Source organism: Meriones unguiculatus, chromosome 14 (assembly GCF_030254825.1).
Source record: "Meriones unguiculatus strain TT.TT164.6M chromosome 14, Bangor_MerUng_6.1, whole genome shotgun sequence".
NCBI lineage: Eukaryota > Metazoa > Chordata > Mammalia > Rodentia > Muridae > Meriones > Meriones unguiculatus.
This window is the reverse complement of record NC_083361.1, coordinates 2,090,260-2,197,551: the sequence shown is the minus strand read 5'-3', so window position 1 is coordinate 2,197,551 and position 107,292 is coordinate 2,090,260. Positions and strand designations below refer to the sequence as shown.

At 42.5% G+C, this 107,292-nt stretch overlaps 1 protein-coding gene, 1 long non-coding RNA gene and 2 pseudogenes across 4 annotated transcripts; 1 reads left to right on the top strand and 3 right to left on the bottom strand.

Moving 5' to 3' along the window:
• Window positions 1-4,875: 4,875 nt before the first annotated feature.
• Window positions 4,876-9,668, top strand: LOC132647096 (uncharacterized). The gene is made up of 3 exons (XR_009585368.1): window positions 4,876-5,137; window positions 7,829-8,405; window positions 8,776-9,668. It is a non-coding gene; the product is annotated as an uncharacterized LOC132647096 (long non-coding RNA).
• A 4,317-nt stretch (window positions 9,669-13,985) lies between these two features.
• LOC110541304 (cytochrome P450 2B1-like) lies at window positions 13,986-36,537 on the bottom strand (annotated as a pseudogene).
• Window positions 36,538-39,499: 2,962 nt separating this feature from the next.
• Window positions 39,500-81,941, bottom strand: LOC110541305 (cytochrome P450 2B1). Of its 3 annotated transcripts, XM_060366459.1 has the most exons (10): window positions 79,791-79,807; window positions 79,093-79,204; window positions 49,247-49,409; window positions 48,948-49,097; window positions 46,495-46,655; window positions 45,384-45,560; window positions 44,772-44,913; window positions 43,215-43,402; window positions 42,909-43,050; window positions 39,500-40,062 (listed from the first exon to the last, which is right to left on the bottom strand). In XM_060366459.1, coding segments are annotated over exons 1-10 (1,419 nt in total). In that variant the 5' UTR covers window positions 79,793-79,807; the 3' UTR covers window positions 39,500-39,880. The 3 variants fall into 3 exon arrangements, with proteins under 3 accessions (XP_060222442.1, XP_060222443.1, XP_060222441.1); XM_060366460.1 differs by lacking the exons at window positions 79,093-79,204; window positions 79,791-79,807 and adding an exon at window positions 81,888-81,941; XM_060366458.1 differs by lacking the exons at window positions 79,093-79,204; window positions 79,791-79,807 and adding an exon at window positions 67,604-67,813.
• Window positions 81,942-81,971: 30 nt separating this feature from the next.
• On the bottom strand, window positions 81,972-99,133 carry LOC132647076 (cytochrome P450 2B1-like; annotated as a pseudogene).
• Window positions 99,134-107,292: the final 8,159 nt, after the last annotated feature.

Below are 107,292 nucleotides of genomic sequence, written 5' to 3'. Positions count from 1 at the left end.
TCCTACTGGATTGCCTCATTTAGCCTTATATAAGTGTTTGTGTCTAGTCTTATTGAATCTTGTTATGCTGTATTTGGTTGATATCCCTGGGAGGCCTGTTCTTTTATGAAGGGAAATAGAGGAGCAGTTTATCTTGGGGAGAGGGGTGGTATGGGAGAAAACTGGGAGGTGTGGAGGGAGGGAAGGCTGCGGTGAGGATGTATTGTATGAGAATAAGTAAAAAAGAAAAAAAAAGAATGTGAAATATTTCCCATGATTCCATGTATTTGGATGCTTGATTTCTAACCAACGGTATTTTTAGGAAGTTCTGAGACTTTTTACATGGAATATTTAGCAGAAAGAAATGGATTACTTCTGGAACATCCTCCCTTCTAGCCCCCTGTCTCTCCTTCCCGATTGCCACATTCTTTCACAGCAAACATAAGGCCCAGCTGCCATGCCTCCCTGCCAAAAACTGATCATAAATTAATCCTTCCTCATACTTGCCTCTGAATAGATATTTAAACACTGTGACAAATAAAGGAACTAATGCAGAAAATCAGTACCAGGAGTGGGGTTTTTATGTGATAAAACTCACCCATTGTTCCTAGGCTGAGATTCTTTAGTAGTTTCAGTTCTGGCATTGAAATGAGAACTGATCAGATGGTAAGTAGCAGATAAAAAAATAGAAATAGGGACAGAGAGACAGACAAACAGAAATAGACATAGAGAAATAGATAGATAAAGATAGAAACACACACGCGTGCGCGCGCGCACACACACACACAGAGAGAGAGAGAGAAAGAGAAGCTGATTTGAAATGGAACCAGGACTAGAAGGAAAAGATTTTTCCCTGACTGCCCACACTCTCACCGACAAATTTTGTCTAACCCATTGCTGTGATTGGTATTAAATCTAAGTTCTTCCTGATTTCAACAGAACTGAAAGTGCCTCTCCAGGTGTCTTCCAGGACTTCAGCACTGAGTGGAACATCTGAGATTTACAGCCTCCTGCATGGACAACTACCAAATTCTCAGCCTTTCCATTATGGAACATGCGTGGCTGCAGTACCCAGCCATAGACTGTACACCAGACTAATACATCTCATAGATAGATGACAGGTAGATAGTTAGATAGGTAGACAGATAAGTAGATAGATACAGACATACATAAACATATACATGATAGCCACATAGATAGATGATAGGTAGATAGATGATAGATACATACATACACACATATAATAGAAACATAGACAACAGATAGATAGATGATAGATAGATAGATAGATAGATAGATAGATGATAAATAGATAGATAGGTTGAGTAATATATAGATAGATAGGCAGGCACAGAAACAGACTGATTGATTCTGTCACTGTTGTTCCTTAAGAAAACCCCGACTAATGCAGGCATTGGTGTGATTCTTGGGTGATTTAAAAAGAAACATTGGAACCCACATGCTGGAAGGAAAGAACCAGCTCCCATAAGCATATGTCCTCTGACATAAACCCTTACACACACTGCAGTTCATGTGTGTGCATGCAAACACTTCTACATTAAATACATCATAAAGTGAAGGACAAATTGTTGGTAGATGTGTCATGGTCACTTTTGGCAGATTTGTAACTTTTGTTAGGTTACCAGAGTTCTTGCTCCAGAACCCACTTAGAGCAGGTATGAAGTGTACACATTTAGAGTGCAGCATCTTTAGTGTCTGTCATTTACACTGACCTGTCCCACGGGCTAGTCGAACAGGGTCCACCTGAAAGCGGGAGTGGAAATTGGGGGAAAGAGACACGAAGAATGGAGACAAGACAGATTCCTGATCAAGTCTCAATTTACTGAATGTGCAAACAACACTTATAAAGCAAAGGGTACAAGCAAATTTTTTTCACAGTAGCAACACATTTGTGCCACCTGGCAAGGCATGCAGGAATTCACCCAAGGTTACACAAAGTCTGCTGTCTGGTTCCCGAGGTTGCAGGGAGCTTGCAATCTACTCCTCAGGCTCAGAGCACCCCGCCTGCAGAGACCGCCAAGGACAGTATCCGAGAAATGAAACTATGGATAAGACCCGCATCTGCCAAGGCCAGGAGGCAGAATTCCAATTACCAGACTCCTTCACTGTATGATGAGATTGATGCCCATTTCATAGGGCTGCCCTGAGAATAAAGGTGCTGTTGGAAAGATTCTCATATAAGCCTGACATGGAGGCACAAGCCTGTAATTGCAGCACTTGGAAGACTGGGGCAGGAAGATGATCAGAGCAGAGTTCAGAACAGATGGGCTGCATAACAATACCTCTTCTCCCTCTTCCTCCTCCCCTTCCCTTTCCCTCTTCCTTCCCTCCTCTCTCTCTGTGACTTCTGTTTCTCCACCTCTGTCCACTCTTATCACTCATCCCACTTTCTTTTTCTCTCTGGCCCCTTATCTTCTTAAGCTTGAGATGAATGAGCTTGAACAAGTTCCCAATCACAATGGTTCATACAATTGAGAATGGGCAGGTTTATTTGACAAGGGGTCCATGGCACTCACAGGGTTCTCAGAGAAATGAGGAGGTCCTTTCTGGTTTGTAACATCAGGTATGGAACACCACAGAGCAATGGGAGCTTGATGTTCCATGCACAGGCAGCACTGCCTGCCCTGTTCCTCAGTGAATCTCAGTCTGCAACCTACTGCCTGGGGCCTCCAGGTGCAGGAGGAATTTCCCAGATATCCCTGTGGACTCTGGGTTGTTGGGAAATGGTGCTTGTGTGGGAGTACTTAAAGAAAGCACCCCATCCCTTTGGGCCTCTCCTTTCCAGAATTTAGGTGACATGAGCTTGGATATTTGTGGATTGGCACTCTGAGATGGTTCTCCTAGAACTGGTTCTGTGACCCAGATTTTTCCAGAACAGCTTAATGACTTATCTCACTCCCAACACAATGTCCCCATGCCTGGATCTGGCAATTTTGACACTTCATATCACTTTGGCTCTAACACTTTTTTGGTTGTCTCTCCTCTCTCTCCCTCTCTTTCCACCCAAGATAGTCTCCCTGAACCTGTGTCTGTACCTATCATCACTATGTGTCTTTTAATCGTTTCTCTTTGCTTGTGTCTTTCTAAATTCCCTAGATACCATCCTAACCGCCACCTTTGTCTGTCTAAAGACAGTTTGTCACCCTTTCTTCTGTGTTCTCGCTCATGTTCCTTTGTCTATTTGTAGTTGTGACCTTCTCCAAATTCCATTTCCTTGCTTCCTCTCTTACTCTTCTAGTTCATCACCTTTTTTTCCTGTCTAATTTTTACTCTCTGTTTCTTACAAAATATCTCCTCTTATTGTAGCTCCCCTGCCTCTGTGTTCCTCTCATTGTTTGGATCTGTTTCAATGTCCTTACCTCTCTATTGTTTATTTCTCTCTGTCCCTTTTCTCCACATGCCTGCCTTTAAAAACTTGGAACTGAACAAATCATTTTCTACCTCACTACCCCATGAGACTCCAACTCTAAAGATAACATATGAAAGGAGGCCATTATATTAGAAAGAGCCAGGAGCAGGGCTGAGCCCAGGGTTACTAAAGTCACGTGGACACTCAAGAGCAGACAATTCTTAGCTGAGCCCTTACTCAGCAGGAGAACACTTGTTTAAAATCCCTCAGTGAGGGGATGAGGGCAGAGAGACTCAGCAGGAGGGAACCTTCTAGAATATACCAGGGAGGGGCGGGAGGTGTAAGCTTTTCGGTAGAAAACTTGCTTAATATACACACAGCCCTGGATTCCATCCCTGGGATAAGAGTGTGCAGAGAGTTGGTGCTGGGACAACTAAAGGCTAAGGGACTGTTTCCACAACATCCCTTCTGTTAGTATTTTGGAACACAACCTGCTCCTGGGTTACCCAGAAACCTATGTCGTCATCATGTGTCGCCAGCCAGGTGGCCACACCTGGAAGGCATGGTTATCATGCCCCTTAAAAGGGCCGATACCGACACGTGGTCTCTCTCTTATTTTCTCTCTCTTACTTTCTCTTCTCTCTCTTACACTCTCTTTCTCTCTCTCTCTCAGGGCGCCCAATTCCCCTTCCCATTTCTTTCTCTCTCCCCACCATGTCCTGCTTCCCACTCCCTCCTTATCCTCCTAATAAATCTCTCGCAGAGAATATCGGTTGCCTCCTGCTTCTTTTTAATTTTTAACATTGGTGTGTTGGACCGGGACAGGACGGTTACAACAGATTTTCTCTGCTCTATCCCCAAAAGCCGAGCCCCAGCTTAAAGCATCAGTTTGCTCAGGTGCTTGAAACCCCTGGGGCTGTGGTCGCACAGCCGCCCTAGGTCCTCTCTGGTTCCCGGGGCTGCTTCCACTCTCCCCAGGCTTGGGTCCCTGTCCTGCAGTGGGTTCCCACGATCCAATCTGGTGTGTGGCCCAGGCTGAGAGTCTCGGCTATGTGGTCCAGCTCCCGCCGCAGTAGCTCCGGTGGTGAAGGCCAGCCCCGCCCCAGCTTGGATCCATGTGCTGTCTGCAGCGGGGCAGTTTGGTAAGAGGGTAGCCACTCTACCCAGGTCCCCTGGGAGGAGGAGAGCCAAAAAGGACCGTGTGTGTTTGCTACTCCGGTGCTGAGCCTGGGACATTCACGCCGCGCTAAAATCAACCTTAAAAGCTTGGCGCACTACTCTGGGTAGGACAGTTCCAAAAAGACCCAGCACAGCTTTTAAATTTCCCACGGGATCCCTGGCCGCAAGCCATCTTGGCTTGGGGAGGAAGTGGGGCGTAACTATTGCCAAATCATTCACTTAACATAGCACACCACCATCTTAGGTTCGGGCAAAGAGGCCCCGCCTCCCGCACGTCATTCCCTGCAGCCAGTTCCATGTGCTTCCCCGCCCCCACCAAGCTGCTTTTTCGTTTTGCTGCATGCTTCTAAGGCTTTTCCCAAGCTGCTTTCCTTTTGCTTCTAGCCCAGTGCTTTCTTCTTTTAGCTTTCTTTTCCCAAGCTTTAATAAAAAAATAAAATAAAATCTTTTCTCCCTGATTTCTGTACACTTTACTCTTTTGCTTTGCATTCCTTATCTAATGCTTTATATAATTTTCTCATTGGGTTTGCATTTGTAAGTCTTAATCATAATTAACTGTTTATCTTATCTTTTAGACTAGGCCACAGCAACGAGCCTCATTTCAAGTTGGTATGGATTTTTATAAAAATTCAAAGTTGCATTTTACTATCTTATGATTCAACCCTGCTTCAAATAAATTTTATATAATAATAAAATTTCAAAGTTATAAATATCTATTCAGATTAAGTTGGTTTAAAATATAAGACTGTTACTGTCTCCTACTATGCGTTGATCAAAAATAATTTTAAAATTGCTTTATACTGTTCTGCTCAGGGGTTCATTATTACATACAAATTGTTTATCAGTATTTTAAATTAAGATCTATTGATTTTACAGGTATTTATTTATGTTAAAACGGTGACAATTTGCTACATCTCTACTATCAAAAGGTTAAAAATATACTTGGTTAATTTTAAATTTGGTTTATGCTGTTCTGCTAAATTGTTGATTTTAAACTTGGGTTCATTATTATGTACAAGTTGTTTACCAATATTCTAAATTAAGATCTAGTAATTTTTAAAAATATATTTATATTAAAACTGGGTCAGTTTACTGTATCTCTGCTATCAAAAAGTTAATGTAAGCTTGGTCTTGTTCTCTTAAAATGATGTTATTAATCTGTAGTATAGTCTTAGACTATTATAAGCTATAAACTTATATATATTGAATCATACAAAAACTCTTGTGCTCTCACTTTAATAAATTATATTCATGACTTTTAAGATTCTAACTTAGCAAAGACAAAACCTAAGGTCCTAATATTTAATGGTTAACAGATGCAGATTAATAATCATTTCATAAGATACATATTTATAGTCCTGCAGATATTATTATATAATAACAACATTTTAAAGTTATAAATCTTGTGGAGAACTGTTTGTTTGTTAAGCTGCTTTGTTTATCAAAAAACCTGTTTCCACCCTGGGCTTTACCTTGAGACTAAAAAGAGGAAGTTTCACCAAGTTCCTTAAAACTTGTTCTAAGTTCCTTAGAGTTTGTTTATGTGACCTTGGACCACCAAGTCTGCTACAGGGAATTTTAGAAAAAAAATTTGGCAGTTTCAGAACTTCTTTTTATATTAATGTAACTTGTCCTTGTTTAGGTCTATCAGTTATGTTCAGGCACTCTGATTAGTGCTAAGTGCAAAGCTTTTGCTGTTAAATTTTAATGCAAAGTGGTAGGATCAGCAAGATTTGCTAGCCTCTCTATAAACTGTATCTGATTAAAAGGTTTGCTTTGATTTTAGTTCAGAAAGAGCAGATTTAAAGTTATGCTAAATACTACAGTTGAGCCTTACCTAGTATCTTTGTTTAGGTTTTTTTTTTAAGATTAAGCCTAGGCTACTTAAAATATAGTTCTAAAACATGCATCTTAGAAATATGCCAGAATTAGAGATTATAGCATTCTGTTTTATAGGACACGGTTTAGAGCAGATGATAAACACAGACAAAGTAACTCATATATGCTGGCCCTCAAGCTTGTCAGAGATCTGATGAACATGGTCTCACTGCAATTTTTAATAAACAGCTGAGGATGGTCATTGAGTCACCATATAGGAGTTGGTAAAAGTAGTAAGAGCCATCCCAGCAGGCTCTAGACCTTAGATGCGTTCAGAAGCTGCTGGTGTTCCTGTAAGTTTGCATAGCCAAAAGTCCATTCTGCCAGGTGATGTGTTCAAATGCAGCCAAATGGATGCTGATCCTGTTGCTGACACGCCAAAGCTGGCTGCTGGCAAACTGGCCTCTGGAAGTCAAAATGCTCCCAAGCAGGCTTGTCCTCTGTGCCCAGTCATGGAAGTTCAACCAGCACAAGAGCACAGACACTTCCAGCCTTCCAGCTCCTTGGCCTGGCGGAGGGTGGGTGGCTCCTCGACTTAGCAACCTCCACAGCTCTCACACAGGTCTGCTTTTGACCTCAGAATGAGGTCCCACAGACATATTGCCAACTTCTGTGTTGGGACACTTCAGGTGCCTTCCCAGCTCTCTTTATATGCAGGAGACCAGGCCTTAAGCCTAAGTCCTAGAGCTGCTATTTTCAGGCCTAGACACAGTCCAGACTCAAGAAACAGGCCTAAATGAAACCTTTTACTCTCCCTTTAGCTAAAGGACAATAAATGTTCATAGCAGTTTCAACTATGTCTCCTGGTAAATAACTAAATACAAAGGTCCCTCTCAAGAAACATATGTGAGAGATGTCTTAAGGTTAATAAATACAAGTTATATATGTTTGAGTCTAAAAATGTGTCTTAAGGTTGGTAATGCAACTTATAAATGTTTGAGGGTCTAAAAAATGTTTTAAGGTTGATAAATGCAAATTATAAAGGATACAAGGTCTAAGGTGATTTAAGGTATCTTAAATAGGTAAAAAGGTTTAATATTTCTTCCTATTGTTATGCTACTGTTGTATTGACTGTCCAGAGTTTTGACCTTTATTAATAGGGCTCTAATTTACTAATCTCTGATACAAAAACATTCCACTATACCACTATTCCACTATTATGGTCCTAAGCTCAAGATTGCAAGCCTCCATAATGTGTATGCTTATACTAAAGGTTAAGATCAAGTGAGTTAGTTTCCCTTTTACTTCATAAAAGGCTTTTGCCTTTTCAGAGTTCACCTTAAAAAATACTTATGCCATTAACACAAATATGCATGTCTACTGCCTTTTCTACAATGTATATTTCAATGCAGAGTTCAATTGTGATACTAACATGTCTAAAGTTTTGTCTCCTTCTCAAAACTTAAAAGTAATTCTTGTAAGCTGCAGAAAGTCCACCTACATCCACCTCTCAGGACAACTGGACTCCAGATAAGTACTGCACTTACTGCCTATCTCAAAAGGTGGGACTCCTCCCCTTTCCCTGGTTTTGGGACTTCCTTTCCTGGCTACCAGACTGCTGTTTACTGCATGCAACCACTGGCTGGATTGGTGAGTCCACTCCATTTTCTCAGCATACACTCCTCTCTTGGTAGGGGAAGCTTGACCGCAGAGCTCTGACAACTTCCTACTGTCTTTTGTGACAGAGGGACCCCCCCTCAGCCGTAGCCTTAACCCTCTATGCTGACCTCCATTTTAGGACCACACTCTCCCTTGGGCAGTACGTCCCCTCTCGCGCACGGTTCCTTCTCCCCCTCGCTCGCTCGCTTGCTTGCTTGATCGCTCACTCACTCATGGAAAGGTCCATGCTTCCTTCTCCTGCTAGCTCGCTCACTCATGTGCCCCCTCTCTCGATCGCTAGTGGGAAGACCTAGTGCTAGGCCAACCGTCGTGCTCCGGCCGTGCCTCACTGGGCACTGCGCCCAGGTCCCTGGCTGAGATCTGATGAGCTATCGGACAGGTAACACCCCTCTTGCTCGGAGGACGTCCCTTGGGATGCCACTGGAAGGTCTTGACTTCTCTGCCCCCAATGGGAGACGCCCAGATGCCCGTCCTTCCAGATAGGATCTCCTCTGGAGAATTTCAGGTTTCTAACCTAGTGCCAGCTGGCACCAGGGCCTCTGAGTTTACATGCTTCTGTAACCAAACCTCACCTCAATGACAGATCAAAAACAGCCTTCTTTAAACATTGCCAGTGACTGGGTAAATAAAGGTCCCCCAGGTAGACAGAGGTTCCCATGCACAAGCCTCATCGATCCAAACCTTTCGATGTATACCTACAGGATTTTCTCCCTACTCAACTTTATCTTTTGCCTATATATGTGTTTCAGTGTCCTGCCAGACACAGATGTTTCCTATAGCCACAACAGCACCAAAGCAGCTACAGGCATTCAACTCTGACCTCACGGACTTCCAACAAGCTACAGGTGTTCAGCTCTGACCTCACAGACTTCCAACAAGCTGGACCTGCACCTTCCCTCCCAGCCACTGGTGTTCTCACAGACCTGGGAAAGCATCAAAGCAGCCTATTCTTCCTGGACTTGGCCAACATTTCAGCATTTTGACCTCCCTACAGCGCCCTCAGTGTCAGCAGGAAGTAGCTAGAAGAGAATCTACACCTGTTATTCACTTGTTGTTAACAAAAGGCTGGAATGGTGTGCTTCAGGACCAGGACAGGCGGCTCCAGGTTCTCCCAGCGTTCCCCAGTCCCTACCTGCTGCCTTGCATGGCTGGCAACTCTATTGACAACCCTCTACCCTAAATTTTCCAGGGCAGAGGCTTCCCCTACTCTTGACCTTGCAATGTGACCATTTTGTTGCTATAATTCTTCTCTCTCAACCTCTTGCATGACAACCAAGAGCTGCTTCCAATGAGCCTAAATTTATATACTTTAACTTACCTTATAAAAAGCAGCCCAAGCTCCCCATCTTTTAATTATAGAAAAAGGGAGGAATGTTAGTATTTTGGAACACAACCTGCTCCTGGGTTACCCAACAACCTATGTCGTCATCATGTGTCGCCAGCCAGGTGGCCACACCTGGAAGGCATGGTTATCATGCCCCTTAAAAGGGCCGATACCGACAAGTGGTCTCTCTCTTATTTTCTCTTCTCTCTCTTACACTCTCTTCTCTCTCTCTCTCGGAGCACCCCTTCCCCTTCCCTTTTCTTTCTCTCTCCCCACCATGTCCTGCTTCCCACTCCCTCCTTACCCTCCTAATAAATCTCTCGCATAGAATATCGGTTGCCTCCTGCTTCTTTTTAATTTTTAACACCTTTCCCCAGAAGGTAAGTAAGATAAGAATATAAGAAACCTGAACACAAAGTTTCTATGTTGACCTCCTACAGCGTCCATTAAACTGACTGAATCTGCCTGAAGGCAGCTTCTGTGTGTAACAAATGAACCAAGCACAGTAGGCAATTAAACTAAGTGTGACCTGAGATTATATTCTTCCAATGAAGAACATGTCTCAGTGACTCAGAAGTGACTCATAGATCCTTGGCTGCCAACTACTCCAGCATGGCCAAGTAAGGCAAAAGTGGAGCTCTGTGTACATGATAAGCTCCCTCTCTTATTTATGGATACCACCTGCTGACACTGATGGGTGCTGTGACTCTGGACTTCCAGAGTTTGGGGTATTAGCCATCATGAATGGTTTCTTTGCTTAAATGAATGCTAGAAATTTTGATTTCTCTTGCAATCTAAGAAGCAAAGAGTACTTAATACCAACAGGGACAAGTGTGTGAAGACATGCACCATCTATCTCTTAGTGCTCACCCATAAACGCCTCCCCAGCCACTAGACCCTCACCAGCTCATGGCAGTGTCAACAGACGATGCCGATGGCAATGCCTATTAATATTGTTTCTTAAGGAAATGAATTTGCATTCTCTGATTCCCAGTGGCAGTAACTCCTGCCAGGGAACCAGGCAGGTTGACTACAGATCTTCATCTCTCCCTCTGTTCCCCCAGACTCAAACCCCTGTCTCACCCCCAGCTCTGCAACGAAATACCTGTTGTAGCCTTTTCTGCCCCTCTGCCTCTATCACCTTTGGATCCCACAGATCCCCTTTTAGCCCCCCTTCTAGCCTCCCTCAACCTAGCAGACACCTCTGTTAACGCAAAAGCCATTCCTGCCAAGAAAGCAGGCAGGCTGACAATAAATTCCCACCTCTCCTTCTACTCCTCCAGATCCAGCCCCTCAATCTCACCTCCAGCTCTGCAGCAGAACACCTGCTGTGCTCTTCCTTTCCTCCCTGACCCCATTCCCAAGGGATTACAAAGATCTCCTCAGACTTCCCCCATTGTATTACCCAATATAAGGAGACATTCCCTGGAAACACACCAGGTGAGCAGGCCACAGAAAGGATTCCACAGAAAATATCCTTAGAGGCAACTGCAGCCATCACACTCACCTAAAACCCAGAGAGGAAACAAAAACAAACAAAAAACAAAACCCCCACCCAACAAAGACAAAACCAGACATCAACACCTAGATCTATAATCATCCCAATCATACATACCTAGATCCAGCATAAGAATACAAAACAAACAAACAAAAAAAAAAAAAAAACACCAAAACTAAAAATAATAGGAATGGAGGAAGGAGAAGAACCCCAGCTGAAAGGACCAGAAAATATTTTCAGCAAAATCACAAAAGAAAACTTTCCTAACCTAAAAAGATGTCTATAAAGGTACAACAAGCAGACAGCACACCAAATAGATTGAACCAGAAAAGAAAGTTCCTTTCGTACATAATAATCAAAACACTAAATGCACAGAACAGAAAGATAATATTAAAACTTGCAAGTTAAAAAAGAACAAGTAACGTAAAAAGGCAGGCTTGTTAGAACTACACCAGACTTTTCAGTGGAGACTCTTAAGCCAGAAGGACCCAGCCGGCTGTGCTGCAGGCACAGAGACCACAGATGGCAGCCCAGACTACTACATGCAGCAAAACTTTCCATGGCCATAGATAGAGAAAACAAGACACTCCGAGACAAACTCAAATTTAAACAATATTTGTCTAAACACCCATTCCTACAGAAAGCGCTGGAAGACAAACTCCAACCTGAAGAGATTAGCTACATACAAGAAAACGCAGGGAACAAGTAATCCGGACCAGCAAAACGAACACACACACGCACACACACACACACACGCACATGCACACACACTAGCACTACTACCACCAAGCAATAATAACAATAACAACAACAAAATAACAGTAATTCAACAATCATTAGTCATTTTTATTTCTCAATATCAATAATCTCAATTTCCCAATTAAAACCACAGAAAAAGAGAAGAAATGCAAAAGCAGGATCCATCCTTCTATTGCATCTCAACATCATGGCTAAACAATACCTTAGGATAAAGGAATAGAAAAAAATATTCCAAGGAAAACCTAATAAGCAAGCCATTGTAGCCATTTTAATATTTAACAAAATAACTTTAATCGGAAAACAAAGGGAAAGATGTTATATATTTATCAAAGAAAAATCTACCAAGAGAACATTTCAATTCTTAACATCTATTCCCCAAACACAAGGACACCGAGGTTTTTGAAAAAACAAACAAACAAACAAACAAACCAATACTACAGCTTCAATCATGTATTGACCTGTCACACCCCAATAGAGGGAGACATCTACAACCCACTCTCAGCAACAGACAGGTCATCCAGACAAAAACTAAACAGAAATGCTGGAGCTAACAGATGTTATAAACCAAATGGACCAAACAGAGATTTACAGAACATTTCACCCAAATCGGAAAGAATATGTCTTCTCTTCTGTACTTGATGAAGCTTATTCCAAAACTGACAGTGTACTCACACGCAAAGCAATTCTCAACATATAAAAAAATCGAAATAACGTTATGCATCTCAGCATGGGTGGACTAGGCAGTAGAGGAGACAAGAATAGGAGGATCAAGTGAGGAGGGGAGATGGGTTTGAGGGATAAAATGTGGCAAGAGAGAGCTAGATTTGAGGGGTGGTAGGGAACCCAGTGCAGTGGAAACTTCCTAAAGTATATGAAGGCGATCCTATTGAAGTCTCCAAATAATGAGGGAGAAACATTCCAAAATGGCCATCTCTTGTCACTAAATGAGTCTTCCATTTACATCCAATTGAGCTGTCAACCAAAAGGGTCCCATGGAAATATCCCCTTCCCAAACCCAGGTTGTTGCCAAAGCAATACATTGTTCCACAAAGTACAACAAGGCCCCATTGCTGAAGGCAACGCCCACACAACTCAGTGAGCATGGAGTTGTCAGGCTGGGACCTACACAGAGCTTTAACTACCATGTTGGAGTGAGTACCTTTGATGTGGAAGGTATTCTGCAGGCTACTAAAATGAAATGTATACACCAACCCAGCCATGAAACCTTTGCTGTACAAGGCTGTCCTGCCTGCAAAATGTGCTAGGGAATCAAAGGTGACACAGGGGTTATGCCACCAATGTCTGGTTTGCATACCTGACACTGCTTGGGTGATCAAGAGCCAGCGAAGAGATATTCCAGAGACATAGGATAAAACTAAATGGTCCTGGTAAAAAAAAAAAAAAAAGTAAGATGAACCTTAAAGATATTCTGCTACACTCATAGATTTTGCCTCATTCAGACCTCATCACAGAAGAATCTCCCTGCAGCAGATGGGAACAAGACCCACACCCAGACGTTACCTGGAGAGAGACCTTGGAACACTCAGATATAAGGGATGTCTCCATCAAATCCCTCCCCTCAGAGCTCAGGGAACTCTGTGGAAGGTGAGGCTGAAAGAGTGTAACAGCCAGAGGGGGTGGAGGACACCAGGAGAACAAGGCCTCTAACTCATCCTGATCACAGCTCACAGGAGCTCGCAGACTGAAGCAGCTTGCACAGGGCCAGCACAGGTCTGCATCAAGTCTTCTGTGTATATTTTACAGCTTTCAGTTTGGTATTTTTATGGGATTCCAGAGTGTGTGAATGACTGGGTCTCTGATTATCATGCCTCCTCTTCAGCTCTTTTTCTTCGGTTGTTTTGTCTAACTTTGATGTGGTGAGTTTTGTCTTATATTTTCTTTTGTTATGGCTTGTTGTTATCCCTTAGAAGCCTGTTCTTTTCTAATGAGCAACAGAGAGGGAGACAGATGGGAGAGGAGGTGAGCAGGAACTGGTAGGAGTAGAGAGAGGGAAAGCATAACCAGGAAATATGGTGTGAGAAAATAATCTATTAAAAATAAAAGGGGAAAAAAGAGAACGTAAACCTAAGTGTAAGAGGAAAAGTAACATGATTAATGGATTTGGTACAACTAAAAAGAATTGATGGATCACTCAGGTCATTACAGCTTCTAAAGTGAAGAAGCATTTTAGGACTTTGCACAGGAACCACTGTGTTGGCTTAACGACGTCTTGAGCTTCCTGACTAGGGAATACTCTGTGCTCTCATCTGTTCTATGAATCTGTTATTTATTTTTGGAGCAGTGGTAGAAACCTGTCTTTACACTGAGCTCAGTTTGTTCCCAGTAAAGATTCTGTTTTTCCAGGCATTTAATCACAATTAAAGACGTGTTTTCACTTGTTCAAAAATATTTCCTCCTAATTATAAAAGAAAAACGGAAAAGGAATTTGCTCAGGTTTTGCTCCTTTATTTCAAGAGTCCCCTCATTGGGCTGTAGGCACAGTGAATGGGATGGTTCAGGAAAAGCACCTGAAATACTCAGTAAACACAGACCTATTTCTGTTTGTGTCCTGGAGGCTGGGCCTGCCCTCTGGTGTCTAGAAAAGGAATCACAGGTCTGTCTCACCTGTGGAGAAGGGCAGAAAAGCTTCATTTTTCTTCAGTGCCCCATTGGCATCCAGGAAGTGGTCAGGATTGAAGGTGTCTGGCTGTTCAAAGTACCGTGGATCACGGAGAGCTAAACTCAGGATGGGGTACACTTCAGTGTTCTAGGAGGAGTTACAAAATTCAGAGATAACATACCCAGACCCCCATATGCAAACAGTCAATCAATCAATAAGACAGAGGGAAATCTGGGAAGCCACAAACAGTCTGTTTCTAGGATTGAAGGGAATGCAGGACACTCATGAAGTAGAGATGAGGAATCACAGCTGCTCTCACCTTGGGGAGCAGGTACCCTCGAAACTCTGTGTCTTTGGTGACTTTGTGTGGCAGACCAAGTGGAATAATGTCTGAAAATCTCTGAATCTCGTGGATGACTGCCTCGGTGTATGGCATTTTGATGCGGTCGTCAAGGGTTGGTAGGCGGTGTGAGCCGATCACCTGATCGATCTCCTTTTGGACTTTCTTTGCACAGAAAAGGAGACAATAGACAATGTCTCCTTTCCTGGGACAATGCACAATGGGCCTGTTTTCTGGGAGGCAATGACCCAGGAAGAGCACGTAGCGAGGAGACAGCAAGAAAGAGCAATGCGAGCTGCTGTGCACACCTGTGCTCCTCTCCAGCCCCGTCTCTCCAGCTGCACTTAGAGCACTATAGAGTCTCTCTCAACACACTCCCACCTTGCTTGTAAACAGAGAGAAAGGAAAAATGTACAGCAAAGGCCATTCAACTGTCAATCTGGAGTGAGGGTGGGTGAGGAAATGGCAAGAATGTAATAACTTGTATTCCTGTATGCACAGGTCACACACACACACAAATACACACACATCATTGCATAGAATAAAATTGTAAAATCTAGAGGACTTGAGAGATGGTACAATGGTTAAGAGCACTGGCTTCTCTTCCAGAGGACCTAGGTTCAATTCCCAGCACCCACATGGCAGCTCACACTTTAAAGAAGATCTGACCCCTTCACGTACATAGATGCAGACAAAACACCAATGCACATTTAATTAAAACAAAATTTAAAGTCCAGCCTCATAATCTGGAGCTATGATCTCAGGAATGAAAGGGAAGTAAATTAATCTATGTTTAATTGCAATCAAAAATAGGAATACATTGGCTGATGAAATGCCTCATCCAGTAAATAAATGCACTTGACTTGCAAGCCTGTCTTCCTGACTTTGAAACCCAGAGCCCATGTGCAGATGGAAAGAGAGAATCAAACACACAAAGTTGTCCTCGCATTTGTACAAATGAGCTGTGGCATGTGTACAATAAAGTCAACTCGCTTGTACATTTTTAAAATGTGAGTGTGTAAGTCACCCAAGAAATGGATGAGCCAGTTAAGAAAAGGAAACATTAATGAGTGAATGAAATAAGCTAACTAAAAACTGGATCTATAATTTTCACTTATTACTCATTATATTAATCAACTAATTAATAAATCAGTTAATGGTGCATAAACAAATAAATTAATGCACACAACTAATCTATAATCAAGTGAATGTTGGTTTGATAGAGAAATATGTGACTGAATAAAACAATAAATACAAAAATTAACAGATAGGTGCACTGAATAATAAATAAATCACAAATAAAGTACTCAGTTATTAAATGGATACATGGAGGAATGGGTGGACACATGAAAGTTGAATTCAAAGACCAGTTGTAAGGGTTAAGGAATGAAAATTTTCCTTTATGAAAGAACAAATGAATCAATGACAAGCTCACTCAGCTCTCTCTGATCAAAGAGCAAAACTCAGGAGATGATGAATCCAAATGAATGAATGAAATATATGTCCTTGATGAATTAAAGAAGAAAGAACCAAGGATTAGTAATCTATGGATGGAGAGAAGATGGGCAGATGACCATATGTGTGGGTGAACAGGCATATAGCTGGATGGATTGAAAGCAGACAAATAGATTGAATAGACCACTGGGTACATGAAAGAAATGGGTAAATTATGAAGAGATAGAAGGACAGAGAAATGGGTGAATGGATGGATATAAAGACAGAAGGAATGAAGGAAGAAGGATGGATAGAGGGAGGGAAGGATGGATGGATGGATGTAAAGACAAGGAAAGAAGGAAGAAGGAAGGATGGACGGATGCATCTATCAACCATTAAGTGACTGGAAAAAACAACAGAAAAAATGGGTCAGCCCCCAAAGGAGTGTCATGCTGCTGGTCTCAGTGCCAGCAAAGAGAGAGAGCACAGAGATCAGGAGGTTCTGGTGGTGGAACTTCGTATGTTGGTTAGACTTCTCCTGGTTCCAGATGGAGAGAGAAGGGAGGATCAGAGGTGACTAGAATCTTGCAGGGTGAAGCCTAAGCATTTCTGGTCACTGTCTTTCTGTCTGTGTGTCTCACATTATCTGGACAGCTTGGCATTTCTTAGCCTTCAATGATATACCTTGTTTTCTTCTGTCTTTTTCTTAATTAATTTTTATTTTATTTAAGTTTATTTACTCTACATCCTAAAAGTGTCTCCATCCTCCTATCCTCCCAGTCCCCTCTTCTCCCTTTCCCTCTCCCCATATCAACCCTCCCCATCACATCAAGTCACATCCAGGAGTGAGCAAATCTTCATTTTCTGAGGCCAGGACAGGCAGCCCTGCCAAGGAGAAGTGATCCAAAAGCAGGCAATGGAGTTCCCTCCAATTAGCAGGTGACCCTCATGAAGACCAAGTGACCCATCGGCCACATATGTGCAGGGAGCCTAGGTCCCAACAGTGTAAGCTCCTTAGTTGATGTCTCAGTCTCTTTAAGCCCAGCAGGTCTTGCTTAGTTTTCACTTTTGGTCCTCTTCTGGTCCTCCCATTCTTCCCTCAACACTTACCCAAGCTCTGCCCAAGCATAGGGCTTCTTCTGTCTTCTTTACTCCCTACTTCGTTCTTGGGTAATTTATCATGATTTCTCCCACAGGCTCACTCTTCCTCTGGTCTTTTCTGCTTTTTGCCCCTTTTCACGTGCTACTTCCCCAGCCATGCTCTTTCCCTATTTCGTTTTCTCCTCTCTTTCTCTACTTCATTTTCCAGAAGCTTCTGTATCTCTTTCACTCTGTTTCCTACCTATCCCATCATCCTCTATTCCCCCTCCCATCTTTTCCTCTGATCACACTCTCATCCTTCACTTTCATCATCTCCTCTCTCAATAATGCAGGACTTAACTTCTCCATGGGTAGAAGGTAGGTATTGATGAAGTTTCATGGAGCACTGAGGTCCAAGGTTGCCCTGTGCTGCTCCACACTGTGGTCTACATAGTCAAGAATTTAGTGCATAGTTTTGCAGATTTGTCTGTGGGTCCCAGGAAAGCACTTCAGGAAGCCAAAGAGCTCAAACACCTGCAAGAAAGAAGGACCCAAGGGGTCACCTGAAGCTATCAGGTCTCAAGAAGTAGATACTGCTCCATCTTAGTCACTGGTCTAATGCTATGAGAGACACCATGACCAAGGCAACTCTTAAAAAAAAAAAAAACATTTAATTGGGATTTGCCTATGGTTTCAGAGGTTATTCCATTATCAGGATGGCAGGAAACACACAAGCAGGCAGGTAGGCATGGGACTGAAAGTTTACATCCTGAAAATCAGGTAAGCAGGAAGAACAAGAGGGAACACTGGGCCTGTCATGAACTTCTGAAACCTCAAAGGCCACACTTTGCAACACACTTCCTCCAACAAGGACAACTCCTAATACTTCCAAAGAGCTCTTCAGTTGGGGCCCAAGTATACACATATACTAGGCCATGGGGTCCAATCTAATTCAAACTACCACATGCTCCTAGAAGGATTCTCAACACCTGACACTGAGAGGTTTTGCTTTTTACCCTTCTCCCCATTGCTAAACCATTAGATTATCTTTCTAAAGCTATTCCCCAAGGTCAACTCCTTATTTGGCACTCACTCATTCTTTTCTTAATGATTGCTTATTTATTTATTATGTATGCATTGTTCTGCCGGCATGTACACCTGCACACCAGAAAAGAGCACCAGATCTCATTACAGATGGTTGTGAGCAACCATTTGGTTGCTGGGAATTGAACTCAGGACCTTTAGAAGAGCAGCCAGTGCTCTTAACCTCTGAGCTATCTCTCCAGTCCTACTCACACATTCTTGAGACTAAACACCAAGGTACAACAATCAAAATTTTGTGGACTAGTTTGAGGAGTATTGATTGGTTTTAGCTTTCTTTGAAAGTCTGGTACAATTGTGCTTTGACAGCGTCTGTTCTGGGGCTTTTGTTGTTGCTGTTGGGAGGATTATGATGACTGTTTCTATTTTCTTAAGGGTTATAGGTTTATTTATATTGTTTAGCTGATCTTGATTTAAAGTTGGTAGGTGATACCAATCAAGAAAATCACCCATTTCATTTAGATTTTAGAATGATATGGAGTACAAGTTTTTAAAGTAAGACCTAATGTATCTTTGGATTTTGTTATGTCTCCCTTTTCATTTCTGATTTTCATAATTTGGATACTGACTCTCTGTCTTTTGGTTAGTTTGGCTAAAGGTTTGTCTGTCCTGTTGATTTTCTCAGAGAACCAGCTCTTGGTTTTGTTTATTCTTTCTATTGTACTCTTTGTCTCTATTGATTTCAGCCCTGAGTTTATTTCCTGCCATATACTCCTCTTGGGTGCATTTGATTCTTTTCTTCTAGAACTTTCAGGGGTGCTTTTAAATTGCTAGTATGAGATCTCTCCAATTCCATTAAAAAGACAGTGTCATGAACTTTCTTTTGAGCACTGCTTTCATTGTGTCCCATAAGTTTGGGCATGTTGTACCTTCATTTTCATTGAATTCTAGAAAGTTTTTAATTTCTTCCTTTGCTTCCTCCCTAAACCAGTGGCCATTGGGTAGACAGTTGTTCAATTTCTATGAGTCTGTAGGCTTTCTGTTGTTTCTGTTGTTATTGAGCTCCAGCTTTAATCTGTCCCGACCTGCAGGAGTTCAATGGAGTCCTATATGGGAGATGAAAAGGATAGTGGGACAAAGAGACATGAAGAAGGAGGCCAAGTCTGTTTGTCTGATAGAAACCTAATTTATTAGAAATTTTTACCCAACTTATATAGGGAGAAGGCAGGACAGGGGGAAGGCTTAATTATTGCTGCAGGAGATAGCAAGAGTGCTTTCATGGCTTGAATTTTGTACCTGCAAGATACCATGAGGATGTTTTCTTAAGCTATCTCACGGATGCTCTAAAACTAACAGACGGATGTCCTCACAAATCTATCACCCATGATTTAGGATCCTAGATAACTCTTTCACTAAATAGCTTTAGGTCTCCACTAAATGACCTTTCCTCACAATTTGGCTTTGATTTCAGTAAATAGCTTTGTTTCCACTGAATAGCTTTGGCTCACTATTTGGCTTTGGCTTCAGTAAATAGCTTTGGCTCGTGGCATTAATCCATAGTGGTCTGTTGAAATACAAGGTGTTATTTCAATTTTCTTGTATCTGTTGAGGTTTGCTTTGTGACCAACTGTGTGGTCAATTTTGGAGAAGGTTCTGTGAGGTTCTGAGCAGACAGTGTATTCTTTTGTGTTTGGATGGAATGTGAGTCCATTTGATTGATAATATCAGTTAGTTTCATTACTTATCCATTTAGTTTTTGTCTCAACGGTCTGTCCATTGGTGAGACAGGGGTATTGAAGTCTCCTACTATTAATGTGTGGCTTTCGATGTGTGATTTAAGCTTTAGTAATGTTTCTTTTACAAATAGAGGTGCCTTTGCATTTGGGGCATATATACTCAGAATCGAGATGTCATCTTGGTACGCTTTTCCTTTGATGAGTATGAAGTGTCCATCCACATCTCTTTTGATTAATTTTGGTTGAAAGTCTATTTTATTAGTTATTACAATGACCAGTGCAGCTTGCTTCTTGGGTCTATTTCCTTAGAAAACCTTTTTCCAGCCCTTTACTCTGAAATAATGTCTACCTTTGTTGCTGAGGTGTGTTTTTTGAATGCTGCAGAGTGATGGATCCTGATTCCACATTCATTCTGTTAGCCTGTGTCTTTTGATTAAAAAATTGAGTCCATTGATGTTGAGAGATATCAATGACCAATTATTGTTAATTCCTGTTATTTTGATTTTGGTGGTATTGGTGTGTATGTTTGTGTATGCTTCCCTTTCCTTTATTTTTGTTTGTTTGTTGCTGTGGAATTATTTATTTCCTCTGTTATCTTGGGTGTAGTTAACCTCTTTGGGTTGGAGTTTTGCCTCTAGTATTTTCTGTAAGGCTGGATTTGTGGATAGATATTGTTTGAATTTGGTTTTGTCTTGGAATATCTTGTTTTCTTTATCTATGGTGATTGAAAGTTTTGCTGTATATAATAGTCTGGGATGACATCTCTGATCTCTTATGGCATCTGTGCAGGCCCTTCTAACTTTTATAGTCTCTGTTGAGAAGTGAGGTATGATTCAGATAGGCCTGCCTTCATTTGTTCCTTGGCTTTTCCCCCTTCCAGCTTTTAATGTTTTTACTTCTATGCATTTAGTATTCTGATTATTAAGTGGCAGGAGGATTTTTCTTGTCTAATATATTTGGTGTTCTATAGGACAGTTGTATATTTATAGGCACCTTTTCTCTTTTCTAGGTTGGGAACATTTCTTCTATGATTTTATTAAAGCTATTTTCTTGGCCTTGACGTCAGGAGAATCTTCTCTTTCTTCTATTCCTATTATTCTTTCCTTTGTCTTTTCATAGTGTCCTTAATCTCTGGATGTTTTGTGTCAGGAATAGTTTGGATTTAATATGATCTTTGACAAATGTATAGTTCTTCAATTGTGTCTTCTATGCTTAGGTTCCTTCCTCCATCCCTTTGTATTCTGTTGGTGGTGCTTTCCTCTGTAGTTTTGTCACCTAGTTTTCCATATCCAGGATTTCCTTGGTCTGTTTTTTTTTCTTTATTGTTATTACTTCTATTTTCAGGTCTTGAACAGTTTCATTGATTTCCTTCACCTGTTTAATTGTGTTTTCCTGCATTTTCTTAAGGGATTTATTCATTTCCTCTTCAACATCCTCTATCATCTTTATAAGGTTATATTTAAGGTCATCCTCTTGAGCTTCAGCAGTATAAGAATATCCAGGGCTTGCTGTGGTAGGATAGCTGGGCTCTGGTTGTGCCGTATTGCCCTGGCCTTTGTTGATTGTGTTCTTATGTTGGCCTTTAGCCATCTGGCTGGCCTTAGTGTTAGCTCTGGTAGCTGTGCCTCAGATAAACCTCAATGTTTCTAGGGTCCCAAAGACCTCTGCTGGCTATGCTGGGGTGTGCCTCTCTGCTAGCAGTGGTGACTCTGGTGGCTCTGAAACCTGTGCCCCAGGTGGGTCAGGAAGATAGAGAGTAGGTGAAGAGCACTTGAAACTGACTGCTGCTTGGATGCTCCAGAAGCCTCCTTGGGATGGCAGATGATGGGAGCTGGAGCCCTCTGCTGGTTGAGTCTCAGGTGGTTCAGGCAGGTCAGGAGTCAAGTACAGAGAGCTCTAAGTTGAATGTTGCTCAGGGGCCCACCGCAGGTCTCCTTGGGATGGCAAACTCCGGGAGATGGGCCCAAGTACAGCTCCCTACTGCTGGTTCTTCTGGTTGCTTCCCTCTGCTAGCTCTGCTGGTTGTGTCCCTCTGCTGGCTCTTCTGGCTGTGTCCCTCAGCTGGCTCTGCTTGTGGTGTTCCAGATGGATCAGGAAGGTTAGAAGTCAAGTTCAGAGGGCACTAAGCTGAATGCTGCTCAGGACCCTAATAGGCATGCTAAGGATGGCAATGGGGTTTGGGCCCATGTACAGCTCCCCTCTGCTGACTCTGCTGCCTGTGGCCCAGGTGGGTCAAGCAGATCAGGAGTTGATGGAGAGGACAATAAGCTGAATGTTCCTTGGGCCCCCAACAGACCTTTGTGGAATGGTAAACAATGGGCCCATCTCATCTTCTTATAAAAAAATTTTCCCCTTGCATTCTATTTTCACTATTCTTTCTGTCTCTGTCTGTCTGTCTGTCTGTCTGTGTCTCAACTTCTAGCTTACAGAGGACTCCAGTCCCTTCCATCATCTTGGATTCTATCCCTCCAAACTTCTCTTACAACACCCCACACACACACACACACAACTTAAATTTCTTACCTCGAAAGACAATAATTTCACTGACATGGCAGGCCAAAGACAATAATTGAGTTTTGACATAGCAGGATGCCAGTGGCCTTCTCATCTCTTACAACTCATCCCATGTCCTTCCCAGCTACCCTACAACATGGCACGCATAACAACAAACATGACCCTCATTTAATACAGGCCATTATTTGCTATTAACATCAAATATTTCACTCTAATACTAAATCCTAAGTCTCTCTTTTCTCCCAACCCATCTTATTGTCACCCCAGCTGATAAAATGTTTGTGTAAAACTGAACCCAAATCTACAATGTAATCATTAAGCTAAATCTACCTGTACTATACAAACCCCAATTTTTCCCACTCACCAAGTTCTACGAGTCTGAAGTTCTGAGAGTCAAGAAAATGTTTTAAGGTATGGAAATACACATTGTAATGGTCCAAGTATATAGAAGCTTAAATAAGGTGTGAAAGTTATAAGAAAGTGTTTTAAGGTCTGGGGATATAAAAGTTTAATTGAGTTGTGAGTATCTGAGAAAGTACTTTATGTGTCTGAGAAAGTAATTGGAGGTATATAAAAAGTTGTGCTTCAGCTTTCTTTCCTTGTCTGTATGCTTTCATTTGGGTCACCAAATGTTTACTATTGACTCATACACATGAATCTACTGCCTGTTCTACAACATGGATTTCAAACAATGATATTACAAACAATGATAATCCTCACATATATAACATGGTCTAGCCTCACAGACTGCTCCAATGTTCCCTGCACTTTCCTAGCCTCAGATGGCCCTGCAGAGCCTGGACAACAAATAAAACAGCCTGTTTCTCATGACGTTGACCAAAAGTCCTGCCTACTTAGGTCCCTAACAATGAAGCCCCAGTATCAGCAGGAAGTAACCACAGAGAGTGACACCCACTTTCCTGATACCCAGTGACCCAATTATAAAATAAAAAGGTGGGAATGAAGGGCTTTAACAGGCCCAAGCATGGCAAATACAGGCCAGAGAATGCCAACATGAAACCAACAAGTTTTGCCTTTTACCCTTCTCCCACATGTTAAGACATTAGATTATATTCCTAAAACTAGTCCAGAAGACCTATTCCCTTATTTGACCACTGACTCATTTTTGAAACAAAACACCAAATTCCAACAATTAAAAATCATTACATGGGTAACATGTCCAATGAAGATTTACCAACTCACCCTAGCACAGACTCCACCCTTTCTCCTTTAAAAACCCACTTATGCAGAAACACTTCCTTCTTTCCTTGCTGGCTACTTGTTGCTTCTATTGATGCTGCTGCTGCTACTTGCTGTTTGCCTTTGCAGTCTCCCCTCCTGCTTGCCCCTCCTAGGTAATAAATATCCTTTGTGCCCAGAACTTGTTGTCTGGGTGTGTCCTGTACCAAATCTGAGGGGACCACCCTCCCTTTCACTAGGTCCCCATATTTCATGAAGAAACACACAAAACAGACACACTCACAGACACACACACACACACACACACACACACAACCCTCATATATGTACACTATACACATGCAAGCTTTGGAACTGTATCTCTAAATGTGTCTCTAACCTTTGTCATGAATTCTCTGTATCTCTCCTTTCCTCTGCTCTGTTCTCTCTTCCAATCCTCATTGCTGAATTGTCTTTGTTTGTTTTAATTTCTGGGGTTTGGGTTTGTGGACACAGGGTCTCATGTATGCCAGACTGGCCTCAAACTCAATATGTAACCAAAGATCACTCTGAATTCCTCTTGTGTCTGCCTCCATGTGCTGGATTGCATGTTCTGGGTACCATCACACACAGGATATACAATGCTGGGCCTCGTGCATAAAAACCAAGGATTCTACCCTCTGAGCTAAGCTGCATCACCCTCTTCATTGTTGTATGTGCGTGGATGGCTCTGTATTTCTTTATTCAGGTCTCTCCATCATGTTAATAATCCCTTCCTCCCTCCTGGTCTCAGCTCTTTTCCCTCTCCATGTTGTCTCAGCCTATCTTCAAACCCAAAGACACTCCCTTCTTCATCCACAAAGCACTCTCTTGTTTATACTCTGTCCTAGATTCTCATCTCTTCCCATCCACTGACCTGGCTGGAGAATGAGCTTGCAAGTGCAAAGGTCTGATACAACAGGTCCAGCGGGTGCAGGACAGGGTTCTCTTTGTAGTCAAAGTGCTCTCCAAAGACAATAGAGCAGATGATGTTGGCTGTGATGCACTGGAAGAGGAAGGTGGGGTCCAGAAAGGTTCCTGGGGATGAGGGTACAGAATAAGAGACATGATGCCAAAGTGCTGGGAAACGCCTAGCTTGAGCCCCATCCCCGTGAGGCTTCCCCATTCACTCACTATCCAAACACCAACTACCCCATTTGCACGCATGATGTGCTAGGCCCCATACTTAGTGATGCGTGTAGCACTTACTTCAACTTCCCTTCAGACTACACAGAAGATGTGATGCTTTTCATATAAAGAGACAGTTAGGCTAACTTCACTAAAGGAACTCAACCAATCATGGCTGGGACTAGGATTCCGGAACCCAGAGGTAGAGTCTGTGTAGTTAGTCTTTAGCCTGCATCCTCAAGCCTTTACCATTCTGACTGAGCTGACAGTTAACTCCTACTGGCAGGAATGGTAAAGAGAACAACTCAGGGATTGCTTTTGTGGATTTTCAAGCCCTGAACCTTCCACTCTCATCTGCCAGTCTTCCTACAACCCTTCTCCAATTTCTGGGCCCTGTGGTGTCCCAGAAGCCACCAGCATCTGGTGTCTTCTGTCTTTGCATGTCAAGTTCAGCCATGGACCCTGGTAGCTGGGGGTAGTTGTAGGTGCAACTATATTGGGCCCCTGTTGACCCTCTCCCTGGGGATGGTGTCTATAGTCTCTGATTCCCTTGCAGATCCTTCCCTGAGGTTGGTCGGTTGCCCTCTCAGCCATGTAGCTTCTCAACTTTGAATCCCTCCATCACGTCATGACATGCTTCTCCAGGCTTTCGGCCCATACTCTGCATCAACATCTCAGCTATTCTAAGAAATATTAATAAGAGATAGCAAATGCCTGGTATAATGAAATGGGAGCTGCAAAAAAAAGGTCCATGTCCCTGAGATGCCCTTGTTATAAAGAATATTGAAGCACCCAGAAGTGCCTCTGAATTCTACCAATGTCCAACTCCCCATCCATGTCTGTGCTCACTGCTGCTCATCAGGACAACCACAAGAGAGAAACCACAGTCCCTGATTAGAACCTGTCTGCAGTTCTTCCTGCTTCCTTTGCTTTCATTTACCTAAGCTCTGGCATTTGCCTCTGACTGAGATCATTGGTATTTGGGGAGCATAGCAAAGGTTATAAACCAAGGTGGTCTTGAACTCTATATGTAGTAGAAGATGACCTTAAAATCTCAGCCTCCTGCCTCCACCTCTGGATGCTGAGATTACAACCACACATCCACATGCTCACTGAATATGGTCCTGAAAACATGCTACAACTCACCTACAGCCACACACACTTTTTTGAGACAGGACCTCACAATAGGGGCAGGAACTGGCCTTGAATTCATGACCATCTTCCCTCAGACTTCTGAGATCTATGACAAGTGTGCACCAATCATACCCACCTGACAAATAAAAGTAATTCAAAGATTGATTTTTCTGAATAAAGTGACCACTATAGTAAGCGCATATTTCTGAGTTGTTTTGGACACAATAGAGTTCACATTTTCTTCCCTTCCTTCTCTCTCTCTCCCTACACCCCCACTCTGTCCATATCTCAAACTCTTCACACTGTGTGTTGTGTGTGTTTTCTACTCTTGTGTGTTTCTTTCTCTTTCTTTGTCTCATGTTTTTTTCTTTATGCCAATTCTTCAAGACTCACCCTGAGATTTCTGTAGTTCCTCTACCAGACACTGGGCTTCCTCCTTTTTCTGCTCCTTCACACTCCGCTTTCCCATCACAAAGTCCCTCATGGTGGTCAGAGAGAATCACACAGGGTCTTCCAATGTTCCCCATTGGCAAAGATCAAACCCTAGAAGGGGAAGCATGGGTGGGGTATATTGAAAGTTGAGAGAATCCTGAGTTTCCCTACAGCTTGGGATCCACCCCTCAGACTCATTTTCCTGGGCCACATCCTCCACTCCACCCTGTACCATATCTTGCCATTCCTCTCACAATTGGCTCAATTACAGCAACTGTCCCCCAGCCAGAGAAAGCCTCAGCGTGGTTCACCAGAGCTTCCCTAATGGCCTCTTTCCTGCACAACATGACCACAGGCCTTGGTCCCAGGTGCACTGTGATCACATCTCCATATTTTTCATGAAGCCAAATGTAAGGATATTAAATTCATGGTTATTACAGCACAGACGTTGTTGTTAAATGCTTAGTACAATTAGATACAGGTTGGCAAATAGGCATGTCCTCCCCTGGCTACCCTTTCCAGTCTGAGGACCTAGAGTTGAAGGGTTATTTCAACACAGGGTCTGTACTGATTGGTTGGATATGCTAAATTAATACACCAGTATTGTAGAGTGGGCGAAGGAGCCCAACACATGCTTATAATCCTGGCACTGGGGAGGAAGAGGCCAGAGAATCAATAGTCATCCTTGGCTATACATCCAGTTGGAGACCAGCCTGGGCCACATATAACCCTATCTCAAAAAGCAGATCCAGGTATAGATGTGGATATTGATACACGTTTTGATCAGGCCAAAACCCTTCAGTCTGGCCAGATCTTTTTGGCATCTCACCCAAGAACCATCCTTCCTGTGACCCAGGTTCAAACTGTTCAATGCCTCCTACCACAGTCAGAGAGCATGGCCCTGACCCACCCACTGGGCTACCTGGGGGTGGGGTGGGGTGTGATGATCCCCGCTGATGGCCCTGGGTGTGAATCATGACTATAGTACTGACAATTGGCAGCACAACCATCTCAAGGTAGTTGCATGGAACTGGTCTCAGAAACATCAAAACCCTCCGTTGCTGAAGGCCCTTGAATAGACTGGAGCATGTTTGTGAATAATCCATCCTCACCCTTCTGTAAGTTTTAGCAAAGTCTAGATTTCAATGCAGCCCGGTGTTGTCTAGGGGATAATGTTTTGAAAATAACAAAAGAAACTCTACACATGTCTGATCTAGATGTATTGATGCTTTTGAGCGGGGGTCACACTACTGAAACTTATACAACAATGCAATAAAAAACCACACGGATCCAATGATATAAATGAAACTTAACAACTTAATGTCAACACAAAAGCAAGTTCTATTTACACCTGCTGCATCTAAAGTTCAAGCACAGGTACCTCCGATGGAGGGAAGGTGGTGCCTACAACAAGATTAGACAGGGACTGGTCTTGATATTAACTGACCTTCACCTGGATGATAAGAATGTATTCATTATGAAAATCCACTGAGCAGTGCTTCTAGGGTGATGACCCACTTCAACAACATCTTATCTCAAAACATAAAGTTGGGGCTAGAGAAGCAGCTCAGTGGCTAGGAGCACTGCTGGTATTGGAGAGGACATGAGTTTAGTCCTGCCTTTCATGTTAAATGGCTAACCACTGCCTGTAATACCAGCTTCATGGGATGTGATGTGTTTTTTTTTTTTACTTCTTTGGTACCAGGTATATATAATATGGTCTTACACACAGAGAGAGAATGATGACGTTTATATGATAGACACATACATACACACTAAAATGCATACATACATACATACATACATAATGGATACACATGTAGATGACAGATGCCACATAGATAATGGATAGATAGATAGATAGATAGATAGATAGATAGATAGATAACCAATGGATGATAGGTGAGAGATTATTGACTGATTGATATAGATACATAGATGATAGATAATATTTATAGATAAATGATAGTCAGATATATGATAGTCAGATGATAGATAATAGATAGAAAGATGGTAGATAGATGATGGATAACAGATAGACGGATGGATGATACAGACCATTTTAAAATGTTATACTTGGGGCTTTTCAGCTAAGAGAACTTGCTGCACTGTCACGCTAACAGACTTTGGATCTCAGCACCAATATAACAAACTATGGGGGTCATGATTGCCTATTGCCCCAGATTAACATATTGGGGGTGAAGACAGAAGTATTGCGGGGATTTGCTGACTTCCAGACTCAGCTTCAGAGACAGACTCTGCCTCAAAGGATAGGCAGAGAAATAGTGGAGGAAACCCAGTGCCTTCCTTTGGACTCTGCCCCATGAGTGAGTGTGTGCACACAATTAGAAATATAGTCACACACAGTCTCATAAATAAACATGCTTTAAAAGGTATAGTTAAGGTGACTGTAAAATGGTATGCACTGCCCTTTCCATCCTTTTGTTCTTACATCTGTAAAAATACTTTCACCACAACTCAAATCAGAGTATTGATTGAAACATGTATTATTTAATACCCTTAAAATTCCCCAAGCTCTGAAGTGTACTCATGTTGCTGAAAATAAGGTCAAATTCTCCACCAGTATCCACACATCCCTCCCTGATCTAATCCCATCAGTCTTCCTGCTTCTCTATTCCTCTCTTGTTCCTCACTGAAGAGAGGCCCATGTTGTTCCCTAACACTGTTGTTCTTTTTTTTAAAGATTATTTATTTATTTATTACACCAGAAGAGGGAACCAGATTTCATGTTTAGATGGTTGTGAGCCACCATGTGGTTGCTGGGAATTGAACTCAGGACCTTTGGGAAGAGCAATCAGTGTTCTTATCCTCTGAGCCATCTCTCCAGCCCCCAACACTGTTGTTCTTAAGGTTCTGTCAACTACACTGTATCTCTCTGCTAACAGCCCCTAAATCTCTCAGAGTCTTTGTTTACAAACAAACCAAGACACTCTGTCCCCAACTCCCACCACTTTCTAAGATATCACACTGCTTTGTTTTATTCACCACTCTTTTCAATCTGCTTGTGTCTATCTGTCACACCTAGGGCAATGTTCCACTGGCATGGACACTTCATATGCCTCTGAGATGTCACATCTAGAATGATCTCCAAGACACAGGAGCCAAATAAATGATCACTGAGTTGGTGAATAAGTGAATTTTTGAATGAAGAAATTTTGAATCAAACATCAAGAATTTTTGAATCATTTAATAAACATAAATTGCCACACCCTTAGGAGCATGCATCCTTGTCACCAGAAGAGAAAAGCAATGCTCAAGAAGACTTGAAACCTAGGCACAATCTCACATGCCTCTGACTTTGAAAAGATAGAGAAATACTGGTGCCAACCCTCCTCCCCATCGTCAGGACATGCACGTTTGTCCATTCTCTGTAAGCTGTCAAAACACACGTGGGATCCAGGGTGACTAGATGGCCATAAAAGACCTGGAAGAAGGCTGTAAGTTCTGAAAACAATTCTGTAAGTTTTTTAGACAGAATCTCTTGTACTCTAGGATCTCAAGTTCTATATGTAGGAAAAAAAAAAAAAAAGAAGAAGACCTTGAACTCTATACCCTCCTGTCTCCACCTCCCACATGCTGGGATTACTTTGTGTGGCACTACACGGGGCAGATGCTCAAAGGTTTGTGTCAGTTTCTACATGCCTATTGACAAAAGAACTGACCTGCCTTTTAACCAAAGTCTGAAAATATTTAGTGATATCTATGCCATTATGCAGCTTTATCCCAGGAGCATTTCCAAGACTCAAGGCCTCCAGACCGGAATACTGGATCTCAGCCTCCCTCTCACTATCAGTGAACCTGGGCATGTGACCCTTCCACATGCCATTTCCTATCTCAGTTTCCTTTCCAAATTGCCTGAGAAGGGACAATTTATGTGAACACAGCTTTGTTTCTTATGCTTTTTCAAACCTGGGATTTTGAGGACATTATGGCATGCATCTAGAAGGACATTCTTTTTATGCCATCTGTGTCAAGAGAAAGGGCAACAAAGAATGCATCTGAGGAGAAGGGGAGCTGACTTTGAGAGCAAATCCACTCTGGTGGGTTTGTTAATCCATTTGTGAGATATGTTAATCCATTTGGGGGGCAGATCTCAGAAGAAAGGATTCTATAGTGATGGCCAAGAGGAAGAAGAAGAACAGAGGAGAACAAGAAGCTAGGGGAATACATTCTATAGATGAATACATTCTATTCTAGGGGTTGAGGATGTGTTCAGTTAGCAGGTTGCTTGTCTGGCATGCATGAAGCCTGAGTTAACTCCTAGGAAGGAATAAACAGGGTGCGATGCTCCACCATATTTTTCAAATGATACTGAAATAATTCCTCCTCCTTATAATAGCATTGCAACAGAATTTATTTATTTAACAAATTAAAATGTTATTATGAAACTGTAGAATGTGGTGACCTTTAGTCCCAATACTGGCAAGTGGGGCTCCAGTTTGCATTTGTTTCTCTGCCACTGGCCAAAAGAATGTCATCATTAAGTCCTCAAACTTTGTAACAGACACAGCATGATGAAGGCCCACACAACCATCTAAGAACAACACAGTTGGCGAAAATAGTAGACCTCAGCTTCTTGAGCCACCATGGAAGCTTCCAGAACACATGCCAGAGGATTTTTCAGCAACCTCAGGTACAGCAACACATGGGTTTGAAACTGACCTGAAACTCATGGCCTTCAGCAGCTGTGACTGAGTCAGGCTCCAGGCTGATCCACAACACTCCTGGGGCTCAACATGGGATATCACCTCTTGGAAACCAGAGCCCTCTTTATCTGGACCAGCTGCCCTTTCCTTCTGGCCTGTTCCATGTGCTTTGCCTTGAACATGGTTTAAGTGTCCTCTGAGGGTTCCCATGATGGAGGCTTGCCCAAAGTGGTTGTGTTGAGAGGTGGTAGAACCTTTTAGTGCTGAAGCTTAGAGAGAAGCATTGGGTCTTCAGGGCTGATCCACATAAGAGCTTAATAGTGACCTTTCAGGAAGGCTGCAATCTTGGAGAATTGACTACAAAATGAGGCCACCCTGCATGGTTAGCTTGTTCTGCATGTGACAGATTTTCCTTTCCTCTACTGTGCTGTGACACAAGGGGCCCTCACCAGAACCTGTTTAAAAAAACTGTACTGCTTGATCTTAGACTGTCAAACTCCATAATTATGAGATGGACAAACCTTTAACTTCTTTATAACTTAGACTCTGGACTTCTGTGATAGCAACAGAAAACAGATAAAGACACCAGGATACATTCTGCTGCCTGCTGACTTGAACCACTTCACTTCCTATCATTCTTGACTTCAGACAAAGCAGCTCATCCCCATGACCTGAAATTTTAACAGCTGTCTCCCCTGTCACACCATGTTGTCATGCACCTGGGTGCATTCTTGACATAGCACCAATTGTTGCTCTTGAATGGCTTTTTTTTCATACTTGTCATCATTCTAGAAAGTCTTTATGGTTCTGTTCAAGTCTTGTCTCTTAAATCTGTATGAATTCTCAAGCAATCTCAAAATTTCTGTTGCTTTGCTTACATCCAATATAAACCAGATAAGGAAGTAATTTGCCTATGTTATGTTGTTGATTGATACTTACTATTGATCTACCTTTGTGGTAGGTGGTTATTAATATTTACTATTGGTTTATCTTCTAATAAACCTGCTGTTAATCCTCAGCAGCTGTATAACCAAATCACCACACAGAGACTGGGTTTTTAGTTAACCTACAACACAAGGCTGGGCAATATTTACTCCCTCCTAAACCTCCAAGCCCTCAGTTTCCTAACATTTAGATTTCCCACATTATACTTGCTTTTTGTGAAATCTTAGGTCTGATTCATGCTCCACGTCCTCCAAGATCTCTCCTCCAGTTCTGCTCTCCCAGCTCCTCTCTTGCCCCTTCTCCTCCCACTCATCTCCTGCCTTCTAGCTCCTCCCCTCTTTCCTGTCCTCTAGCTTCTCCCTGCTCAACATTGTGTCTAGTTGCTTTATTTTTGTCCTGTTTACACAAGAGTTGAGACAGGATGCTTAGAATGAGTATCACAATGCAATATCAGGATTGAAAACAGACAGTTGGGGGTGGGGTGGGTGAGAAATTAGTATTTGAATGAACAAGGGTAAGGTGTATACATTAAAAAAAAAAAAAACAATATACCAACATACCTTTTAGTAATGTTGCTGTTAATCCTAAACCAGCTGTATACCCAAATCACCACACAGAGACAGGGTTTATTTCGTTAACCTAGAACAAAATGCTCGGCAGTAGTTACTCCATCCTAAAACTCCAAGCCCTCATAGTTTCCTAACATTTAGATTTTACCCATTATATTTGCTTTTTTTGTGAAATCTTAGGTCTGGTTCATCTTCCACAACATTCCAAGATCTCTCCTTCAGCATCTGCTCTCCCAGCTTCTGCCTCTCTTCTCCTCTCCTCCCACTCCTTCCTGTCCTCTGGTTCCTCCCCTCTCCCGCCTACTCCTTCCTCTCCATTGCTCAATATTGTGGCTGATTGTTTTATTTTCACATGTGTACACAAAGTTGAGACAGATGATGCTTAGAATAAGTATCACAATGCAATGTCCGGATTGAAACCACAGAGTGGGAGGGAGAAATCAGCATTTGAATGAACAAGGCTAAGGCGTATGCATTCCAAAAGAACATTATACCAACATTTCGCCCTTTAAGTCCAATAAAAGGCTCCTTTTCTTTCAATACAATAATAATTATGAAATTATGAAAACTGTTAGGTAAAATCTACATGTGCAATGTCCAGTCTGTGTGTATTTAGCAACTTAAGAGAAAGTGTCTGATTATCTTATCTATCTTGACAAATTTAGAGTTCTATACTTAAATTAACTTTTACCCTTCTTGTTATTACCTATAAGAAAGCATTTCTTAACTTCTAAACAACTTAAGCTTAAATGTGGCACTATAATGATTTGGTCTTCAGCCTCATCAGAGACTTGAGAAGGAATAAAATTAGTTATTAGAGTAAATAGGAAGTGCATGTTAGCAACTTCCAAAAATTAAAATTGACAGAGACAGTTTGCTGCCTGAACAGTCACACCTAACTCTTTATAATGTTGGAGCATTATCTTCATCCTTCTGGCTCAGAATATTTGACAGACATAAATGTGAAGCAGGAACTATTTAAACTATTTGTTTACCCTGTCTTGGCAGAGTTTGGCAGTCGACTTGTCCTGCATTTAAGCTTGCCCATTTTTGGCAGAATTTGTCTGTCATGAAGCGAGAGTATTTTCTTTACCTGAGTGGCTAATTTGCCACATTTGAAGCCATCTCCATACGGAGGTTCTTCGATTCTCATCATCTTCTTTGAGGTAGGCAGGGTGCTACGAGGAGATGACCTGTCTAGTTGTCAAAGAATCTTTAAAATAATAAAAACATTTTAAATGCCACATTCTGTAGGTCTCTGAAGTTTTTGAAGACTATCTTTGTGTAATTGATCTGTCCACAAAATCATATCTATCTGTTAAACCTAGAATGTATATTCCTGTGATAAATTAGACTAGTGTCTGACATGACTATGAGTTGATTAACTAGCCATTAACTTGCATTACCTAATACCCAAACCAGTTTTTAATACCAGTTTAAAGTATTGGAAGTAACCTTGAATTTGTATCAATATACTGAAGCTTATACCAATGTATCAAAAATAGTCTTATTTTTGCATCAATGTACAAAATCCTATACTGCAGTTAAAATTAACCTTATTTAAGAATAACAAATAAAACCCTAAGATGAGTAGATTCAACAATCTACCTTTTGTCTTATTCCTATAAGATATTCCTGAATACTCCTTTATTTCTTTTTAAGCCCTTTTCTCCTTATCTAAGAAAGAATGGTAGAAAAAAGAAAAGAGAAAAAAATCCCTCAGTCTAACCTTGATTCACTCTGAATAAGATCATTAATAATTTATAAACATCTCCCAATGACAATAAAAATCCGTAGCCATAGAAAACAACCAAAAACATACCCAACCCCTTAAAGGAAAATTGGACATTGTTCTCATGGATTTCTCTCATGGATTTTGGACATGCAGAAATCCTGTTGGGGGCCCAAAGAAAATTGGGAAAATTTGGTTAATTAAGCAAGCAATAACATTTGTGGTCCAGTCTGAATGTTGAGAAATTTCAGGCTTAATAAATGTCCTGTTTGAAACAGTCTAAAATGCTGGACCAATTACCATTAGTAGCTTTCTTCAAAGATCTCTTAGGAGCAGGCTTTGATAAGAAACAGTAATTGAAGCAGTCGATGCAGGAACAAGCAGAATGCTGGAACATTCAAGATGCTGGAACAGAAGTCACTTTCTCAGCATGCTGAAGAATGAATCCTGTCAGGTTTAATCCAGCATCTCCAGTGTCCAGTCCTTTTGTTCTGCAAACATATAATTTCTCACAAGCATTATAGAGTTCTAAAATTATAAATGTATGAGATGTGCAGGATGACACTAAACTGTAAGCCACTTTAATCTATGCTAATTAAAAAGATATTATAGTCAAAGATTTATTGACCAAGAATTGTTGGAGTTCTGGCTGGAGACATTTTTTATGTCTCAGTCAGTTTCACATTTGTTTATGTAAAAGGATTATCAACTTATGTTGCCTGTTCTGTTTGATCTTCTTGATTTCTCTCTTCCTGTGAGTGGTCAAGGTCTTCAGGTGGCCTTCCTCTGTCATATCTGATTTTTATTACTTTTGAAGGAACCCATAATTTCTCTTCTCCTGCATGAACATAAGCAAAACCTCATACCCAGCATAATACATTATCTACTCTCCATTGTGAATGCCTAATAAATTTTATGAGTTTATTTATATATCTGTAACCAGACTCTCAGCTCCCTACTAACTGCAGCTTAGCTGTCTGAAATTGTCACGTACTGTGGATCATGGATTTCATCAATTGTTTGAAACATCCTATAGTTGGTAGTAATTTCCTGCCCACTGCCCATTGTCTAACCCCTGGAAACCTTCTTTTCTTATAAAATTGACTGTCCGTACATGAAAAAGATGCAACATATCATGCTACCATGGCATGATGGCACCAGCCATCATTGTGAGTCTCTGGGCAATTAGAGTTCTGAGGTCCCACTTTCCTCAGTGTAGTGCCTGTTCATAAGTTGTTTGTGTTCCAGAAAATAGTACCCTCATCCATAACTCATTCAACCAACAATAATTACCTCCAAGTGTGGAGGAGCTTCACAGAAAATGGGGGAGATGAGATTGAGAAAGTAAGGAATTAGATTTTCAAAGAATAAAAATAATGGCAAATAGGATGTTAACTTGACATTTCCACCATATAAAAAGCATATTTTTGAAACACTTTTGGCCAGATGTGCCATACATCTGTCATCCCAGCACAGGAAATGTTATGTCAGGTGGACATTTAGCCTGGAAAAAGCAGAGTGGCCTTGTCTGAAAAACTAATTAAAAAATAAATACACAATTGACCTAGGTGTGTGATCAATTAAAAACTAAGGGGTAGCAGGAGACTGAGATTTCTGCCACTATATCACTTCTCTTAATGGAAAATAGGGTCATGAATGTTACTGATTAACAAACAAGTGTTAGTTAAACATGAAATCCCACTTGTGGAGACTGGAAAGATGGTGCCAGGATCAGCTGCTTGGATGGTGCATTGAGTTTATAGATGATTAGTCATACCTACCTATCTACCTGTTTCACCTCTCCTCCCTTTGTCCTGGAACACATCAGGATAAACTTCTTTGGCAAAAGCAAACATTACTTGTTGATGCCTATTATATTTTACTTCCTCTTCTGGACTGAACAAGCCTCAAGGAGTGAAATCACCACGATTACACCTCAACACCTCAACACCTTTCCCACTCTGAGCACAATGCCCCACACAATTCCAACAGAGGAAGACTTGCCTGCCATTCTGAGCACCATCCATCACAAGTCAGCATCTTACCTGACACTCAGCAATCTTCCCACCTGAACCTACAGCTTGGGAGGAGGCCTTACTCTTTCTTCTGAGTGATCTTCAAAGTCAAAAGTAGGGAAAACCCCACACTAGTTCCCCATATAGGCCTCACCTGAATGAACGATTTGAGCTGGGTTTCTCTGTCCATTTGCAGAAGGTTCTCCAAGAGAGGCAAGGGATGGGGTCCTGGTAGAAGATGGCCACAGGCCTCTGAGAGCCCCCTAAGCAGAAGTAGCAAGAAGCTCCCAGGGAGAGCAAGAAGAATCAGGACACTGGGAACCATGGTCCTAGTCTAACCAAAATTGACTTTACTGCACTCTCAAGAAGGACCATTTCTGCTGAACTTACTTTTCCACTCAGCTGTGCAACTTCACCTGTTTCCAACTCCACCTCCTGTGTTTCATTGTCCAGGAGTGTGAGCACAAAAACTTTCTGCTTGGGCTGCTGGTGACCTGCTCACTCCCTATGCCCCCACCTCCACCCGAAATGCTGGGAAGGACATGAAACAAGACCGTAGGTTGTTGCTCACATCTTTCTACTCTTTGTGGCTTCTCCAAAGATCCAAGGTGAACAACACTTGAGAAGGCAATCAAGTACATTTTTTGATATGTGAACAAAGATTTCTGGAGGCCTCAACACTCAGTTAAACCACTCCTGGTCACATACTCAAAAGAAGCTCCACATACAACAAGAACATTTGCTCAACTACGTTCATTGCAGCTTTATTCATCATGGCCAGAAGCTGGAAACAACCCAGATGTCCCTCAACTGATGAACAGAAAAAAAATATGGTACAATTCACATAATGGAATACTACTCAGCTATTAAAAACAAGAAAATAATGAAATTTGAAAGGCAAGTGAATGCAACTAGAAAGGATCACTCTGAGTGAGGTAACCCATACTGAGAAAGGCAGAAATGGTATATACTCACTTATAAGCAGATATATATTATATTACAGATATATATTATAGTATATATATGTACATATATTACAGATATATAGTGTAGTAGACTATAGTACAGGATAACTATACTATAATTTACTGACCCAAAGAAGATAAGCAACAACAAGGGCCCAAGGAAGGATACTTAAGTTTCACTCAAAAGGGGAAGTAGAATGGGTGTCAGAAGCAGTTGAAGAGAGGGAACAGAGTAGGAGAGTGAGCATGGAGAGAAATGAGGGTGGAAATCAGACCTGGGAAAGGGGGTGGGAGGGTAGAAGTCTTGTATCAAGAAGAGAAACTGTGGGAGGGGGCATCTCTGAGTCAAGCTGGAGATCCTCAACAGGGCAGGCTCTGGGAGGATATGGGGATGACTCTAGTTGAGACTCCTAATAGCAGGGGTCAATGGAGATGGAAGCGGCCATGCTCTAACTAGACAGTACTCCTAGCAAAGGGAAGGAAACACCAACCCAACCACAAAAACATCAATCCAAAATTGACCTTTCCTACAAGATGGGCAGGAGTAAAGATAGATCAGAGATTGAAAGAATGTCTAACTGTTGTTCCTTGTCCAGCAGTAGTCAGAGATGTGGTTGTCAGCTTCTAGACAAAGCAAAGAACAGAGCAACCCTAAGATCAGATATTCTGTTTCTCTTAGGAATGGCTAGATGGATTTAGGGCAAGACATGTTTGATTGGCAAAACTTCTTGTCTCACTGGGGGAAGTGGAAATGAGTTTTCCAATGGGTGTTAGTTAGCTCATTTAAATGAAATTGTCAGTATCAGATGAAAACAAAGTGTTACAGCCCTTTTGCTAAGCCTCTGTATTAATGGCAGAGGAGTGGATGAAAGCTTGTACCTGGTCAGAATGAAGCCAAAACACATCCCTGACAAGGCTCAGGCACAGCAGGCCAGAAGGCAGATGTAGGGAGACTCAAACCCAGTAAGCCAGAAAAAAGGTCCAGGCACAGTGGGTGCTGCACCAGAAGTCAACACCAAGCTCATGGAGTGTCAAGCAGGCTCAAGCCAGTCTGCCTGACAGCCAAGCCCTGTGAGTGCAGCAGGGAATCTCCAGGGAGGAAAGGAGACCACCCTTCTCCAGGAGAAATGACATTTCTCAGTCAGCCATGGTGGAGAAATAGAATGAGAGTGAGATTTCTTTCATGAATCAAGGACTTATAAACCTTGAGCACTGGGAGGGGTTCTCAGGGTGAATATGTTTTATTCACTGGGGCTAGAGGTGCTAGGGTTACTTGATTTACAAGCAGTATCACCGTCCACTCACAAAAAGAAGAACACAGTACTTAATTATGCTATAAGTGAAGGAAATCTCCAGGTACAATCAAAGGTCCTTTGCTGAAAGCTAAGTTCTCACTAACACAGGGTGAGGTATTTCCAAGAATCCCCAAGTGTTTGCTCAGCAGGTTTCTTATTAGGAAAGCGTCAGGCCTATAATCTTCTCTGAGGGCTATGTGATGTTCCTTATGGGATCTGGGCTTCCCCAGATCAGTTGAAGAGAGAACCTTGCTGAGAAATGGAGTTCTGCAAAATAGACTGAGCTTAAAGGCTATCTGGAAACATCAGACTTTGACTATATGAATCAATTACCAGAAGAGCCCTACATCCAAGCAATGCCTGGCCGAACCTGCCCTCCCCATAGAAGAAAGCCAACCCCTAACACTATTAACAATACTCTGCTATGCTTTCAAATAGGAGCAATAGCATAGCTGTCCTTTCAGAGGCTCCACCCAGCAGGGGATGGAAACAGATGCTGAGATTCATAGTCAAACATTGGGTGGAGCACAGGTAGTCTTGTGGAAAAGTGTGGGGAAGAATAGAAGGACGCAGAGGAGACAGGAGCTCCACAAGACCAACAGAGCCAACCAATGTGGGCACAGGGGGGCTCACAGAGACTGATCCACCAACCAGGGACCATGAATGAACTCAACCAAACTAGGCCCCTTACACACCCAATGGGTAGCTTGGCCCTCATGTGGGTGCCCTAGAAAGAGGAGAGGAAGCTGTCTCTGACATAGACTCTGTTGCCTGCTTTTTGACCACTTTACCCTGGCTGGGATGCCTTGCCAGGCCACTAGGAAAGATGATTCGCTCAGTCCTGATAGTAGTTAAAGTAGTGGTGAGAGTGGGTGGGGAGTCTCAAAATTGTTTAAAGAGTAGGGGAGGGCCAATAGGGGAAAGAGGAAGGGAGGGTGGTAATGGGAGAAAAAGAGGGAGAGCCTAAAGTCAGAATACAAAGGGAATAAATATTTAAAAAGAAAAAAAAGACACAAGACACCAAATATCACACAATATGTGATTCTATTTACATGAACCATACATATTAGGCAAGTCTGTGGATACAGAATTGGGACCATGTACAGAGTCCATTAGCACAGATCATGAAGCACAGCAAGTTGATAAATGGGGACTGCAGCTGTTGGGAGAAACCAAGAAGTAACTCAGCATGTGACGTGGTCTCCAGAAATTTCTGCTCACACAACTAGAAATTCACTGGATTGATTTCTCAAGTGCAATTCACACAGAAACGCACACCTTGGAGCTTTGGAGAAGCCACAGGGGGTAGAAGGATATGAGCAATGCACTAGGGTCTGGTTTCCTGCAGGTCTCTCAGAGGCAGAAAGATGGCGCCATTCTCTACAGAAGTTAGGACACCTGCCCACAATCAGCGGGCCAAGAAGCTGATTTGGTATGTTGGGGGTATTCTGCCAATGCCACACTCCTTGGGAGTGAGGTCAATGTCCTTAGGAGCCATGGTGCTGGACACAGAGAAGTTCTGGAGGATGGTCGTAAAGAACAGGAACAATTCATTGCGGGCAATGCCTTCGCCAAGACAAATGCGCTTTCCTGTGGGCACAGATGAACCATGTGAGTCTCAGGTCCATATTCAACCTTTAGACTGTCCCATCCCTAAACCCATTTAGACACATTTGATCATTACAATGAATAAGAATAAGTTTCTCTAAGATGGGGTTGATATCCATCTCAGCGCTGTCCTGAGCATAAAGGTGCTGTTTAGAAAGATTCCTATACAGGCAAGACATGGAACCACATGCCTGTAATCTCAATGGAAGACTGAGGTAGGAAAGTGAGGGGTTCAGAACACCATGGGCTACATAGCAAGATCTCTCTCTCTCTCTCTCTCTCTCTCTCTCTCTCTCTCCCTCCCTCCCTCCCTTCCTCCCTCCATTCCTTCCATGCTTCTCTTTCTCTCCCTCTTCCTGTCTCTCCTTCCTTCCCTCTCCCTCTCTTTCTCTCATTCTCCACTCTCTCCATCTCTACTTCTCTCTATTCCCCCCTCCACTCCCCTGCACTTTCTTACTCAGCTTGAGGCAAAATTCTCAAACACAACCACAGTGGTTCATACAGCTGAACATACGGCAGGTGCCCATAACAATGGGTCCATGGCACCCACTGGCACCCAAAGGTCGGGGGACTTTGATGGTCTGTAACCTCAGGTGCAATCATCCTAGAGCAATGGGAGCCTGAAAGCACTGGCAGCAGCACCAGCTCCTGCCCCGTTCCTCAGTGTTTCTCAATCTGCCAGTGACTACCTGGGGTTTCCTGGTAATTTCCCAGAAACCCTTGTGCTTTTCAGGTTGTTAGGAAATTGTGCCTGTGTAGGGGAGTCTAGGGAAAGCACCCTAGTCCGTTGGGCCTTTCCTTTCCAAAATGTAGGGACATTAACTTTAAACTTTTGTGGATTAGCTCTCTGAGATGGTTCTTTTAAAACTGGTTTTGTGACCCAGATTTTTCCAGAACAGTTTTATGACTTATGTCTCAACACAATGTCCCCTTGCCTGAAGCTGCTGATTTGACACCTTCCATGGCTCTTTGACTCTACTGTCTTTTTAGCTTCCTTGTCTCCATGCTCACTTGCGTGTGTCCTACAGCAGACTACCTAAACCTTTGTCTGTCTGTACCTATCACCACCATGTGTCTTCTTATCTATTATCTTCTGTCTGCTTCTTCTAAACTACCTAGCTAGCATCATCCTGAAACCTCCTCCTTCTCTGTCTAACCATATCTTGTCATGCATTTCCTCCATGTCTTTCTCTTAAGTCTTTTTTCTCCACATCCCTCTCTTTATAAACTTGGAAGTGTTATACAGACACTTTGTTTTTATTTCACTGTTCCACGTGTCTCCAACTCTAAAGATGACATATGAAAGGAGGCTGTAATAGCCTCCTTTGTCTAGTGTAATACTAGACAAATCCAGGAGCAGGGATGAGCCCAGGGTCACTGAAATCACTTGGACATCCAAGGCTTAACAATTCTTAGCTGAGACATGGCTCAGGAGGAGAGCACTTGCCTAAATACTTCAGAGAGAGGATAAGGAGGAGAGAGGCTCAGCAGGAGAGAACCTTCTAGAATATACCAGGGAGGGGCAGGGATGTGGGCTTTTCAATAGAAAACTTGCTTAATACACACAGCCCTGGATTCCATCCCTAGAATAAGAGTGTGCAGGGACTAAGGGATTGTTTCCACAACATCCCTTTCCCCAGAAGATAAGAAACATGAGTACAAAGGTTCTATGTTGACATCCTACAGAGTCCATTGAACAGATTGCATCTGTCTGAGGGCAGCTTCTGTGTGTAACAAATGAACCACACACAGTAGACAACCGAACTATGCACTGACTTGACATTGTATTCTTCCAGTAAAGAACACATCTCAGTCACGCATAGCAGTTGACCAATCCCAGGGTGCCAACAAGGCCAGCATGGCCAAGTAAGGCAAGGGTGGAGCTGGCACCAGTCAAGCTGTGTGTGCATGGCCAGCTCCCTCATCTGTCTGTAGACTCAGCCTGCAACACTGATGGGTGCTGTAACTCTGGACTTTCTCTGATTCGGGGTATTAGCCATCATCAATGGTTTCTTTGCTCAAACTAGTGCTGGTAATTTTGATTTTTCTTGAAATTTAATAATTCAAATAGTATTTAATTCAAACAGGGACAGGAGTGTCAAGACATGTGCCATCTCCTCAGTGCCCAGAAATAAATGCCTTCCCAGACACAATACCCTTCCCAGCTCAAGACTGTGTTCATAAATGATGTCAGTTGTTCTTAGTGTTGTTTCTTTTTGTTAATATTTATTTTTTATTATGTATATAATGTTCTGTCTGCATGTACATCTAAATGCCAGAAGAGGCACCAGATTTCATTACATATGGTTGTAAGCCACTGTGTGGTTGCTGGGATTTGAACTCAAGACCTCTGGAAAAGCAAGCAGTGCTCTTAACCTCTGAGCCATCACTCCAGACCCCCTTACTGTTGTTTCTTAAGAAAGTGAATTTGTGGGGCTACAGAGATGGCTCAGCAGTTAAGGGCACTGACTGCTCTTCCAGAGGACTGAGGTTCAAATCTAGTACCCACATGGCAGCCCACAACTGTCTGCAACTCACAAAGACATAGAGGCTGGCAAAACACCAATGTGCATAAAATAAAAGTAAATCAATTTTCTAAAAAGAAAATGAATGTGTTCATGTTCAGAGGCTTTTAAACACTTCTGCAAAGTCCCTCTGACCAGGATGATCCTTTAGTTCAAGAGTCTCCTCATGAAGCCAGGGTGAATGGGATGGTTCAGGCAAAGCACCTGGAACAGACTCAGGAAACATGGACCTATGCTTGTTTGTGTCTTGGAGGCAGGGCCTGGCCTCTGGTGTCTGGAAATGCAATCACAGATCTGTCTCACCTGTGGAGAAGGGCATAAAAGCTTCATTTTTCTTCAGTGCCCCATTGGCATCCAGGAAGTGGTCAGGATTGAAGGTATCTGGCTGTTCAAAGAACCGAGGGTCATGAAGAGCTGAACTCAGAATGGGGTACACTTCAGTGTTCTAGGAGGAGTTACAAGATACAAAGATGTTAACATATCCTGAATCCATAAGCAAAGCACTCAGTCCCTAGGAAACACAGAATGCTGGGAAACCACAAACGGTTGGTGATTAGGACATTAGAATGTGCTAGTGGAGTAGAGATGAGGAATCATAGCTGGTCTCACCTTGGGAAGCAGGTACCCTCGGAACCGTGTGTCTTTGATGACTCTGTGTGGCACTCCAATTGGGATGAGGTCTGCAAGTCTCTGAATCTCGTGGATAACTGCCTCAGTGTATGGCATTTTGATGCGGTCATCAAGGGTTGGAAGGCGGTGTGAACCGATCACCTGATCAATCTCCTTTTGGACTTTCTCTGCACAGAAAAGGGAGACAGTGGACTTACCCTACCATCTTTGTAGCAATGATATTGTATTCCTGAGCCAACAACCCATGAAATGGGTGCATCAAGGAGACTCTCCCAAGAAACTCAGTACACTCAACGGTGCAACAACTGTCTCGTTCTTAAGCACCTGTCTCTCTCTGCTCATGTTTAAAACTATATTAAAGCTCTCCTCCATGAGGGTCAACCTCCCCTCATTAGGATTTTTAAAAAGAAAGAGAAATATACTGTGAAGAGCTGCTGCAGAGAGAGACTTCAGAGCAATCATGACGAGGTGAGAGGGGGAGGGAGAAAAGCAGGAGAAAATCTCACCTCTGGAAAGGAGATGCATACACACACACACACACACACACAACGACTTCATGTGGAATTTTAAATTAAGAACTTGAAGCTGTGTCTTCAAGAATATAACAGAGAAGTAAAACAATCCATCAACAGATGCCTAAAATGGATACATAAGAAAATCAAAGGATAAATCAATTAATAAATGGACAGATTCATGAGTTAATGGAGCAAATATATTAAACACTACATTAGGTATTCAACTTGAAAGTCAATAGGTGATTCAATTAGAGAATAATGGAAGAATGGATAGACAAATAAAAGAAGAATTCAAAGGCTGCTTAGTGAAAGAAATGAAACCTGTTGACAGAAGGATAGGTGAGGGTGTGAATGCATCAGTGGCAAATAGCTTATTCAGCTCTGCTGATCAAAGGAAAAATTCTTAAGTTGATTATTTGAAACTAATGGAATGCCTCCTTGGGTGACTAAAGAGTTAATGACTACGCTAATAGTTATTCAGTGGACTGGTATATGGTTGAGTGAGTAGATGCTGGAGGCAGGGGTGTGTATTTGTGTGTGTGTGCATGCGCACATGTGTGTCGTGTGTGTTCAGTGAGTAGACAGAAGGATGTGAGTAAATGGGTGTTTGGATAGAATTAGGCGTAGGTGGGTGGGAAAATGACTGCGGGATAGGTGGATGGGAGATTGGTTGGTGGGTGGACAAACAGGTGGGTAAATGAGAATAAGTAGATGGATAAAGAGCTGGATGGATAGAAAGATAAATGAATAGACAAATGTAATGATGGAAGGAAGGGAGGGATGAAGGGAGGGAGAGCAGGAAAAAGGAAGGATCAACCTTTATGTGGCAGAAAAAAAAAACAACTTAAATCAGGTCAGCTGAGTGTTCATTCACACACCACTCTGAGGAGTGCCTTAATTTAGAAGTAAACCCAAACATTCAGAGTTCCATGTGTAAGAGGCCCATATCTCTCTCATCCAAACAAACCTCTGCAGCCAAAAGGGAGCTAGAAGATGCTCAAAATCTCCACCTGTGGCTCACCTGCTACATGGGGGAACTTGAGCATGAGCAGGAAGCCATAGCGGAGTGTGGTGCTGCTGGTCTCAGTGCCAGCAAAGAAGAGAGAGAGCACGGAGATCACAAGATTCTGGTGGTGGAACTCCGTGTGTTGGTTGGACTTCTCCTGGTTCCAGATGGAGAGAAAAGGGAGGGTCAGGGGTGATTGGGCTTTGCAGGGTGAAGCACATGCATTTCTGGTCGCTGTCTTTCTGTCTGCGAGTCTCACACTATCTGGACTGCTTGGCATTTCTCTACCCTTCACAATATCCCTTGGCTTCCATCTTCTTCTCTCTCTACTTTGCTCTTTGGGAGTTTATCATGTTTTTCCTCACAGGCTCTTTCTTCCCCTCCAGTCTTTCTGCTTTTTGCCATTTGCCCTGTGTTTCTTCCCTGGCCATATGACTTCTTTCTTTCCCTGTTTCATTTTCTCCTCCCTTTCTCTTTATTTCATTATCCATGTGATTCTGCATCTCCTCTATTCCATTTTCTATCTCTCCTCACCATCCTCTGTTTCCCCTCCCTCCTTTCCTCTAATCACACTCCCATCCTTCATTTGCCCCCATCCTCTCTTTCAACCATTCAGGACGGACTTACCTTCTCCATGCGTAGAAGGTAGGTATCGATGAAGTCTCGTGGAGCACTGGGGTCCAAGGTCGCCCTGTGCTTCTCCACATTATGGCCAATGTATTCAAGGATTTCCTGCAGGTTTTTAGAGATTTGTCTGTGGGTCCCAGGAAAGTACTTCAGGAAGCCAGGGAAGAGCTCAAACACCTGCGAGAAAAAGGGCCCAGGAGGTCACCTGGAGCTATCAAGTCTCAAGAAGCAAACTGTATTCCTAGGTCCCAATATTTCATAAAAGACTGTTCTCCCTTTTTCCATCCTCTCTTCTTCCCTCCCTCTCTCCTCCCTTCCTTGCTCATCTTCTCTTGTTTCTTCATTTTCACTCACATGCACAAATACACACAGCGTGCTATCAGACTATCTATCTGCATCTTTCTCCAGCACTAACTTATCTTGTATTCTCTATCTCTTTTTCTCTCCTCTTTCTCCTAAACCATCATTTTGGTTTTGTTTGTTTTGTTTTGTTTTCAATCATGGTCTCCTGGTTCTAATTGGTTTACTCATTTATGTGCTTGTTTGTTTGTTTGTTTTGGTTTTGGTTTTTTGAGGCAAGGTTTCTCTGTGTAACCCTGAGTGTCCTAGAACTCATTCTGTAGACCAGGCTGGTCTCAAACTCAGAGATCTGCTTGCTTCTGCCTCCCAAGTGCTGGGATTAAAGGCATAGGCCACCACTTCCCAGTAGGCCTCCTGTTTTTCAGACTGTGCTCAAACTCAGTGCTTATGCAAAGATGGCCAAGAACTCTGATCTCCCATGCAGTAGGATTGAATATGTGTACCACCAAACCTGACTTCCATTGTGCTAGGGATGAACGCAGGAATTAATACATGACAAGTCCTCTGCTCTCTTAGCCACAGACAGCCACAGCCCCATGTCGTCATTCCCTTTATGTCTGGATGCCTCTACATTGTTACATTCTTGTCTATCCATCCTGTTAACCATCCCTCCCTCCCTCCTGGTCTCAACCCCCTTGTCTCTCCATGTTGTCTCAGCCTTTCTTCCTGCCTTAAGACACTCCCTTCTTCACCCACAAAGCAGCCTCTTGTTTTCTCTGCCATGGATTCTGCCCTCTTCCCACCCACTGACCTGGCTGGAGAATGAGCTTAAGAGTGAAAAGGTGCAATAGAACAGTTCCAGCAGGCGCAGGAACTGGCGGTCTTTGTAGTCAAAGCGCTCTCCAAAGACAATGGAGCAGATGATGTTGGCTGTGATGCACTGGAAGAGAAACGTGGTGTCCAGGGGCGCTCCTGGATAATGAGAAGGCATGGTGTCAAGAACTGGGGAACATTTGGCTTTAGCCCCATCTCTGTAAAGCTGTTGCCACCACTCACTACTCAAAAAAAAAAAAAAAAAAAAAAAAAAAACAAAAAAAAACACCAGCTGCTAACACTGTAGCTATGGGCAACAGCTCCTGCACTCAGTGTTGGATGTGCCATTTTCTTTAATTTTCTCATGGTTATTACACATAAGATGCAATGCTATTAGTGAAGGGACATTAGCCCACACCAGCACATGGCTATGGTAGGACTTGTCCTTCCCCACTCCCTCTCATTGCTAAAAACTGTTATATTACATTCCTCAAGCTTGCTCCCAAGGTCTATTCCCTCATTTGGCTACTTCCTCCTCCTAAAGCTGACTACCATGGTCCAGCTATCAAATATTGAAGTCCGGCAATGGTAATTCCCCTTTAGCTCACCTAACTAACATGCGCCATTAAAATTAAACACCTCATCCTAAAACAGAGTTCCCCTTTACCTTTACCATCCACCATTTGCTTATGGGGTACATCTGTCTTCTCCCTAACCAGAGGCCATCTCCTGTGCCCCAAAGACAAATACCTCTTATCCATCTCCCCTGCCACTTTTATTCTTCTCCTTCTCCCTATTCCTCTATCTCCTGTCTTTGTTCCTCGTCACTGCCCTATGTCTCTCTGGGGCAAATAAGTCTCCTTTGTACTGAGAATTTGGTCTTGAGGTGTCCTGGGCCGATCCTTTTCCTTTTGATTAGTATATACAGAGAAGGTAGCTAATTTCACCATGACAACACAGCTCCTCAAAACTGGGACCAGGATTCAGACCTGGGGAGCTTTCAGACAGCATGTGTGGTTAGTCTCCATGCTGCACCTCCTCCCAGGTCACCATTCTGACTGTGAGCTCATTGTTAAATCTGTCTGGCAGGAATGGTACAGACAAAGGTTCGGGGATTGCCTGTGCGGGATTAGAAGTCTCTCCTCTCTGGGTCTTCTTCCAATCCTTCTCTGATTTTAGACTCAGAGTTGTTTCAAGAACCATCAACATCTGTCACCTGCTGCCTTTGAATTCTAGGTCCAATCATGGGCCCTCATGAGATGTCTTCAGTCCAGCAATATTGGGCCAGCATTGCCTCCCTTTCTGGGGCTCACCTGTCTGTCACCTGATTGAGTCCTCTGCAGATTGCAGGTCTGTCTTTATCTGTCTCTCTCGTTTTCTGTCTAACTGTTTTGAAGCATTTCCATCTCTTTCTCTTTGTCCCTTCCCCTACCTACTCCCCCCTTACCTGCCCCTGCTCTCTGTCCCCATCACTTCTGCTCTCTCTCCTTTTTGGTCCCTCTTTCTATCTCATCTTCCTGGTCACTTTGTCACCCTGTTTTCTCCTGTCTTTCTAGAGAAGGAATCTCTAGATTCCTTCTGCTCCCTTCCAGCCTCTGCAGGGACATCTCAGAATCTCCTGAGAAATGACAAACACCAGTATGAAGGAATGGGGTGCTAACAAAGGACTGTGTCACCAGTACTCTACTGTTATGATGTTTCAAAAAAACCACCAAGAAATGCCTATGGCTGCCACAAAGTAAAACAACCCATGGACCTCTTTGCTCACTGCTCAGCAGATCAGCACATCCACGGTGTGTGTGGCGGGGGCAGCATGTTCCTATTTCCATCACTTGACTGGGATATATAATGTGTTTTCAGACTGTTTCATATAACCAAGATGGCCTCAAACACCATATAAAGTCAAGGATGATCTCAAATCTCTATGTTCCTGCCTCCATATCAGGTACACTAAGATGGCCAGCATGACCACTGTGCCAACATATGGTGTTAGGGATCAGACTGAGCCGTGTGCATGCTGGGCTATACCCACAGTGTAACTACTTTTTTTTTGAGACCATATCTCATGATGGAGCCAAGCTGGCTTTGCTCTTATCTGTCTCTTGCCCTTGAGTGTTAGAATGACAGGCTTGTGCTACCATGATAGACTGACATACAGTCTTAACCCTGGCATCAGCTTCCCTGTGGTGAAGTAGCTGGCATGCTAATCTCTCATTTGTGTCTGAGGGTTATTCTTGGACACCAGGAAGTTCACTTTTTTCCCTTTCTTTCTGTATTATTTTCTATCCACCATTGTGCGTGTTTGTGTGTGCATGACTGTGTATACGTGAGTGTGTGTTTGTGTGTGTGTTTCCCTGCTCATGTATGACTCTGTCTTTCTTTGGCTGTGCACTCATGTCCCTGCTTCACCACCATCCTTTAATCCTCTTCTCCAAGTTCTGCAGGACTCACCCTGGGATTTCCTCAGCTCCTCCACCAGACATTGGGCCTCCTCCTGAATCCGCTCCTCCACACTTCGCTTCCCCATCCCAAAGTCGCTCATGGTTGCTAGAGAGAATCGCCGGAGTGTCTTCCAGCGTTCCCCATTGGAAAAGATCACACCTGAGAAAGTAGGAGAAGCGAGAGCAGCTTACATTGGAAGTTCAAAGAGACCTGGGCCCTTCCCTACTTCTTACCCTCACTTTCTTCAGATTTACTTCTCTCCGTGCCCATTTTCCATCCCATTTCATCCCAACATCTGAGATGCTTACCATACTCATGAAAGACAGGCTTAATCACAGCAATTGTCCCCCGGCCAGAGAAAGCCTCCGCGTGGTCCACCAGGGCCTCCCTAATGGCCTCTGTCCCACACAAAATGACCACAGGCCTCGGTCCCAGGTACACCGTGAACACATCTCCATATTTTTCTCGAAGCTGCCAAACATAAAGGTACCAAGGTGTGGTAAGCCACCAAAGACGTTGTTGTTAAACTGTGAAAACACTTAAATACAGATTGGAAAGGGCTCCTTCTCCCCTGGTCGCCCTCCTGCTTCTACAGACCTACGAGGTGACGGGTTAGCTCGCCACCCAGCAGCTCTGCACTGATTGGATGGACATTCAAGGCAGTACTAGGCCGCAGTGCTGCTGTGGGTGTGGGGCCCATGCCCCAAGCTCAGCACTAAGGGAGTAAAGAAGGTGGATCAGGAATTTAACATCATCTCTGGCTGCTGTTGAGCTGGAGGCTAGACTGGGCTACATGAAACCTTGTCTCAAAAATAAACAAGATATATCAAAGAACGTGGCTCTGCTGGGCAGTTCAAAGGGGCTAACACTGGGTAGCAGCCACCATTAAGTCTTGGTCCACCATTAAATTCTCTCATCAGGAAGAGTCTGATTCTGCCAGGAGGGCGGGATGCCCCAAGGCCTGGTGGCTTGAGGAAGAATGGCCTCCATGTGCTCATATATTTGAATGCTTGGTCACCAGGAGGAGGCACTATTGGAAAAGATTAGAAGGATTGGAAGGTATGGCCTTATGGAGGAAATGTGTCATTAAGGGTTAGGATTTCAGGTTTTAAAAGCTCATGACAGGCCCAGAGATCCTCTCTCTGCCTACCAAGCAGGAAGTAGCTCTCAGCTAATGCTCCAGCTCCTGCCATGCCTGGTGTCATGCTTTGGCCATGATGATAATGAAAGATAAGAATGATGACAGTCTCTGAGACTACACTCAAACCCTCACTAAACGCTGTCTTGTAAGAGCTTCCTTGACCGTGGTGTCACTCCACAGCAACTGGGACCCTGAATAACAAGTGCTGGAAGGGAACAGCACTGGTCTACTTTAAAATGATGGTGAAAGATCTTTGCTGAAAATCTCCCACTTACCCAAAGGGCCAGACCTGAAGTTCCTGACTCTGTAAAATTGGTTTAATTTCGCAGAGTCTAATGTGGGGATTGGACTAAAAGAGATGTACAGATGACAGTACATGTGGATGGCTGGTGCACAAGGTCTACAGAAGCTGATAAAATGTTCTGCGTGAAGGCAGCTTTTCTAGGGCATGGATCAAAACCATATGCACACTGGGTTTTTCATTATTTCTCAGGTATTTGGAGTAAATTCACACTGGTGAGGAGAGGGGGCCTAACCTGCCGTTTTAGATCTGGATACAGCTACATGTAGACACAGACGTGGCTATGATATGGGTATGTGCATATATGGTTGTTAATACAGATATAGACATGGCTATGATATGGGTGTGTGTATGTGTGGATATGGATGTAAATACAGCCATAGATGCAGGTCAGTGCCCTTCAGTCAGACCAGCTGTTCCTGGCTTCTCATCCTTCCTGTGACCCAGCTTCAAACTGTTCAGTGCCCCCAACAACATTCAGAGAGAATGGCCCTGACCCAGCCACTGGGTCATCAGGTAAGAGAAAGTGGTAGTCACCTAGTAATGGCCCTGAATGGGATCATGACTACAGTGCACACAGTTGGGTAACCACCTGGCAATGCAACCATCTCTGGGCATCTACAGGAAATTGCTCCCAGGAATATCAAAACTCCCCAGTGCTGAAAGCCCTTGAAGAGACTGGAGCGTGTTTGCAAAGAACCCATCCTCATCCTCTTGTAAGCTTTAGCAAAGTGTAGATTTTGAAGCTGCTAATAGATTCAATGCTATGAAAATGGTCAGTGCCCAATGTTATTTATGAAATACTGCTAAGAAAAAAAATCTCTATACATGCTTGATTTATGTGTGTTTATGTTTCAAAGCAAGATCTCCCTATGTAGCCAGGCTGACATGGGACTCACTATGTAGCTTATGGTGTCTCAGATCTGTCATTCTCCTGTCTCGGTCTCTGATGTGCTGGAGTTGGAGGTGTGAGCCATACCTGGCCCTGAATGCATTTCCTCTAAGTATTTTCAGTCCACAGCTGACTGAATCTGCTTGTGGAGAATCTCTTTACGGAGAATACGCTACAATATTTGAAGCTGAACACAAGTGTACAGAGAGACTGCATCTCCAGATGCCTGTACAACAAGAACTCATGCTGTGTTCACCAAATGACTAAACCAGCTTAGTCCTAGAAGCCTTCTTACAACTTGACACCAGACTAAAAGCGACAAGGCCACACCACAGAATGTTATACAACAACGTATTGACAACCCAGCTCTCAGGTCAGGGATAGAAATAATCACCAACTTAATGTTGGCATAAAGGCAAATTCTGCTTACATTTGCTGTTATCTCAATGAAGTCTGAGCACAGGGAAAGTCAACTCACTGTGTCAGAAGAGTGAGAAGGTAGTGACCAGAGGGCATAAGACAGGAACCAAACTTAATGTTAACTGATCTGCACGTTGAGGATAAGAATGTGTTCACTGAGAAGAAGGTAAATTCTTTTGTGTTTGGTTTAAGGTTCTGTAAATATCTGTTAGATCCATTTGATTCATGACCTCTGCTAGAGTCATTGTTTCTTTGTTTAATTTCTGTTTTGTTGACCTGTCCTTTGTTGAGAGTGGGGTGTTGAAATCTCCCACTATTAATGTGTGGGGATCTATGTGTGGTTTAAGTTTTATCAATGTTTCTTTTATAAGTGTGGGTGCCCTTGTATTTGGGGCATAGATGTTCAGGATTGTGATGTCTTCCTGATGGAATTTTCCCGTGATGAGTATGAAGTGTCCTTCCCCATCTCTTTTGATTAATTTTGGTTGAAAGTCTATTTTATCAGATATTAGAATGGCTACTCCTGCCTGCTTCTTGGGTCCATTTGCTTGGAAAGCCAGTTTCCGGCCCTTTCCCCTCAAGTAATATCTATCTTTGTGACTTAGGTGTGTTTCTTGTATGCAACAGATTGCTGGGTCTTGTTTATGCATCCATTCTGTTAGTCTGTGTCTTTTTCTTGGAGAATTGAGTCCATTGAAGTTGAGAGAGATTGATGACCAGTGGCTGTTAGATCCTTTGATTTTGATGTTGGCTGTGGTAATAAGTTTGTGTGCTTGGTTGCTTTTTGTTTTACTGTTAACTATTTCCTGTGTTTCTTTGAAAGTAGCTAGTTTTCTTGGGTTGCATTATTCCTTCTAGTGTCTTCTGTATCACTGGATTTGTGTGTAGGTATTGTTGAAATTTGTTTTTGTCATTGAATATCTTGCTTTCTCTGTCTATGAGCACTGAGAGTTTTGCTGGGTATAGTAGCCTGGGCTGACATATGTGTTCTCTTAGGGCCTGCATGATATCTGTCCCTTCTGGCTTTCATAGTCCCTGTTGAGAAGTCAGGTGTGATTCTGATTGGTTTGCCATTATATGTTACTTGGCCTTTTTCCCTTGCAGCTTTTAGTATTTTTTCTTTGTTCTGTGTATTTACTGTTTTGATTACTATGTGGTGGGATAATTTTCTTTTCTGGTTTAATTTATTGGGAGTTCTGTAGGCCTCATGTATTCTTATTGGCCTCTCCTTTAACTTGGGGAAATTTTCTTCAAAGATTTTGTTGAAAATATTTTCTGGGCCTTGGAGGAGGGAATGTTCTTTTTCCTCTATTCCTATTATTCTTAGGTTTTTGACTTTTTATGTTGTTTTTCATTTCTTGGACAGTCTGTGTCAGAAATTTTTTAGATTTAACATTTTCTTTGACAGATACATTGATTTCTTCCATTGTATCTTCCACACCTGATGAGATTCTTCCATCTTTTGTAGTCTATTGGTTATTCTTACCTCTGTAGTTCCTGTTTTCTTCCCTAAGATCTTTCTCTCCACAATTTCCTCCATTTGTGTTTTCTTTAATTTTTCGAATTCTATCTTCAAATCTTGAACCATTTTGTTGATTTCCATCACCTGTCTGACTGTATTTTCCTGTTTTTCCTTCAATTCCTTCAGCTGCTTGTTTGAACAATCCTCTGTTTCTTTTATTTCTTTCATTGATTTAAGTATTTCTTCTCTAAAGGCCACAAACTGTTTGGCTGCACCTTCCTGTATTTCTTTATGGATGGCCATAATCTGTTTGACTTTATTTTCCTCTAGTTCTTTATGCATTTTATTTGTTTCCTCTATTACCCTCTTCATAAGCATAGATGTTAGGTCATCTTCTTGAATTTCAATTATACTGGGGTGTCCAGGGTTACTTGCCCCTGGATAACAGGGTTCTGGAGATGCCATATTGCTTTGTCTTTTGTTAGCTGAGCTTTTACATTGGCCTCTACCCATTGGGCTATCTTAGGTGTTGGGTGTTAGTTTCTAGTGGTTCCTGGAATCCTGTGGTAGAGAGAATCCCCTTGGCAGGAAGATGGTTTTTCCTGAAGGAAGGCTCCTCAGCTTTTGGGGTATGGTCACTGAATGGAGAGTGTTGCTCAGGAGTTGCCACAGCTCACCTCAAACATACAGACCTGAGTGGTAACTGTGGTTCTTGTTAGTCCAGAGGGCTCTCCTCTTACCTGGAGAAGTCCTAGAGACAGCTGCCCTGCTTCTGGGTTTCTTGCTGTAAATTTAGTGAACTGCTGTTGTAACCTGGGTGTCCCGTGGTTTTGACAGTTTTGTTAGGGATAACTGGTTGCCCCTTGGAGCAGTATCTGGGGGATGATCTCAGAGATCCCAGACTTCTGTAGGTCTGAGGTTGGGGCTCTGTGCCCAAGTACACAAGTGTTAATCAGTGGTAGGTGAGTACCACTCTCATGGGAGCAACAGGCTAGCTGGTGCACAGCAAGTCCCTGTCTGTGGGACCTTTTCCAAGGATATACTGGGTGGCCTAAGTCTGTCTCCATTTGCTTCCTTCCCTGTGGAGTTTTCTCCCGACAGGGACTACCTGCCCCAAAATAGACCACATGGTTGGTCACAAAGCGAGCCTCAACAGATACAAGAAGATTGAAATACTCCCTTGTATCCTATCTGATCACCATGGAATAAATCTGGACCTCAACAACAACAGAAATAACAAAAAGGCTACACACACATGGAAACTGAACAACTTGTTAACAAATGACAACTGAGTCAGGGAAGAAATAAAGAAATTAAAGTCTTTCTAGAATTCAACAAAAATGAAGGCCCAACATACCCAAACATGTGGGACACAATGAAAGCAGTGCTAAGAGGAAAGTTCATAGCACTAAGTGCCTTCAAGAAGAAATTCAAGACATCTCATTCAAGCAACTTAATGGCTCACCTAAAAACCCTAGAAAAAAAAAAAAAGAGAAGCAAACGCACCAAAAAGGAGTAGATGGCTGGAAATAATTAAACTCAGGGCTGAAATCAATAAACTAGAAACAAATAAAACAGTTCAAAGAATCAATGAACCAAGAGCTGGTTCTTGGAGAAAATCAACAAGATCGACAAACCCTTAGCCAAGCTAACTAAAAGACAGAGAAACAACATCCAAATCAACAAAATCAGAAATGAAAAGGGGGACATAACTACAGACACTGAGGAAATCCAAACAATCATTAGGACTTACTTCAAAAGCCTATATGCCACAAAATTTGAAAATCTAAATGAAATGGACAATTTTCTTGATCAATTCCACTTACCAAAGCTGAATCAAGACCAGGTAAACCAAGTAAATAGTCCTATATCCCCAAAGGAAATAGAAGCAGTCATCAAAAGTCTCCCATCCAAAAAAAGCCCAGGACCAGATGGTTTCAGCACAGAATTCTACTAGACCTTCAAAGAAGAGCTAACTCCAGTTCTCTTCAAACTACTCCACAAAATAGAAACAGAATGAACACTACCAAACTCATTCTATGAAGCCACAGTCACCTTGGTACCTAAACCTCACAAAGACCCAACAAAGAAAGAGAATTTCAGGCCAGTCTCCCTTATGAACATTGATGCAAAAATACTCAACAAAATACTTGCAAACTGACTCCAAGAACACATCAAAAATATCATCCACTATGACCAAGTAGGCTTCATCCCAGGTATACAGGGGTGGTTCAGTATATAAAAATCCATCAATGTAATCCACCATTTTAACATACTGAAAGAAAAAAAAACACACGATAATCTCCCTAGATGCTGAAAACACATTTCCCAAAATCCAACATCCATTCATGTTTAAAGTATAGGAGAGATCAGGGATACAAGGCACATATCTAAACACAGTAAAGGCAATATACAGCAAACCTATAGCCAACATCAAACTCAATGGAGAGAAACTTAAAGCAATCCCACTGAAATAAGGGACAAGGCCCACTCTCTCCATATCTCTTCAACATAGTTCTGGAAGTCCTTGCTAGAGCAATAAGACAGTTAAAAAAGATCAAGGGGATACAAATTGGAAAGGAAGAAGTTAAAGTATCACTATTTGCAGATGATATAATAGTATACCTGAGTGACCCGAAAAACTCTACCAGGGAACTCCTACAGCTGATAAACACCTTCAGCAAAGTGGCCAGATACAAAATTAACTCAAAAAAATCAGTAGCCCTCTGATTTTTGTATACAGCCCTCCTGTATACAAAGGACAAAAGGGTTGAGAAAGAAATTAGGGAAACAACACCCTTCACAATAGCCACAAATGACATAAAGTACCACAGAGTAACCCTAACCAAGAAAGTCAACGACTTGTATGAAAAAAATTTCAAGTCTCTAAAGAAAGAATTAGAAGAAGATATCAGAAGATGGAAAGATCTCCCATGCTCATGGCTTGGCAGGATTAACATAGGAAAAATGGCCATCTTACCAAGAGAAATCTAAAGATTCAATGCAATTTCAACCAAATTACCAACAAAATTCTTTACAGACCTTGAAAGAAAAATCCTCAACTTCATATGGAATAACAAGAAACCCAAAATTGCTAAAAAAAAAAAAAAAAAAAAAAAAAATCCTCTTCTCAAGGTATCTCCATCCCTGATCTTAAGCTTAAGCTGTACTATAGAGCAACAGTAACAAAAACTGCATGGTACTGGCATAGAAACAGAATAGTGGATCAATGGAACCAAACAGAAGACCCAGAAATAAACCCACACACTTATGGACACCTGATCTTTGACAAAGATGCCAAAACCATACAATGGAAAAAAGACAGCATCTTCAACAAATGGTGCTGGTCTAACTGAATGTCTACATGTAGAAAATGCAAATACATCCATACTTATCACCCTGCACAAAACTAAAGTCCAAGTGGATCAAAGACCTCAACATAAAACCAGACACATTAAATTGGTTAGAAGAAAAAGTGGGGAAAACCCTAGAACTCATTGGTACAGGAGACAACTTCCAGAACACATCAACAGCACAGGCTCTAAGAGCAACAATCAATAAATGAGACCTCATGGAACTGAAAAGCTTCTGTAAAGCAAAGGACATCATCATCAAAACAAAACCACAGCCTACAGATTGGGAAAGAATCTTCACCAACCCTCTATCTGACAGAGGGCTAATATCCAGTATATATAAAGAACTAAAGAAGCTGAAAAGCAGCAAACCAAGTAATCCAATTAAAAAAAAATGGGGAACTAAACAGAGAATTCTCAATAGAGGAATACTGAATGGCAGAGAAACACCTGAAGACATGCTCAACGTCATTAGCCATTAGGGAAATGCAAATCAAAACAACTCTGAGATTTCACCTTACACCATTCAGAATGGCCAAGATGAAAAACTCAAGTGACAAAACATATTGGAGAGGTTATGGAGAAAGGGGAACCCTCCTCCACTGCTGGTGAGAATGTGAACTTATACAAGACTCTGGAAGTCAATCTGGCGCTTTCTCAGACAACTAGGAATAGCGCTTCCTCAGGATCCAGCTATACCACTCCTGGGCATATATCCAAAAAGGCTCAAGTACACAATAAGGACATTTGCTCAACCATGTTTGTAGCAGCTTTATTTGTAATAGCCAGAAGATGGAAACAACCCAGATGCCCCTCAACTGAAGAATGGATATAGAAATTGTGGTACATCTACACAATGGAATTTTACTCAGCAATGAAAAACAAGGAAATCATGAAATTTGCAGGTAAATGGTGGGACCTGGAAAGGATCATCCTGAGTGAGCTATCGCAGAAGCAGAGAGACACACACAGTATATACTCACTCATATAGACATAGAATATAGGATAAACCTACTAAAATCTGTACGCCTAAAGAAACTAATCAAAAGGGAGGACTCTGGCTAAAAGGCCCAATCACCATCCCAAAAGGCAAAGAGGATGGACATCAGAAGAAAAAGAAAACAGGAAACAAGTTAGGAACCTGCCACGGAGGGCCCTGCAGACTATCAAAGCAGATCCTGAGACTTATGGCCAACTGTTGGGCAGAGTGCATGGAATCCTGTGAAAGAAGTGAGAAATAGTAAGAGCTGGAGAGGACAGGAGCTCCACAAGAAGAGCAACAGAACCAAAAAAAATTTAACACAGGGGTCTTTCCAGAGACTCATATTCCAACCAAGGACTATGCATGGAGATAACCTAGAACCCCTGCACAGATGTAGCCCATGGCAGTTCAGTGTCCAAGTGGGTTCCATAGTAATGGGAACAGGGACTGCCTCTGACATAAACTGATTGGCCTGCTCTTTGATCACCTTCCCCTGAGGGGTGAGCAGCCTTACCACGCCACAGAAGATGACAGTGCAGCCACTCCTGATGAGATCTGATAGACTAGGATCAGGAGGAAGGAGAGGAGGACCTCCCCTATCAGTGAACTTGGGGAGGGGCATGCATGGAGAAGGGGGAGGAAAGGTGGACTAGGAGGGGGGAGAAGGGGTTTATGGGGGGTTACAAAGTGAATAAAATGTAATTAACTAAAATTTAAAAAAAGAATGTGTTCGCTTTGCAAATTCATTGACCCGAGCTGGGTTTAGAACAGCGGTTCTCAGCCTGTGGGTTGTGACACCTGTGGGGGTTGATTGACCCTTCCACAGGAGTCCCCTAAGACCCCCGGGAAGCACAGACATTTACATTGCAACCTATAGCTGTAGTTGAATTTTACAGGAGCCATTGCACTTGGCATTTTCTCCAGAGTGATGACAGTGAACCTTGAAGTAATTTCTTCAGTCAGTGACTGTTTTCTGAAATTCATGGGGTTGCTCTTTCTAGGGAATTTCAGAGCCTCAGCATGACCTCAGTCACAAGCGATTCCTGGCAAACATAGAATGCTTATATTTACTGTGTTGGCTTAGATAACGGTTCCCTAAGACAACTCCTAGTTCACAGTAGAGCTGTTGGTATCCTGAATTGACTTGCTGAAAGGCCTTTGGTGTAACAATTAATAAAAGCCCTTCTTCAAGCTGCTAACCAGTTAGTCCTAGAGGCTTTTCCTAAGCCTGTTACATCTTACAGTGCCTTTCTCTTTCTGATCATCCTGAGCAGCTCAGAACACTGACACACAGCAGTAGCAAACTTGCACTTCTGAGGTAGCCACACAAATGATCTCACGGTTGGGGGTGAGCACAACATGAGGGACTGCATGAAGGTGTCCCAGGGTCGGGAAGGTGGAGAAATACGGTTTTAGAAAGACGAACAACTTCAACACTGTCATAGCTCAAAATTTATAACTGGGGTGGCTGGCGCGACGGCTCAGAGGTTAAGATCGCATGCAGAGGACCTGGGTGTGGCTCCCAGCAGCCACATGGTGCCTCACAACCACTTTTAACTGCAGTTCCAGGGGATACAATGCCCTCTTTTGACCTCTGCAGCCACCAGGTGCACAAATGGTACACAGACATACCTGAAGACAAAAAACACTCTTACACACAAAACAAAAAATGAACATAAAAGAAATCATTTTTAAGGTATAACTGAAGCTGGTGAGGCAGCTCAGGAGCCTGAAGCACCTGATGCCACATCAAGATGGCTGGGGTTTGCATTCCAGTGCCCACTTATGACCCTGGTGCCCTGGGCACACCCATAACCTCGGCTCCAAAGTGGAGGCAGAGACAGGAGATTGTGCGGCTTGCCGGTTTCTGGGTTCAGGGAGAGACCCTGCCTCAAAGGAATGGACAGAGAGAGAGAGGACACCCAATGCCCCATCTGGCCTCCATGCAATAGGTGGGAGCATCCACACACAGTCCACATACACTCAAAGTGACGGTAGGAGTAATAATATCAATAATGGATGATTACAGTTCTTCCCAAACTCTGGGCAGCACTTGCAGAGCTTCCGTCAGACAACATGGCAGTGCCTCTTACCATGGGCATGCCTCTTACCTGCCTACCTTTCTAAGTCCTGATGCAGAAAAACCATGACTTTCCCAAAGCTTTCTTTCTATCACTCGCTCCTTCAGACACAGCCAAAGACTGAGCATGGTTTCCTTGACACTTGAGCTTTCCCTCTCTTTTCTCAAGCTCACCCACTATTTTTTCACATGTGGGCTACTTCCAAATGGCATAGATTCCTCTATCTCCCACCCTTATTAACTAATTAATTAGTTAACACTTCTTAATTAATTGAATTAATGAAACACTTTTTAGGTTCTTTATTTTTTTATTTAATATGATTTATTCACTTTGTATCCCTGCTGTGCCCCCCTCCCTTAACCCCTCCGAATTCCATCCATCCTCCCTCATCTCTTCCCTTCTTCTCCTTCCCCAGGTCACTGATACAGGAGGTTCCTCCTCCCTTCCATCTGACACTAGCCTATCAGGTCTCATCAGGACTGGTTGCATTATCTTCCACTGTGGCTTGGTAACGCTGCCCCCCCTCAGGGGGAGGTAGTCAAAGAGCCAGCCACTGAGTTCATGTCAGAGACAGTCCCTGTTCCCCTTACTAGAGAACCCACATGGTGAGAGAGATGCCATGGGCTACATCTGTGCAGGAATTCTAAGTTATTTCCATATATGGTCCTTGATTGGAGTATCAGTCTCATAAAAGACTCCTGGGCTCAGATTTTATGTTTCTATTGCTCTCCTTGTGGAGCTCCAGTCCCCTTCACATCTTTCTATCTCCCCCATCTTTGATAAGATTCCCTGCACTCTGCCCAAACTTTGGCTATGAGATTCAGCATCTGCTTTCAGAGTCCCTCTGTGGTAGGTTCATGTCCTGCTTCCTGTTTTCACCCTCTTCCGATATCTATCCCATTTGCCTTTCTGAGTGAGGATTGAGCATCTTACCCAGGGTCCTCCTTGCCTAGCTTCTTTAGGTGTACAGATTTTAGTATAATTATCCTATATTATAGATCTAGTATCCACTTATAAGTGAGTATATAACATGTGTGTCTTTCTGCTTCTGGGATACCAAACTCAGGATGATCTTTTCTAGTTCCCACCAGTTGCCTCCAAATTTCATGATTTCCTTGTTTTTAATTGCTGAGTAGTATTCCTTTGTGTAAATGTACCACAATTTCTGTATTCATTCCTCAACTGAGGGGCATCTGGGTTGTTTCCAGCTTCTGCTTATTACAAATAAAGCTGCTTCAAACATGGTTGAGAAAATGTCCTTGTTGTATACTTGAGCATATTTTGGATACATGCCTAGGAGTGGTATAAATAAATCTTGAGGTTGTGCTATTCCTAATTGTCTGAGAAATAACCAGACTGATTTCCAAAGTGGTTGTACAAGTTTACATTCCCATCCAGCAATGGAGGAGGGTTCCCCTTTCTCCACATCCTCTCCAGCATGTGTTGTCACTTGAGATTTTGATCATAGCCATTCTGATGGATATAAGGTGAAATCTCAGGGTTGTTTTGACTTGCATTTCCTTGATGACTAAGGATATTGACCATTTCTTTAAGGCTTTCTCTGCCATTTGATATTCCTCTATTGAGAATTCTCTGTTTAGCTCTGTTCCCCATTTTTTAATTTGATTACTTGATTTGTTGTTTTTCAACTTCTTTAGTTCTTTATATATTCTGGATATTAACCTTCTATTAGATATAGGGTTGGTGAAGATCCTTTCCCTTCTGTAGGCTGTCGTTTTGTTCTGAGGACAGTTATTAACACTTATTAATTCATTAATTTAACACTTATTCATTGTTTAATAAGTGTTTCTAAAAAGATCACCCTTGAGTTCCTTCTGAGTCTATTCATAACACTAATTTCCACAGTAACAATGTGTTTCTGTGAGGTCCTGATAGTGATGATCCAGATGGGGCTCTAAAGAAGACCCTCTGGGGATAAAACTGGTAAGCACACTGCAGGACCTCAGGAGCCACCTGAGAGGGACCCCAGGCTGTGACTAACTCTAGCCCCTCCAACAGTTAGCACCTGAAAATAGATCTGGGGATCACTGCTCTTGAATCAAGCCTCAGAAGCCACACTTAAAACCCTGATGAGGTGCCCAGTGAGCAGACACAGGTGAATGTTCTTGTGACCACAAGGGAGTATAATGTGCTTTATGTGTGCAAGTGTAATGGATGGATGGATGGATGGATGGATGGATGGATGGATAGATGGATGGATGGAAAAACACCTCATGAGTGCAGTGCCCACAGAGAACAAAAGAGGAAGGCAGATCCCCACAGAACTGGAGTTCTAGACAATTTTGAGTCATGGTGAATGTGTGGGTGCCTGTGCTTGTGGTGGGGGGTGTGTGTGTCTGTGTGTGTGTGTGTGCTGGGAACTGAACCAGGTTCAGCTCCCAGAGGAGCAGCCAGTGGTCCTAACTGTTAGGCTATCTCTCCAGACTTTAATCTGTACATTTTAAAATGCCATTTGTTCTGGCTTCTCCTGGTTTTCTGCCTACGACTTGTCATGCCAAGCTTCTGGGTAAACTCCTGCCTACTCCCAGTAGCCTAGGATCACTTCCTCTTCCTCAGGAAGTGATTTTCTTCTCCATGACTCTTCTGTTGCCTTTTCTTCTCTGTCATGTCTCCATCCAGGTGCCAGTCAAGGTCCTGTTTTCCTTCCTGTACTTGGCAGTTTTAACCATTGACTTATTTTCAAGGTCCCTTCAGTAGTCCTACTGTGGGGTAAACTCAACTGTCCCACCTCATGACTCCACCCAGCAGGAAAAGCTACTCACAATCCTTAACAATAGGGTGATCTATGAAGAAGGGATGATAAGACAGGAAATAAAAACTAGTTAGCCTGGGACAAGGAAAGCAAGAGTTTCAGGAGTGTCCTCACTGGAGGACAGGAATGCCAGAGAATGTTCTGGTTCTTATCTCTCCTTCTTCCTTCCCTTCCTCTTTTTTGTTCCTCCTTTTCTTTTTCTTTGCTTTTGCTTATTTTATTTTGTTTTATTTTATTTTATTTTATTTTATTTTATTATGTGTATGGGTGTTTCGCCTTCATGTGTGTCTCTGTACCACATGAATGCAGTATTCATGGAGACCAGAAGAGTGCATCAAAGCCCATGGAACTGGAGTTACAGGTGGTTGTGAGCAGTTTAGTTGAGTGCGGGAGTGGAAGCCAGGTCCTCCAGGGGCAGTTCTTCACTGCAAATCCAGCTCTCTACCACCACCACCCATTTCCTTCTCATGTCTTCTCCTGCATTAGCACTTCTTCTGCTACTTGTGAGGGTGTGACTGAAACTTCAGTCCAGGCACTGATACCTACCAAACAGCTTTGGAAATGGTCTAGCCCCAGATTTCAGCCTGTCTCGCAAATAATTTTAAAGTCAACATTCTTGAGAGGAGAATGTTAAGGAGCCTTAAAAGCAGTTTAGAATAGACTCCTCCCTCTCCCCTCCTTCCTCCTCCCTCTTCCCTTCTCCCTTCTCCCTCCTTTCTCCTTCCTCCTCCCTCCTTCCACCTCCTCTGGTCCTGAGTGGAGACATGATATTCTTCCCTGCCCCAAAGATTGTCTCCTCTCTTAAAAGATAATTAAGTTGGGCCTATCAGTCACCTACCCAAAAGACAAGCCCTGAGAATGCTGATTCCCCTAAACCCAATGATTATTGGGAGCAATAATCATTCCTTCACTGAGATAATATGTTTTTCTTCCTAGAGCCCTGCCCTTTCCTGTAGACCCTCCATGGCAGCTTTTCTAGCTGTCACTCAGCAAATCATTGCTCTTCCTTCTCTTTCTTTGTTATCCTTTCCTTCAGGCTCTCTACCAAAGCCTGGTGTGCTTTTCTTGACACTGTGCTTCCTCTCTTTTTCTCTGAAGCTACACCTCCCACACCCTTTTTCATCATGTGGCAGCCTACAGATCCCTCTTCCTCATCTTTGATTTTCTCCACTGGCAGCTGCCAAGACTCACAACATCCCTGCCTTGGTGTTCTCCTCTTAAATGCTGATAAAATTGTCCCTGAGCATGAAAAAATGTAAACACTTAGAAAGGCAAATATTTTCAGTTGAAAATATTTGTCAAATGTTGGCGGTTACTGGAGGCCACAGCTTGTGTTTGTTTCTCTACTCCAAGCCAACAGGATTTCACCATACGTAAGACATCATTCTCAGTTACACATACTTGATAAAAGCTCACATGATCACTTTCAACAACACAGCTGCCTGGGAGAGTAGAACTCAGCTTCTTGAGCCCCAACTAAAGCTTCCAGAGAACATTCCAGGTTGTATGCCAGCAATGTAGGCCCATCAGCAAAATCAGGCAATTTGGAATTGAGTTGAACCTCAGGGAGCTGAGATTGAGCTGAGCCCCAAGAGCTGACACGGCCTCTAGCAGCTGTGATTGAGTCAGTCTCCAGGCTCATCCACAACATGCTTGAGACCCCTGAGCTGGCTTCTCCTGGGACTCCCCACAAGGCATCACTCCCACTTGGCAACCAGAGCCCTCTGTCTGGACAGCTGCCCTTTTCTTCTTGCCTGTTCCATGTGCTTTGCCTTGAACATGATTTAAGTGTCCTCTGAGGGCTCCCATACTGGAGGTTTGGTCCCCAAAGTGGTTGTGTTGAGAGGTGGTAGAGCCTTCAAGTGCTGGAGCCTAGCAAGAAGCATTGGGTCTTCAGGGCTGATCCATGGAAGACCTTAATAATGGCCTTTCAGCAAGGGTGGAATCTTGGGTGTAAACGAGGCCACCCTGCATGTTAGCCTATTCTGTATGTGACAGATTGTCTTTTATCCCTCCACCACATTGTGACACATGCACACAGCCCTCACCAGAGACAGGACAAAAGGTGTGCTCCATCTTGGACTGTCGATGTTCATGATTATGAGGTAGATAAACCTCCTTACTTTTCTATTAATTTCAGTTTGTTTACTTTACATACCAAGGGTGGCCCATAAACCTCCTTACTTTTAATTTTCATTTGTGTGCGTGTTTGTGCTTGTACCAGGACTCCCAGAGGTCAGAGAAAGATACCAGATCCTCTGGAGCTGAAGCTACAGGCAGTTGTCAGCTGTCATATATGGTCAAAGGGAACCAAACTGGGTCCTCTAGAAAAGCAGCAAATATTCTTAACCACTGAGCCTTCATTCCAGGCCCATAAACCTCCTTGCTTTATAAAAGATGGAGCCTCTTCTCTATCATTATCAGCAGCAAATAGACAAAGACACCAGGAGACTCTTATCTTCCTGGCTTAGGTAGACCATTCCCCTTCTTACCATTCTTGGTTTCAGTCAAGCTAGTTTCTCCCCATGACCCAAAAATTCAACACCTACTTCTCTTCTGTTACATCATGTTCTCCTAAACCTGGGCCCACTCCTGCCTCACCTGCCCTCCACGGCTCCTCAGAAACAGTTCCTTTTCCCTATTAATCCTTACTCAAGAGAGTCTTTGGGAATCTGATCAGATTCATCAATGTGGATCCTCAGATACGTATTAATTAAAACTCAATTTTGGGGGGCTGTAAAGATGGTAGATGTTTGAAAGCACTTGCTGTTCTCCAGAGGACATGGACTCAGTTCCCAGTGCCCACGTGGTACTCACAACCATCTATAACTCACTTCAGGGGTTCCTATGCTCTTCTGAGCACCAATCATGTACATGGGACACACACACACACACTTTTAGGCAACACTCATACATATAAAACAGGAATAGGCCTTAGAGGGAAATGTCATTTTGCCTTGCCTGTGTTCTGTGTCACCCAGGTGAACCTGTAACTTATCAGAAAACTTCTGTGTTTATTCTGCATCTCAGACCAGACGGTCAGCTCCTGGGTGTCAGGGACTCTGCCACTATTACTGCTGTGCACTGAACTTGGGATTCATTATTGTTCAGAATACAGAGTTGGAAAGTCAACCAAACCATCACATCAGAGCTGGCATAGGCCAATTTCCTGCAGACTGCACATTTCCTAGACAGTCAGGGCCCTGTGTGTTTATACCGTTGAGATGTCTGTCGCTGCAGGGAAAAGATGCAGCATTGCCAGGGAGGCTCCCACCCCTCGCTGTGGGTCTGGGGTCAGCTGGTGGTGCTGGGGGAGGGTTTTCATGTCTTTAGTGTGACGGCCACATGTAAGCTGCTCATGCTCCAGTAAGGAGCCTCACCGGAGCTCCTGCAGGACTCAGCATCGCACCTGCCACTCACCAACCTTCCCACATGAACCTAAAGGGCATCCTTTCTCTTCCTACTAAGTGACCTCCAAGCGACAAACCACACACAAACCCACCCTGAAAGCCCCTAGTTAGACTCAGTGGGTAAAAACAAAGGGAGACATCAAAATAGTAAGGGAATCATTAAGCAAAAGAAGGGTTTTTGTGGGAGTGAGAGGAAAGAAAGGGAAACGGGGGGGGGGGGTGTCACAAATTACAAAGATCCAGAATAAGCAAACATTAAATTGACAAAGGATTTTTAAAACAAGATAAACAGGATGTTGACTTTCTACCCATAGGAAGCACATATTTAAAACATCTGTAGCAGGGTGTGGTGCCACAATAGACATTCCATTCAGGAGGCTAAGGCAGGAAAGCCATGAGTGGGAGGCCAGCCGAACAAAAGCACGGTGAGACCCAAAAGCACAGTGAGAACCCTGGCCAGAAGATCAGTTAACACAGCTCTCTCGGTACAGAGACGCCAGGAGAACATGCTTCTCCATCATGTGATATATAAGAGGGATGTAGATGCCTTGGAGATGAGGACAGGACAGGCCCTGGACCTTCAAAGGTGAAAGACGGCTCCAAGGTGCAGGCGGCCTGGCCTTGAATCCCTGTGTATGGAGCCTGGTTCATGAGAGAGATCAAGCTGATGTGGCTGACCTGAGTCCTGCTCATAATTTAATAGTCTTTCATCCTGAGGAGGATGGCTGGAGCCTGGAGGATGGCTGAGCTGGAATCAAATATAGAGGATGCTAGCGTCGAGCCCAAAGAAAGAGCACTCTGTTATGTATGATTGTGTATTTTTAATTGTATTTTAACGTACAAGTTGGAATCTAATTTTTAAATTTCTCACGCTTTAAAAACAGATAAAAAACATCTAAAATAATAATGATTATAATAATAAACCTTTGACCGGTATCTTCCTAGTAATTTGATCCAATAATATAGGTGTTTTCAAAACACACTCTGGAGTGTTAGGATTAGAAGCCCTGTGGCCTTGCTTGTATTTGCAAAGTGTAAATCTGATGCTGTTGTTTTGGATTCCTTTGGGTTTTGTTCTGCTCTATTTTGTTTTGAAAATCAAATAGTGATTACTATGAAAGACTGAAGCCAAGAGTTTGTAGCTGTGATGTTTACTGTAAGCTGTAGAACATTCAACAATTATTAAAAAGATAATTAATTGACTAATTAACATACCTGAATTTGTCATTGATGGGGGGGCCTTTTAATAGGCAGAGGGGTAACAAATACAAGGTTCAAGAGTGTGGCCTCCACACTCATGGGGAGAGGAGTGGGACTTACACTCACTTTCTCAGCTCTCTCCTGAGAGGTAGGACACATGCTGAGATTCTCAGTAAGCAAGCAGTAATTAAACATGAAATTCCAAGTGTGAAACCAAGACATGTAAGTGGCTTGCCAGCTCGTGGAATAAAATGATAAGCACTCCCTCCCCGCCCCTCCTTCTGCCCTCTGGTTCCCCCCTTTGTCCCGGAACACCTCGACATAATCTCTTTTGTTGTTAGGAGCTAAACCTATTATTCATACCCCTAACATCCTTCTTTGTCTTCTGGGAAAGAAAAGCCTCAAGGAGTGAAACTCTACATCTCAGCATCTCTACACCTCTCAGGCTCCAAGCACAGCACACCACACGATCCCAGCAGAGCAAGACTCATCTGCCATCTGAGCAGCAGCCATCAGTGTCTCACTGCCACTCAGCAACCTTCCCACCTGAACCTACAGCTTGGGAGGAGTCCCTTGCTCTTCCTGCTCAGTGACTCCATGAGCTAACATGGAGCTAAGCCCACAGGGCTCAGGCCCGGTGCGTGTCTCACCTGCATGAAGGAGTTGAGGAGGCCGCCTCTGTCCATCTGTAAGAGGTTCCCCAAGATGGGGAGGGGACGAGGCCCTGGTGGCAGGTGGCCATGGGTCTTTGGGTGACCCCTGAATAAGAGTAGCAAGAAGCCCAGGAGGAGGGCAAGAAGGAGCAGGACACTGGGCTCCATGGTCCCAGTCTAAGCACCGTTGACTGCACTGCACAGTCCAGCTGGACCTTTTATGCTGAGCCTGCCTCTCCACCCAGTTATGCAACTTCAACTGTCCCTGCCCCCCATCTCTCACTGTAGTGGAGTGTGGACACTCTGATTTCCTGCTTGGACTGCTGGTCACCTGTTCACTCCCTATTCTATCTAGATGTTTGCAAAGACACCATGAAACAGATACACAGGACAAAGGGCAGTGGGAACAATGCATCTTGATTCTGGGGCTGGGTGTGACCTGTCAGCGCAGTTCTGTCTGCTTATTTACTGGAGCATAGAATTGTGTGTGTGCACTATGCTTTCTATGTGAGAGGTCATTTCTAACATGAATGTGCAGATGTGTTTCTATGTTGGAGTCTAAATGCACTGGCACCATGTCAGGGGGTGTTTGCATGTATAATCTTAAATTGTAGAGGCTTCTCTATGTGTTCTTGTGTCATATGGGAATGTCATTGCAACTGACTGACAAGAATAGTATTCCATGATCCTGTGTGTGTCTCTATGTGTATGTTCATTCCACAGGCCAAATCTTTGGAAGCTCTGCAGGTGTGATTTCTCCATTTTTACTATCTGGCCCTTGACAGACACAGATAGGAAGAAAAAGGAGACAGAAGGACAGGCAAGAGATTCAGGGGTAGTGGGGCTCAGGAGTCAAGTGGAGACAGGCTGAAACCTAGCAGAGAAGCGGGTGGGGCCTCAGGGTCTCTGGACTGGCAAGCTTTATTATGTCAACTTGATACAAACTAGAGTAATTTGTGAGGAGGAATTTCAGTTGAGAAAATGCCTCCATAAAATCACACTACAAGCAAGCCTGTTGAGCATTTGCTTAATTAGTGATTGATGAGGGAGGGCCCAGTCCATTGTGGGAAATGCCACCCCTGGGCTGGCAACCTTAGGGTCTATAAGGAAGCAAGCTGAGCAAGCCAGTAGGGCCAAGCCAGAAGTCTTAATCACCCCTCCACGGCCTCTGCAGCTCCTGCCTCCAAGTTTCTGCCTCTTGTTCCTGCCCTGACTTTCTTGGATGATAAACTGTAAAGTGGGAATGGAAACAAAATAAACCCTTTCTACCCCAAGCTGCTTTTGGTCATCATTTTTAATCACAAAAATAGAAACCATGAGACAGCCTCTGATGGCCATGGCTAATGACAAATGGTTCCCTGTCCTCCAGGTTGTCTTCATTGCATATGAAGTTCTCTGACCTTCCGTCTTGCTGTCCCTCTCTAACAGTGTCTCTGTCCCCTGTAAATTCTGTATGGCAGGATGGTGACTTGGACTGTTCTCTGCCATAGCAGAATAGTTGAAACCCAGTAACTGTATAACAGATGTTTTAATTTGTGTTTCTAGAATCTGTTATTTCCAGGAGCACAGCACTGGCTTCTGAGGAGGCCCTGCTTGTACATTACAACATGACACAGGGGTCAGCAACTGCACTTCCAAAGGCTGAGGGAGAAAGCTAAGAAGCCTATCACATATAGGCAAAGCCTTTATGACCTTATCAAATACTGAAGAACTCACTTCTTAACATCATTATAATTTAAATTTCAACATGCATTTTAGAGATGTCATTCAAACTATAGCCTTCTGTCATGCTCACGCACACACAAACACATCTCATGTCCTTTCACACACAATATACACTCCTTTCATGTCAATAAGCCCCAAGTTGTATTTTGCTGACAAGCTTTCATACAAAACACCATTGACTTTATGGATTTTATGAGTCACCATTCTTGTGAGAAAATATAAACTGGTATAAACATGTATAGTTCATCTAGATGGATCGTGGAAAGTTGTAATCATATCTATGCCTTAGATGAGAATTTTCTCTTCTCTCTGTTGCAACTTGTTCCTTATCCCGACATCTGACTAAAAGAATTGATAACAAGTGAAGAGCTAAAAGGTCACAGTGACTCCTCTGAAGAAGAAGAGTGAGGAGAAACTTAGAGAGCCACGTAAACAACACTGGTGCCTACAGAAATCTTTCAAATCACAGAGACATTATAGGACAAAATCAGCTGTGGACATGGCTTGGTTGGCAGACTCCTCGCCTAGCATGCACTGAGTTCTAGGTTCCATCTTCAGCATTGCATAGAGCAAGTGTGGTACCATTAAACAGGGGTGTTACAGGACAAAACTGGCTGGAGCTATGGCTAAGTTGGTAGAGTCTTTGCCCAGTATTCACCATTCGACTTCTGGATTTCATCCTCAAGACTGCATACAGCTGGCATGATGGCACATGCATATAATCCCATCTCTCTGAAAATGGAGCAGGAGTTTAAGATCATTTTAAAAACTGTAAATGTCACACCTTCAGTTATAATGGCATTCCCCAACTACTTTCAACTAAAGAAATTTCAAGTATCAAAGACCCCAAACCATCAACATCATTAGGGCTCAGTGGACAAGGATCTTTCTATTTCCCAGTAGATCAAGATATCTTCCCATTTTTAGAAACAAGCCTAGGGCTGGAGAGATGGCTCAGTGGTTAAGAGCACTGTGTGCTCTTCTAAAGGTCTTGGGTTCAATTCCTGGCAACCACATGGTAGCTCACAACTATCTACACTGGGATCTGGTACCCTCTTCTGGCATTTAGATATACATTTAGGTATACATTTCAGTATACATGGATTAAGTACTCATACTCATAAAAGAAATTTAAAAATAGTCTTGACAAAAAGAGAGACAAGGTCTACTGTAAGCCTGATTGACCTTGAACTCACTTTGTAGCCAAGGATAACTTGAACTGTTCTCCCCCTGACTCCATCTCCCAGGTGCCGGCAATACAAGTATGAATTACAATGGTCATATCAAGGAGTGATGAGAATTCAACCCAGGGTTTCACACATGCTGTCCAAGCCAGAACTCTAACAACTCAGCTATACCCATGATTTCCTTTCTATTCTTTCATTTTGTTTTCTGTTCTTTTGGGTAAAAAGTCTCACTGTATAGCCCAGGCTGTCTTTGAACTTCTGGTCCTTCAGCCTCTACCTCCCATGTGTCAGGATTCCAGGTTTGTGCCACTACACCCAGTGTTATACCCAGTTCTGAGACCCCCAAAGACCACCAGTAATCGACTCCACTACAAACATGAGGGTTTATTGCATATGTGCTCGAACTCGGGTCGCAAACTTCCTGTGGAAGCAAGAGAGCAATGTGGCCTTGCAGTCCAGGGGAACAAGGTTTTTAAAGGGAAAAAACGCAAGCAGGGAGTTACAGGATTGTGTAAGAGGGTCTTTAGCAAAGTTGACATTTAAAATAATAAGTCTGTTTTAGGCGCCAAGGCTGCAGTGGTCTAGCCCCAGCCATCTGGTGGATAGCTGATCAACAGCAGTGCCTAGAGTGTCCTGTTAGGTGCTGATAAGGCAGGACTATCTGGGTGGGGGACTGCTGGCTGTCTGGTATGGTTGCCAAGCAACAATTTCTTTCAAGGCCCTCAAGGCTAGGCAGGCAGGTCTGTCTTAACTTGCCAGCTTCTTTGTTTAAACTTGTACCCAGGACCACAGTCATGTTTCCCCAGGAATTAAATTTCAAGTTTTTGGACCTCTCACCAGCTATTTTTGTTTAGGTCTCATTTTTAGCTCAGACTAGCCTTTAGATTGTAGTCAACTTGCCTCAACCTCTAAAGTAACAAGGTTCATAAGGTAATGTCACCAGGCCTGGCTATGGTTTTTTTATTTTTCATACTATGTTTAAAATCTGGTGTTCATTTTGGCAATGATACACTATCCTAATTGGGAACCTAAATTTACTTCAAAGATTTGTCTTTGTTCTTTGTTTTTCTTTTATTTTTCTTTTAAAATTTTTGAATTTATATTTAATGTTCATGAATTCTCCCACAGAAAAAGACAATTCCCATAACTCTGAAGTTTCAAGAATATCTGAAGGTTTCCAATAGCTGGGCTAAGTATCACTTTCAAAGTTGAGTTGATTTAAATTTGCATTTGGTTGACAGTATCACAATTTGTTCTAGTTAAGATCTCTGTTGCTGTGAAGAGACACCATTTCCACAGCAGCTCTTACAAGAAAAGTATTTACTTGAAGCTCAGAGGTTTATTCCATTACCAGCAAGCCTGACATCCAGGCACACATGGTGCTAGAGAAGAGCTGAGTTCTCTACATCTGGATCTGCATTCACCAGAGAGAGAGAGTAAGGCATTGGGCCAGCTTGAGCATCTGAAACTTCACAGTCAGCCCCCAGTGACATACTTCCTCCTAATAATGCCATTCCCTATGAGCCTATGGGGGCCATTTTTCCTTTTTTGTTGGTTTGGTTTGGTTTGGTTTGGTTTGGTTTGGTTTGGTTTGGTTTGGTTTTTGAAGACAGGGTTTCTCTGTGTAGCCTTGGCTGTCATGGAACTTGCTCTGCAGACCAGACTGACCTCAGTCCCACAGAGATCCACCTGCCTCTGCCTCCCAAGAGCAGAGATTAAAGATGTGTGTCACAAAGACCTGGATATGGGCCATCTATTTTCATTCAAACCACCACACACTTGAAAGGCATTGTGTGGTTGGACTCTATCTTAGAGCAGTTCCCACTGTATACCAGGGTGGCCTTGAACACATAGTATTCTCCACTCAGCTTCCTCACTGCTGGGACTACAGATGTGTGCTATCACAACTGAAGCAGTTTCAAGTGTTTGATGCTCATATTTGAAAAGCAGCAGTCACCTGTACAATACAGTTCTAATCCACTGTGTGACCTTAGTAAGGCTCTTAACCTCTCTGTACTTCTTCTATTGACAGGTGAAGGCAAATGGCTCCTTCAGAGTGTGAAGACTTGTGTCAAGTACTGCATGGACTATGTTTCATGTCTCCCACTGGGAATCTTAGGCTGGAATAATGACACAAGATCAGTGCCAGATCACCAAGCTTGGCAGGAGCAAAGTCCTGGTGTCAGTAAAGTTAATGTTGGTACCTTGCCAAGTTCAGAAAACTGCTTGATATCACCATGGTTTTTATACATTCTGCTTGGATCTCTGGACTATAACTCTGCTATCAAGGTCATGTCCTGGATTCAGACAGGCATTGGCCAAACATGGCAAGAATGGTGTTGCCTCCTCTCCCTCATTCCATTTCTCTCTCTCTCTTTCTCTCTCTCTCTCTCTCTTTCTCTCTCTCTCTCTCTCTCTCTCTCTCTCTCTCTCTCTCTCTCTTTCTCTCTCCAGTAAAGAAAAATGAAGTCTTGTAAGAAAAACCAACAAAAAAAGGTCCAAGAATAGGCTGGGCAGCCAGTGCATTTCACATCAACATTAGGAAGGCATCAGTCTTGGCCTGTGTAAATCAGCAAGACCCTATCTAAAAGTTAAAACTTTACAAGAGTTGGTGATGTGCCATAGTGGTAGAGCACAGGCCTGATGGCTCAGTACCATTTCTATTGATTTGAAGAGACACCATGGCAAAGGCAACTTATAGATGAAAGTGTTTATTGGGCTTATTTTCAGTTCCAGAGGGTAAGAGTCCATGGCCATCATGGCAAGGAGAATGGCAGCAGGCATGCATGGCACTTGGGTGATAGCTGGAAACTTATATCTTTATCCACAAGCACAAGATGGAGAGAAGGGGAGAACAAGAGAGTTACCTGGGAATGGTATAGGCTTTTGAAACCTCAAAGCCCACTCCTGGTGACATGCCTCTCCAAAGGCCACACCTTCTAATCCTTCCCGAACAGTTCCACAACCTTGGGAGAAGCATTCAAACATATGGGTCTATGGGCCATTTAAACTACCATATTTGGAATCCAGCAATCAAAAGTAAGGAGCTTGGAGCTCAGGGGTATAACACTAGCCTAGCATAAATGAGACAATAGATTCAATCCACTTTACAGAGAGAGAGAGAGGATAGTAGAGGAGTAAAATATGATATGTATGCAAAATTCATAATAAAATCCATTCTTTTATATACTAAAAAGGTTATTGTAAAGTTCAAGAAGAACTGGGGAAATAGTTCAGTCAGAAATGTACCTGCCTCAGAAACACAAGGGTATCCAGGATACACATAAAAGCTAGACATGGACATGGATCATATATCTGCAACCCCAGCATTTGGAGGGTACAGTAGATAGAGACAGGGCATAAGATGACCAATCTAGAAAGTCAGGAGAGAGTTCTCAGGGTATGGCTGATGGCTTCCAAATTTGCTCTGAATGCCCTGAAGCCAGAGGTGCCAACACAGCTTCATCCTGGAGAGACCAGAATAGTAATCACAAACAACAACACAATTTCTGCACCTAAGGCCCAGGAAGCACTGTGGAAGACAAGGGAAAGGGAGTTGGACTTCCTGCTCTTCCTGATTGCTATTCAACACCCTGACGCACAGTGACCCAACCTTACAAATGAGGCAGCTGTGGAAGAAACAGAAACCCGGGCTGAATGAAACTGACTGGCAGTGCTGCCACAGTAAGGGAATGCAGAAGCAGAGGGCAACAGGTAATGATGGACAGCTGAGTGTGAGTGACAGCGGCAACCAGAAGGCTGGGGTGGATAGAGCACCCTGCCCACAGCAAATTCTAGGTAAGGTGAGCCAGAAGTGACAGGCACCCATTGGACAGATAAGTGTCAGCTTCTCCACCACTGCCAAGGTAGGTACTCACAGACCAGACTGTGAACTAGTTCCCCTCCCTCACCCATCAGATCTGAAAACTGTTGGGTCCATTTTTCACCTTGTTTGCATACATATACACCCTGTCAATCAGAGCCCAGGTGGTTCTAGAAGGGGTTGGGCAAGCCCTGGAGAGGTAAAGTCACCCAGTTGTCAGAAAAGATTCCTGACCTCACTTCCTGTCCAGAGTTTCACTCTTGTGCTGGGTCCTGGTTCCTGACTAGGAGCTGAGCTTCCGGATGCTCTACAGAGGAACTGCAGTCAAGACAAATCAGGACTGCAGCACTGAGGCTTCCATCTCAAGCAGAGGCTTGCTTACAACCCCATCATTCCCACTACGGCACTCGACCTGTTGACACAGACAATAGATTCATTCTGGTCTCTAAAGCCGCACCTTTTGGCTGAAGATGAGCATTCATTCCTGCAGCTGGCTGCAGCCCCAGAGACCTACCCTAGAGTGAAGACCAGGAGCCATCATGGCCACCATGTCTCGTGGTTAGCATCCTTCTGCCATCATAGGAGTCTCAGAATGTTTACTTTCTCATTTAAATGGTTATTCCCCAGAGGTAAAGTTCTCTTTGTTGTCCCTTCATTGCCCAGTCACTCCAGTCACAGAATGGGGAAAGACACCACCTGTAAAAACGACCTCACATTCTAAAAGGCCTAGCTCTCTCAAAGCGTATAAATTCGTAGCCCACTCTAAGCAATTCTATTCTCACCAGTTGTGGTGCCATTTGGATAATATGAGAACGATGAGCAAGGTTGTATTAGCTTGGTTTTGAGATGAAAGGTCTCATTTACACCATGGCTGGCCTTGATTTGATTTTGTGGCCAAAGTGATCTTTAACTGATCCTCTACCTCCACATGCTGGGATGACAGGTGGGCACCACCATCAACCTTTTGGGGTGCTGGGAACTGAACCCAGGGCTTCATGCATGCTGAGCAAGCACTCTACCAACTGAGCCACAAGCCCTTCCTTAAACCTCTTTTTTATTTTTTATTTTTTTAATAATCAGTAAGTTGACGAATGTACATGGGAGCAAACACTCCAAGTTACAGGACCATTATAAACAATGAACATTTCTCTTTGCTGTGAAGCCCTGGCTGACCTGAGTTTGGCCATATAGATGAGGCTGGCCCAAGGTTATGATGATGCTCTTGCCTTGGCTTCGCAGATGCTAGGACTGACCCAGCAACAGGGTCATTTAAAGAGCTGCACTGTTTTTTTCCCCATCTGTAAAACTCCATTTACTGTTCTTATCATGGATTATGCAAACAATGCCTTCCCTTCACCCAACTGCAAATGTTGGAAACTTCTAGAACTTTTATACTCTAGGGTTTCATTTCGGTTTGTGATAAATTTCAAGTTAATGTTTGCATTTGGTAACAAGCATGGGTCAATGTTCCTTCTTTGGTGTATGGATATCTACTCTTCCAGCAGTATTTGCTGAAATATCGTTTCTTCTCCAGATTGCTTTTGTAACTGTTGAAAATCAGTCTAACATATGTGCAGCTCAGTGTCTTTCACTGAGGTGAAGATGCCAAGGATGGAGCCAGGGAGTTCAGCACATATTAACAAAAGCATGATGCAGATTAAAGCCAGTCATCTCAAGGCCTCTCCCACGAAAGAAGAGGAAGAGGGGGTTTTCTCACTGCTACTAAGTGTGGGCACAACAAACATGAAGCCTCCCACCAAGCCCCACCTTTTAAAGGCCCCAACACCTCCTAGCAGCACCAGCCTGGGGATCAGAGCCTTTGACATGCTATGTAGCTATTTCCTGCCACTTGAAACATTCTCTCTTGGAAAGAGGAAGGAAATACAGGAAGCTATAGAAAGGCATAAGGCTCAGAAAACTCAAAAAGTTATAAAATTCACAAATTCTTCTCTGAAGTTATGTAAGCAATAAACAATTGCTGGCAGAGAAGGAGGGAAGGAGGTACTCTCCAGTGCAGCTGCTTGCAAACTGTGTGGAATGCCAAAGATGCATCTTTGAAGAGCCACTGCCTATGCTGGGGTGGGGCTGTTAATACAGCTGCCCTTGACTTACTTGCACTACTGTAAGTAACCTCCAATAAACTCATTGGTTCCACCAAACTACAAGGTTAAAAAATAGTGTTGCTGCACAGTCCTATCTGGAGTTAAAAGGCATTTGTTCATGACTCCCTGGAACTCAAACAAAGGGGGACATTCCAAAACTATAGCAACCAGTAAGAAATGTCAACTGAAGAGTCTTTGTATGCATCTGCTATCAGATTGATGAGCTTCCTTCATTCCATGTTCACTGGATAACTTGCTGGATCTCTAAATATATTTATAATGAACAATGCATGCACGGGGATTGCTTTTATCTACAACCTAACATCTTAATTTGTATGAAATGAGTACAGACATTGTTGGGGATAAGTTTAAACGCAAATTATTTGTCCCATATATTTTTCTCCACCCTTTCTCCTCAGTCCCTATCTCCTTTCAACCTAAGTATTTTTCATGATTCCATTTTATAACCTAGCTTATTAATCAATGTTATTATTATTACTTTATGGTACAAACTATAAATCTTCAACTTATCAGGAGTCTTTATGGCTCCATTTGGTTTACTGCCTGCTAGATGTTTATATTATTGCTTTAGGGTTCATAGTGTACACTTTAACTTATCACAGCTGGCCTTCTAGTGATGTCACCCCTCCGTGTGGCACATGAGAACAATACTATGGAAGAACACCCTAGACCCTTGGCCTACTTTCTCATACATTTAACTTTCAAACCTGTTATAAACTTTAGGCCAGAGGTGAGGCTGGGCAGGTGGCTCTGAGTTTAAAAGAACTTGCTGATCTTCTGAAGGACCTGAGTTTGCTTCACATGCTACCTCACAAACCACCTATAACTTCAGTCCCAGGGAACCTGCTCCCTCCTTCTGCAAGGGCCAGGTATGCTTGCAACACACAGATATACATGCAGGCAAAACACTCATACACACAAAATAAAGTACTTAAAAAAATCAAACTTCTCCACAGGTTTATCTCTTACCTTTCATCAAAGAAGCTCCTTTGAGACCATTACAAAAAGACAGAACTAGTCAAACAAAGAGATCAACTGACCAAGGGCACCTGTCCCCAGTAAATAAATTTTACAAAATAACCTCCATATTTAAGACTCAGGAAACCTCACTGGAGGTTTTGTAAGACCAAGACAGCTGCTTCGTGATAAACTATCTTAAAAGAAAAAGTAAAGGAGGATGAAGAGGAAGGTGAAGGAACTACGTTGAGATTTCCTCTTACCCCAGCCAAAATGACTAAGATTAATGAAGCAAGTGACAAGGATTCAGGGAAAGTGAACACTTATTCGTGGCTGGTGGGAGTTTCCCACTGTGGGAAACCCTGTAGAGGCTCCTCAGCAAGCTGAAAATAGATCCACCAAGGACTGCAGCCACACCACTCTTGAGCCTGTAGACAAAGGATTCTCCATCCAACAGTGATGCTTGCTCATCCACATCCATGTCAGAAACGTAAAATAGCCAATATGCCCATCCAGTGATGAATGGGCAATGAAAATGCAGTTCATTTACACACTGAAATATTATTCAGCTGTTAAAAAAAATTATGAAACATCCAGGTTACTATATGGAACCAGAAATGATCCTTTAGAGTGGGTGAGGTAACCCAGACCCAGAAAACCAACGTTGCATGTTTTTTCTTCTACGTGGCTTTCGTGCTTCAGATATGAATGTTTCATTTAGAACACCTGCAGAGGTTAAGTAGCCGGTAAAGGACCATGGGGGAGGAGGCATCTTCCAGGAAGGGGATATAGTGTATAGTGTTATAGATAAGTAAACGGGAATTAGAACAAGGGGATTCAACGCGGAAGGAGTGGGAGGGTAGGAGAGAAGGAAAGGTCAGGAGGAATAAGTGACACGAAATGCGTCTGAAAAGCCACATGGAACCTACTACTAGAGAAGCTTCATAACATAACATATACACATATATTAAAGGAGATTGAATGGCACTGCCATATACTAATGGAGCTAACACCCCAGCTAGGCACCATGTGCCACCAGATGAAACCCCAGTAACGAGAACAGGTTTCATCTTTCTTAATTAGCCAAATGGGTCCCGTAGACAACCTCCCACCCAAATGTTACAAGCTGTTTCTAATGCTGTTGGTTCCCTTTCAAAGCTTGGCAGTAGAACCCCACCACTGAAGGTACCACGTTCTTATGACATACAACACAGAGAGCTCCAGCTTGCTAACCTGAGAACCTCACCCTACTCACTAGTGTTTGTAGTGCTAAGAGATGCTGTGCACATGACTGCAGGAGGAAAGTAATCATCAGTCGCACCTGGGGAACAAGCCCTGTGAGCTGTAACAATGCCCTGCTTGCAACATATGCCCACTGCTGCAAGAGTAGCATGACAGTTAGGGAAGTACCAACCACTTTTTAATTTAATTCAAAGCCCGCTCTGTAGACTTGTGTGTGAGAGAGAGACAGAGAGAGAGAGACGGAGGCAGAGACAGACACAGACAGACACGGAGAGATAGAGACAGAGAGAGACACAGACAGACACACACAGAGAGAGACAGAGAGAGAGAGAGACAGAGACAGACACAGAGAGAGACAGAGAGGCCATGTGTGTCACCATGTGTGTGTCACTGTGTGTCCTGAAGGTGTTTGCTGTCTTTGTTCTTTACCTCTCTTCTGGAACAACCATAGACACAGGGGAGAGAAACAGAAGTTACAAGCTGTGACTCATGAGGTCTGGAGGTGGGTGGAGAGCAGGTAGAGAAGGCAGTCAATGGGGACCTGATGACAAAGGAGCACATCGGTTAGAAGGCTTGCTTCCACAGACTCCTGTGTCTCTCTGAGGTGATCACTCTCTCCCTGTCTCTTGCTGTCTTTTTCTGCCCTTAAGTATGGTGCTTTCTGTTTCCTCTTTCTTTCTACCCTTTCCCCCAGCCACCCTTCCTCTTCTCTGTCCTTCCTCAGTCCTCTGCCCTCACGGGGCTGAGATGTGTCCAGTGCAAGGATGACTGTCCGTCCTGGGTCTGTCTCCATGACCAGCACCCTGCCCATGTCAGCAGGACTGGGCCTGAGCTACCCTTGCTGTGGAAATATGTTCACCCTGCCTCCTTCCTGTTGAAAATGAGCCACCACCAGGTTGCCCAGTCAACAGCACTGTGTCACTGAGAATCCTGATTGGATGGAGGTGGCCAAAACAGAGGCAGGAAGGTCAAACCGAGGCAGTGTTGTCTAAGTCTAAAAGTCAAAGCTTCCAGAAAGGGCCACACAAATTCTTCTGGCCTCATGGGAGAGCAACAACAGAATACACCCTGGCCTTTGCACACTCATGAACTTGGCAAGATGCCACCATGAACTTCCATGCACTCACATTCTTGCTCTCACAGTTCAGCACAGGTCCTCTTTCCAACCGCAGGAGCATGGTGGGACAGCGCGGTGTACTTTATACAGAACAATCCACTTAGTCATCCCCTGACAGGGGCCGTTGCTGCCCGAAGTGCACTTGAAGGGTTTTACAACACAAAAAGAGGGAGAAGGTGGAGTGGTCAGCAAACTGGTGCGGTTCTCAACCTTTCTAATGCTGTGACCCTTCAATATGGCTCCTCGTGTTAGGGTGACACCCCCAACCGTAAAGCGATTTTCGTTTTTACTTCACAGCTACAATTTGCTGCTGCTCTAAATCATAGTGAATCATCTGATATGCAGCATATCTGACATGTGACCCATGTGAAACAGTCATTCAGACACTCTTTAAGGGGTCAGGACCCACAAGTTGAGAACCTCTCTTCTAGGCGGCTTTGGCTCAAGGGTGTGAATATGATCAAAACACATCCCACAAAATTCTCAAATAACTAATCTTAGTGTGACTATAACCAAGCAAGTCAAAGACTTGTATGAAAAAAATTTCAAGTCTCTAAAGAAAGAAATAGAAGGAGATATCCAAAGATGGAAAGATCTCCCATGTGCATGGCTTGACAGGATTAACATTGTAAAAATGGCCATCTTACCAAAAGCAATCTACAGATTAAATGCAATTCCCATCAAATTACCAACACAATTCTTCACAGATCTTGAAAGAAAAATTCTCAACTTCATATGGAATAACAAGAAACCCAGAATTGCTAAAACAATCCTCTACAATAAAACATCTTCTGGAGGTATCTCCATCCCTGATTTCAAACTGTACTAAAGAGCAACAATAGTAAAAACTGCATGGTACTGACATAGAAACAGAATGATGGATCAATGAAATCTAATAGAAGACCCTGAAATAAACACACATACTTTTGGACACCTGATTTTTGACAAAGATGCAAAACCATACAATGGAAAAAAGATAGCATCTTCAGCAAATGGTGCTGGTCTAACTGGATGTCTACATGTAGAAAAATGCAAATAGATCCATATTTTCTGTTGTAGGTGGTTACTAATATTTACTATTTGTTTATCTTCTGGTAATGCTTCTGTTAATCCTCAGCAGCTGTATAACCAAATCACCACACAAAGACTGGGTTTTTAGTTAACCTACAACACAAGGCTGGGCAATATTTACTCCCTCCTAAACCTCCAAGCCATCAGTTTCCTAACATTTAGATTTCCCACATTATACTTGCTTTTTGTGAAATCTTAGGTCTGGTTCATGCTCCATGCCCTCCAAGATCTCTCCTCCAGTTCTGCTCTCCTCGTTCTCCTCTCACCCCTTCTCCTCCCACTCATCTCCTGCCTTCTGGCTCCTCCCCTCTTTCCTGTCCTCTGGCTCATCCCTGCTCAATATTGTGTCTAATTGCTTTATTTTGTCCTGTTTACACAAGAGTCGAGACAGGATGCTTAGAAAGAGTATCACAATGCAATATCGGGATTGAAACCAGAGAGTTGGGGGTGGTGTGGGAGAGAAATGGGTATTTGAATGAATAAGGATAAGGTGTATACATTAAAAAAAAAAAAAACATTATACCAACATTTCCCCCTTTAAGTCCAATAAAAGGCTCCTTTTCTTTCAATACATTAATAATTATGAAATCATGAAAACTGTTAGGTAAAATCTACATGTGCAGTGTCCAGTCTGTGTGTATTTAGCACATGGAGACGGTATCTTAGGAGAAAGTATCTGATCATCCTATCTATCTTGACAAGTTTAAAGTTCTATACCTAAGTTAACTTTTATCCTCATTGATATTAACTATATGAAAAGATTTCTTAACTTCTAAACAACTTAAGCTTCAATGTGGCACAATAACTATTTGGTCTTCAACCCCATCAGAGCCTTGAGGAGAAATAAAATTAGTTATGAGAGTAAATAGGAAGTGCATGTTAGCAGCTTCCAAAAAATAAAAATTGACAAAGACAGTTTGCTGCTGAACAGTCACCCATAACTCTCTATAACGTTGGAGCATCATCTTCAACCTTCTGGCTCAGAATATTTTGACAGACATATACGTGAAGCAGGAACTTTTTAGGATTTGCTTACCCTGTCTTGGCAGAGTTCGGCAGTCAACGTGTTCTGCATTTAAGCTTGCCCATTTTTGACAGAACTTGTCTGTTGTGAAGCAAGGGTATTTTCTTTACCCGAGTGTCTTCTTTGCCACAATCAAAGCCATCTCCATATGGAGGTTCTTCGATGCTCATTATCTTCTTTCAGGTAGGCTGGGTGCTGCCAGGAAATGACTTGTCTCATTGTCAAAGAATCTTTAAAATAAATAATAAGAACATTTTAAATGCCATATTCTGTAGGTCTCTGAAGTTTTTGAAGACTACCTATCGTTATGTAATCGATTTGTATACAAAATCATATCTATCTGTTAAACCTATGATGTATACTCCTGTGATAAATTAGACTAGTGTCTGACATGACTATGAGTTGAATAACTAACAATTAACTTGCATACCTAATATCCTAACCACCTTTTAATAATAGTTTAAAAATATTGGAAGTAACCTTGACTTTCTATCAATATAGTAAAGCTTATACCAATGTATTGAAAATACTTATTTTTGCATCAATATGCAAAATCCTATACCAGAGTTAAAATTAACCTTATTTGGGAATAACAAATAAAACTTTAAGTTGAGTAGATCCAATAATTTAACCTTTTTCTATTTCTATAAAATATCCCTGTATATTCCTTGTTTCACTTTGAATAAGACCATTAATAATAAACATCTCCCAATGACAATAAAATTTTGTAGCCATAGCAAACAACCAAAAACATACCTAACCCCCTTTAAGGAAAATTGGATGCTGTTCTCATGAGTTTCTTCTAGCTGACATTTTGGACATGTAGAAATCCTATAGGGGGCCCAAATAAAACTGGTTAATTAAGCAAGCAATAACATTTGTGGTCCAATAACATTTGAATGTTGAGAAATTTTAGGCTTAATAAAAGTCCTTTTTGGAACAGTCTAAAATGCTGGACCAGTTAAAATTAGTAGCTTTCTTCAAAGTTCTTTTGGGAGCAGGCTTTGATGAGAAACAGCACTTGAAGAAGTTGAGGCAGGAACAAGCAGAATGCTGGAACATGCAAGATGCTGGAACAGATGTGTCAATGTCTCAGCATGCTGAAGAATGATTCTGTTAGCTTTGATCTAGCATCTCTGTCATCTAGTTCTTTTGTTCTGCAAACATATAACTTCTCACAAGCATTATGGAGTTCTAAAATTATAAATGTATGAGATGTGCAGGATGAAACTAAACTGTAAGCCAATTTTATCTATGCAAATTAAAAGGTTAGCATAATGCATTTTGAGGATATTATAGCCAAGGATTTATTGGCCAAGTATTGTTGAAGTTTTTGGCTGAAAACATATTTTTTTTTTATCTCTCAGTCAGTTTCAGAGTTGTTCCCATGAAAAGGGATCAGCAATATAAGGTACCATATTATTGAACATACAATCTTTATCATGTTGAAATCAAAACAAGGTTGGATAGATTAAAATATCTTTTTGGGCTTTTGCATGTCTGTTGTATTAGGCCAAGTTGCTACCTATTTCCCTAGAGAAGCCTCCCATTAGAGAGACAAGATGGTTGCCTTGAGCAAAAGAAAATGTATCTTTTAAGTAAACTTTATATAAACTCCTTTTTAATTTAGAATATAAGCATACCGTAGGTATCTTGTACCTGTTTTGAGGTTTAGCCCTAGTTTTTTATATATGTTGTAGCTATTTGTCCTATCCCCATTTATATATAGAATGGGCAGTTATGCCTTTATAGCCAAACTTTATTTAAACTCCCTCTTACCTTTAGCATTTAAGCATACCCTAGGCATCTTATACCTGGGCTTCACACTGATAAGCATACCCTAGGCATCTTGTACCTGGGTTTTACATTGTTTGTGGCTATTTCTTGGCTTGTCCCTTATTTATACAGAATGGGCAGTTATGCCTTTATAGCCAAACTTTATTTAAACTCCCTCTTACCTCTAGCATTTATATAAACTCTCTTAGTATTAGCATATAAGCTCTTTTGCCCTCAGCATTTAAGCATACCCTAGGCATCTTGTAGCTGGGCTTTACAATGATAGTGGCTATTCTTTGGTTTGCCCTCTATTGGTATGGGATGGACAGTTTTGTTTTTTAAACTTATGAATATAAATTTTGAGTTTTTAGGACTAAACTAGGTTGGCATATATTTTGCCATCTTTAAGCCTCTTTTGTCTTTTTTACATAAACACAACCAACATTATTCCCCTGTGAAAATGTCTCACATTTAAAAGGATAAGGCAGTTTTCAGAGCAGTGTTACCTTATCTCTCTTTACATAAACCTAAAAATTATGTGAATCCCACCTTTAGATCAGTAAGGATATAACATCTATTATTAAGAAAAAAGAATTTACATGGTAACCTTGAGGAAAATTTTGTCATTTTGAATCTTAGAGTATCTTTGTAAGTGGCTAAACAGCAGGAGTTGCCATCCTGGCTTTTATTAGGTAAATAAGCTTGATCCAGAACTCAAGAGATCTGCCTCTTTCTTTTTACTTTGTGTTGGGAAAAAAAGGCATGTGCCTTCCCCAACTTGTTCAGATATAGATATATATAAATCAGTATCATTGTAACTCAAAGCCTTTAAATGAAAATCAAACAAAGAGACAAGAAATTTTTAAGTTTGGAATCAGTTGTGCCAATTTACGCTATAACAAACAAAGCCCAGTTGGTTATTTTAGTTGATGTTTCAATAAATTGGTGGATCCTTACCAGAAAGAGCTGACAAATACCTTGCAGCCAGAGAACTTTGCATTTTAGCCGTTATTAACCTAATTATTTGGATGAGTATTATTGTCTGTAACTTAGTACCCCAATCCTTGGCTTTTTCCCCATTTAATCCTTGAAATTTCTCAGGGAAGGTATGGAAAAGAACAAACATCATTAAACATATTGCAACCAGATCCAGGAATGTGACAGCCAAAATGAAGCCAAAAGGGATTAAAACATCCTCTGCCATGGCAATTTTTATTTTACATGCAGTTTAGGCCAAACTCTGTCTAGAGGTTTGTCTGCCTCCAGTTCCTTTCTTTCCTGCCATGGCTGTGGAGCTGAGCCAGTTGAGCCAGCCACAGTACAAAAGAGCCATGCTTGTTTACCCCTTAGTTAAACTGCAGCAACAGCCAGTTTTGTGATGGAAGTCTCAGGTCAGCCCACAGGAGTCTGTCTTTTGCTTCTGGGCTGGTTTAAGAGCCTCTCTTAAAGAGACAGTAACTGACTTGGGAGTTTTTAGATTTTAAGTTTCATTTGCATCACTGGGAGCTTATTTCCCCCCACCAATTATGATAAAGTATGATTTAAAGGATGTGGAGGGCAACATTTGTTGCCATACTTAAACATAATTTGTAGGAGTGGGAGGAGAAGGACAAGAAGGGGCAAGAGGAGAACAAGGAGAGCAGAGCTGGAGGAGAGATCTTGAAGGACGTGGACCATGAACCAGACTTAAGATTTCACAAAAAGCAAGTATAATGTGGAAAATCTGAATGTTAGGAAACTGAGGGCTTCGAGGTTCAGAAGGGAGTAAATATTGCCCAGCATTGTGTTCTAGGTTACCTAAAAACCCAGACTCTGTGTGGTGATTTGGTTATACATCTGTTTAAGATTAGCAGCACGCTTTACTAGAAGATAAACCAATAGTAAATATTAATCATCCCACTTTTCACCCTGCACAAAACTAAACTATAAGTGGATCAAAGATCTCAATATAAAAGCAGACACACCAAACCTGCTAGAAGAAAAAGTTGGGAAGAGCCTTGAACTCATTTGCACAGGAGACAACTTCCTAAACAGAACACCAACAGCACAGGCGCTAAGATCAACAATCAATAAATGGGACCTCATGGAACTGAAAAGCTTCAGTAAAGCTAAGGACACTGTTATCAGAACAAAACGACTGCCTACAGACTGGGAAAGGTTCTTCACCAACCCTATATCTGACAGAGGGCTAATATCCAGAATATATAAAGAACTCAAGAACATAAACAGCAACACATCAAGTAAACCAATTGAAAAATAGGGAACAGAGCTAAACAGAGAATTCTCAATAAAGGAACATGGAATGGCAGAGAAACACTTAAAGAAATGCTCAACATCCTGAGTCATCAGGGAAATGCAAATCAAAATGACCCTGAGATTTCACCTTACACCCATCAGAATGGCTAAGATCAAAAACTCAAGTGACAACACATGTTGGAGAGGACGTGGAGAAAAGGGAACCCTCTTCCACTGCTGGTAGGAATGTAAACTAGTACAACCCCTTTGGAAATCAATCTGGAGATTTCACAGACAGTTAGGAATAGGGCTACTTCAATATCCAGCTATACCACTCCTAGGCATATATCTAAAATATGCTAAAGTATACAACAAGGACATTTGCTCAACCATGTATTTGTAGCAGCTTTATTTATAATAGCCAGAAGATGGAAACAACCCAGATGCCCCTCAGTTGAGGAATGGCTACAGAAATTGTGATACATTTACACAATGGAATACTACTCAGCAATTAAAAACAAGGAAATCATGAAATTTTCAGGCAACTGTTGGGAACTGGAAAAGATCATCCTGAGTTTATTATCCCAGAAGCAGATAGACACACATGGTATATACTTACTCATAAGTGGATATTAGACATATAATCTAGGATAAACATACTAAAATCTGTACACCTAAAGAAGCTAAGCAAGATAGAGGACCATGGGTAAGATGCTCACTCCTCATTCAGAAAGGCAAAGAGGATGGACATCAGAAGAAGGAAAAACAGGAAACAGGACAAGAGCCTACCCCAGAGGGCCTCTGGAAGACTCTACCCTGCAGGGTATCAAAGCAGATGCTGAGACCTATAGCCAAAATTTGGGCAGAGTGCAGGGAATCTTATGAAACAAAAGGGAAATATAAGAACTGGAGAGGACAGGAGCTCCACAAGAAGAGCAACAGAACCAAAAAATTTTGGGTACAGGAGTGTTTTCTGAGACTGATACCCCAACCAAGGACCATTCATGGAGATAACCTAGAACCCCTGCACAGATGTAGCCCATGGCAGTTCAGTGTCCAAGTGAGTTCCATAGTAATGGTAACAGGGACTATCTCTGACATGAACTGATTGGCTTGCTCTTTGATCACCTCTGCCTGAGTGGGGAGCAGCCTTACCAGGCCACAGAGGAAGACAATGCAGCCAGTTCTGATGAGGCCTGATAGACTAGGATCAGAAGGAAGGGGAGGAGGACCTCCCTTATCAGTGGACTAGGGGAGGGGGATGAATGGAGAAGAGGAAGGGAGGGTGGGATTGGGAGAGGAAGAGGGACGGAGCTACAGGTGGGATACAAAGTCAATAAATTGTAATTAATAAAAAAAAACTTATCTCGAGGAAAAAATGAGTAAAGTGCTGCTGTCCTCCCCTGTTTTGTTGGTGGAAGTCGTGATGCACCAAGAAATGGACACCTTGCCTCCAGGCCCACTAAGGTCTAAAAGTTGACTCTCAAACCCAGTCTGTTTCAAGAGCCTGAGAATAGAGAATGTGGGGTGCTCCAAGGACAGTGAGAGGCTAGGAGAGAGAACTCTAGGCATTCCAGGGATGGGTAGGCAACAAGGAGACAGGGTTGGCACCAAGCACGGGTATCTTGGGCTGTTGATGAGGCTTGGCTCAGAGAGTGACTGCCCAGGATGCATGAAGCCCTGGGTTCATCTCCAGCACAGCATGCCCCAGGCATGGTGGCTGTTTGGTAAGTCCTGGGGCAGCCTGAGCTAGTGAGACCCTAACTCAAAAAAGGAAAAAGAAAACAAAAAACAGCATATTTTTCACCTGCAGAGAGATATGGCTAGATTTGAGGGGTGGTAGAGAACCCAGTGCAGTAGAAACTTTCTAAAGTATGTGTTGTAAGCAGTTATTAATATTTACTATTGGTTTATCTTCTAGTAAAGCTTGCTGTTAATCTTAAACAGCTGTATAACCAAATCACCACACAGAGACTGGGTTTATTTAGTTAACCTAGAACACAATGTTGGGCAATAGTTACTCCATCCTAAACCTCCAACCCCTAACATTTAGATTTCCCACATCCCTCCACATAATTCCAAGATCTGTCCTCCATCTCTGTTCCTCTATTAGCTCTCTCGCCCCTTCTCCTCCCACTCATTTTCTGCTCTCTAGCTCCTCCCCTCTTTCCTGTCCTCTAGCTCCTCCCAGCTCAACATTGTGTCTAGTTGCTTTCTTTTGGCCTGTTTACACAAGAGTTGAGACAGGATGCTTAGAATAGTTATCACAATGCAATATCCAGATTGAAACCAGAGGAGGGGGTAGAAATCAGCATTTGAATGAACAAGGGTAAAGTGTATACATTTTAAAAGAACATTATACCAACACGTATGTGAAGGTGACCCTAATGAAGTCTCCAAATAATGAGGGAGAAATATTCCAAAATGGCCATTTCTTGTCACTAAATGAAGCTTCTAGTTACATCCAATTGAGCTGTTAACCAAAAGGTTCCCCTGGAAATATCCCCTTCCCAAACCCAGGTTGTTGCCAAAGCAATACGTTGTTCCACAAAGTACAACAAGGCCCCATTGCTGAAGGCAACGCCCACACAACTCAGTGAGCATGGAGGTGTCAGGCTGGGACCTACACAGAGCTTTAACTACCATGTTGGAGTGAGTACCTTTGATGTGGAAGGTATTCTGCAGGCTACTAAAATGAAATGTATACACCAACCCAGCCATGAAACCTTTGCTGTACAAGGCTGTCCTGCCTGCAAAATGTGCTAGGGAATCAAAGGTGACACAGGGGTTATGCCACCAATGTCTGGTTTGCATACCTGACACTGCTTGGGTGATCAAGAGCCAGCGAAGAGATATTCCAGAGACATAGGATAAAACTAAATGGTCCTGGTAAAAAAAAAAAAAAAAAAAAAAAAAAAAAAAAGTAAGATGAACCTTAAAGATATTCTGCTACACTCATAGATTTTGCCTCATTGAGACCTCATCACAGAAGAATCTCCCTGCAGCAGATGGGAACAAGACCCACACCCAGACGTTACCTGGAGAGAGACCTTGGAACACTCAGGTATAAGGGATGTCTCCATCAAATCCCTCCCCTCAGAGCTCAGGGAACTCTGTGGAAGGTGAGGCTGAAAGAGTGTAACAGCCAGAGGGGGTGGAGGATACCAGGAGAACAAGGCCTCTAACTCATCCTGATCACAGCTCACAGGAGCTCGCAGACTGAAGCAGCTTGCACAGGGCCAGCACAGGTCTGCATCAAGTCTTCTGTGTATATTTTACAGCTTTCAGTTTGGTATTTTTATGGGATTCCAGAGTGTGTGAATGACTGGGTCTCTGATTACCATGCCTCCACTTCAGCCCTTTTTCTTCAGTTGATTTGTCTAACTTTGATATGGTGAGTTTTGTCTTGTATTATATTTTCTTTTGTTATGGCTTGTTGTTATCCCTCAAAAGCCTGTTCTTTTCTAATGAACAACAGAGCGGGAGACAGATGGGAGAGGAGGTGAGCAGGAACTGGTAGGAGTAGAGAGAGGGAAAGCATAACCAGGAAATACGGTGTGAGAAAATAATCTATTAAAAGTAAAAGGGAAAAAAGAGAACGTAAACCTAAGTGTAAGAGGAAAAGTAACATGATTAATGGATTTGGTACAACTAAAAAGAATTGATGGATCACTCAGGTCATTACAGCTTCTAAAGTGAAGAAGCGTTTTAGGACTTTGCACAGGAACCACTGTGTTGGCTTAACGACGTCTTGAGCTTCCTGACTAGGGAATACTCTGTGCTCCCATCTGTTCTATGAATCTGTTATTTATTTTTGGAGCAGTGGTAGAAACCTGTCTTTACACTGAGCTCAGTTTGTTCCCAGTAAAGATTCTGTTTTTCCAGGCATTTAATCACAATTAAAGAAGTGTTTTCACTTGTTCAAAAATATTTCCTCCTAATTATAAAAGAAAAACGGAAAAGGAATTTGCTCAGGTTTTGCTCCTTTATTTCAAGAGTCCCCTCATTGGGCTGTAGACACAGTGAATGGGATGGTTCAGGGAAAGCAGCTGAAATACTCAGTAAACACAGACCTATTTCTGTTTGTGTCCCAGAGGCTGGGCCTGCCCTCTGGTGTCTGGAAAAGGAATCACAGGTCTGTCTCACCTGTGGAGAAGGGCAGAAAAGCTTCATTTTTCTTCAGTGCCCCATTGGCATCCAGGAAGTGGTCAGGATTGAAGGTATCTGGCTGTTCAAAGAACCGAGGGTCATGGAGAGCTGAACTCAGGATGGGGTACACTTCAGTGTTCTAGGGGGAATTACAAGATACAAAAATGTTAACATACCCTGACTCACATATGCAAACAGTCAATCAATCAATAAGACAGAGGGAAATCTGGGAAGCCACAGTCTGTTTCTAAGATTGAAGGGAATGAGGACACTCATGGAGTAGAGATGAGGAATCACAGCTGCTCTCACCTTGGGGAGCAGGTACCCTCGAAACTCTGTGTCTTTGGTGACTCTGTGCGGCAGACCAAGTGGAATAATGTCTGAAAATCTCTGAATCTCATGGATGACTGCCTCGGTGTATGGCATTTTGATGCGGTCGTCAAGGGTTGGTAGGCGGTGTGAGCCGATCACCTGATCGATCTCCTTTTGGACTTTCTCTGCACAGAAAAGGGAGACAATAGATAATGTCCCCTTCCCTGGGGCAATGCACAGTAGGCCTGTTTTCTGGGAGGCAATGACCCAGGACGAGCGCAGAGCAAGGAGACAGCAAGAAAGAGCAGTGCGAGCTGCTGTGCACACCTGTGCTCCTCTCCAGCCCCGTCTCTCCAGCCGCACTCAGAGCACTGTAGAGTCTCTCTCAACAAGCTCCCACCTTGCTTGTAAACAGAGGGAAAGGCAAAACGTACAGCAAAGGCCATTCAACTGTCAATCTGGAGTGAGGGCTCGAAGGGGAAATGGCAAGAATGTAATAAGTTGTATTTCTGTATGCACAGGTCTACACACACACACACACACACACACACACACAAATACACACACATCATTGCATGGAATTAAATTGTAAAATCTAGAGAGCAGGGGAGATGGCACAGTGGTTAAGAGCACTGGCTTCTCTTCCAGAGGACCAAGGTTTAATTCCCAGAACCCACATGGCAGCTCACACTGTAAATTCAGGTCCAGAAGATCTGGCCTCCTCACACAGACATAGACGCAGACAAAACACCAATGCACATTTAACTAAAACAAAATTTAAATCCAGCCTCATAATCTGAGTCATGGCCTCAGGAATAAAATGGAAGTAAATTAATTCATGTATAACTGTGAGGGACCACCTGGGAATGAGAAACAACTGTGATTATTTGAATTGAAGCCAGGTGCAGAGAGCTCTTGAAGGGCAGGGTGAACTGTTCTAAGAAACAACCAGCTGTAAACTATCTACAGCCAGCTGCAAACTATAGAGCAAAAGTGACCTGATTTTCAGGTATAAAAACCCTGTGCTTTGCATGTTCGGGGTCATCTCCTATCTTTGGAGGGGCAACGCTATTGCGATAGCAATAAAACCTATTGCTTTTGCATCAAGCTGTGGTCTGTGAGAGTTCCTAGGAAGGACGCGATCCTGAGCAGTGAGACTCCAGGTCTTACATTTTTGGTGCGTTGGCTGGAAAACAGCATGCCCCTTCCTAACTCTCATCAGACTGGGCTCAGAGGTCGAGCTCGTGACTTGTCTGATCTCTGGTATACCACTCTGTATCTGGGAACTGTAGGATGCTCCAGATTCCATCTGGGGAGGCCAGCTCTGTGAAGGTTTTCCTCCCATCTGTAGGAGTCAGCTGCTGGAAGGCAGCCTCTCCATCTGGGGAGGCTAGGTCCGTGATGGTCCTCCTCCCATCTGCTTCTCATCAGAGATGGCTGCCGTGAGGCAGCCTCTCAATCAGAATTCTGTGATACCACCCATAAGGGCGTCCTTATCTGAATTGCCTGTCCTGTTCTCTTTGTCTCTATCATTGTTGCTTCTTTGACTTTATTGACGGACGACTTTATTATGGGACAGACTGTGACTTCTTTTTGACCTTTCCCCCACTAATCCCCCAGCAGGTTTGCAGCAGGGTGCCACCAGATGCCGATGGAAATCAATAAGTGGAAAGCCCATAACTCCCTTTTCCGAAAATCCTCAAGCTCTAACTGATTTGTTTGAATCTGTGCTATTCTCACACAAGCCCACTTGGGATGATTGCCAGCAACTCTTGCAGGCCCTCCTGACTACCGAGAAATGGGGGCGGGTTCTCCTTGAGTCGAGAAAGAATGTCCTGGGAACAGACAGGGGGCCTTCCGTCCTTACTAATGAGATTGATGATGGCTTTCCCCTCACCCAGCCCAACTGAAATTACAACAAACCCGGAGGTAGGGAACACCTGAAGGTCTACCGCCAGACTCTAATGGCGGGTCTCTGTGGGGATGCTCAAAAGCCCACCAATTTGACGACAGTAAGAGAGATGGTTCAGGGGCCTGATGAATCCCCTGCAGCCTTTCTTGAATGGCTGATGGAGGCTTACAGCCAGTTTATGCCCTATGACCCTACCTCAGATGAGCATAAGGCAATGGTGACTATAACCTTTATAGACCAGTCAGCCAGAGATATTCGTAGAAAACTCCAGAAAATAGAGGGTTTACAGGACAAGTCATTGAAGGATTTAGTGCAGGTAGCAAAAAAAGTTTTCTACAGCCGGGAGACAGAAGAAGAGAAAGGGGAAAGAAAGCAGAAAGAGCAGGAAGCGAGAGAAAGAAAAAGGGATGAGGCAAGACAGAAAGTTGACTAAGATCCTGGCCACCGTAGTGCAGGAGAGTCGTAATGATAGGGACAGAGTTTCTAGCAATTGGAGGGGCCCTTTGTCTAAGGATCAGTGTGCCTATTGCAAGGAAAAAGGACACTGGATCAAGGATTGTCCAAAAGGAAGAAAAAGCCTGTCCACTTCTTGGTGGACACTGGCGCCCAGCATTCTGTTCTGTTACAAGACTTGGGAGCTAAAAAAGAGAAAAAAATCATGGGTCCAAGGAGCCACTGGATGTAAACAATATTCATGGACTACCCAAAGAAAAGTGGACCTTGGAGTGGGCCGGGTGTCCCACTCATTCTTAGTTGTCCCCACATGCCTATACCCACTGTTAGGGCAAGATATCCTAACTAAGACAGGGGCCCATATCATTTTAGACCAGATGGCCCACAGGTGACAGACAATAAAGGAGATCTCATTCAGGTGCTGATGATTCAACTGGAAGATGAATACCACCTGTTTGAAAAGGTGGTAAGTCTGGATAAAGACATTGACTGGTGGCTAGAGAGACATCCCAGGGCATGGGCTGAAATGGCAGGCCTAGGAAAAGCAGAGAGACAGCCCCCAGTTCAGATAGAGCTGAAGCCTCAGGCTACCCGGTCACGGTGTGACAATATCCGATGTCTAAGGAAGCCCATGACGGGATCCGCCCTCACATATAGCAGCTCCTTGACCTAGAGATTCTCAGAAGGTGCCAATCCACCTGGAATACTCCATTGCTGCTGGTTCGAAAGCCGGGGAGCAACGACTATCGACCCATACAGGACTCGAGCGAAGTTAACAAACAGGTCACGGACCTACATCCTACCATGCCCAACCCGTATAACCTGTTGAGTTCCCTTCCCCCTGACAGGGTTTGGTATACAGTCCTGGACTTTAAGGATTCTTTCATCTTCAACTTAGCCATACCAGCCAAGACATTTTCGCTTTTGAATGGAATGTCTCAGGGTTCTCAGGCCAGCTTACATGGACCATATTTGATGAAGCCACCAGCTGTTGCAAGAGCTGGGTGAACTCGGTTATAGAGCATCGGCGAAAAAGGCCCAGCTCTGCAGGAAATAGGTCAGTTATCTGGGATATATACTGAGAGGGAAAGAGATGGCTGTCGGAGGCTAGGAAAGAGACTGTATTTCATATTCCCCCTCCGCAGACTATTAAACAACTGAGGGAATTTTTAGGTACAGTGGGGTTTTGCTGGCTATGGATTCCAGGATTTGCCAAGATGGCAGCCCCTCTGTATGCCCTTACAAAGGGCAACGACTCTTTCATCTGGGGAAAGGATGAAGAAGCCGCATTTGATAACAAGCCTTAATGTTGGCCCCAGCATTGGGACTACCTGATGTGACCAAACCCTTCCATCTCTGTGTGGCTGAGAATCGAGGAATGGCCAAAGGGGTGCTAACACAGAAAATTGGACCCTAGAAGAGACCAGTAGCCTATCTATCCAAAAAACTTGATTCAGTAGCAGCAGGATGGCCAACTTACCTGCGGATAGTAGCAGCAGTGGCAGCACTAGTACAAGCTGACTCTGGACCTCACCATCTGTGCTCCTCATGCCCTTGAGAGCGTCATAGGCAGCCACCTGACCGCTGGCTCATAAATTCCCACATGATGCATTATCAGGCTTTGCTTTTGAATAACGATAGAGTCATCTTTGCCCCGGCAACAGGGCTAAACCCTGCCTCCTTATTGCCGGATCCAGAAATCCAGCCCCTGGAGCATGATTGTTTGCAGGTTCTAGCAGAGGAAGAGGGATGGTGAAAGGACTTGAGATTCTGGCTTTGCTCAACAACTTGTTGCTGCCCACCAAGGTAAGCATTATTCATTGCCTGGGACATCTGAAGGGAACTTCCAGGGCAGCAAAGGGGAATAACATGGCTGATCAGGAAGCTAAAGCAGCCGCTACAGAAAACTCTGTCCCAGTGGTACTGACTGCTGAGCTGCCCAGAGAAGAACAACTAAACTACTCAGAAAGTGACTTAAAGCTAATATATGGCAAAAAAAAAAAAAATATTTGACACCGGTGTGAGGGCATGGATTGACTCCAAAGGTAAGGTCATTCTACCACAGGAAGACGCTGAGAAATTAATAACTCAGATGCATAAATGGATTCACTTGGGGGCAAAGAAATTGGCTGAAATTGCCCACCAATCCCAGTACCGAATACTAAACCTCACCGCCCTGACTGAGAGAGTGACTCGGGAAAGTGAACCCTGTCAGAAGGATGGGTGGAAGCTTTTCCCACAAAGAAAGAAACGCACTGGTTGTAGCCAAAAAGATCCTGGAAGACATTTTTCCTCGGTAATTGGGTTAGACGATGGGCCGGCCTTCATTGCTCAAGTCAGAAGGTGGCCAGATTTCTGGGGCTTGGTTGGAAATTACGTTGTGCTTATAGACCCCAAAGTTCAGGACAGGTAGAAAGAATGAATAGAACTCTAAAAGAGACGCTCACCAAATTGACCATGGAGACTGGCGGTGACTGGGTGGTGCTCCTTCTCTTGGCCCTTTTTAGAGTCAGAAATACTCCCTCCTTACTGGGCCTGACTTCCTTTGAACTACTCTATGGGGTTCTGCTCCCCTGACTCTCCTTGGGGACCCCCTTGACATAACTAGTGGTAACTCTGACTTGTTGTCCAGTCTGAAAGAACTGCAGCTTATTCAGAAAGAAATTTGGAGCAAGGTTGGCAGTGCATAAGTGCCTGGGTCCTTGGAGGTGCCCCATCAGTTCCAGGTTGGTGATCTGGTATGTGAAATGACACTGCAGCCAGAATCTGGAACCTCGGTAGAAGGGTCCTTATTATGTCCTGCTCACCACTATACAAATTGCCATCAAAGTACAGGGCATCGCATCTTGGATCCATGGGTCACACATCAAGCCAGCTCTTCATCAACCTGCAGACACCTGGAAAGTCCAAGCCTCCAGCAACCGGCTAAAACTGAAACTCATTAGGAACAGTAAACTCTCTGACCAGTACTCTCTTTCGTCAAGAAACATATAAATGCAGTTCAGGTTCTGATGCTCCAGAGATAGTATCAACCCCTCCCTGAGGTTGATCCACAATTTTAGGGTTAAAATTGAAGCAAAAAGAAAAGGGGGGAATGAGGGACCACCTGAGAATGAGAAACAACTGTGATTATTTGAATTGAAGCCAGGTGCAGAGAGCTCTTGAAGGACAGGGTGAAACGTTCTGAGAAACAACCAGCTGTAAACTATCTACAACCAGCTGCAAACTATAGAGCAAAAGTGACCTGATTTTCAGGTATAAAAACCCTGTGCTTTTCATGTTCAGGGTCGTCTCCTATCTTTGGAGGGGCGACCCTATCTCGATAGCAATAAAACCTCTAGTTTTTGCATCGAGCTATGGTCTGTGAGAATTCCTAAGAAGGGCGTGATCCTGAGCAGTGAGACTCCAGATATTACAACTGCAGACAAAATAGGAATACATTGGCTGATGAAATGCCTCATCCAGTAAATGAATGCACTTGACCAACAGCCTGTCCTCCTGACCTTGAAACGCAGAACACGTGTGCAGATGGCAGGAGAAAATCAAATACACAATGTTGTCCTCTCATTTGTACACATGAGCTGTAGCCTGTGTACAATAAAGTCAACTCACTTTTATAATTTTAAATTGTAAATATGTAAGTTATCCAAGAAATAGATGAACCAGTTAATGAAAGAAAACATTAATGAGTGAATGAACTAGATGTATAATTTTTACTTATTACTCATTATATTTATTAATCAACTAATGAATAAATCAGGTAATGGTGCATACACAAATTAATGCATACAATTAATCTATAATCAAATGAATGTTAGGTTTAAAGGAGAAATATGTGACTGAAAAAAAAAAGAGTAAAGATGAGAATTAACAGATAGGGGCATTGAATGATAAATAAATCACAAATAAATGAGTCAGTTACTAAATGGATACATGGAGGAATGGGTGGACACATGAAAGTTGAATTCAAAGACCAGTTGCAAGGGTTAAGAAATGAAAATTTTCCTTTATGAAAGAACAAATGAATCAATGACAAGTAGCTCAGTCAGCTATCTCTGATCAAAGAGTAAAACTCAAGAGTTGGTTAATCCAAAGGAATGAATGAAATATATGTCCGTGATGAATTAAAGAAGAAAGAACCAAGGATTAGTAATTTATGGATGCAGAGAAGATGGGCAGATGGCCATATGTGTGGGTGGACAGGCATATAGATGGATGTATTGAAAACAGATAAATGGATTGATGGAGAATAGATGACTGGGTATATGAACAAAATGGCTAAATTACAAAGAGGTAGAAGGACAGACAGATGAGTGAATGGATGGATGTAAAGACAGAAGTAAAGAAGAAAAACAATGGATAGGGGGAGGGAGGGAGGGAGGGATGGACGGATGCATGGATGGATGGATGGATGGATGGATGGATGGATGGATGGATGGATGTAAAGACAAGGAAAGAAGGAAGAAGAATGGATGGATGCATCTATCAACTTTAAGTGACTGGAGAAAACAACAGAAAATGGGCCAGCAGAGCCTCCATTCACAAATCACCCTCAGAACTGCCATAGTTTAGAAGTAGACCAGAGCCTTCTGAGCTCCATGTCCCATTTCTCTCTAAACCACACAAACCTCTGAAGCAAAAAGGGAGCCAGAATATCCCCCAACTGTCCACCTGTGGCTCACCTGCAGCATGGGGGTACTTGAGCATGAGCAGGAAGCCACAGGGGAGCGTGGTGCAACTGGTCTCAGTGCCAGCAAAGAAGAGAGAGAGCACAGAGATAAGGAGGTTCTGGTGGTGGAACTTTGTGTGTTGGTTAGACTTCTCCTGGGTCCAGATAAAGAGAGAAAGGAGGGACAGAGGTGATTAGGACCTTGAAAGGTGAGGCACACACCTCTCTGAACATTATCTTTCTCTTTGTGAGTCTCACACTATCTGGACAGCTTGGCATTTCTTGACCCTCAACGATATCTCTTGTCTTCTGTCTTTTGTTTAATAATTTTTAAAAAATTTTATTTTATTTAATAAAATAATTCAATTTTATTTAAGTTTATTTACTCTACATCCTAAAAGTGTCCCCACCCTCCTATCCTCCTGGTCCCCTCTCCTCCCTTCCCTTCTCCCCATATCAACTCTCCCCAGCATGTCAAGTCACATCCAGGAGTGAGCAAATCTTTATTTTCTGAGGCCAGGACAGGCAGCCCTGCCAAGGAGAAGTGATCCAAAAGCAGACAATGTAGTTCCCACCACTTAGCAGGTGACCCTCATGAAGACCAAGTCACCCATAGGCCACATATGTGCAGGAGCCTAGGTCCCAACCCTGTAAGCTCCTTAGTTGATGTCTCAGTCTCTTTAAGCCCAGCGGGTCTTGCTTAGTTTTCACTTTTGGTCCTCTTCTGGTCCTCCCATTGTTCCCTCAACACTTACCCAAGCTCTGCCCAAGCATGGGGCTTCTTCTGTCTTCTTTACTCCCTACTTCATTCTTGGGTAATTTATCATGTTTTCTCCCACAGGCTCACTCTTCCTCTGGTCTTTTCTGCTTTTTGCTCCTTTTCACGTGCTACTTCCCCAGCCATGCTCTTTCCCTATATCGTTTTCTCCTCTTTTTCTCTACTTCATTTTCCAGAAGCTTCTGTATCTCTTTCACTCTGTTTCCTACTTCTGCCATCATACTATGTCCTCCCTCCCATCTTTTCCTCTGATCACACTCCCATCCTCCACTCTCATCCATCTCCTCTCTCAATAATGCAGGACTTACCTTCTCCATGGGTAGAAGGTAGGTATTGATGAAGTTTCATGGAACACTGAGGTCCAAGGTTGCTCTGTGCTGCTCCACACTGTGGTCTACATAGTCAAGAATTTCCTGCATAGTTTTGCAGATTTGTCTGTAGGTCCCAGGAAAGCACTTCAGGAAGCCAAAGAGCTCAAACACCTGCAAAAACGAAGGACCCAAGGAGTCACCTGAAGCTATCAGGTCTCAAAAAGTAGATACTGCTCCATCTTAGTCACTGGTCTAATGCTATGAGAGACACCATGACCAAGGCAACTCTTAAAAAAAAAAAACATTTAATTGGGATTTGCCTATGGTTTCAGAGGTTAGTCCATTATCAGATGGCAGGAAACACACAAGCAGGCAGGTAGGCATGGGACTGAAAGTTACATCCTGAAAATCAGGTAAGCAGGAAGAACAAGAGGGAACACTGGGCCTATCATGAATTTCTGGAACCTCAAAGGCCACACTTTGCAACACACTTCCTCCAACAAGGACACAACTCCTAGTACTTCCAAAGAGCTCTTCAGTTGGGGCCCAAGTATACACATATACTAGGCCATGGGGTCCAATCTAATTCAAACTACCACATGCTCCTAGAAGGATTCTCAACACCTGACACTGAAAAGTTGTACTTTTTACCCTTCTCCCCATTGCTAAACCATTAGATTATATTTCTAAAGCTATTCCCCAAGGTCAACTCCTTATTTGGCACTCACTCATTTTTTTCTTAATAATTGCTTATTTATTTATTATGTATGCATTGTTCTGCCGGCATGTACACCTGCACACCAGAAAAGAGCACCAGATCTCATTACAGATGGTTGTGAGCAACCATTTGGTTGCTGGGAATTGAACTCAGGACCTTTAGAAGAGCAGCCAGTGCTCTTAACCTCTGAGCTATCTCTCCAGTCCTACTCACACATTCTTGAGACTAAACACCAAGGTACAACAATCAGAATTTTGTGACTAGTTTGAGGAGTATTGATTGGTTTTAGCTTTCTTTGAAAGTCTGGTACAATTGTGCATTGACAGCGTCTGTTCTGGGGCTTTTGTTGTTGCTGTTGGGAGGGTTTTAATGACTGTTTCTATTTTCTTAAGAGTTATAGGTTTATTTATATTGTTTACCTGATCTTGATTTAAAGTTGGTAGGTGATACCAATCAAGAATATCACCCATTTCATTTAGATTTTAGAATGATATGGAGTACAGGTTTTTAAAGTAAGACCTAATGTATCTTTGGATTTTGTTGTTATGTCTCCCTTTTCATTTCTGATTTTCATAATTTGGACACTGACTCTCTGCCTTTTGGTTAGTTTGGCTAAAGGTTTGTCTGTCCTGTTAATTTTCTCAGAGAACCAGCTCTTGGTTTTGTTTATTCTTTCTATTGTACTCTTTGTCTCTATTGATTTCAGCCCTGAGTTTATTTCCTGCCATCTTCTCCTCTTGGGTGCATTTGATTCTTTTCTTCTAAAACTTTCAGGGGTGCTTTTAAATTGCTAGTATGAGATGCCAATTCCTTTAAGAAGACAGTGTCATGAACTTCCTTTTGAGCACTGCTTTCATTGTGTCCCATAAGTTTGGGCATGTTGTACCTTCATTTTCATTGAATTCTAGAAAGTTTTTTAATTTCTTCCTTTGCTTCCTCCCTAACCCAGTGGCCATTGGGTAGACAGTTGCTCTATTTCTATGAGTCTGTAGGCTTTCTGTTGTTTCTGTTGTTGTTGAGCTCCACCTTTAATCCATAGCAGTCTGTTGAAATACAAGGTGTTATTTCAATTTTCTTGTATCTGTTGAGGCTTGCTTTGTGACCAACTGTGTGGTCAATTTTGGAGAAGGTTCTGTGAGGTTCTGAGCAGACAGTGTATTCTTTTGTGTTTGGATGGAATGTGAGTCCATTTGATTGATAATGTTAGTTTCATTACTTATCCATTTAGTTTTTGTCTCAACGGTCTGTCCATTGGTGAGACAGGGGTATTGAAGTCTCCTACTATTAATGTGTGGCTTTCGATGTGTGATTTAAGCTTTAGTAATGTTTCTTTTACAAATAGAGGTGCCTTTGCATTTGGGGCATATATACTCAGAATCGAGATGTCATCTTGGTACGCTTTTCCTTTGATGAGTATGAAGTGTCCATCCACATCTCTTTTGATTAATTTTGGTTGAAAGTCTATTTCATTAGCTATTACAATGACCAGTGCAGCTTGTTTCTTGGGTCTATTGCCTTGAAAAACCTTTTTCCAGCCCTTTACTCTGAGATAATGTCTACCTTTGTTGCTGAGGTGTGATTCTTGAATACTTCAGAGTGATGGATCCTGATTCCACTATCACTCTGTTAGCCTGTGTCTTTTGATTAAAAAATTGAGTCCATTGATGTTGAAAGATATTAATGACCAATTATTGTTAATCCCTGTTATTTTGATTTTGGTAGTGTTGGTGTGTATGTTTGTGTATGCTTCCCTTTCCTTTATTTTTGTTTGTTTATTTGTGTGTTTGTTGCTGTGGAATTATTTATTTCCTCTGTTATCTTGGGTGTAGTTAACCTCCTTGGGTTGGAGTTTTGCCTCTAGTATTTTCTGTAAGGCTGGATTTGTGGATAGATATTGTTTGAATTTGGTTTTGTCTTGGAATATCTTGTTTTCTCTATCTATGGTGATTGAAAGTTTTGCTGTATATAATAGTCTCAGTTGACATCTCTGGTCTCTTATGGCATCTGTCCAGGCCCTTCTAACTTTTATAGTCTCTGTTGAGAAGTGAGGTATGATTCAGATAGGTCTGCCTTCATTTGTTCCTTGGCCTTTTCCCCTTGCAGCTTTTAATGTTTTCACTTCTGTGCATTTAGTATTTTGATAATTAAGTGGCAAGAGGATTTTTTTTTTGTCTAATATATTTGGTGTTCTACAGGACAGTTGTATATTTATAGTCATCTTTCTTTTTCTAGGTTGGGGACATTTCTTCTATGATTTTATTGAAGATATTTTCTTGGCCTTGGAGCCAGGAATCTTCTCTTTCTTCTATTCCTATTATTCTTTCCTTTGTCTTTTCATAGTGTACTTAATTTTTTTGGATGTTTTGTGTCAGGAATAGTTCGGGTTTAACATGATCTTTGACAAATGTATAGTTCTTCAATTGTGTCTTCGATGCTTAGGTTCTTCCTCCATCTCTTGTATTCTGTTGGTGATGCTTTCCTCTGTAATTCCAGTTTTGTCACCTAAGTTTTCCATATCCAGGATTTCCTTGGTCTGTTTTTTTCTTTATTGTTACTTCTATTTTCAGGTCTTGAACAGTTTCATTCATTTCCTTCACCTGTTTGTGTTTTCCTGCATTTTTTTAAGGGATTTATTCATTTCCTCTTCAACAGCCTCTGTCATTTTATAAGGTTATAATTAAGGTCATCCTCTTGAGCTTCAGCAGTATAAGAATATCCAGGGCTTGCTGTGGTAGGATAGCTGGGCTCTGGTTGTGCCATATTGCCCTGGCCCTTGTTGTGTTCTTATGATGGCCTTTAACCATCTGGCTGACCTTAGTGTTAGCTCTAGTAGCTGTGCCACAGGAAAACCTCAATGTTTCTAGGGTCCCAAAGGCCTCTGCTGGCTTTGCTGGGGTGTGCCTCTCTGCTAGCAGTGGTGACTCTGGTGGCCCTGAAGCCTGTGCCCCAGGTGGGTCAGGAAGATAGACAGTAGGTGGATGTCTCGTCCAGCGGGAGTTCAACAAGTTCCTAAGGAGGGGTGAAAAAAAGGGGTGGAGACAAGAGACACGAAGAATGAGAGCAAGTCTATAGTCTGATCTCACTCTCGCTTATTTGAAAAATTTCACACGACTTTATAGGGAGAAGGCAAGAAAGGAAAATGTGTCAGCATTATAGTTTACAAAACATAATAGAGTAATTAATGATGATGCAGAACACCACAAGAATGTTTACTAGAAGAGATACTACAAGAATGTCAGCTAAGATATCTCAAAATGTCTGGCCTGACACACAGATGTCTCATAGGTTCCGGAAACGTAAATCTCTCACTTATGACCTTGTTGCAGCTGTCTGTATCTTTCCAGTAGCTGGCCTTGACTCCTGACATCTCCTCCCTTTCTCAAATAATTTAAGAGCCTATCAGGTAGCTTATGAAGATGAGGTCTTTTGAAGACAGTGGGCATTAACCAGAGGGGGGAAGTAGTGACCTGATCCTCCCAGGGTGTTTTGCAGCCTTTTTGGGTGTCTTTTGGGGGAGGAGAAGAAGAGCCCATCAACACCTGAAGGCATCCCCAACAGGTTGTGGTTAGAGGTAATCAGACACCAACCTCTATGCAATCAGGTTTGCTTCTCAGGGAACTCAGAAGTGGACAATTGGATCCTTCCTCTGTGGTACCTTGTCCTACACCCCTGTGGTGCCCATGTCACATCTGGCAAGCATTTATCTGAGTTTCATGCTGTTCTCATGAGAGCCAAATGCAATCAAGACCCATGTGATGGACTGTTACCAGTCTTCCTTGGGCTCAGCTAAGCCTCTGTCAGCCAAATCAAGTCTGTGATAATGAACTTGTATGGGTTTAGATGCCAGTGAGTCAATTTGCTGTTTTACAAAGCTAGTAAGTCTTTTGATGGCCCATGGGCCAAAAGATATGAGGAGAAGGAAGCTCACCATGGGTCCCAAGACTGAAGGGAGAAAAGTGGTGAGCTAGGGAAAGGTTGAAAACCAATCATGAAACCAACTTTCCTCTTGTTCTCACTGTCTTTTTCTCCTCTCTAAGCTCTCTCTAACTTTAGCCATGCAGTCTTTCACAACCCCAGAATAATCCACGTAAAAACAACATTCTTCCTTGAGGGCAGCACATAAGAAGTCATCTTGACTGGAGGGGTCTTCTTTGACATCATTATCAATATCAGGAGAAAACTCCTCATCTACTTGTCACACCAGGTGTTCCAGTAGCCATCAAGCTGCATCATTTTCCTGGGAAAAAACACAGACAGCTCCTCGTCCCCATATGAGTACAGGGTTGGGTCCATGCCATTGATTTGTTAAAAGATTCCTCCATATTACTTTAGCAAAAGTTTTTTGGTTTTTGTATACCAAAATCTATCTGCTGCAGATTTACCATGCTTATCCAATTTTTAAAAAATTTAGGTGTCCAGGGGAGTGGCTCCTCCTCTTTGTTTTTTGTAAGTAAATCTTAATTGTTCAGTGGGCACAGTCTAGCATGCCTTGTCCTTGAGGACGGTAAGGTATTCCAGTTATATGAGAAACTTGAAACTGTTGACAAAATCTTTTAAAAGATTTATTAGTAGATCTGCTCCATTGTCAGTTTTAAATTGCTTAGGAACTCCTAGAACATTAAAAGCCTGTAGACAATGAGCAATAACATTTTTTGCAGCTTCTCCTGGTTGAGGAGTGGCAAAAATGAATCCAGAATAGGTATCAATGCAAACATGTACATATTTTAATTTTTTAAATTTAGGAATATGAATAATATCCATTTGCCAAATCTGATTTGGAACCAGTCCTTTTAGGATTGACTCCCAAAGGATGAACAGGCTGAAACTGAGGACAAGTACTGCAAGCCTGGACTATAGTATGGGCCTGTTTCATAGTCAACCCATATTTAAGTCTCAAGGTTTAACTATTAAGATGATGCATGTTATGGGCATCCTGGGCTCTTCTTAACTGTGAACAATTAACTTTGGTGGCTTTATCTGACAATGCATTTCCTTCAGTTAGGGGTCCTGGCAAATTAGAATGAGCCCTCAAATGTCCTATAAAAAAGGGAAAGTTTTTTTTCTTGTATCAAGTTTTGAATTTGTAAAAATAAAATTCCAGCAAGAGAAGATATCTGAATTTGACCTGCAGTCTCTAACCTAGGCAAGGACAGAGCTACATATACACTATCTGTAAAAATGTTTAAAGACTGCTTATTAAAACATTGAAACACAGTCAATACTTCAGATAACTCTGCTATTTGTGCAGATGTGCTAGACACTTGAAAAGACATTGTTTTTCTTTTATAACCACAGGCAGCAACACCAGATTGTGAATCATCAGTAAATACCATTAAAGTACATAAAAGTTAATTGGGTTAACTTTTGTTTTAAATGGAAAAAGTATAGGTTGTACCTTTAAAAACTGAATTAATTTGTTTTCTTGTGCCTCAACAGGTTGGACTCTGTCATAATAAGCCTACATATTTTAAAAGGCCATATTTATCAGATCTCTGACAAGTCTGAGAGCCAGCATATTTGAATCACTCTTTGCCTACCTACATCATCTGCTCTAAACTGCATCCTATAAAACAGAATGTCATAATCTTTAATCTTGGCATATTTTTAGATGTATGTTTTAGAACCAAATTTAGGTAAATCTATATAGGCAAACTTTGTACCCATTCTAAATTTAACCTTAAGAAAAAACAACCTAAACAAAGAGACTAGGTAAAACTCAATCTTGTACTCAACTATAATCTTTAGCATAATTTAAATCTGCTCCTTTTAAACTAAAATCAAAGCAAAACTTTTAATTAAAAATAATTTATAAAGCAGCTAGCAAATTTTATTAATCCTATCATATTGTATTAAAACTTTAACAGCAAAAATTAAAGGACAAAAGTTTTATTTAGCATTAAACAGAGAACTAAATTTAGCCTGCCGCCCTCAGCAAAAATGGACTATCTTGGCCATACCAAATCTATAGGCCAGAAAGAAACAGCATTAAATCATTTATTTAAGTACTGGCAGCCAGACATATATTTTATATAATGGTTAACAATGATCTGAATATAACCCTGCATAACCCTAGACTAACATGGAATTGTAGTCCTTTTTCTCCTGTAAAAGAGCATAAGCAAATATTTTGCATTGAAGAAACTCCAGCCTTTTTAAATGAAGAACAACATATTTTATAGATTTTTTACATGATATATTGTAATAACTGCAATTTTTGTTTAATTGGCTTAAAAAGCATGACTTGGTTTTACTTTGTAAAATTAATAAAATAAATACCAACGTCTTTTGACCTCCCCCAAAGGGTTGAGAAACTGTTTTCAACTTTTTCGTTAGACTGTCCAAGGGTTATTATTTTAAAATACCCGATAAATTTTAAAATGTTTTATAGAATTTAACTCTGATGATCCAGGACCAAACTTAGAGGTGTTGATTTAAACTGTCTCATATCTAAAAATATTAATATCGTCAGTCAAATTTTAAAATACATCAATTTAAGTTCACAAATAAACACATACACACATAAATTCTTGAGGGACTCCTTCAGACTCTGTAAGAATAAGTCATGCTTACTCAATTCTTGTCCCATAATTCCTTGTTCTGACTTACCTCTCTGGATCAGACTCACAGATGAGTGGGCCTCTGTGGAGATCTCTATGCAGGATCTTCACTTACTTCCCCTGTAGAAGCTGCGATCCTATGGGGGGGGAGCATAAAGAACAACATTCAAAACAATCCCCATGCCTCAGGTTCACGTTGGGCGCCAAGTTTGTCCCTGTCCAGCGGGAGTTCAACAGGTTCCTAAGGAGTGGCGAAAAGAAGGGGTGGAGACAAGAGACACGAAGAATGAGAGCAAGTCTATAATCTGATCTCACTCTCGTTTATTTGAAAAATTTCACACAATTTTATAGGGAGAAGGCAGGAAGGGGAAATGTGTCAGCAATATACTTTACAAAACATAACGGGGTGATTAATCATGATGCAGAACACCACAAGAATGTTTACTAAAAGACATACTACAAGAATATCAGCTAAGATATCTCAAACTGTCTAGCCTGACACACAGATGTCTCATAGGTTCTGGAAACATAAATCTCTCACCTACGACCTTATGGCAGCTGTCTGTAACTTTCCACTAGCTGGCCTTGGCTCCCAGCACATCCTCACGCTCCTGTAAGTTTTAGCAAAGTCTACATTTCAATGCAGCCTGATGTTGTCTGGGGGTAATGCTTTGAAAATAACAAAAGAAACTCTACACGTCTGATTTAGATGTATTGATGCTTTTGAGTGGGGGTCACACTACTGAAACTTATACAACAATGCAATTAAAAAATACCACACAGATTCAATGATATGAATGAAACTTAACAACTTAATGTCAACACTAAAGCAAGTTTTATTTACACCTGTCGCATCTAAAGTTCAAGCACAGGTACCTTCAATGCACTGTAGGAATGGAGGGAAGGTGGCGCCTACAACAAGATTAGACAGGGACTGGTCTTGATATTAACTGACCTTCACCTGGATGATAAGAATGTATTCATTCTGAAAATCCACTGAGCAGTGCTTCTAGGGTGATGACCCACTTCAACAACATCTTATCTCAAAACATAAAGTTGGGGCTAGAGAAGCAGCTCAGTGGCTAGGAGCACTGCTGGTATTGGAGAGGACATGAGTTTAGTCCTGCCTTTCATGTTAAATGGCTAACCACTGCCTGTAATGCCAGCTTCATGGGATGTGATGTTCTTTTTTTTAATTCTTTGGGTACTAGGTATGTATGATATGGTCTTGCACACACACAGAATGATGATGTTTAGATGATAGATACATACATACATACATACATACATACACACTAAAATGCATACATACACACTAAAATGCATACATACATACATAATGGATAGATATGTAGATGATGAATAGATAGATAGATAGATAGATAGATAGATAGATAGATAGACAGATAGACAGATAGATAGATAGATAACCAATGGATGATAGGCAGAGATTATTGACTGATTGATATAGATAAATAGATAATAGATGATAGATAGAAAGATGGTAGATAGATGATGGATAACAGATAGACGGATGGATGATACAG

Coding starts and splice junctions, on each gene's coding strand:
- LOC110541305 (XM_060366458.1), bottom strand. CDS start 67,774: ATGGAGCCCAGTGTCCTGCTCCTTCTTGCCCTCCTCCTGGGCTTCTTG. Junction 46,656..48,947: donor GGAGCTGAGGAAATCCCAGG/GTGAGTCCTGCA, acceptor CTCATTATCCAG/GAGCGCCCCTGGACACCACG. Junction 40,063..42,908: donor TTTTATGCCCTTCTCCACAG/GTGAGACAGATC, acceptor CTGTGCCCACAG/GAAAGCGCATTTGTCTTGGC.